The 140,840-nt window shown below is 46.6% G+C and overlaps 6 protein-coding genes across 28 annotated transcripts; 2 read left to right on the forward strand and 4 right to left on the reverse strand.

Moving 5' to 3' along the window:
* The first annotated feature begins 10,660 nt into the window (after positions 1–10,660).
* Positions 10,661–37,741, forward strand: SELENON (selenoprotein N). The gene is made up of 12 exons (XM_037881986.2): positions 10,661–10,858; positions 17,445–17,562; positions 18,324–18,454; positions 19,137–19,349; positions 20,875–20,999; positions 22,282–22,419; positions 24,119–24,200; positions 24,806–24,994; positions 26,441–26,546; positions 27,562–27,674; positions 29,031–29,132; positions 30,967–37,741. The coding sequence occupies exons 1-12, from the start codon at positions 10,724–10,726 to the stop codon at positions 31,135–31,137; spliced, it is 1,623 nt and encodes a 540-aa protein (XP_037737914.1). The 5' UTR covers positions 10,661–10,723; the 3' UTR covers positions 31,138–37,741.
* A 3,294-nt stretch (positions 37,742–41,035) lies between these two features.
* MTFR1L (mitochondrial fission regulator 1 like) lies at positions 41,036–60,259 on the forward strand. Of its 13 annotated transcripts, none has more exons than XR_003566361.3 (8): positions 41,198–41,378; positions 45,047–45,182; positions 46,013–46,117; positions 46,896–47,005; positions 48,051–48,262; positions 52,713–53,022; positions 57,511–57,709; positions 59,371–60,259. XR_003566361.3 is itself a non-coding variant. In XM_037881981.2 (8 exons), exons 3-8 carry the CDS (start codon positions 45,093–45,095, stop codon positions 59,474–59,476), a joined length of 933 nt encoding a protein of 310 aa, XP_037737909.1. In that variant the 5' UTR covers positions 41,199–41,378; positions 44,735–44,946; positions 45,047–45,092; the 3' UTR covers positions 59,477–60,259. The 13 variants fall into 13 exon arrangements, 11 of the variants coding, with proteins under 11 accessions (XP_043388338.1, XP_043388340.1, XP_043388341.1 ...); XR_006286617.1 differs by having other exon boundaries at positions 46,031–46,117; XM_037881981.2 differs by lacking the exon at positions 57,511–57,709 and adding an exon at positions 44,735–44,946 and having other exon boundaries at positions 41,199–41,378.
* Positions 60,233–72,437, reverse strand: LOC102931648 (aurora kinase A and ninein interacting protein). Of its 4 annotated transcripts, none has more exons than XM_037881975.2 (4): positions 72,377–72,437; positions 66,422–66,528; positions 65,838–65,991; positions 60,233–63,896 (listed from the first exon to the last, which is right to left on the reverse strand). In XM_037881975.2, exons 1-4 carry the CDS (start codon positions 72,420–72,422, stop codon positions 62,839–62,841), a joined length of 1,365 nt encoding a protein of 454 aa, XP_037737903.1. In that variant the 5' UTR covers positions 72,423–72,437; the 3' UTR covers positions 60,233–62,838. The 4 variants fall into 4 exon arrangements, with proteins under 4 accessions (XP_037737903.1, XP_037737905.1, XP_037737904.1 ...); XM_037881977.2 differs by lacking the exon at positions 72,377–72,437 and adding an exon at positions 69,992–70,146; XM_037881976.2 differs by lacking the exon at positions 72,377–72,437 and adding an exon at positions 69,992–70,138 and having other exon boundaries at positions 66,422–66,553.
* A 4,855-nt stretch (positions 72,438–77,292) lies between these two features.
* PAQR7 (progestin and adipoQ receptor family member 7) lies at positions 77,293–83,676 on the reverse strand. The gene is made up of 2 exons (XM_007070849.4): positions 83,502–83,676; positions 77,293–78,726 (listed from the first exon to the last, which is right to left on the reverse strand). The coding sequence occupies exon 2, from the start codon at positions 78,681–78,683 to the stop codon at positions 77,625–77,627; it is 1,059 nt and encodes a 352-aa protein (XP_007070911.2). The 5' UTR covers positions 78,684–78,726; positions 83,502–83,676; the 3' UTR covers positions 77,293–77,624.
* A 6,280-nt stretch (positions 83,677–89,956) lies between these two features.
* On the reverse strand, positions 89,957–95,974 carry STMN1 (stathmin 1). Of its 3 annotated transcripts, none has more exons than XM_037881950.2 (5): positions 95,819–95,974; positions 93,299–93,368; positions 92,363–92,535; positions 91,205–91,396; positions 89,957–90,751 (listed from the first exon to the last, which is right to left on the reverse strand). In XM_037881950.2, exons 2-5 carry the CDS (start codon positions 93,309–93,311, stop codon positions 90,683–90,685), a joined length of 447 nt encoding a protein of 148 aa, XP_037737878.1. In that variant the 5' UTR covers positions 93,312–93,368; positions 95,819–95,974; the 3' UTR covers positions 89,957–90,682. The 3 variants fall into 3 exon arrangements, with proteins under 3 accessions (XP_037737878.1, XP_007070910.1, XP_043388343.1); XM_007070848.4 differs by lacking the exon at positions 95,819–95,974 and adding an exon at positions 94,228–94,725; XM_043532408.1 differs by lacking the exons at positions 93,299–93,368; positions 95,819–95,974 and having other exon boundaries at positions 92,363–92,572.
* A 20,530-nt stretch (positions 95,975–116,504) lies between these two features.
* On the reverse strand, positions 116,505–133,348 carry PAFAH2 (platelet activating factor acetylhydrolase 2). Of its 6 annotated transcripts, XM_037881850.2 has the most exons (12): positions 132,650–132,827; positions 131,699–131,812; positions 131,274–131,387; positions 129,019–129,169; positions 128,095–128,191; positions 126,078–126,146; positions 124,701–124,842; positions 121,857–121,970; positions 119,903–119,994; positions 119,570–119,740; positions 118,315–118,463; positions 116,505–117,341 (listed from the first exon to the last, which is right to left on the reverse strand). In XM_037881850.2, exons 3-12 carry the CDS (start codon positions 131,361–131,363, stop codon positions 117,247–117,249), a joined length of 1,170 nt encoding a protein of 389 aa, XP_037737778.1. In that variant the 5' UTR covers positions 131,364–131,387; positions 131,699–131,812; positions 132,650–132,827; the 3' UTR covers positions 116,505–117,246. The 6 variants fall into 6 exon arrangements, 5 of the variants coding, with proteins under 5 accessions (XP_037737778.1, XP_037737780.2, XP_027688792.1 ...); XR_005222821.2 differs by lacking the exons at positions 131,699–131,812; positions 132,650–132,827 and adding an exon at positions 133,227–133,348 and having other exon boundaries at positions 118,315–118,489; XM_037881852.2 differs by lacking the exons at positions 131,699–131,812; positions 132,650–132,827 and adding an exon at positions 133,227–133,348.
* Between the last annotated feature and the right edge of the window lie 7,492 nt (positions 133,349–140,840).

The following is a 140,840-nucleotide window of genomic DNA, read 5'->3' on the forward strand; positions in this document are numbered from 1 at the left end:
TCGCCTACCTTGTCTCTCTCATATACTGGGACCATCAAAACTACAACACCACTGCATACAAGGTACTTAGTTGTCGAACTCCCATTGAGATCTGTGGGAATTGGGCACCTAAATATCTTTGTGAATCTGGTATGTTCATGTTTTCCAAGTATGCCCTTGTCTTTATTGGTACCATTTTTCCAAGGTCTTTATACATTTATTTTTATTTTTCTTAAGACCAATTCACTCTGTCATTTTTGAGCTGTGCTTAATTTCATCTCCCTATTCATTTATTAATGCTGCTACCTGATAAATACTCACCCCCATCTCCAATATATTTGTCAACATCCTGTTCATTCATGTTAGCCCCTTTTAGCTGTTAACTCGGACTGTGTCCAGCTGCCCTTCTTTTTTTCAGTCAAACCTTTACTGACTCTGGGCTCTTTGTTGCCTATTTCTTTTCCATTCCCAATACAATGTGTTGAGGGTTTCCCCATGTGAAACATTTCTTGTTCCTTACATTGTCCAGAGGACCAGTGTGTTGTCCCTGTGTCTCATTTAGAACTTCCCTACATTAGTAGGTTTCAGAGTAACAGCCGTGTTAGTCTGTATTCGCAAAAAGAAAAGGAGGACTTGTGGCACCTTAGAGACTAACCAATTTATTTGAGCATGAGCTTTCGTGAGCTACAGCTCACTTCATCGGATGCATACTGTGGAAACTGCAGAAGACATTATATACACAGACACCATGAAACAATACCTCCTCCCACCCTACTCTCCTGCTGGTAATAGCTTATCTAAAGTGATCATCAAGTTGGGCCATTTCCAGCACAAATCCAGGTTTTCTCAACCTCCGCCCTCCCCCCCCCCCACACACACACAAACTCACCTTCCTGCTGGTAATAGCCCATTCAAAGTGATCCACTCTTTAGTGTACATACATGGGATTTAAATACAACTTTCCATTACATTTTGCTCCCTAAGGGTGAAATCCTGGCCCCATTTAAGTCAATGGGAATGTGGCCACTCAGATGTCTTAATTCCCCAAAATGTGCCTTTCCAGAATCCAGTACCTTTGTTCTCTGGCATTTGGTAACTCATGGTGAAGTTTCGTAGCTTGTCATCATTGGAACCAATTCCTTCCCTATTCTCACATTTTCAGCGGGTATCTTCCTGTAAGTAAAAGTTAGATCCAGGAGGTCGTGGCCTCTGATTGAATTTTCTTCTTAAAGATCTTTGATGTCTTCTATCTTGAGACTTGGCTTGCTGCAATTTTGGCTCTGTTACCCAGCAGATGTCTGGATATTTAAAATTCCTCCTGAGTGGTGTAATCTGTAATTTCAAGAACTAGGAGCATAGATCCAGGAATTTTTTTTCCACTCTCCTTTTAAGGGGAGTTGATCTCTAACAGATGCCCTCGCGGTTTCTCCTTTTGTCTTCCATTCCTTGGCTGCTTCTCCAAATAATTCACAGCCGTGCTCTTCATTGCTGAACAGGAGCTAATGGTCTTCCTAATGCTTCTGGTGTATGATGCCTCTCTACCTCTTGTATGATGTATACCACCTGTGGCATTCCAGATCTGAGACCTATCTCATCAGGCCTTGTTAATGCCCACTAAATCGTTTAATATCACTTCTCGTTCTTGCTTGTCACCCAAACACTTGAGTACATGTACTCGCTTCAGAACGGTTCCATCCTGTGTTATTCTGTACTCTACAAGTACTCACCGCATTGCCTGAGTTAAGTGAAAGCTCCCCTCGTCCCACTTCCCAGCCAAAGTGAGCCCTGGAAGTTTTAAACCACATTACTGAAACCATCTAATCCAACCAATAATCTCTCATCACAGACATTATTTCAATGCTTTTTTAATCCAGCTCCTCCCCATCGGGGCAGACATTTGTTGATCCCCAGTTCTTTCTTCCATATAGCTAGGTACTCTAGTGTCTTAGTACCTCCCATGTATATGTAAATTGAATGGGATGTAGAGGTAGAGAACAGATTATTATCCCCATTTTACAGTTGGGGAAACCGAGGCATAGAGAAAAAATGTCCTCGGTCACACAGGAAATCGATGGGAATAGAGTCCATATCTCTTGAGTCCCAGTCTGGTTTATGACCACAAGACCATACTCCCTCTTCCACTCCTGCTTGGCATTTGAAGGAACTCTACCTTCATTCCGGTTTTCTCCACATGCACTGTAATCGCTGGGAATTCCCTGTCACTCTGCAGGCTGTTTGGCCCCCTTATTTTGCCAACCTTTGCCCTAGTTCTCAGAAGGCAGAGCTCCCTCCTGTTTCCTTGATCTGGGCTACAGAAGTGAAGTTATTAGCCAGCAGTTATGTTCTCCTTGTCTCAGACAAAAAATGCTCCTGAAACCTAAAACAAAACAATTAAGCAGGCTTAGGAAATGGCAAAACTTCAAAGCATTCAATTCTAACGCTTCCCGCCACCCTTAGAGAGCTCAGAGATGCTGTGTGGTAAGCCCTGAAGCAGAAGAAAATGGTACTAAATCTCCCTGAGCAGTTGGGGAAATCCAGAGGCTGTGCCGGATTGTGCGTAGCGAGAGTCTGAAGACAGAGATTTATGAAGAAAGATTAAAAGAGGTAAGTATAGAGCACTTGGCCAAAGTACAGCTAAGGAGGGATGTGATAACCAGGTAAGGACCTGAAGGTATAAAGACCAAAGAGGGAGGAGGATTTCTGAGGCTGGTATGGAGGGGTTAGGAGTAATGGGATGAAATTAATCAAAGAAAAAGTCGGGCTCAATATCTGCAAACCATGTCAGCTGTGACTGGGATAATCTCCCAAGGGAGGTCCCTGAGCTGGGGGGACGGTGTACAATCCTTGAGCTATACTGCACTGGCTGGAAAGATGAATGGACTAGATGATTTACTAATCATTCCCATCGCTAATTTCAGAGTCTGTGAACTATGGCCCTGAATTCAATGGAGCGCTTAAATCCCACGGGAGGCATTGCCTGCATGATAGTTTAATCTGCTGAGGGTTGTAATACTTCACTCTAATTTTGCTTGGTGGGTTTAGCGTGCGGCTGCCGAGTGGGGTTGGTGGCCTGTGATGTACAGGCAGTCAGACTAGATGATCTGGTGGGCCCTTCTGGCCTTCAACTCTATGACATAGAAGTCATGATGCCTGCAAAAAAATGAACCAGCAGCCGTTAGTATGCTAAAACCACTGCCTATCACTCTGGCCAGCAGTCTCCTTATTTCCTTGTGCTCCCCCATGGTCTGTTTGTATTCACCTGTTGTCTCCCTCAGGCAGGGACCGTCTCTGTGTTTATACAGTGCCTAGCACAATGGGGTCTTAGGTGCTACCACAATGCAAACTATACTACTAAGCACATGCTTACAGTTCAGGATGGGTTTATGTGCGCTGCAGAGTACGGATAGATTTAAGCACATGCTTAAGTGTTTCACTGAAGTGGAGACCTATAATTGTAAATAAAGTGAATAACACCATGGGACAGTTAATTACATTCTGAGTAGTCCAGTAGATAGGGACTGGTGTGGGACTGAAAGAGCTGGGTTCTACTCCTGGCTGTACCATTGACCTGCTGTGTGACCAGGGAAAGTTTCTTCACTGCTCTAGGCCTGGGTTTCCGTTCCCACTCTGCCTGTCTATTTACCCTGTAAGCTCTTTGGAGTCTCTGACTCTGTGTACGTACAGCACAACGGGACTCTGATCTCAGCTGGGGTCTCTGGGCACCAGCGCACTCTAAATGTTAGACAATAATTCTGCTATATTTCATTTGTTTACCACAGTTTTGTCCTATATCTCTGCAATTACAGGGCCAGATTCTGCCACCCTGACTCACATTGCATAGCACCTAACTCAGTGATTGGCTAAAATTGGGACTAGTGATGGGGTAAGGTCCCATCCAGGTTCAGTAAGGCTTCTGGAATCTGGCTTTCTGATGATAGTGCTCTAGGGCCTGACTCTGCACCACTGATCAGGCTCATAGTCATCCACACTCCTTAGCCCTGAGCTCCGTTCAGTCATCAATGGAATTTAGGAATGCTGAGAGGAGGTACAGATGTGACACCCTCCCATACGACACTTCTGAGCCAGGGGACAGATCGCAATCCAAACAGCGTCATGGAAAAATGGATCCTTTCTAGCTAAGATGTGAGGGGAGGTGTCTTGCCCTTTAAGGACAGTACTACCTACTGGTCAGTCCTCCCTGATACATGGCATGGGCCTTTTACGAGTTTGGGTGATCACACAGCCTGAGGCGATATGAGAAATGAGGAAAAGGGTCCTCAGATTTAGAAGGAATCCTGTTACTGTACCTTTAAGGGCCCAGGACTGGAGGCTTGCAGAGAGTGGGGCAGGGAATCCTCTCAGCCAATAAGAAAGGAGCTGGGAGAAGGGTCCAGTATAAATGCTGCCACCCCCTTCACAGCAGCCAGCAGGGTAGATGACTGTAGGGAGTAAGAAGGTTGCTGGTGGGCCCTCAGTTAGCCAAGAGCAGACACCAGCCTGAGAAGGCTGCCAGCCTGGAGACAAATTGCAACCCAGCTCCAGGAGAAGAGCTGGGGATCCTGGTAAGGAGAGGAACAATAATTGCTGAAGCTACCCAAGCTCCAGGAGGAAGCCAGGGACTCCTGCTATAAGGAGAGACATAGAGATTGAAAGGGAATTATGAGGGGACTGGGAACAGAGCTTAGTGGACCAACCCCAGAGGAACCCTGAAAGCCAGAAGCATCTTTTGTTTGTTTGGGATATAGTGTTATGTCTCCGTTTTGTAATGAGCCCTAAGGAGGGTATTATTGAGTCAAGAGTGCCTGAAGTGAAGTTATTGGCTTTGTAAGAATGGAAACTGAGGCAGGGATTACATGCAGTGCCATGCTAACTCAGCAGGGGCCACTACGGGGCAAGCATGCCCTACAGCATAAGGCAACACTGTCTCCTAGAAAGAAAGCGGAATGAACCCAGACTTAAACTGAGTCAGATCACGGCAGCAGCCAGTTCTTTCCATTGAAAATGAAGGGGAAAAGTCTGTGGCTGCAGATCCTCAAGCTACAAATGATGGTGATGAATCTGCTCTGGAAAATTCCTGTGTCAGATATTCTTAAATTATTCTAAATTGAGGCCAAACAAATGTAATCATTAATGGGTGTGTCTTCAAACAATTTCCTCTTGGAGAGTGAAGAGGAAATGAAGGGAAGAGGTGCAATTTTCCTCATCTATCTTTGTTTTAAATCCAGCCCATTGCAGTAGCAAAGACAAAATCAGCAAATAAAATGGACTGAGAAGCTTGAGATCAGTTCTTGAAGGAAAGTGGTACACTATGATTTTTCACCAACTGACCCAAAATGACAGAACACTCAAGATTATGATGTTTGATTTATTATCCAGTGATGAGGCTGGGAGACCTTAGCTATTAAGAATTTCAGTCAGGTGTTTCAAATTTAATTGACAACATTAAGTGGATTTTCTCTGTGTGCAAATGTGCATTCACACACACATTTCACTGAACCACACTGTGTTCAGTATAATCCTATTGTGCTTAGATATATAATAGTTAAACTGATTTATGGTGGAAAATACATTTAATTCAGATCTGTATTTTGCTCAGGGTTCTGTATATTTAACTCCCAGGGAATATAACTTAAATATTAATTTCTATAATGAACAGATGCAGAAATTTCATATTCATCAAAATGTAAAGTGGAAGAAGACGGGGGAGAGCCTCTAGTTGTTAGTAATCCTGTTTATTTTCTCATCAGTCCCTTCTTTCTTAATCAGTTTTCATCCCCCTTTAGCTTTGCATTAGAATAGAATTTCTTTACAATAGCATCTGTCATGCTAGAAGTGTCCCAAAGCATTAACAATAAGCTAAAAAGTGGTATCATAGTGACTCTGTTGCTAAATGTAACGGCCACTATGCATTTGCCAATGAGGACAAGGCAGTTGCAGAGAAGTTAAATGAATCCCTTTAATCAGTCTTCACTGCAAGGGAGAAAGGAGATTCCCAAACCTGAGCCATTTGTTACAGGTGACAAATCTGTCCTAGCTTGAGGTGTCAGTAGAGGTGGTTTTGGAACAAACGGATAAATTAAACAGCAATAAGTCACCAGGACCAAATGGGATTCAACGTTCTGAAGGAACTCAGAGGTGAAATTGCAGAACTGCTAACTGTGTTGTATGTAACCTATCGCTTAAATCACCTCTGTACCAGACAACCAGGGTACCTAATGAAACACTGGTTTTTTTGGGGGGGGTGTGGGGGTTAAAAAGCCTCCAGAAGTGATCCTGGCAATTACAGGCCAGTAAGTCTAACTTCAGAACCAGGCAAATGGGTTGAAACTATAGTAAAGAACAGAATTCTCAGAAACCTAGATAATATGTTGGGGAAGGGTCAACATGGCTTTTGTAAGGGGAAAACATGCCTCACTCGTCTATTGTTTAAGGGGGGTCAATAAAACATGAGGACAAGGGTGGTCCAGTCGATATAGTGCACTTGGACTTTCAGAACGCCTTTGACGAGATCCTTCACCAAAGTCTCTTAGGCAAACTAAGCAGAAATGGGATGAGGGGAAGTCCTCTCACCAGTAACTGGTTAAAAATAGGAAACAAAGCGTTGGGATAAATGGTCAGTTTCACAATTGAAAGTGGTAAATAGAGGGGTCCCCAGGGATCTGTACTGTGACCAGTGCTGTTCAACATACTCAGAAATTATCTGGAAAAGGAGGTGACTAATGAGGTGGCAAAATTTGCAGGTGATACAAAATTACTCTCGATATTTAAGTCCACAGCTGAGTGTGAAGAGCGACAAAAAGATCTCACTAAACTGGGTGACTGGGCAACAAAATGGCAAATGAAATTCAGTGTTGACAAGTGGAAAGTAATGCACATTGGAAAAAATAATCCCAACTATACATACAAAATGAGCTCTTACCACTCAAGAAAGATACCCTGGAGTTGTCATGGCTAGTTCTCTGAAAACATCCAGACAATGAGCAGAAGCAGTCAAAAAAGCTAACAATGTTAGAAATCATTAGGAAAGGGATAGGTAATAAAACAGAAAATATCGTAATGCCACTATATAAATCCATTGTACGCCCACACCTTGAATACTGAGTGCATTTCTGGTCATCTCATCTGAAAAAAAAATAGAATTGGAAAAGGTTCAGAGAAGGCCAACAAAAATGATTAGGGGGATGAAACAGCTTCTATATGAGGAGAGATGAAAGAGTGAGACTGTTGAATTTAGAAAAGCGATGACTAAGGGGGGATATGATAGAGGTCTATAAAATCATGAATGGGATGGAGACAATGAATAGAGAAGTGTTATTGACCACTTCACACAATGCAAGAACCAGGGATCACCCAATGAAATTAATAGGTAGCAGGTTTAAAACAAATTAAAGGAATTACTTCTTCACACAGTCAGCCTGTGGAACTTGTTGCCATGGGATGTTGTAAAGGACAAAAGTGGGTTCAAAAGAGAATTAGCAGGGTTGATAAAAATCAATGATTTAAAAAAAAAATCAAAAAAATCGGATTTTTTTGATAAAATGCTTTTTGAGGAAAAAAATTATCTGAAGGTAGTTTTAATTAAGATACATTATAGCTCAAAGATATCTCATCATGGAATAGGGATTATAAATTCTAATTCTATAGTATGAGACAATATATTCATGTAATGTTTAAGAAAAGTTTTGTAAATGAATTCCAATAGTTCATGGATTAGGGACCCAATCTTATGGGGTTCCAGGGGCTTCTGTATAGATTACTTAGGTTAATCTTTCTATCTACCCAATGGGACTCAGTGCTCAGTCTAGAAGATACCATCCGAGATGCTTAGTTTTGCAGTTCTCAAACTGTGGATTTGTGTCTCCAGAGGTAACATGCTTGTTAACAGCAAAAATGTTTTTAAATAAATATATAGAGGTGAGAAATAACAGACCTCAACCCTATTGTCCCTCTGCAAATTTGGGTACACAGAGTCAATCCCTTACCTCTCTCTAAAAGTGCAAAGTTTCAAAAAGTTCAACAAATAGAAGATTGTTGGGGGCGGAATAGATCTGGACAAGGAGAAGAAGTCTGGAAATAAATGTGAGAAGTGAGGGACATATGCTTGTTTTGTTAAAATATTAGATGTTTGTGTTGAAGAAAAAATCCAGAATACTTAATATTGTTAAAAATGTTGTTTTAGTTAAAAGAAACAATTGAAATGCCTTTCTGGTGATGTTCTCCTCCTAATACAGCATGGCAAGAAAATCATCCAAATATTAATGATTATCCTGTTGAACTAGAGATAGTTCATCTCCCAGTGACTTCATATATATCAGCTTCAGTTACCTTTGGTAAATAAAATAACCAAACAATCATTCATTTTCTGATATAGTTGTAAAACTAATCTGAAAAGTTTTCAAAATAAATCACTGTTTAAAAATGTATAGTGTGTACCTTCTAAAAATGAAACCTACATTTATCTCTGTGTTGTGAAGAATATGTATTAAGGTTATAACAACCAACAAGAATGTACTTTTAAGTAGAAAACTATGATTAAATTGAGTCTTCCTGACTAGTGATTTAAATCAAATCCACCCTGAGAATTAGATAAGGTCCTGTGAGGATAGGTCCATCAATGACTATTAACCAAGATGGTCAGGGACACACAACCCCATCCTTCAGTTGTCTCTAAACCTCTGATTGCCAGAAGCTAGAACTGGACCACAGGGAATGGATCCCTTTTCTGTTCATTCCCTCTGGGGCACCTGGCATTGGCCACTGTTGGAAGTCAGGATACTAGACTAGAGGGACCATTGGTCTGACCCAATATGGCCATTCTTATGTTAATAGTTGTCACCTAGTCATGACCATTAGAATCAGGCCCTAGGTACCATTTAGCTCAATTGGACTATCATCTGTTTAATGTTAATCATCTGCAACAGGATGAAGTCTGAGGTCCAGAACCTCAAAGATATTTAGGCAGGTAACTCCCCGTGAGAGTTAGACACCCGAATCCCTTTTAGGAGTTAGACCCGGCTATTTCTACTGGGAAGGGCAAGGTTAATTTTTTTTTTTTAAATAGTGACAAGTGCTTGACAACATAGAAACCCTTGGAGGCAAAACTGTTTATAGCTCCTGCTTTTTAAAATTTTTTATTTCTTTTGAATAAGGCACCTACGGTTGTTTAAATTTGTAAGTTGCTGCTCTGTAAGTATTTGCTATTGAAATTTAACAGAGAAACTCTAAAAACCAAAACTCCTATTTTAGCTCAACTCCTTAGCTGTGCTGCTAATACCCTGGCACATTAAAATGGAAAGAGTTCTACAACTCCAATCTCTTGTCCCCCTTTTTGCACTTCATATATTTTGGGCAGGGAATCCAGCTTGCTCAGTGTCACATTCTGGTTTTCATGCATTAGCAGAGAATGCTGTTGTGTGCTAAGTTATTCAAACGCTGTTTAAACTGCTTTCATTGCCATTTTAAAAGCAATATGAAAACAACCCTAGTTGGGATTTGCAAAGTCCCTCCCCTGTTTTGCGTGCCTATGTTTGCTTACAAAACCTAGGGGTCTTGGATTTGTCTTCCTTGGGGTTAATAGTCCTATCCCAGAGCCAGCTCCCTCAGGGTTGCCAGGATTGTCCTGGAGTCTCCAGGTATTAAAGCATTAATCTTTACTTAAGGATTGTGTCATGTGATAAAACTTCCAGGAATATGTCCAACCAAAACTGGCAACCCTAGGGGAGAAACAGTCACAGAGGGAAGAAGGAGCAAGGAGACTAGCTGGGGAGGCTGGAGGGAACAGGGCTGGTCCCTGGGTGGGGCTATAGAGAAGCTATAGCTGCCCTGGGTTGTGTTATTCTCGGGCTAGTGTGCCTCAAGTGCCAAAACCAACGTGATTTTCCAGCGACCTGCTTCCCTTCCCTCCCCCATGTAGCTCTTGCCTTTGGCCTTGTCTCTGTGCGCCACAGCCCCCTCTAGCCCCCCAACCCTGCCCCTGAAGCCCCCCAGCCCCTTCTAGTCCCGCCCCTGGAGCCCCTCAGCCCCCTCTAGCCCCCCAACCCTGCCCCTGAAACCCCTCAACCCCCTCTAGCCCCCCAACCCCCCCAGACACTCTAGCCCCCCCAGCCCTGCCCCTGAAGCCCCCCAGCCCCCTCTAGGCCGCCCAGCCCTGCCCCTGAAGCCCCCCAGACACCTCTAGCCCCCCCAACCCTGCCCCTGAAGCCCCCCAGCCCCTTCTAGCCCCGCCCCTGGAGCCCCCTCTAGCCCCCCAACCCTGCCCCTCAACCCCCTCTAGCCCCCCAACCCCCCCAGACACTCTAGCCCCCCCAGCCCTGCCCCTGAAGCCCCCTCTAGGCCCCCCAGCCCTGCCCCTGAAGCCCCCCAGCCCCCTCTAGCCCCCCAGAGACTCTAGCCCCCCCAGCCCTGCCCCTGAAGCCCCCCAGCCCCCTCTAGGCCGCCCAGCCCCCCAGCCCTGCCCCTAAAGCCCCCAGGGTCCTCTCCAGCCCCCCCCGTAACGCCCGGGCGGGTGATCGCGGCAGCGGGGCTCAGGCGCGGGTCTCCCCAGGGAGACTGGTTGGAAACGACCCTTGGGGGAAAACCCCGCGGCGGGGGGGAACCGCCCCCGGGCCCCCCCCGGTCCCGGGCCGGGCGCGGCCCCTTTGGCGCCGCCCCCAGCCCGGCCGACGCGGCGGGCGGCCCGGCGCTGAGGGCGGCGCAGGGAGCCGGGCGGAGGCGGCGAGCGGCGCGGCCCAGCCGAGCAGCGGGGATGGCCGGGGGGCCGCAGCCGGGAGCCCCCGGAGCCCCCTCGCCGCGGCTGCCCAGGCTGGGGCTGGCGCTGGGCCTGCTGGCCGCCCTGGCCGCGGTGAAATACTACCGGGACGCCGAGGTGGCCCGGCGGCAGGTACCGGAGCGGGCGTGGCTCCGGGGGAGGGTAAATTGGGGGGCGCGGGGGTTAGTGCTGGGGGCTGCGGGAGGTTTGGGGGGCTGGAGAGGACGCTGGGCGTTGTAGGGGCCGGTTGGGGGGTGGACAGGACGCGGGGGGCTTCAGGGGAAGGGTTGGGGGGTGGACAGGACGCTGGGGGCTTTGGGGGAAGAGTTGGGGGGCTGGGGGTTGTAGGGGCCGGTTGGGGAGTGGACAGGACGCTGGGGGCTTCAGGGAAAGAGTTGGGGGGCTGGAGGCTTTGGGGGCTGGGGGTTGTAGGGGCCGGTTGGGGGGTGTACAGGACGCTGGGGGCTTTAGGGAAAGAGTTGGGGGGCTGGAGGCGTTGGGGGTTGTAGGGGTCGGTTGGGGGTGGACAGGACGCTGGGGGCTTTGGGGGAAGAGTTGGGGGGCTGGGGGTTGGGGGGAAGAGGTGGGGGATGCTGAGTGATTGTGCTGGGGGCTTTGGGGAGACTTTGGGTTTTGCTGGGGGGCTCTGATTTGGAGGGGTATAGGGGGCTGGGGGGTGGAAGGGAGCTCTGGGGAGATGCTGCTAGGGGGCTCTGGCTGTGGGCAGGGGGCCTGCCATCCTGGGCACTCCTTGGATTCTCTCTGCTCCTCCCTTCTTGTCCTTGGTTCCCTGTTGTGTGTCTAAACGTGTATTTTTATTCTAATTTAGCAAAGTACCGTGGTCAGATCCCAGCCCCTTTTCCTGAGTGGACCTGGAGAATCTTGTTATTTAGCGTGAAATTTCACTTCTCTCTGAACTGTAATGACCCCCTCGCTCCCCATCCAGGACAACTCACAATCCAGATCTTCTCAGTGCCCCAAATCCCAACCTAGCTTATCCGTAGAAGGGAGAAAAAAACTTACAAAATAAAACCGACACAGGTTCACACGGAGGCACCTACTTCAGCAGCGAACTGGGATTTGTGTTGAGGAGAGAAATAGAAGCACTTGGCTGCGGGTTGTCAATAGTACTGGACAAACATCCTATATATAGTTATTTATGTTTATTGTAGTGCTTAGGAGCCTCAGTGATGCACCAGGACCCCATGTTGCTAGGTGCTGTACAAACACGAAAGAAAAGGATAGTGCCTGTCTCAAAAAGCTTACAATCTAAGGCCATGTGTGCAGTGTGGGTGTTACAGTAACATTACTATGGTACCGCAACTTTGGTGCTGTAAACCCATGGCGTAGGCACAAACTACAGGGAGAGAAGGGGTTTTTCCATCACTGTAGTGACTTCACCTCCCCAAGTTATGGTAGTTTGGTCAATGGAAATAGGCTTCTGTCAACTTCGCTGCATCTGCACCAGGCATTAAGTTGACAGTGCTCAGTGGCATGGATTTTTCATGTCGTCCTACGTTTTAAGTGCAGACCAGTCTAAGACGCAAAACAAGTGCAGATTTACAAGGAAATGGTGAGACAGTATTGGTCAGCATGACAGGCACTGGTGTTCATCACCCCAGTAGCCTAATTGTGGTCAAGTTTTTGTAGGTTTCATGGCAGAGGCGAGTTTCCAGGAGAGATTTGAAGTATAATGAGTTAGTTTTGCTGTTGTTTACTGGGAACTGCTGCCAAGCATGAGGGTCAGGATTGGAGAAAGCACAAAGATGTTTGTTTGCAAGTTTAACAAGGTGAAGATGTAATGTCCAGTGACGGTTCTGATGGGGGAGTGGACTGAGTGTAGGCTGGCAGGCAGGAACATATTCATTATAATCACATCTTGGGCTGTGGGGAGATCAGTTCTCTGTATCTTCGTTTCTCCATCTGTAAAATGGGGATAATTGACTGTGCCTACCTCGCTGGGGTGCGTGGGCAAGGATTGATTTAGAATTTAGATAGTTTGTAAAGCGTGATGTAAGTGGCACTGCAGCCAAAGGTGAGAGATAAGTTCTTAGCATCTTAGACCCTGATCCTACAAGCTGACTCAGGCAGGCAGCCTCTTGTACCCAGCCAGCTAGTAGCATGATGGGCCTTATGGTAGTAAACTCTTTGAGGGAGGGAATATGTCTTGCTCTGTAAAATGCAGAATAAATTATGAACTAAGGCACTGATCCATTGAAGTGGTGGGACTGCTTACATGAGTACAGCTAACCATGTATGTTAGTCGAATCAGGACCAAAGCTCATAAATTAGCAACAGGATGTATATGTGTAGATATACGTACATACCTGTATGTATTTCTAGTTTAAAACCTCATAGTTGAAATCAGTTGTTAGTGTGCTTGTCAGACCCTGAGTTCAGGATTCTCCTTCTGCTGCAGCAGCTGAGAACCTTTCAGACTGTATAAGGACACAATTCCCGTATTAATTGTGGGCATTCATGCTGAAAACCACTGCAAGACAAGCAAAGGCACACGTTTACATTATACTTGACCTTGGTTCCTGTTAGCTCAAAAGATTTTAACTCAACTTTAAAGTGACCTATAAAGAAAAAACGAGCTTTGGGGCCCTCTTGGTGTTTTGTTCTGTATAAAGAAGATCTGAATTTCTTTTAAACTTTTTTTTTTTTACACTAGAAATTCAGGTCTTGTCTGCCCTGAGGCTGTATGGTTACTGTAGAACTTGTGAAATGATATTGCAAGAGTGCAAGTTGTGCAACAGAGAAAGAAATAGTGTTTTTTATCCAACTGATTAAAACTTTTTTGTTTTAATAACTATGTAACTCAAATGACTAACATGAACCTTGGAACAAGGTCGTCTTTGTTAAAGATTCTACTCCCCCTGAATTCTCATTTAAGGTGGGAAAGCCCCAAGTGTACATCTAGGAAGACCTCCAGCAAAGATCAGACTGCAAATTCCTGATATTTCAACGATAAAACAGCAAACAGTAAACTTTTAAAAGTCCTTTTTGGCCTTTATGTATCACAAAAAAGCAAAAATGGTACAAGCCCATTTTATAAAAAACATTATTTGAACGTGACTGTAAAGGGCAAATATCTCTGTCCTTTACTGCTGCTGTAGGAGATGCATAGAGAGTCTGAGAGGATTTCAGTTGATAAAACTCTTTTCTGACTGTCTTTACACAAGAAATATCAGGTCTCGTCTACTCTGCTCTTGCGAGGGATTCAGTGGATGACAGGCAAACAGGTTGGATTGGGAACCGTAGAAGAAAACGTTAAAATCTGAACAGCTGAGAGAGTTTTTCTGTTCAGATTTTTAAAAACTTTTTATCCATTTCCTTTGTTAGCACCTACCTAATTCAAAGGTCTAACAAACACTTGGGGGAATAAATCTTTGTGAAGACTCCGCTCCCTGCCACTATTACATTTGGGTGCTGAGAAAGCTCCTGCTCTTTGTCCTGTCAGCAAAAACAGTGAAGGCAAAACTTTATTATTCCTGATATTTCCAAGGTTAAAATAAATCTTAGGTGCCTTTTTTGGCTTGCTTTAACATGTGTGCTATAAAAAAGCAAAAAGGCACAAACCCAATTTCTCTTTCCCTTTGTCCTTCTTCACCATCTCTCAGAATTTCAGGACTGATTTGCGCTGTACAGGAAGCCTCACTTCCATGTTCCGGATCATTATCTCCTATAGGGCAGAAGCACTGGGGTTTCCCTTTCAGCAGGTCCATGTTGAGGAGCTGGAGTGTCCACGCTGGGTATATATAAATCAAGAATTCTGATGGAACAAGGCTGTGTGTGGAACTGATGTACTGTTGGAATATTGCCTGGAAATGTGCCTATCAATCTCATTTACTTGATGAGCACCAAGTTTAACTCATCTTGCAGAGGGGAGTGATTGCTGGAGCTGAGATTTGATGGGTTCGAGTCCTGATGGCACATGTACCGGACACACTTGGCCAGGAGTGAGGGTGTGCGTTTACAGGTCTAGGAATTAGTACTTAATTTTCTAGGAAAAAATCCTGCTGCCTGGAAATGTCCCACTGCTTGTCCCGGGTGAAAGATGTCTGAGATACTGATCGGACATGCAAATTGGCTCTTATCTCTCTCGAGAGTAATTCATTCTGGAGTCTTGCAGCACCAATGAGCATAACATCAAACATCTATATTGAGTTCTCTACATCACAGCTGCTGTCCTTGATGCTGTCTGGGACAGCATTTCATCCATATGCATGGGATATAACTGGTGCCTTTCCTGTTTGACAGGGCACTGGAGGCCAAAGATAGAGGTTTCCCAGGTCTGAGTGTCTGTGCTGTCTGCTCACTGTAATGTTGGAAGCCAGAGCCTAACGCACTGAAAGGCTCATCAGCTGTTGCTCTCTGAATGGAATCTCTTGGGGTTCAGATCAGTGGCATTCTTGACCTGCTAAATGGGGGGAAAAAAGAAAGGACCAGAGACTGGAGAGGGGCCATCAGATAGATGATTGCAGACACCTGGGGAAAAGAGAAGGAAATGACCCTCTGCGACCATCTCTAGAGCTCTGCATGTGCTCAGGATGGTGTGATCTGTGGAGGGAAGCCCCTGTATGATGCTGTTTACTTTTCTAAGCTGTTCTGGCTCCTGTGCCTGTGTTCGCTGCTCCCTGCCAGACGGGCTCTTGAGGGGGATGCAGAAGGAAATTGTAAAGCAGTGGAATGGGCGTTATAAAGGCTGTGTGTTTGGATGAGGGGAGTGACCTCAGCTCCTGGGCGATTCCCGTTCCAGTAACGCTAGAATAACGTCATTGGTAAACGTGTGCATGTAAACGTGTGCATTGGTAAATGTGTAGCTCTGTAGGTAGGTGCATGGCATTTTACACACACAGTAAAGCTAAGGTCCCTGTCCAAAGGAGCTTGGGGTGTCTTAGGGGATTGATCCAGTGCTTGAAATAATTAGCATGCTCGTTCCCTTTCCTTCCATAGCAGTGCTGTTGCCCGCCCTCTTTTCCAGGTATTGGGTTCTCACCTTGCTTCAAACGGGCCTTCTTCCCGCCCTTCTGCGGTTCATGTTCCAAGAGCTTCTCTGCTTGCCTTTGTTTTTTCTTTGCCTTCCTTGGCCCAGGAACTGCCCTGTATGGCTCCAAGTGCTTCTCTCATTGTAACTGACAGGAGCTGAGCCTTCCAGCCTGCATTAAATGTTGTTTCAGGCTGGCAGGCAACAGATGGAAACTAAACTGGTTCAGGAGCTTTGGGGATGTTAATGGTGCTGCAGGCATCAGAGGAGACACACATCTAAGCAGCAGAATGAGGAATAGTCTCTTGCTCCTATAGGCTTTGCACAGGGGTGGGGGAAGGTGTCTCCCCTGCCAGTAAAGCCCTGGATCTGCTGCTGAATGGCAATGAGGAATATGACTTGTCTGACTGCCCCACCACTCCTTTCCTTCACTCTGTCTCATTTCCTTCTCCCTCAGTAGAGCAGCTCTCTCCTTCCATCTGTGTATTTTCTCTTTCCTCGGCTGCGCTTGCTGCAGTGTGGAACTGTCTGCGTCTGTTCCAAGTGAGAACTGCATTTCTGTAGCCCAGGAGTTCTCAAACTGGGGGTCGGGACCCCTCAGGGGGTTGCGAGGTTATTACATGGGGGGTCACGAGCTGTCAGCCTCCACCCCCAAACCCCGCTTTATATCCAGCATTTATAATTATGTTAATTATATAAGAAAGTGCTTTTAATTTATAAGGGGGGTCGCACTCAGAGGCTTGCTATTTGAAAGGGGTCACCAGTACAAAAGTTTGAGTATCACTGCAGCCTCTTCTTTTCGAGGAGCTCCTGTATTTTCAGATTGTAGCAAATGAGGCCATGCAGGCTGCCCCCTGTGAGATCTGAAAGGGTTAGTGTCTGATGAGGGAAACTGAGGCCCAGAGTGGCTGTGATTACCCACTTCCCAAGGTTAAACAGTATTGATGGCGGAGTAGGAATAGACTGCGTGAGTCCTGGATCAGTGGTAGGATCACTAGGCAACACTCCCCACCAGGAGCTGTGAGCTGGAAGCTCTTGCCTAATCACCATTTGCTTATGTGCTCTAGGATGTGAACGTGGTTCTAGCTAGAGCGGGTCTCTGTGGCAAGCGATGTCTGTGGATACTGGTCGGAATGTAAATGTTGATTTGGCCGGGTTCACTTCCTTTAAACATGGGAGGGCCCAGTTAGCTCTCCTCCTCCTTGTGAAAAGTGACTCTTTAGAGCAAATCCTCAGGTAATCATTGGTGAAGTTTGAATAGTCTATTTGACCGTCTTCATTCACATGATGTTGGCTAGCTACCTAAGTCACCGTGTCAGGATGCTGTAAAAATGCCCTGTGGTGAATGCTCACTAGCCCCACAGAGCCTCCTGCGAATATCAGCAGCTGGCAACGTTCTTGCAGGCCCAGAATTACTCGCTGCTGCAGTTGACAGATTCCTTGGACAAAGACTCACTAAGAGAGAAGACAAAACAGAACAAATGATTTGTTGTCAATTATTTGTTGTTCATCCAGATTTAGTTTTAATACATTCATGGAAACTGTTCCTGGACCCCAGTCGCTATTCTTGATAGTGCAGAGTCCTGCTAACGTGCGTTACTCTTTTTATTTGATGGCTTTGTTTGCAGTTGTAAAGGATGTATAATAACTCAAGAGCTGATGGGGCCTAGATGAACTAGTAAAACAGCTCCAATTAAGACCTACCTGCCTCTCTTCTTCCCAAACCAGGAGATGGCCTTGAAGTCTCTGGGGAACGAGGGGCTTTTTCTCTTCTCCTCTCTGGACACTAACAATGATCTGTACATTAGCCCTGAGGAGTTCAAGCCAGTAGCAGAGAAATTAACAGGTAGGTATTTACCTTGCAAGGTCAGTTGTGCAATAAAGGAAAGGAAGGCTGAAGATCTCAGCACTGCATGTGCACAATGGCTAATTATCTTTTTTTGTGCTGGTCTGGGGCTGATTTACACAGCGAGGGGCTGCAAAGCTTTAAGTGTTTTTGGAAAGGCTTAAGCGCCAGACACCACTTTCACAAAGTGCACTTTTAATAAGACTGAATCTCCCATTGTTGGACTAGTAAAGTACATAAGTTACTTTGTCCAGGGCTTAAACGGGATTTGGAATGGATGAATACAACGGATATAGCTCAGCACTGGCTAGACCAGAACTATTTCATTCATATTTTCCTGTGGCTTCCGAAGTCTCTGTCATACAGTATCAACGTAGCAAATGTTTCTCAGCTATGCCAAAATGCATGAAACCCTGTGATGTCAACATAGCATGCAGGAGGGATTGAACTGCAACCGAAATACCAGGAATACTTTCTCATAATGTAATGACGCAGCAGCGTGTGTATCTGCCCCCTGCTGGATGCCCCAGGAACCACTGAACCATGTGTCATAAACTTTATACTGCTATCAATTAAGGGGAGAGTCTCCTTTAACTCAAGTAGCAGGGACTTGTGCCCTTGAAGCAGGTGGGTCTGAGTTCTGTTGCTAAGGGCTGTCACATGCAGCAAAGTGACAACTGCGAGGTTCCATGTACCTGCCCATTAGACTATTATAAATGTATAGTCATTTCCCTATGGTGTTAAATAATTGTTCTGTTTAGGTGTTACTCCTGTCCTCGAATTTGAAGAGGAAGAGACACTGGATCCCAGTGGGGAGACGCTATCAATTGTTGCTAAATTCCAGCCCCTTCTCATGGAAACAATGACAAAGAGCAAAGATGGTTTCCTAGGAGTAAGTATCATACATCATGTGTATGAATAGAAAACCCAAATTCCTAGCAAAACCCATGCAATGTAGTAGAGGCTCTAACTACCCCCATAGGAGTGAACATATAGTGCTTATTTTGTCAGTTGTTCCTTCTGTGAGCAGAGATCAGACTGAGCCAGTGTGCATTGGTGCATTTTGGCATTTTTGCTGGTGGCATCATCAGTTTATTCAGCACTTAAACATTTTTTTAAGAATACATGTACGCTTCCAGCTCTTATGAATGTGCAGAAAATCTTCCATACGTGACCCGGTGCAGTGTTGTCTACAGGAATTTGCAAAACCATTTCAAACAATAGCTTTGAGAATCATAAACTGCCCCCATTTCTCAATGAGATGTTAACTCTGGAGTGTAACGGTGCCCACCTTATATGTGACTATTTCCATGGCATTTGTTGCCATGTTATCTGACTACTTGCATTATCAATTTATTTTACTGCTGGCCATTTTTTGCAGAAACTTCTAGCTAATGTGGGATTTTACATGGTGCTTTGGATTGTGGGTGGAGTTTAAAAGGAGTACCACTTTCTCTAATGCCAGAATCTGACCTCTGTGCAATGGTTCATATCCATCTGCCTCCTATAGAACAAAACTCTTCAAATGTTATTACATCCCATTAGCTGGTTCTGACATGTGTTTCTCTTTGTAGATTTCTCATATTGCTCTGTCTGGCCTACGGAACTGGACAGCCCCAGCAGCCCCTATGAGCATAATGTTTGCCAAGCAGTTCAAAGCCTTTCTTCCCCCAAAGAATAAGATCGAACTCGGCGATCCCTGGTGGATAATCCCAAGTGAATTAAACATCTTCACTGGCTACCTTTCCAACAACCGGTTTTACCCTCCGGTCCCCAAGGGCAAAGAAGTAAGAGCACCACTTAATATGAACCGTGATCTTTCTCGGGTGGGAGGATATTGCTTCTAACAGACGCTTCCATATTGTCCATTTTGCAATTTTCACATCCTAATGAGCAGCCGGTAGCCAATATCATCTTGGGCTATCCTCTCATCAGATCTCACACACTAAGCATGGTCACCTCGGTGCTTGGATGGGAGGGCGCCAGAGAAAATGTGCATGCTACAGGGAGTGGTGGGGGTGAATCAGTAAAGCCTTGTTGAGGATGTTCAGCCGCTCTTGGAGGGAACCCTAGTGTAGACAGTTCTCTAGCTTCCGCAGCTGTTTCCAGCGCCATATCAGTTGCATTTATTTCTATACTAGGGTTCCCTGTAGCCGATATTAGTGGAGCTGAATGAGTCTCAGGCCAGGTCTACACTAGAAACTTTTGCTGATATGGTTATGCTGTTAGGGGCATACGATTTTTTATGGCATTTCTTTACCAGTAAAAGGCCTGGTGTAGACACAAATTATATCAGCAAGAGTGCTTTTGTCAGTGTAGCTTATTTTGGTTGGGGACCCAGTATATATCTACACAAGGAGGGGGGGCCAGTATAGCCAGCATCACAGAGAAGGAAGCAGCAGCAAATGACAGAGAGGAATGGAGGCGGCTAGTTTCCACATGTGTGCCAATGTTGGCCTGGGTAGGATATAATATATAATGTAGACTGGGCCTTACCAATGGTGGAAACGCTCTGTACAAAACTTCCCTAGTGTAGATGAGGCTGTAGTTTGTCACTTCTCTGTAAATCGATGTCCCAGTCCAGTGTTAAGGGAGCCATCTTTCAGAGGAGAGGTAAAAACCAAGAATTTTGTTTGCGGTCTCAGAAGATCCAAGGCATTTATAACAATAGTACGGGGTATCCACAACAGCCAGACCAACTACTAATCAATTTAAATAACAAAAATCCTCATTTAGTCTGACTTGGGTAAGATTCTCCACTCCCCGTCTAAACTAATTGTGTAAAATTAATGTGCTTTGTCAAACGGTGACCTCATGTTCCACCCCACAGCGGTCAGTGAAGTGATTCTTGTATGTGGTCTATAAAATCAGACTGTAAATGCTCTGCCCTCATGGGTGTTTGGTTAGGCTTTAATTCTGCCATACTGAGTACTCTCCAGTGGATGGTGTATGCGATCACTTCAAATTGCAAACTGCATCAAAGTCTTATTGTTCAGTATAATGCACAACATGTAATCCGATCTACTTGCAGTACTCAGCTGCTGTGCCCTGGAAATATTGGGTATATGGAAGACAATGGTTAGTACGCTTCCAGACAGAGGATAAATGTGCAAGGTGGTGGAAAACTATAAATTATAGAAGGGAGTCCAAAAAAATGGAAGATGGAAATTGTTAGCTAGATCCAAGTCATGTTAGTTGTTTTATCTTCCTGTCCTTGTAGGGGAGTAGTTTTAGAAGTGTAGCTTAACTGAGGGTCTACATTAAAGGCCGTTGCTTTCATTTTTTTTGCTACCTCTCCAATTCTTTCCATAGATCGTGATCCACAAACTCTTGAGCATGTTCCATCCTCGTCCGTTTGTAAAAACTCGCTTTGCTCCTCAAGGAGCTGTGGCCTGCATCCAGGCAATCAGTGAGTTCTACTATAGGATAGCGTTCAGGTAAGAACTTCCCAAATGGGACTGGGAGGTGCAGGGTGTTAAAGGTGGGGATTGGTGCTGTTTTAATTAGATCTGCATCTTTTTAAAGACCTAATTTCCCCCCCATTCAAAATAGAATCAAAGCAACTAGTATAATGTGGAGGTTGGGACTTTCACAATTAGTCTGTTAATTATGTTCAATCTGTTTTGGGGGTGGAAGAAACCTACGAAAGGGGCTGTCAAGCAAAGGGGTCATGACGCTGTCCCGGGCTGCCAGGAGACCCTGGGGTTTGATAAGACAGCATGAGATCTGGGGAATGGGAGGGGGAAAATATGGACACGTCCAGGTGGCAGCAGCCCCATGATTTCCCTGTCCTCCAGGGAACATAAACCAGGAGCAGCATGTGGGCATGTTACTTAACTGTGATTATGCTCCCTAACAACATATGTAACTGACCGAGGGCTGCTAAGCAGCTTGCAGAGGAGAAGGGTGTGTCCTCCAGGAAGTGGCTTTGAATGTGTTACTTCCCTTACGGCTCCATCCATGGATCCAACGCTCCTGTTTTTGTCTGAACTGACTGGGTGAGAGGCGCTATTGTCCTGTAAGTCCCCAGTCCCAGGTCTAAGCAAACGCCCTCTATTTGGTGATGCCCAGAATCGAAAGGGGAGGATCTAACTGTTTTAGTCAACAGATGGAGCAGTTCTCTAAAGCCAACAGTCCCTAGAAGAGTGATTCCTCACGCTGCTCTGGTTCATCTTGCAGACAGTTCTTGTCTAGTCTGTTCTGTTCAGGTCCTTGTATGGCCGTTATCATATGGGGAAATCAAAGCACAGGGAAGTTAAATGCCGTTATCACCACAGTATCTGAGTCAATGGCACTGGAACCAGGAGGGCCAGGGGGGCCATACCCTTTCCCTTTTTAACATGGTGTAGTTTTGGGGGGCTGGGGCAGTGTTGCCCCCCTCAAACTGTAAGCCTTGGGCAGGTGTGGAGCAGCAAAACGCAGCTCCTGCTGGCACCTCTCTGCACCTGCCCGAGACTTGCAGCTGGGGGGGGGGCAATGCTGCCCCCCCAAACTACGTCCACGTAAAAAAGTGGGGGAGGCATGGCCCCTGTCCCCTGGTTCTGGCACCGGTGGCCCCCTCACTTCTACAAAGGTTCCGGCACCCTTGATCTGAGTGCCTCCAGAAGCCCATGAAACAACATGACTAGCATCTGGCATGTATGACCCGTTCTCTCGCCTTCTCCCTGGTTCTTGGTCTTGCTTAGGGCACCAAGGCTGATGATGATCTTCCTGTTTCAGGATCCATGCCGAGTTCCAGCTGAATGAACCTCCAGATTTCCCTTTCTGGTTTTCCCCTGGCCAGTTCGCAGGCCACATCGTCCTCTCCAGAGATTCCTCCCACGTTCGAGAGTTCAAGCTCTTTGTCCCTAACAAGAGGTATGACCGTCTCTTTTCAGTGTACGCTGAGCAAAGACCTGAGATTAATGGGAAACCAGAACATGAGTGAAGCTCGAGGGGCTCTGCGATCCTGCAGCTGTGCTGTGTGTGTCGCAGATCTAGAGGATGTTCCTTGCACGTACAGTGCCATCTCCTGTCTGATGATCTCAAAATGCATTGGCTGTTTTCACCAAGATTTGCATCTCTGTGAGCCAGGTATCCCTATCCCCATCATGTATATGGGGAAATCAAAGCACAGGAAAGTTAAATGACTCACCTAAACTCAAACAGAAATCTGTGTTCGGGTACGAACTGGAACCCAGGAGTCCTAGGTCATTATCCCATGCTCTGATTACCAGGTAACAGTCTCTCTCCTCCACACAGTACATAAATTACCATGCGGGTAATATTCTATAGTCAGATTTCACTCTTGATCTCTTGGGACTGGGACCCAAGAGAGCTAGAATCTGTTCCTGGGTCTGTCACAGACTTGAAGTCACTTTGGGTTCTTTTGCCAAGTTGCTTGAACTTCTGGGCCTGTAAAAATAAGGAATTTCTCCAACCTGTGCATGAGTCTTAATGAGTGTTTGTAAAGTGCTCGGAAAACTTTGGACGAAAGTTACTAAATGTATATTCTCCCCTTCATTGCTTGAGCTACTGCAAACCCATATTCCCGAGGAATGTCTGGCTAGCTACCCTTGAAAGAGTTCCAGAAATGGCTTAGTTTGCAATTAGAGGTGAGGCTGCCGTTATGACTATTGCGCATGCAGCAGGGCCGTCGAAAGCCCCAGAAGAATCATGCAACGCCTGTGTTCTATTACACGCCTCCGGGCGGTTTACATTTTGCAATAAGTCCCTTGTAAATAAAAGTGAAACAAGCTCCACTGTTGTCATACCTAAAACTGAGAGAACCCCATATTGCAGGGGCAACACATTTTTAGTAGAGCCACTGAGAACACTTAGCTTAGCCAAGGATCTGATTTGTTTAACATACTGTAAAATGGTAATCCTTGGAACGTCAGGGGATGGGGAGAAAAACCCTGGTGATCTCCACGTGTGTCTTGGTGCACTGGAGTCTGGCATAGTGTGACTCACTTGCTTTGAGATATTCTTCACTTCATATTTCAAAAGCTAATGTATTGTGTGTATAGATTTACACTCTCTCATTATTTCTCTCTGGCAAGTGGCTGGAAGCATTTCAGGAGATAAAAGCTGACATTTTTCTCGGCCCACGGTGGCTTGAATCGAAATTGTATGCAGAGCATTACCCTGGTGACTTGATACTTGCAGTTCTGGCAGCATGTTCGTTATGGGAGCTCTTTGCTTGCAGAAAAATATGTTTTACAGGAATGGAATTCCCAAATTCTCAGGGTTTGGGAGGAAGAAGGGGTACTCCTCCCCCCCAGTATCTAAACACATTAAAGCTCATGCATGACTCTGCCTCTCCTTTTGTCATATTGGGCAGGCACTTGGGCCCTGGTCCTTCAGTGGGATCCAAGAGTGGTGGACCTACGCAGAACCCCACTGACTTCAGCAGAGCTGTGCAGTGTCCCTTGCAGCACCTGGCCTTTAGTCCTGAATCCGGCCTAGGGATGTTGGATGTTTAGGGAGAAATGGCTCAAGTTTAGCTGAGTTATCAAGTGCAAAGCTCTTTCGTCTGCACATGGCTGTTACTGAATGTGCTGGATTCTCCTGCTAGGTCTCTCAACGTTGACATGGAATGGCTGTATGGGGCGAGCGAAAGCAGCAACATGGAAGTGGATATAGGTTACCTACCTCAGGTGTGTAGTAACTTTCTCTCCTTTATGTGTGTGCAGCATCTTAGTTGGGATTCCTCGTGATCCACCCCATGGCAGCCTGGCAGTGTTACCTCTATCACTGTTGTTTTTCATGTGGCTTCTTGTAAACTTGGATGTGATCCTGGTGTTTCCAGTGTATATGTGGGGCACTGTGTAGAAATGCCACCCAGTGTTCCTAACTCATTATTTTTATCATGAAACACAATATTTAGTGTTTTTCTTGAAGCCCGAGCTCCTGGAGTCATGTGATTACACAGGAATCTTGGTTTAAAAATTAAAGTTCTCGTATGACCCAGATGGCTATAGAGGAAGAACTTGGGACATCAAGTGTCAAAATCCAGAGAGCAAATAAAAAAACATAAAATCTATTTGGCTTAAAATTAATTTTTTTTAAAATCTGATGAGTGGGGCTGACTCGTGATTTTTGGATGTGAATACAAATTGAACGGACGATCTATCCTGTTTTCATTAAAATGACTCCGAGACACTCGTGTGTACATCTTTGTTCTGGCATGGGCCTGCACTTTGGGGGTGGGAGCTACAAATGTAACTTCCTAGGGACTAAACTCTCTGACCTTGTCGTGTAGATGGAATTAGAATCTTCAGGGCCGTCCATCCCTTCCGTGATTCATGACGAAAACGGCAACGTGATGGACAGCCGAGACCCTGCGGGGGAGCCGATTCAGTTTGTGTTTGAAGAGATAAACTGGCAGCGTGAACTAAGTGGGGAAGAGGCAGCCCAGAAACTGGAAGTTGCCATGTACCCATTTAAGAAGGTAGGAAAATAGCCCACTCCATTGCTGCGTCAGCATTTTGTTTGGAGGGGGCACCCCACTGAGATGCTCCAATCATCCTGGAGAACTACCAGAGCTACGGGGCAAGGTCCTCTGCTAGTTTGATTTAGAAATAAGAGGTGACTATAGACATTGTATTAATATTCTGCACCTCGAGCACCTGCCATCCAGGTGCATTGCCATTGGACTAGGATGAATCCAGCCTTGCAACACTTCAGTGAGCTAAGTGTATGATCCTGCTTTACAATTGGGACCCGGGGGAGGGGAATGGTCACAGAGAAGCCCAGGGCCTCGCAGGACACCGGTGGTGGAGGCTGGAATAGAGTCCTGATCTCACATGTTCCAGGCTTGTACTTAGTGTTGGCTCACTCCTCGTTATAGTAGCTACTGGTGCTATTTTGAGAGAGGCAAATAATAGTGGTTTTCTTTTTGCACCAGCCGAAAACCGCAGAACTATCTTAGGGACTGAATTTTCCTTATCAGCAGGAAATACACAAAACACTTGTGGCTCCGTGTCTTGCAGGGAAAAGTGAATCTGTAGCACAGGGTGACCAAAATAACTTCATGCTCCAGTGGCAGTTAGAGCAGATCGCTGCTCCCTGCCCCTGATTCCTTGGCTGAGGGGAAACGTAAGAGCAGCCGTGGGAAAAGATGCCCTTTGGAGCAAATGTTTCCAAGATGTTAATAAAGTTCAGTGTGTGTGAATGATTGGAGACATCTTTCTGCAGAGTGTCTCTGTGGCTAGTTATTGATACCTTTTCTAACAAATACTCCTGGACATGTTTGGATGAGTAGAGTACACAGCTGTGTGCCAACACCTGCTCTGGGTGTGTCAATGCGGACAAATAGCCCACGCGCTTTGCTGATGCATCCGTAGAGGCATGCTGGAAATCGGTCCCTAGGCGAAATTGTTGAACAGGGTTTATGAGAAGAAAGTACAAGACGGTTAAAAATTCCCTGAAGACTCAGGTATCCTAGGTAACCATGCCTCTAACCTTCCCAGTTCTTGCCTTTCCATCATCGCTTTCATCCGGGGATCTCATAGCACTTTAAAAACAATGAATTGAACCTCATTCCCCACACCTGGCACAGGAGGGAAGAGTTATTTCCTTCTGTACACGTGAGACTCATGGAGAGACCTTCAGCAAGTCAGGGGGAAAGCTGGGAACAGAACCCACGAGTCCTGGCTCCCAATTGCTTGTGATTTGGAACAGCTCCGCTGCAGATTAAAGGGACGGAATAATCCGGTGGGAGGCAGGAGAGCACAGAGGCTTAATGTAAGGCCAGGAGGGGAGCTGAGAGTATCACTGCTGGGGTTTAGTGGCTGTGTCTTTACTTGTACGTGTGCCTGCCACATCACCTCTAAACCCTGCCTCACCCCATGGGCTGCTTTGGGATCAGCTTCTCCAACTGGCTCTCTGCTTGCAGGTTTCGTACCTTCCCTTTACGCAGGCTTTTGACAGAGCAAAAGCTGAAAACAAACTGGTGCACTCCATCCTGCTGTGGGGCGCCTTGGACGACCAGTCCTGCTGAGGTGAGCTGCTGCCGACCTGTAGAGGTGTGTTCGGGGGACTCTGCAAGAGCAGCCAAGCCACCTTCCCCTGCCAGCTGGGCAGGAAGGGCAAAGAAATGCTTCATCCAGGCTTCCGCAAGGCCACTGGGATCAGTGGGGAAACCAGCTGCAGGTGTCTCCTGTTACGCTGCATTGGTAGCAAAGCCCCTGGGTTTGAACTAGAATCGCTGCCCTGAATTCTGGGAAAGGGCCTATCAGAACCCTGCAGCTGCAACCTATAATGGGCCCATACCCAAATTCAGATGTTTCATCTCGGGGAAAGATTGGAGCTAGGTCTCAATCTGGTGGCTTAAGCCCATCTTTACTTCTAATAGGTTTATACTGGGGTAGCCCACAGTGCTATAGCATGTTTCCCTCTTCTCCCTGTGACACCTCTCTGCCCCGGCCCCTGCCCCACATCAGTCTAATCAGGCAGCTGCAGCCTCTGGCGAATACAGCACGATTCTTCCCCTGCCTGGCACCTTGTATCATCTCGCATCTGTGCACAGTGGGTGGAAAATGCTGCTAAATCCAGGTTCTCCTTGTCTGGCACCCACTCTGCACAGGTGTAAATGACAGCCCAAGCTGCAAGGCCAAGGAGAATCGAGCCCTGTACCTCCCAGAATGCAATGAGCCATTCTGATCCAAATAGCCTACTCTGCCTGCCTGGGACCGCTAGTTTCTGCAGGCTGCGTCTGGGTTAAAGGGGAAGATGGCTGCAAATGGTTAATTTACTCTTGGAGCACCCATTGTGTAGGGGCTCACTTGCAGTGCACACTTAAAACAGTAAATTACATAACACAGCCTGTGATGGGTGTAACTAAACCCTCCTCTCCTTGCTCAGGCAGAAATAAAACTCTTTGTACCCGGTCAGGGGTGTCCCATTCAAGCTGCCATGGTAGCCCGCAATTGGCAAAGCATTAGCACCCCAAGTTACCCCTGCAACAGTGTGTGTCAGGCAACTTGGCAAACCAGTCTCTCTCTCTCTCTGTGCCAGGTTCGGGGCGAACTCTCCGGGAGACCGTCCTGGAAAGTTCGCCCATCCTTGCTCTGCTGAACGAGAGCTTCATCAGTAGTTGGTCACTGGTGAAGGAGCTAGAAGAGCTACAGGTAAGCATCATTGTAGCATCTGGCTTCCATGCATGTAGTGCTGGTAAAAGGTACCAGCTTGACAGTCCCGGGGACTGAAGAATTTACAGAACAAACGATAGTCCAGTGGCCAACGTTCTAGGGATGTCTGGGTTCAATTCCCTGCTCCGCCGCAGGCTCCCGCAAGTCGCTTGGCCTCTGTGCCTCACTCAGCATCAGTAAAATGGGACGAATACCGCTCCCTGTCCCGGAGGGGTGTCCTAAAGATTGAAGGTCTCCCATGTCCTTAGACAGTACTGCGTGGGCAGTCCTGTGCCTCTGTCCTGACCTGAAGTGACCGCTCCCCCCGGCCACGGGAGGGTATTGCACTGTTGCAGGTAGCTCTGCCGATAAATGCCAACAGTGTCACATAAGGATTTATGCAATAGCCAAGAGTGGCTGGATAAATAGCTGACGGGTGACTGGATGGTCTGCAGAGCCTTTCATCGCTATCAGTCCAGGTTAGATGAGGCAATTGCATTGGAAGTTTGAGTCTCTGCCCACTTCCCAGGAGGACAAGTGGTTGTGCAATGTGGACGCTAATTAGCTCCTGTGTTGGTGCCCTGGATTGGCCTGGCTGAAGGCTGACCTCCTCCTGGGGGTCCCTTCAGGTTGACCGGGGTGCTCTGGCAGGGGGAAGCTTGTGCCGAGTCTCAAGCTGTGCGTGTTCCGCATGTATAGGGCGGGTGTCTGTCTCCAGGCGTCTCAGTCAGACTCCTTTCACTAGAATAAAAGCAATGCACAGATGGAGGTAAGCTAAGGAAAGAGTGCGGGAGTCTCCCTTTAAACAGTTGCCGTGCCAGTGCTAATCACTAACCAGGGAGCTTCATCTGTAGCTGGCCCTGCCCTGTGTAATTACTGTGTCCATCTCTCCAGGCACCCCCCACCACGGGGGGTTGTGAAGTGTGCACCAAGCTAACTGCTCCGGCTTCTGTTGGCTTGTAGCAGACCCTTAATAGATCATTAAGGGTGCCTGTTTCCTAGCTCGTTAACGTCCGTCTCAGCTTATGCTAGGAGTCCAGATGTCGGTCAGTCACAGTGATCCAGACTCTGAGTATCCAGACCTCTGGCGAGCGGGCAATGGCAGGGGTGATACTGACTATACGGTGACAAGGTACATTCTAGTGGGGTGTCCTGACTGAAAGAAGCAGTCAGGCAAATAAAACAGGATTCCTTTTTTTTAATGTTACCATATTGAAGAGCTGTTCGGTCTTGCCTTTGCTGCCCCCACCCTATGCTCCTTCTGGTGTTCCCATCTGCATATTGCATTTATTTTTTCTCCAGTCCATTAGCCGTGATACAAACTCTCACTCTTCTGGGGTCCTTTTTTTTTTACAGACTAAGAGGCAGAATGAATTCTACAGCAGATTGGCTGACCTGCATCTAGAGAAATATAACTTCCCCGTGGAGATGATGATCTGCCTTCCCAACGGAACCGTGGTACATTGGTCACGTCGGGTGGGCCAGGTTTTGGCCTTTCCGTCTGTACCCCACTCTGTCCTCTCTTCCTCCCCCTTTATTAAGAGGGCCTCTCTCAGGGAAAGGCTTGAAAACCACCTGGCATATGTTAGGCACTAAAATCTACATGCTAACTGTACTTATTGGGGTGACTGTAAGGGCTGTGGGGTAAAATAAGCCTCTGCTGACATGAGCCATCAGAGCCGCTTGTAATTACGAAATGACCGAGATGTTTCGCTAACGGCTGAGCATTCGCGAAGAGCTTCTTATTGTCCGTGAACTTAGCAAACGTTCACTGATCCTCACCTAGCCCGACAACTACACTTGCCAGCTACCTGCGACACAGCCAGCATGCTCTTGGTAGAGCCGAATGAGAAATGGTAAATAGGACCATTTTATAGATGGGGAAACTGAGGCACAGAGTTTTGTTCTCTGTCATAAGGAGCTGATCTCTGAGCCAGCCTCAGGGCTCCCAGCCCTGTCTCCACCCCTCCCTCTCTAACTGCTCTTGTCTGCTAACTTCCAAAATACCTGCGATTGCAGCCTTGGCTGAGCTCCCGTTGGTGGATGCTCACCGGGCTCCTGTGCTGGACCCAAGCCTCTGGATCTCATGGATTGCCATGAGGCTGGGACTCTGCAATCTAGACATTATCTCTGGGCCTCTAGCGCACTCTCAGGGTGCGGATCCTCTATCTGGCACCCTGTCTGAGATATGGGGCACTCTAGCCCACCTGTCTAGGCCCTGAAACTAACGCCGCTCTCCCAAGCCTCCCCAGTGGCTGTTGCATGCTCCTCCAGCGTCCCACCAAAGTTGGTGACCCATTGGGTTTCTCTTTCACCATTTGGGGCTTTGAGACAGTTAAGGCAAGTAACACACCATTTGCAAAGGAGTCTAAATGAATCACACTCCACCAACATAAAAAATATATACAGATCTATGGAGAAATAACTAAAATGGCATGCGGATCCCTGTCTCTGTTTCCTCACCCCTCCGAATAGTCCTTGGGTCGTAATTCCCATCTTTGAGAGTGCACTAGATTCTTCTGCTCCACTTTCTTCTCCTGCCTTGTCTTGTTTTCTGGCCCTGGTCTGTGAGAACGCCTCTCTTTTAACAGCGGATTCCAACAGCTTTGTCCTTTCCTGTCCCTCCTGTGGGTTTGTCACAGCGGATCAGAATCATTACAAGTCAATAGGCTTTGGGTCCATTGTGTCTCCTTTGGACTTAAACAGCAGCTCTTAACACTTGTATTGGTTTGGCTAAATATTGGCAATTGAGATGTCCACACCCACTGTCTGCACTAGCCCTCCAGGACTAAGTTAACCCTTTGGAGCCAGGTAGCAGAAACGTGGTAGCAACCATATAAAGGTGCATATAATAATAATGTCTCCCACGCCTCTCATGTCTACTCCCTGAAGTTAACTAGTATCTAGGTTTTTTTTCCTGGCTCTGCCATAGGATTCCTGTGTGTTCTTGCCCAAATTACCTAAGGCTTGATATTTTCATAAGTACCGAGCAGCCCCAGCACCCACTGTGGTTGATGGGAGCTGCAGGTACTTAGGGCTCTTGAAAACGAGGCCATCAATCTCTTGGTCCCTCCATTCCCCATCTGTAAAATGGGAGCCATCCTTGCCTTCCCTCCCATAGAGGTTTGGAGGCTTCATTCGTTGACAAAGAACTTGGAGAACCTGGGATTTAAGGTGAAGGGCAAACCACCTAGTAGTTGGCTATAGGCTAATCCACTGGATGATGCAGTGTCCTTGTACCTGTGCTTATTCAACTCTGTCCTGCTAATACACACTTCCTTTCCTTTCCCAGATTCATCATATCAATGCCAACTATTTCCTGGATATTACTTCTATGAAGCCTGAAGAAGTCGAGAGCAGCATCTTTAGCTTCTCAACCAATTTTGAAGATCCTTCCACTGCAACCTACCTCCAGTTCCTGAAGGAAGGACTGCAAAGAGCCAAACGGTTCCTGCAGACCTAAAAAAAAGGCAAGTGAACACCCAGCAAAGATGGCCAAAGATTTTAGAGTTCTTCTATTTTGATTAAGGCAATTGTTCCTGATCTACAGAATGGACGTGGTACTGATACTAAAATGTAAAATATTCTAGGACTGGAGTCTTGATCTGAATAGTTGGGCTGTAGATTCTAGAATACATCTTTTTTTTTAATACTTAAAAGGATAAGTTAAGTGAAATTAGAGTTTAGGAAACTTCTACAGGAGCTGAAATACTATAATTTATATACTTAATACATTGTTTGTACATATGTCGCAAAGTCTGATCTGTTTCAGAGTAACAGCCGTGTTAGTCTGTATTCGCAAAAAGAAAAGGAGTACTTGTGGCACCTTAGAGACTAACCAATTTATTTGAGCATAAGCTTTCGTGAGCTACAGCTCACTTCATCGGATGCATACTGTGGAAAGTGTAGAAGATCTTTTTATACACATAAAGCATGAAAAAATACCTCCTCCCACCCCACAGTCTGATCTATTACCAGTCCTCATATTTTCCATCTTTAGTTAAAAGATTGTGTATAGTAAAACTCCTGTTATAGCTACGCTGACTGAAAATCAGAAATGCTTGTTATCTAGGGCCTACTTTCAACTCTCATCACTCTTGCTGCACAGCACCATGCAATAGTCCCAATGAAATTAAGTGCTTATGTTAAGTGCTACTCCAAGTGAATAAGCATTGCAGAATCGGGTCTCCAGTGTAGAATGCTTTCTACAAGCACTTTGCAAACTACACCAATTCTTTTTGCTTCTTTGTGCAATTCAGAGTGTTGACTCTGATCTGTAAACTGTTACATATTTAGGTCCTGAGTAATTGAGATGGCCTCTTTGAGTTGCTGCAGCGGCCAATCAGCTAGGACACCTTTGCTGACACTGTCTAGATCTGAAGGTAGGATGTTCTAATTGGAGAGCCTTCAACTCTAGAAATAATCCACTCCCAGATCTGCTAGAGCCCAAGTCAGTTGTGCTTCATGGCATGGTGTAAGACCCCATTTTATTTATTCAAGCTTTTGCCTTCGAAGAGGGATTATCAAATTGATATGGTGCAATTGGCAGTGGGGAATTAGTCAACAAATGTCTTCAGTGTTGTTCAGTGCCTTGAGAGTTCTTATTCTACGAGATGTCCTGAATGTGACTCCAAAATGCCAGGGTCCTCCAGAAGTTCTCCCATTTCCTGTACAACATGCTAGTGTCCATATTTTTTTTTTTTTGCACGTTTCATGTGTCCAATTTGCATTATGTAAATAAATCCAGTCCTCCTTCAGAAGCAAAATGCAAAAGTTTCTTTTGAAATGAAGGGTTCATATTGTTTTTTGCACATTACCTCCTGTAAAATTTAAAAGTGGGTTTTTTTTGTTTTTTGTTTCTACTAGCTGCTTTGAAAACTGCACCTGAGAATTTTCAAAGTACAAAGAATGAAGGAGAACTTGCCCAGACAAAATGCTTTTCATCCTTCATCTCTAACCATCCTGAGCAGCAGCATTTATTTTATATAAGTACTTGGCCACACGACAAACGTGGCTTGAGAGTGGGGGTTAAATTTAGTTAAGATCAGAGAGACAAATTTTAAATCACAAAATTCTTCTATTATCAATGATACAATAACTATTGGATTTTATATAAGAACATAAGAGTGGCTATACTGGGTCAGATCAATGGTCCATCTAGCCCACTATCTTATCTTCCAACAGTGTCCAATGCCAGATGCTTCAAAGGGAATGAAAAAAACAGGGCAATTATCAAGTGATCCATCCCCTGTTGTTCAATCCGGCATCTGGTAGTCAGAGGCTTAGGGACACCCAAAGCATGGGGTTGCATCCTTGACCATCTTAGCTAAAAGCCATTGATGGACCTGTCCTCCATGAACTTCTCTAATTCTTTTTTGAACCCTGTCATAGTCTTGGCTTTCACAACATCCTCTGGCAACGAGTTCCACAGGTTGACTGTACATTATGTGAAAAAGTACTTCTTTCTGTTTGATTTAAACCTGCTGCCTATTAATTTCATTGGGCGACCCCTAGTTCCTATGTAAAGGAGTAAATAACACTTCCTTATTCACCTTCTCCACACCAGTCATGATCTTATAGACCTCGATCATATCCCCACCTTAGTTGTCTCTTCCAGGCTGAACAGTCCGTCTTTTTAATCTCTCCTCATGTGAAAGCTGTTCCAGTCCCTTCATCATGTTTATTGCCCTTCTCTGTATCTTTGCAATTTCTAAGATATGTTCTGAGATGGAGTGACTAGAACTGCATGCAGCATTCCAGGTGTGGGCTTTCCATGGATTTATATAGTGGCATTATGATATTTATTGTCGTCTTATCGATTCCTTTCCTAATGGTTCCTAACATTCTGTTAGCTTTTTTGACTACCACTTCACATTAAGCAGAGAACTAGCCTTGACGACTCCAAGATCTCTTTCTTGAGTGGTAACAGGTAATTTAGACTCCATCATTTTGTATGCATAGTTAGGATTATGTTTTCCAACATGCATTTATCAACATTGAATTTCACCTGCCATTTTATTGCCCAATCACCCAGTTTTGTGAGATCCTTTTGTAGCTCTTCACAGTCTGCTTTGGACTTAACTATCTTGAATAATTTTCTATCATCTGCAAACATTGCCATCTCACGTTTACCCCTTTTTCCAGATCACTTATGAAAATGTTGAACAGCACAGGTTCCTGGGGGACCCCACTATTTACCTCTGTCCATTCTGAAAACTGACCTTTTATTCCTATCCTTTGTTTCCTGTCTTTTATCCAGTTACTCATTCATGAGAGGACCTTCCCTCTTAACCTAGGACCACTTAGTTTGCTTAAGAGCCTTTGGAGAAGGACCTTGTCAAAGGCTTTCTGAAAGTCCAAGTACACTATATCCACTGGATCACCCTTGTCCAAGTGTTTGTTGACCCTCCTCAAAGAATTCTAATAGATTAGTGAGGCATGATTTTCCTTTACAAAAGCCGCATTGATACTTCCCCAACAAATTGTATTCATCTATGTGTCTGATCATTTTTAAAAAGGATTGTTGCTTTTCAGTAGCCATAAACCGTTACTTTTGTGGCAGCACGTTTTAATGCACGTTCCTGTAGGTAGGTGAGACAGCATCCGTGGTAGACAATCAAAAGCAGCCAATTGCTACAGACAAATAGCAGAGCTGTTGTCACCTTTTCTGCTCTCTGAAGCACATTTGAGTCCAAAACGCACTCGAGGGACCAAATGAAAAGGAGAACACCCCCCAACGCTCTGTACTGTTTGGGTATCTTGTTTTTTTTTCCTTCATGGGTGTGTAACCCATGACAAAAAGCTCACCCCAACCCACTTGTTGTAGTGACATTCACCCATGGGATGTGTTCAGTGGTGAGCTGGAGCTGGTTCGCACCGGTTCGCGCGAACCGGTTGTTAAATTTTGAAGCCGGTTTAGAACTGGCTGTTAAAGGGGTGGGCAAACTGTGGCCCGCGGGCCACATGCGGCCCGCGGGACCGTCCTTTCTGTCCCGCCTGAGCTCTCGGCTGGGGAAGCTACTACAGCACCCCTTGAGAATTTTTACTTACCCAGCGGCACTCCGGGCCTTCGGCAGCACTTCGGCTGCGGGTCCTTCACTCGCTCCGGGCCTTCGGCAGCAGGTCCGTCAGTGCCGCCAAAGACCTGGAGCGACTGAAGGAACCGGTTCTTCAGCTTCTGGCAACTCATCATTTGATGTTTCCCAGTATTAGCTTTCTAACTGTGTTGTGTTTTGGCTCCGGCTGGCATCTCTGAAACATTAGAAATACGTTACAGCCTCAGGTTTGGCTGCATGTTTGATGGTGATTGTGACAGTTCAGTGTCTGTAAACGGTATTGTCTGAACAAAAAGAACCTCGATCACTCATGCAAGTAGCCTTAGCCACACCGCAAACACGCAGTATCTCCAATGTTAAAGGGACTCCATTGGCTCTGGCTGCAATTTGGGGATCGGGGGGGGAATCCTGGCCTTAGCTTAGACCAGGGGTGGGCAAACTTTTTGGCCGGAGGGCCACATCGGGGAATAGAAATTGTATGGCGGGCCGTGAATGCTCACAAAATTGGGGTTGGGGTGAGGGTTCCACCTGGGGGTGCAGGCTCTGGGCTGGGGCCACAAAAGAGGAGTTCAGGGTGCGGGAGGGGGCTCTGGGCTGGGTCAGGAGAGTGGGGTGCGGAGGGGGTGAGGGCTTTGGGATGGGGCTGAGGATGAGGGGTTTGGGGTGCAGGAGAGGGCTCTGGAATGGGGCTGAAGATGAGGGGTTTGGGGTGCAGGAGAGGGCTCCGGGCTGGGATCGAGGGGTTGGGGCGCAGGGGGAGGCTCCAGGCAGTGCTTACCTCAAGCGACTCACAAAAGCAGCTGCATGTCCCTTCTCCGGCTCCTACCTAGAGGCACAGCCAGGTGGCTCTACATGCTGGCCCGTCCACAGGCACCACCCATGCAGCTCTTCTGGGGGCAGCGCTTGGGGTGGGGGCAGCATGCAGAGCGGAGCCTCCTGGCTGCCTATATGCGTAGGAGCCGGAGGGGGGACATGCCGCTGCTTCTGGGAGCCGCGTGGAGCTGCCCCAGACCCTGCTCCCTAGCAGGAGCTTGAGGGCCAGATTAAAATGGCTAGCAGGCCAGATGTGGCCTGCGGGCTGTAGTTTGCCTACCCCTGACTTAGACCCAACCTTTAGGTTTTATAAAACTTAATATAATTAGAAGCACTTTCATTGCTTTAAAAAAAAAAAAAAAGTCTCAGGGGGTTTTAACCTTTCAACCACCCCTTGTATAAATATCCTCAGCTTGGGGAAAGAGATCAAATGGTCTGCCCTCTGTCCAGCTTCGCAGTAGCAGAACCAAAAATGCAGGGCCCCACGTGAACAGCTAGAGATTGTTTTCAATTTCTTGCGGCATGAAAAAAGTGGGATTAAAATATAAAATCTCCAGGGCCTCCCTGTCTGCATCCAGGAGTCATCAATGGCTCTGACCTTAGTGAGAAGTGCTTTATACCTATACTGGGAATCGCTTAAATTTTGCTGGCGGTGCTGTTAGTGCAAATGACCCCGATTGGAGGCAAGAAAAGCATCACTGGGCGCTAAAGGTAGCGATGACGTGATTGCATCATACTACTGTGGTAAGACAATCGGTGCAAGTATTTCTCTCACTGTTGTGCTACGGTGCATCTGTCACCACAGCAGGATAACCAGGAAGCAGTGCTGGGAACTCTGGGGTACATTCACCGAGGACAAAGTGCCTCAGTTGGCACAGCATCAATGTGGACCCAGGGCAAAACCTTCCACTACTACAACACTGAATGTGTCTACGGGTCGTGGAAATTAGAACAGTTGGGTTGACGTTGATCTATAGGGTACCAATGAATCTTTAAGGCAGACAGTGCCTAAGACATTCCCAGCCAATTAGAACCCAAACCGAGACCTATGGTATCCTTAACATTGTCCAAAACGGCTACATCTCCCTCTTATGTTCCTGAAATGGGCATTTTCCCCACCTTAATTAGAATCAGCTCATTAGAAATTAAGCTTGGTGGGAAGAATTCTTCAGTTTCAAGAATAATCAATGTACTCCAGGGGCTCGGAAGCTGTTGCATGGCTCTCAAAAGGCGTTTGATTCCAGTATTAATCTTGCAGTCGTAAAGCTGCCTAGAAGGACTATTTGCTGTTTCTTACTATTGTTTAATCTTTGATGGAGTTTTGAGAGGTGAACTCTGAACAAAAGCGGTGTCTTAAACTTTTTTAATATGTGCCAAATTTTTCATATTTTTACTGTATACTTCATAGGCTTTTATAGGCGGTTTTGATATCTCCGAAGAGGATGGAAGTAAAAGCCTTTTTTCCCCTGATCATCTGTGCTTTGTGACGGCCTGATCTTAAATCATTGATGGGTCAGGGCTGATTTCCCACAGCTGTAATTCAGGGAAAAACTTATTTCATTTCCTCCTCCTCTGTGAGTTTTTTAATCAGCATATGTAAAATATATTTTCATCTAGTGTTCTTGCCCAGAGACAATTCACGTTTAGAGGTGAACATTCTCAAATCGTGTATTTTTTACAAAAGTAAATGTTTCCGTTCTGATGTGTGAGACTAATTTTAAAACACTATAGTCCGGCTATGCTGGACAGTACTGTAGCAGTATTTGAGAGATCTCAAGGATTATTTAGTGTAGTGGAGGGAAGAATTACCCAACATAAAGGTATACCAGCCAACCTATAACTCAGATATATACTGTGTGTCAACCATTGATGCTCTTCATTTGTGTTCCCTAGTCGTCTTGGAATTAAACAGCGGTGTGGTAATAAGCTAATACACACAGAGGTCAATATGGAATAATGATTTTTGTGTTTTGTGCATACCTCATTCTTCTAAAATGGCTTTACATACTTAAATACCTATTTATAGGTTTGTTCATAACTGCACCTGCAGAAAAACCATTACATTAAGCATTAGCTCAGTGTTCTGATTGAGCTTTACAGGTAATCCTTGTGAGAAATGTTCTCAATTTTATCATCTGTACCAGCTTAGTTCACCCATTTTTGCGTAGTAATAATAAAAAAAAAAATCTGAAAAATAAATGCTTGTTTGGCTTGTCATTTGGATATGTTGGCAATTGGACTAAATCAAGACTTGTTTCCGAACGAGTAACGTGAGAAAGGATTAGCAGGGTTGAAATGGCTGGGCACATATTGAAAGATAGGAGGCATAGATAGTGTGAGGGAGAGGACGTCAAAACTTTTAACGTCTCAAGGCCAATATTTTGAGCCAGAGCCAACACAAAGGTCAACTCAGGGGTGAAAGTAAAATTGAAAACTTATCAGTATGGGGCTGGCTCCGCCCCCCCCCCCCCCCCCGGAAGGGGCGGGGCCTCAGGTGGAACGGGTGGGGCTGGAGGGTCAGTGTCCCCCAGCCAGCCCTTCCATGCTGCCTGGCTCGTGCCGCCCAGGGCTCCAGTGGCGATGTAAAGGGCCCAGGGCTCTGGCTGCTGCTAGTGCAGCAGCGGCCGGAGCCCCGGGCCCTTTTAAATTGCTGGCCCTGGGGCAGCTGCTTCTCTTCCCCCCCAACCCGCCCTTTGGCAGCCTCGGAGGGGGCAAAAAGGGCAGCGATGATAAAGTGCTGCCGTGGCAGCACTTCAAAGTAAGGTGGTAGGGGCCGGTACCGGCGGCCACCTTTTACCAGTACGCCATACCAGCCCGTACCGCTTTACTTTCACCCCTGGGTCAACCCTCTCTGCATATTGCAGAGCCTCAGATCCATACAATCTCATTCTTCCTAGGCAAAACTCCCTTTGATGCTGCTAGAAGTTTGGCAGTGCGACACCTACATTAGAATATTGCTGTCAACTCTGAACCTCACCAAGAATCTTAGAAGGAACAGATGATGAAAGTTCTGGAACTGACAAAGGAATCCAGAACAAAGTCCATTTTTGAGGCGACTGATTCTCCTGTAGTCTGGATGTGGATAGACTCAAATGCCAAGGTATTTAAAGTTTGACTGGGTAAGGCCAAATAGGCTATGTTGCCATAGAGATGGGATTGGAGTTGAGATGCGCTGACTCCTGGACCCTTCCTCATGGGGCATGTTTGTGTCACTTTTCTGCCAATGGCTCTAGTCTCTTTAGCAACTGGCCTATGCCCAAAACTCCACAGTAAAAGCAGGAAGAAACTGAGTCAGACAAGGTAAATTCCCTTGTCGCAAACTGAATGTGCCCGACTCCTTTCGGAGAGCTCTGGCCTGAAGGGTTACAGTACTGGTGTAGTGGGGGTGAAGGACGTTCTGAAATGGAGTGGAGATCAAACCCCCTCACTGCTGAGCACCCCCTAACAATCCAAAATCACTCTGCATTCTGTCCTTAAGCTAAATCATCCCAATCAGCTGTGGGAAGGCCCCTTGCAAAGTGAATAATGCTACTAAATTGCTACTACATATATACCTTGGCCTTCTGGTCTTTGATTAAAAATTGTTCGGGCAGTAGGAATTGGTGTGGCAATGGTATTTGATAGCTCTGGTACAGTTGAGAGACTGGGTAACCGCCAGCATGGAGAAATCTGTCTCTGGATGGGGTGGAGAGTAGGGATACATTTTGCATAGCTGAGGTGTGCACCTTACCTGTGGGAGCACCAACTAGCCCTTGGGAAGGATGTATCCCACCACAGGAATGTAGGCATCTGTGTGTTGGAGGGCAGGGAAGGGGAGCTTTGACAATGCCCGTCAAACCAATATGCATCCTGATTTGGGTACTCCTTCAGTGTGTCCCCTGTGGTCGTTCCTCACCCCAACCAGTCCCTGCATGTAGGCTTCTACCAAAGCCCTAGGTAGAGGGGAAGGAGCAAGGACAAGAGCAGCATGTTGGTGATGGGGCACTACTGAACCTGAAGGGGATCAGAGGAAGGTAGAGCCGGTTAGGAATTGTCCAATGAAAGAAACAGTTTACTTGGAAAAGGTCAATTCATTAAACCACAAATGTTTGATGGAAACAATTGCTTGGAACTACAGACATGTTCTAATTGAAACCTGTCTGGTTTCCGGATGGGCTGCTGGGAACCCTAGGTTTCTAGAGTCTGTGACTATGGCAATCTTGCCCTGGAGCCTGCCAGCCTGAGAACTCCAGCTCTCAGTGGGGCTGGCTCCATAAGTCCCCAGGCTCCAGCCCACTTCTCCCAGGAACTGGGTGCACCTGGCTGCTTCATTTATTTTTGGGAAAGTTAAACCAAAATGGTTTGATTTCTTTGGAACTGTCCTGTTTTGTTCTGAAAGTGACTGAAAATTGGGGAATTGCCAAGGGGACAGAAATTCTGATTTTTTTTGACTAGCTCTACAGGAGGGATTCCTAGGGATGGCCCTGTGTCTCTGCCCTCCCATAAGATAATGGGGGTTCCCTGGGCCTCTCCCCATGTCTCTGCACCCCCGCATGGGGTGAAGGGGGCTTCCTGGGGTATGGCTGCCAGGCGTCCAGTTTTTGACTGGAACACCTCGTTGAAAAGGGACCCTGATGGCTCTGGTCGGTACTGCCATCCCGGCTGTTCAAAGTCCGGTTGGCGACGCAGCAGGGGCCCTGGTCTAAGGCACGCTCCCTACCTGCTCTGGGCTCCTGGACGTGGCTGCCAGGTCCCTGCGGCCCCTCGGTGCTGGGGCGGCCAGGGACTGGGAGGCTCCGCGTGCTGTCCCTGCCCCAAGTACCAGCTCCGCAGCTCCCATTGGCTGGGAACCGTGACCCATGGGAACTGTGGGGGGTGGTGTCTGCAGGCACGAAGGTGCAGAGCTGCCTGGCTGCCCATGCATCTAGAGGCCACAGGGACGTGGGGGCTACTTCCCTAGAGATGTGGTGCCACCGGGCCCCCACCCCCAATCCAGCCCAGCACCCCCTCTTGCACCTCAAGCCCCTCATCCCTAGTCCCACCCCAGAGCCTGCACCCTCAGCTGGAATCTTCCCCAGCCTGGAGCCCCCTCCTGCACCCTGAACCCCTCATCCCCAGCCCTGACCCCCCTCCCACACCCCACCCCCCTGCCCCAGCCCAGTGAAAGTGGCAAACAGTGAGTGGTGAAGGGAGGGTGGGATGGACCGAGCGGGGGGCGGGGCCTTAGAAAGGGGCGGGGCGTGGGCGGGGCTGCAGAGAAGGGGCGGGGCAGGGGTGTTTGGTTTTGTGTGATTAGGAAGTTGGCCCCCCCTCCCCAGGGCCCCTGTGTCTCTGCCCCAAGGAGGACGGTGTGCGGGGTCGCTGGGGGGGCCCTCTTGTCTCTGCCTCCCCCGCCCCCGTTGCTAGGGCCCCTCCCTCCCTTCACGCCTCTCGCCCCGGGGGCGGAGTCAGCCCAACAGCGCCACGGCACGTCTGGATGTGACGTCACCGCGCACAGGCGAGCCCGTGCGACCCCGGCACTGCGCGGTGGCTCACGGGAGGGGGCGGAGTCGCTCGCTCGCTCCCCAGCAGTAACCCGCGCGGCGGAGGCGCCATGCGCCGGCTAAGCCGGGGGGACGCGATACTGCGCAGGCGCATAGCGCGGGGCGGGGGGCTGAGGAGCTATCGGAAGTATGTCGTGACAGCTGCCTGAGTCGGTTATCGCCTTCTACTTCCGGGTCAGGGCCTGATGGCTGACCGGAAGCGGAGGTGAGACGGGAGGAAGAGGAGGCGGTGCCGGTACCGGCGGGTTCCTCCGTGGAGGGAATTTCAGGGGGAGAGGTGACTGCGGTGGAGGTGCAGGAGTGGTCTGCGGCAGGTAAGGTGAGCGGGGGAGGGGGCGCGCAGGGCGGGGGAGTCGGGGGGCCGTTGGGAGGGGGCATGGGGGGCGCCAGGGCGGGGGAGTCGGGGGGCCGTTGGGAGGGGGCATGGGGGGCGCCAGGGCGGGGGAGTCGGGGGGCCGTTGGGAGGGGGCATGGGGGGCGCCAGGGCGGGGGAGTCGGGGGCCGTTGGGAGGGGGCATGGGGGGCGCCAGGGCGGGGGAGTCGGGGGCCGTTGGGAGGGGGCATGGGGGGCGCCAGGGCGGGGGAGTCGGGGGCCGTTGGGAGGGGGCAAGGGGGGCGCCAGGGCGGGGGAGTCGGGGGCCGTTGGGAGGGGGCATGGGGGGGCGCCAGGGCGGGGGAGTCGGGGGCCGTTGGGAGGGGGCATGGGGGGGCGCCAGGGCGGGGGAGTCGGGGGCCGTTGGGAGGGGGCATGGGGGGGCGCCAGGGCGGGGGAGTCGGGGGCCGTTGGGAGGGGGCAAGGGGGGCGCCAGGGCGGGGGAGTCGGGGGCCGTTGGGAGGGGGCAAGGGGGGCGCGCGGGGCGGGGGAGTCGGGGGCCATGGGGAGGGGGGCGCGCGGGGCGGGGGAGTCGGGGGCCATGGGGAGGGGGGCGCGCGGGGCGGGGGAGTCGGGGGGGCGCGCGGGGCGGGGGAGTCGGGGGCCGTTGGGAGGGGGCGAGGGGGGCGCGCGGGGCGGGGGAGTCGGGGTTATGTAGGAAGCGGGAGGTGTTTCACTCTCAGGTATTGCCTCTGCCACTCTGGGTTTATCTGTAAAGTGGGTGAGAGACTGAGAGTCCCAGGCCAGGACTGGGGGAGAGGAGGGTGTGAATACAGGACCTCGCTAACAGCACCCCCAGCTTGATCGTTCTGCAAACCTTTCCTTCTCTAGTGCTGCCCTTGCTGGGTTTTAAACAGCAGGGAGGTCTCCTCGGAAGCAGGTCACTGTCTCTCTCTCTCTCACACACACACACATTTTACATACGGGGAAGCTGAGGCACTGCGAGGTGAAGCCGATAATCAGCAGTAACGGTTGACAAGCCAGGAATAGAACAGAGGCTCCTGCTCTAACCACTAGGCCACAGTCCCTCCCAGAACCGGGACTAGAATCCAGGAGTCCTGGCTCCTGATTTGACACTGAACCACTTCATCACACTCCCTCCCGAGTTCATCTTGCCCAGTCTTTTTTAGTTGGAATTAAAGCTGCAACACTAATAGTCTCCAATTCTCTCCCTAACACAACAGGCAACTGGAGCATGCATGTCTAATTTTCATATCGCTTCCTCAGGGGCCCGAACAGTAAAATGCACTGTGTCATCATCATTAAATGTTTTTTTTAAATGAATACTATTAAAATAAAACTCCCCACTCAAACCAAAAAGGTCCCTAGCCCCACTTGGGACAAGGCTAGGAAAACAGATGAGCCTGGCTTTCTCTAATGGGCATATTGAGTTTCTTGTGTTTTCCACTGCATGCATCCGATGAAGTGAGCTGTAGCTCACCAAAGCTTATGCTCAAAGAAATTGGTTAGTCTCTAAGGTGCCACAAGTCCTCCCTTTCTTGTATCACTGTAACTCAAAAGTGAAGCTTGAGTGGTTTGTTTCTTGAAACATGGGAGGTTTCTCATCAATAGTGGAAGCAGCTGAGCTTATCCTGGAGCAATAGATGTCAATCTCCATACTGCAGTTGTCAATTCCTCTTTGTCTTCTCCCCCATTGATTACGCTCTGGGCTCCTGGGTACACCAGTGTTTGTACTCTTGTGTAAATAACATGAGCCAGGGGACAGTTAATGGTGGTTCTGTGCATGCTGCAGGCTGAAGAACACTTTGGCAGTGCCCCTCTCTGTCATGCGTAGTTATTTTTGGTTGACTGAGCTGTGATACTGTTAGCATATGTCACTTAGCTGACCTTGGCTCAGTATGGAGGAGGGCTGTCATGTCTTGTTTTCTCTACATGGCTGATGTTTATTTGTCCTTTGCCACACTTGTTGCTCTTGAGCCACCAATTTTGTGGTAGTCACTGCTGAAAAAAAGTGGTGATTTTATCACAGCAAACCTGAGGTGAACGTGTATTTGTATATGAAGGCACCTGGATGCTATGGTGACTGCAGATCTCATTAGAGACAGTTGCTTGCTTCATGAAGTTCTCCATGTAATTCATATAGTACTAATGTTACTGCAAGGGATGAAAGTGGACTACGGCAAATTAACCCTCTCCCATGAGAAATCAAGGAAAGGAAATGAGCTGGGGGAAAAAAATTCCTTTCAGACAACTAACTGCTAAATCTCGAGAGGCCTGCTTATGTTAGGGAGACATGTCATTTTAAATGCCTTTTTTGGCTTCTCTTTGGATCTTGGCAGTCAGAGCAGCAGCTTCTTGCCGCTGACCTTTGTCAGCATGAGACTTTCCCGTTGTTTTGCTGGCACTTGTTAAAACACCCGAGGCATGTTGAAAATAAGGAGCTTAAAGGGACACCATCAGCTGAAAGGTAGTCAACTTCAAAACCCTGAGTTAGATGTATTTCCAAGTATACACCTACCCCTGAGGGCCCCCCCCCCCCAGCCAATCTCTACCGGTTTTTAATCACATTTTACTAGTTTTAAATACCCTTCTCTCTGTTGTGTGAGAGATTCCCCCCCCCCCCCCCCCCCCCCCCCCCCGCCAACTCCCATCCGGAACTAACCAGGGGAACAAAAATCCTGTTAAAGGTACAAAGTTGACAAAACAGGAACCCCCCGCCCCAAACCTAATTATTGTCCTCTGTGCCCATCAGTAGAGGATTCTCTTTCATGGGTCTCAAGCATCCTCAAGGCCAGATGGAACCGCCAAAGCTTAATGTTTTTGGATGGTGTCGTACCCTCCCTCCCCCTTCCCTCCGGTTCCGCTACCAGTACGTGGAATGTTCTGATCCTGTGCTGGGAGCAGTACAGTGTTCAACTGCCTCCAACTGGCAGTTCCTTTGTCACTACCAGCAGGTGAGGAGCTCCCCTCTGACTGCTCCTGTGGGTGGGGGGGTGTGTGATTTTTCTGCCTTTGTTCTTTCCACCTTCCTGGGGAGTGTGAGTTTAGATGTGAGAGGCCTGTCTTTACAAAACCTTGCTAAACACATTTCCTGTCCCCTTTATCTGCCTGAAAACCTGCCTCGTTGGTACCTACCTCTAAGGAGCTCAAATAAGAGATGCCTCAACTTACCCACCTATCCTTATTTGGGAGGCAAGTGCCATGGCTAAGAGGGAGAAACTGCCAGTCACCATGGTAACTTCATGGCAGAGCTAAGAGTAGAACCCAGGAGTCCTAGCATCCAGTCTGGCTCTTGAACCATGTGATCACACACTCTCCTTGGTTCATTTTGTACAGTATTTCTCAGCTGGGATTAAAACTGCTTTTTGAGGAAGGCTGCCTGGTTACCTCTATTCAAGGTCCAGAAGTACTGTGAGTTCAGAAGGACAACATCCCACTTGATATTCACCTCAGCTGTTAGGATGGCAGAATTCCTTGGCCTTAGGGGCCTATCTTAAAACCACTGCATGCCCAAAAAAAGGGCCATGTTAACTACCCTTCTGATAAACGTAAGGCTCTTTGTAAAGTTGACTTAGATATTAATGTTAAATACACAAATGCAGAATTTGTCCATATCTAGGCTCATTGTGGGGTGTTGTTTTTTTTTAGTGAGAAAATCTGTGTTTTTCAAGGTGAAATAATATGAAGCTGCCTTATGTTTCTTGGCACTGCAATTTTCATCTCTGATTTAATTGATCATCCAGTTTGGGAACCTTCTCTACAGCCTGAGATGGAAACAGAATCAGTAAGTACAACATTTCTTTGAAAAATACTTAATTATGCAGAGCCAGGGGATCCCAAAACTCATTCTGCAGAACACATCATGAGAGAGACCGTCTCATTTGTCATCTCTCTTCCCAGTACCTCAACCTTTATTGCTTCTTTAAGAGCTGCAAGAATGGACCGTCAGTTCATATACTCACTATCTATTGGGTTTTATTATATATAAAATTTAGCTATTCTGTTTGAATTGTGAGATTACAAATCCATTAAGGAACTTCTTGGTATACCATAAATCAAGTGTTGCTTTGGCTTTCAAATGTATATTATAGGAATTGGTGCATTTATAGCCTGGTGATTCAATTTATTATTTAATATACGGGTAAACAATTTAAAACCAGCACTATCGGGTAGCTTAGGTCCAAAATACAGACTTTGGGTGTCTTAAAACATTTTTGTATCAACCATTAATAGAGGTTTTTGCATGAATTGAAAAGTAATAAACTTATTTGGATTTAAACATTTACCTCCAGAGTTTTCCAAAGTCTAGAAGATGACTATAAACAGACATGAAACTGACTAAGGAGGTGATTTTCAAAGGCACAAATACCAGTTAGGCACCTCACTTTCTTTCATTGGCTTTTATGGTTTTGTAGAAAGAAGATCCTAATTTGAAAATAAATATTGGTACTTGCTGGTACTCTAGTTAACTTTTTATTCTTTTAAAAATGGCTAAAAGAGGTGCCGTAGGTTTGAATTTAGTTTATATGGTGGCTCTTGACACTTTCAGAAATTGCCTTTTTAAAATCTATTCTTTATTTTTTGAAATATACTATAAAATGTCTTGATTCTCAGACTATCCCAATTTGGCAGAACAAACCCTGTGGCTCATCACGTAGTGTTGTCAGGAGGATTGGGACAAACCTTCCTTTAAAACCCTGTCCTAGAGCATCTTTTGAGGTAAGGGAATGCATGAGAGATTCTGGAAATATATACAGGACTCTGTAGTTCTTTAGCAACAGAAATAATTCTGATTCGCCATTCCTTCCCATAGCAAAGTAAAGTATTTTTGAAATTGGAAATGCACCACATGCAGTCAGTAGGGTTGTATAAATTATCAGTTTTAACAATTTTAACTCTTCCTAGTTTTGTAAATCCCTGAAATGATCAGTGGCAATCTGGGAACAACACGTTCTATACAATCATGTCTACAATCGGGAAGGAGCGTGAGCTAATGATTAGAGGGGACTGAGTCCAAACTTTTGGATCCTATTCCCAGCTGAGCCACTAACTGAGTGTGTGACCTTGGGCAAGTCACTTAACCTCTCTGTGCCTCTGTTTCCCAAACCATAACATGAGGCTCATGATACATGCCTACTTCATTGGGTGTTTGAGAGTTAGCTCAATAATGGTATTGCTTTGTAGCTGAAAAGTGGCGTTCGTGTGGATGCCAATTTTTTTCCTTTTTTGGCTGCATTTCAGGCAATAGTGAGTACGTTTTTGCAGGTTCATTTTCCAGTTTTATGATACATATCAAAAAAGCTAAGAGGACAGTTTCATAAACCAGTACATGAAATGCTGGGTGTGTTTATCTGAATCCATCTACGCTGGCTTTGTACAGCAAAGGCTCAGCTATGAATCTGATGCAGAGAAGGCTTCATCATCTTTAAATTGTACCAAACACATTAAACAGAACAAAACCATTATGTTTATTATAATGTCACTATGTTCTTCCTAGGTTCTACCAAACATTTCAGATCTGTATCTAAACGATGGACCTCCAGTCCCCACTCTGGCAGATATTGCATGGATAGCAGCAGATGAAGGAGAAACCTATGCTAGAGTCAGGTATTTTTTACTTTCTTTCTCTCCCCATATCTTTCCGTTCTTCCATTCTTCCTGGGTGTTTTATGAAAGATAAAACAGTAACTGATCAAATGCTCAAAATTTCTCATCACTTAGGCATCTGACCAGAACAACTCATTGATTTACTTTTTTTCTTTGAAAATTGTTCCACAGAGAGGAGAGGATGAGAAATTTTGGCCAAGGACACTAGGGCAAACTCTTACAGAAAGTGCCAGGGGATACTTAACGTTCAGCTAGAGTGGCTGGGCTCTTTGCTTTTAAGATTGTAACTGAAAGACCTCCACCTAGTAAACTACATGGTGCTCAGGGTATCTACTTCAGAAGGATGAAGGGCTGTCATATCCCTTCTGGGATTCACACCTAGTGGTATGGGGAGTCCACTTCTATCCATTTCACTTTTTGAAGTTCTAGGGAAGGCCACATTAATAATGTCTTGTGAAAAATGTAGGCCTTTTGCAGTTCGAGAAACTGCGTAATGGGGCAGGTGACGCCCCCATTTGCATACACTATCAAATGCCACTCCATTGTACAGAAATGTAAACCAGCCAGAAGAGAGGAATATAGAATCATAGAATATCAGGGTTGGAAGGGACCTCAGGAGATCATCTAGTCCAACCCCCTGCTCAAAGCAGGGCCAATTCCCAATTTTTGTCCCAGATCCCTAAGTGGCCCCCTCAAGGATAGAACTCACAACCCTGGGTTTAGCAGGCCAATGCTCAAACCACTGAGCTATCCATCTTCCTCCTGGTTAAGGCTCTAGACTGAAAGTTCGGAGGCTTGCATTTTTTGTTCCTGCATCTGCCACAGACTTCCTGTGTTGGGCAGCAGTTTTTGTGTAGTTTCTGTGCCTCATTTTCCTCCTCTATAGAACAAGGATAATGTCTACCTGCCACGAGTATCCTGATGTATTGTTTGTAAAATGCTTTGTAGTTCTTGGGTGGAAGGCTGTAGAAATACAAAACATTATTGCTTGAGTGGGCTCTGTTCCATTTGTGTGATTGATAGGCTTTTGTGCTGTTCTTCTTAGGAGTGACACTCGCCCATTAAAGCACAAGTGGAAGCCCAGCCCATTCTTTGTTATACAGCGAAATGCTTCAGTCCCCAACTTGAGAAAGCAGGAAGAGAAGCTGCTGGTCTTGAAGAAACCTGGTTTACCGGCCCTCAGTCGGACGACGGAGCTTCAAGATGAGCTGAGTCACCTGCGGAGTCAAATAGCTAAAATTGTAGCTGCAGATCCAGGTAGGAACATAACAGTCCTTCTTTTCTAACAATAAAAGGCTTGAGACAGTGAACCGTGATGATTCCACGATAAAAAGCAGTGAGTACTGGTCAGATACTTTATCAAAACATTGCCAGTATTCTGGCTTTTTGCATACAGATGCAAGACAATAGATGTTTTGTCGTCTTTGGACCCCTATCTCTAGCATGTGACTTAGCGATCTAATACAATATATACTTTTGTAGTGGTATGCATAGCCAAAGCTGTCCAAACAGCTCATTGTTACAACTACAGCTGAGTGGAGCATCGTAGGAGTTTGACTAGTGGGGAGATGACAACCATGCTGATCCTATTGCTTCCTAAGAGCTGGCAGTGGATTAAATGGAATACAACCATTTCCAGCATCCATGTAGTGAACATGAATGACATAAATGGCTAGAGTTGTAGTCAGCCATTGTGAATTCTACGTTTCTTCCTTCCCCTTGTTTGTGCAATGTCCTCTATGATGTCAGTAGAACGAATGGTACTGTTTGTATGTATTGGCATTTGTTTAATACGTTTAATATTTACAGGGGAGGGATAGCTCAGTGGTTTGAGCATTGGCCTGCTTAACCCAGGGTTGTGAGTTCAATCCTTGAGGGAGTCATTTAGGGATCGGGGGCAAAAATTGGGGATTGGTCCTGCTTTGAGCAGGGGGTTGGACCAGATGACCTCCTGAGGTCCCTTTCAACCCTGATATTCTATGATTCTAATTAGTACTACCAAAATCAACTGTAACTGTACTGGAGAGAGAGAGGTAGAGGGTGTTTTAGTTTCCAGACTGAGCGACTTCCATTGAATGAAAATGTTGGGGATTTAGTCTTGTCATTCTTGCCCCCAGGCCTGTTGTTGATGTTTAAAAAGGGTTGTTTTCCTCTTTCTTTGGGAGTGTGATGTAAATGTTCTGGTTTTTCGTGACCAGAGATGAGTACTAATTGTTCTCGGGCCAGTTAAGCTTTTTGAGAAGAGGCCATCTGGAGTTCACAGATTATAAAGCCAGACGGGATCATTGTGATCGTCTAGTCTGACCATGTGCACAACATCATCTTGAATTAATTCTAGCTGGTTGACTGCTGCCTGTCATAAACACACTGATTTTAGTTGTGTTTTAAGCTAAAAAAATGCAAGTAAATTTAATGTGAAAGGGGAAATTCCATCCTTCAGTTTGCTCTTATGGTCTAGCTTCCGCTGGGTGGCTCTGGAAATAAACAGGATGCTATTTTTGGTGAAACCCCGAAGTACACAGTGGCATCACATGCTTGTTCGTACTGCTGACCAGAGTCTCAGAGCCGTGCAAGACCACAAGTACCCTTGAGGCCTTGTCAATCTTACAACTTTAAAACCTTTTAAAAGTAGCAACTTGACACATTCCTGGAACTTGAAACTTCTCCAAAACAGCTTCTCTTGTAGGAAGCTGCATCTGTTATTCGTGTGCAGTGTACTTGAACTGTTGGTGTACAACCAAGGTACAAAGGCAGTGGTTATAATTTGGCTTTCTGACAATGACATAAAAGGGGGGAAATTGTAACTTTGTTACGGCAAAAAATGCGAAAGCCTTTTCCATTTTTAAATAAAATGCAGTGAGCTTTGAGCAGGGGGTTGGACTAGATGACCTCTTGAGGTCCCTTCCAACCCTGAGATTCTGATTCTATGATGTCATGACACTATCTTAAATACTGCTGTTTGTCATGGGAAATTGTGTAAGTGAAATATCCTTTATTCTGCAATTAAATATAGTTTTGCTTGTTTTGTTTTTTTAATTTAGAACCCAGGGCACTCTTCCCTACTCGACTACAGAACCAAATCTAATCCTTCAGGGAGAAGGAGACAGTTGAGTAGGGTGACCCTTTTATGAAAAATACCTTGTCCTAGGATCTGTCCAGAGTCATAGCTGTGACGAACTTACAACCTTATAAACAATATAAGCAATTGCTTATAGTTAGTCCTGTTACAAGGGGAGACACTTACTCATTACATCCTTAGACGATACTGGATTTAGTTTGAATGTTGGCCTCTGCATTTCAGACATGAATCTTATGTATTCGGTTCAGCCCATTTTAACTTATTTTATCCATCTCTAATATATGAGATGCCCACTTGGAATACATAGGATGTTTTTGTCTAGATCACAATTAATTTTTAAATGAGATGCGGTACAAAGTTGGCCATCTAGTGTATCTATATCCACTCAGGACAGAATTTGGCCACAAGTTCATGGGTCACAGTTACATGCACAGAATGCCTAGGGGAGAGCTTGTGTGAGTTTGTTTTTTTCAGATGTGGAAACTGAGGCAGAGAGGTTCTCTGGGACAAGACTACACCAGATGAGAGTGAAAAAGCTGCCTTTAGAACATCAGATTCTTGATTCCCAGGCTTGTATTCTAAGCAGTGGACATGCTGCCTCAAAAGTAACTGAAGGCAGAATTTGACCCTTAAAATGTCAGTGTACACTACCTCTTAATCAGCTATTGGTACCTTTCATTCTCCTTAAGCCGTACGGCGTCAGGAACAGCTTTAGCGCTTCCAAGTTCAGTAGTAAAATGGGGGTTTAATAATAGAATAGTTATGGCTCTTGCTCAAACCACATGAGCCTTGTCTCATCCCCACCCTCTCCCTATGCCAGGTGATAGTATATTTTTGTGTAACTGCCTACCCTGGTCCAGTCATCATTTTCCAAAGAGATTCACTCAATGATTTCATGCATGTAGGAATTGTTCTTGCTGGTTATTTTGCTAGGAAACTAGAGTATTTTCCATGCCTTTGGATAGGGCATGGTGCATTCTTTCTTAGAGGCAGACACACTCTGACATGGGTGTGATACTATATCACAGAAGATTAAGAATTTTTCCAAACTCTTCCAAGATACTTTGTGGTCATATTTAGGTTGCATATGTAGAACAATAATTACTTTTTTCTTGATCTCTGGCCCATTTGTACTCTTAGAAAAAGACAAAGCACAGACGAAGGGGGAAAGGCATTAGCTGATCTGTATGGAAAACAATCCGTAATTTAACACAGAATGTACTGTGCAGAGGTCAGGTAGTTTAAGGGAAGTACATTTGCATCTTGTCTATTAAACCATAAGGTATCACAGAACATACACACTAAAAGGCTGAAAGAACTCTCCAGGGGTGGGGGAGACCGTGAAAGTGAAGCATGTCCCCTCTTTGGAAAGACTGTTACCCTCATTCTTCCTCCTTCATGTAAGATCCAAGAGGAGCAATCTAATTAGAAACACAGACTGGAGAAAATGTCTTGAGAGCAAGATGTCGGATCAGTCAACTAAACTGTTCAACTCCCCTTAATTAGAGGAAGATGATGACTGTGAGCGAATCAGAGGTCTACATGGGAAACACTGATCATGTGTTTCTCCCTCCCTGCTCCTTCCCTAGCAATGTGACCAGGTTTGTCAGCTCGCTTATAAGGGCTTTTTGCAAAGTCTACAGCATATTTTGATTTCAGTACTTTGGAATTATAATTGAGAAGATAGTTGCAGCCAAGTAATCTGATAATCCAAGTGCTAACTACCGTTCTCAATCTCCTTTTGGAGGTGTTGGTGGAAAGTAATAGGTACTGTGCAACTGGCTTTATCTACATCAACAAAATGACTCTGGTCGCTGGAAACTGAAAGCGAGTCTGTGTAGTTCTGTAAGCTCCTTTCTGACATAGAAAAGGCCCTTCTAGAAGATGCGTGTACTCTAATGTTAAATAAAGTAGGGAAAAATCCAAGATCCGAAAAGGCATTCATATCAGAGTCAATATTTAAAATGCAGGAGTGCCTAGTTCCCAGTCCTGTGTTCGTACTGTCATGTGTAGAAATGGCTGAGATCCATGTGTAATGGTTTTCTGAACAAAATGGAAAGGAACGACTTGGTAGAGGCATTGTGTAAGGGGGACAGCCCTGGTTAAAGGCCTGGGATGGTGCTGTAGGAGGAAGACCCTGGATTGGAAGAGGAAGAATGGCCTTCTGCTTAAGGAATTCGACTGGGACCCAGGATACCTTTGTTCTGTTCCCAGATTTCACAGATGTTTTGTTTGTCCTTAACTATGTAACTTAATCTCTGTGCCTGGGTTTCCCACCTGTAAAATGGGAATAATGCTTCCCTGGCTCCCAGGGGGCTTGTGAAGATAAAGTCCATCTTTGCGAGATGCATGGTAATATAGTGATGGAGGCTGTATGTGGACCCAAATTTGTAGACAGAAGCATGGTATAAGAGGCAGTGGGGATGAGCGCCGTAAGGGAGGGGCAGAAGGGCTGTAGGAAGCAGTGGGCATGTGGAGGGTAAAAGGGAAAGCCCTGGGCCATGTTTATTTTTGCATCACTTGCGGGAGGTTGGCCAAGATCTGAGCTTGATTTATATTTTACTGCTTAGAAAAATAAGGTGGTTTGGCACTAGTTTACGTATCCACGTTTATTGTTTTCTTTTTCAGCTTCCGCTTCATTAACGCCAGATTTATTATCTCCAGGAAGTTCAAATGTATCTTCTCCCTTACCTTGTTTTGGATCCTCATTCCAATCTACAACTTCCTTTGTCATTAGTGATATCACAGAGGAGGCAGAATTAGAAATTCCGGAGCTTCCATCAGTTTCCGTGCTTTGTTCTGCAACCTCTGAATGTTGTAAACCAGAACCAAAGGATGCTGACGAGGAAGATTCTGTCTCTCTTTCGAAGGCCAGCAGTTTTGCAGACATGATGGGCATCCTTAAAGACATTCATAGGATGAAACAGAACAAAGATTTGTAAGTGTCTCCTGAACCTCTTTTATTTTCTGCGTGAATGTTCCTGTCCTTTTTTTTTTGTTTGTTTGTTTTTTTGTTTCAAAGCATTGTAGACGCACGGAATATTGTGTTTATCTGCTGGTCTTTCGTGCTATAATCATGCTTTACAAGGAAATATTTGTTGTACATTAGAACTGCTGCTATTTCTAGATCTGTTTTATTTGCCTCCAAAATGATTCCCTTTGAGCCGAGCCAAGCCTTTGAATTTAAGGGTAGAAAACACTGGAGAGAGGGGGGAAGTAGTGCAAGTCTGCTAGCGCGCTGCTTGACAACTCTGCTTCGACCCATCCACGCCAAAAATCATCTTGCTTTTTTTATTGTTTAACAAAATGTGTGGGGAGAGGAGACCTCCATACTGTGACTCTTCATGTGTGAAGCCCTCTGAGACGCTGCCTTACTATTGTCAGATATCTGCAGACCCCTCACCTCTAAGCTCTGTGTGACTTCCATGCAATGTCTGATTAGGCAAACCGCCCACCTCATGCCTTTTTCCTCATAAGTGCTGTCCTGAAAGTAGATTTATCGTACTGTTGTCTTGTAACCTGGGAACGCCAAGTCATTGACATGCTTACCTATGCATTGTCGGGGACAGGACCCTCCCAATGAAATACCTTCTCTAATATCTCAGCTGGCCTTTGTACTGTCCTTGTTTCACATGGACAACATGGAATTAGACTGATGAAGCTCAGCCCTTTCACCAGCGCACCCCAAAATCCATGTGGCCACTTCTATGGTATTGTGGGGAGCCCTATTCAATATCAGAATAAAGAACATTTTGAATCATCATTATGCTCCTTATGAATGTTATGCCTAATCCAATTAAAGAGAGAGTGTCTGGCACCAAACAAAAGTATACCAAAAAATAAAACACTGAAATATACTCTGTACAGCTCAGCCTGCACCTGAAGTATCATTGCTCTCAAATTTTCCAAAGAAATATTATTCAGAAAGTGGAAATATATCCCTCCTCCATTATAATTCTTGTCATTAATCTTTCTGGAGGCTGGAGTAGGAGTCAAACTTAAATGAATTTCTCCCGCTCATGAATACACACTGGATATGTATCCTCTTTTGAATTGCAGATTGAAGTTTTTTCCTGCCCGTCCAAAGGAGCTTTTTTTGGCATCCTTTGCAATTTTGATTTATCACAGTCAAAGGAGATGTAATTTTCAAAAAAAAAAAGGTACTTGTCGTTTTGCAGGATTTAGCAGGGTTGCATCAATTTCCGTTGTCAGGCATTAGGTAATTTCGTCTGCGATGTCGTATTTGGGAGATGTGAATCATCTTCTTTTGCTGATAGAAAGCCAGACTTTCTTCAGAATGTTAAATTTGAACCCCCATCAGAAATGGGCTAAAACGTAGCTAAAGTGCCTACAAGCATTTGTTACACTTGTGCGACACAATATTTAACCCTAACTGCGTAAATTCATTTTCAAATACATAAAGTAAACTTCCCCTGGAGGCTCCCCTCTTGGGTGAGGGGAAATTGCCAAACACCTGGGGCATATTGGGCCTGGGAATCGTGCACTATGCAGAACAACGCTGATTAGGGAAAGACCTGCAATAATAATTTTTTTCAGCTGGGAGATTCAGGAAACTCATTCCATGTGTCAGAAGCTGCCGAGAAGGCGGCTCTCACACCAGCATTCCCAGGTTCATTGGGAAGGTGCTCGATGAATAGGGATTGGTGCGGAGGCATTTCACAAGGTCTTTGAGGGCGACCTGGAGCAAGTTCGTGGAGAGTTTTAGGAACAAGCATGGTGACTTTCTTCGGCTTATTCTTAAAATGACTCGAACTAGTGGATGCACTCGGTTGAGCAGCTTGGTTAGCGTGAGAATGCAGGTCGCAATATTATCCCCATGTCTATTCAGTCATCTTGTGTACGCTCCTGCATGGATTAGATATGGAGCGCCGCTAGCCCAGTGCCTTCAACAGACGTAGCTGAAATCCTCCTAAAGCCTTGTCATGGATGGGGTCGGGGCCTTATGGTACAAGTGCTCATATTTTGACTTTATGCCTCCCTGGCCAAAATGCATAGGGATAACTAATGCTGAATGAAAAGGACGGTTCGTGGAATGTTTACATCTTGTTCCTGAACCAGCCGAATAGGAGAAGGAAATAATATGAGCTATGGCTCAGACACAAGGAGAAGATTGCCACTGGGGTGAATATTGGGCTGGAGGGTAGGGGGAGAGAATGTTAGACACGACCTCTCCCTAGGATCAGCAGGAACGGAGCACGGCCACTGAGAACAGTCTGGGTGAAACTGTGCCCGTCTGTGACCCGAGGATTTGAAGGCAACCGCAGACTTTAACTCTTCCAGCAAATATACACCCCCATTGTGCAGGGAGGGCTCTAGTGTGAACCCGCAGGGCATTTCAGATGCTGTGCCGGACAAGTCTTTTAACTTTAAGATTTGATGGTGTTGACATATATGTGGCTGGTTATGCAGATAGTTCTATATGAGGCGTGTGTTTGACTTTCAGGGTAGCACCCTCATCTGTCCCAGTCATTCTGTTTCCCCAAATGAGATGGAATTGCATGATTCCCCAGGAAGTCAGTATACAGACACCTGAGCAGTAGGTGAGTCTCAGTCCCCAGGATTAGCTCTTGTAGGTGGGGGGAAGGTAGTCTGAGCCATGGGAATGGTAACACACAGCTATGCAGAACTGAGGGTGGCATAGAGAGAAGAGCCCCAATTTTCTTGCTGCTTATTTATCAGCAGTTCCCATTGACTTCACTGGAAGTCGCTCAGGTGCAGGAGCAAGAGAATGGGACCAGTATAATTTTAGGGACTGCGGGTGGTATGCATACACTGCTACGATCGTGCTGCTGTAGCACCATAACATAGACCCTTCCTGTGTCGACGGAAGGGGATTTTCTGTCGATGTAGTTAATCCACCTCTCCTAGAGGTGGTAACTGGGTCGGAAGAATTCTTCCACCCAGCTAGCTGCCTCTACTCTGGGGTAGATTGAGTTCACCATGCCACAACATTCTTCAAAGCCCTGAGCAACTTAACTAGATGGATCTAATTTTTAATTGTAGACCAGGCATGTATCTGATGGCTTATGCCTTTATCCAAAGAAGGGGCTAGTCCTTCTCTAGGTACCTATGTTCCAATGGCCTTATTCCGTGAAGGGGAGCTATTACCAGTGACTATTAGCACAGACGTCTGTAAAGTAGAATGCAAATGTCTTGTATGAGGATATCTAACAAATTCTATCCCACTGGGACTGGATGGGCAGAGAGCCCTGCTTTTCTGTTCAGCCAAGGCCCGTTTCCCACAGGGAATAACTGCTCGCCTGATTAACGGGAGAAGCTGAATCACATTGTATGCAAATTTATTTTAGTCTATTTCTGATAGCTCTATTTTTTTTCCTGATTAAATTGGTGTTCAGAATGAATGGCCCAGATCCTAGGCAAGTACTGTGGTAGCAATAACATGAATTGCCATGTCTCCAGTGGATTTACCGAAAGATAACAGCATTCATTTGTGGAAAGGTTGTGGTGATGTGTGTTTTCCCTAATGCTTCCTCTTACGCTGTATGACCAAATCTATAAGCCATAGGCTTCACACCATATATCGCTTCCTATTGCCTTGCCTCTAATGTACAGTACAAGCACTTGGAGATGAGGGTTACAATATCTGAATGAGAGCCGTGAATAATGTATTCCTTGTGACTTAGCAATTAACTGGTGAACAATTGTCTTTGTTGTTTGACCAGCACAAATTGACGATTGCCCTACACGCCGGCCTCATACCATGGTGACGTGCCATATATCTGTATGAAAGTTGGTTGGGACTCCCTAATATGCTGTGGGGATGAGCAGCTTGTACCTCCCTGACCAGCTGAATACAACACTTAGTTATTGTGTGCCTGGAAAGCAACAAGACCCTGGAAGCCTGGATTTCTTGTGGTGAATTGCTGGGCTTTTGCTGTGTCTTATCCTGCTGACATCAGTTCCGTATTTCACATAAAATGTTTAGTGAACAAAAACAAGTGAATGTGAAAAGATCTAGTGGGGTTATTCTTAGAACATCTGTTATTTCACAGCTGATGTACATTAATGAGTTGTGAAATATCCTTGCCATAGCCACCTATAGTAAATGATCTCAGTCAGCTTAGAACTGATTATAGAGTCCTTGATCTCTTTGAGGTTATTGTGGTGATTATACAGACATCCCAGCAGGTGTAGAAGCAGCATCATGGGTGTCTGACTTAAAAGAATCATGAGGCAGCATGAACTGAAGTTGTTTTCAAGCGGCAGCCTCCCTGGGGTCTGTCCCTCGTCTGACCAGTTTCCCGAACTCCGATGGTACCAGAGCCAGCAGTATAAAGTGAATGTGTAAAAAGGGAGTTAAATGACCATTTTAATTTTTGTGGGTGGAGATGCCATTTACACCTAACGATGATTAAATCAATGCTTCTCTGATGCTCCTGTTTAGGAACTGGTGTTAAAACCCACAGCCTGGAAACTTCAGGAATGAGTATGAGACACATTTGCATGTTTCCACCATTAAAATCAGAATAGAGCCCTTTTAATAGCTGATGCCCTTTGGAAAGGAATGGTCTGTATAGTGTTCCAGCTGATCCGTTCATTCGGTGTGTGGTTAAAAACATTTAGCGTGAGGATCTGCTTTGAATGTGAGTACGTTTTTATAAGTACTGATGGTGGGACTGATCTAATTCAGGTGTAATTGTGCATTAATTTGTCCATGATTACTTCCCTGGTTGTTGTAGTTCTTCGGTGAGAATTTCTAAAGAATCAAGGTGCTGATATTTAATTGCAGTGCTGCTTGATGTTGGTTGAAGATACCCCCTCCGCTGCTAGTTGCCGGGTGTCAGTTTTCTACAATAGCTGCTGGTCGTGCGCTGTTGCTGGAGGCTTGTTCTCTCCCTCTCATAGATTTCCCCCACACCACTTTTAGCTACCCATGGTGGGGATGAGCTTCTTCCTTGTGACCAGTACAACTTCAGTCTTTATTGCTGCAGTCTCGCTTTGCCTCTTCCTGCATCTGCTCTTGGCTTCTCTCCTATACCCATTGCCCTTTGGAAGCAGTTTATTGGAACGCTGGATGATTTTGGATTCTCTTAAGCTTCCCCAGGTGGGATTCTTTAAAGCTTCCCCAGCTTCAGTAGTTCTTTCTCCCTGTCTCTGCACTCGTATCAGAGGGGTTCTGGTGAAATCAGTGGGGTGTTTCTATCTACCGTCATGATTTAAAAGCTGAAGTTAAACTATATATTACAATTGTGGGCTAAGGCCTTGCCCCTTGGGTTACTTGTGAACTTCTTAAATTTAATCACTTGGTCTAGTAAAAGCTTTCAGTGCAAATTCAAGATTAAGTGGCTGCAGGTGTTTAAAACAAATACAGCAAACCGTAATTTATTTTTTGCTTTCATCTAGTTAAAAATAATAGGCTCTTTTAGAGGCTTTTAAAAGATTTCAGAACTCATGGAATGTTTTCCAGCCTATAAGAAATTTTTTACTTTAAAATGTTAAACTCTAAAATCAGTGGCTGTTATCATGGGATCCTTATTTTCAAGTATCATGAATGACCCAATATAATTCATACCTTTTTGGTTTCTTGTGAAGTAGGCTCCCTTATTGTAAAGTAAACTGATCACTAGGGCTCATAAAACGCAGGACCCACTGCTTACCTGTCATGCAAGACTGTTGTTGGATTATGTGAGAAAAGGGGAGGTAAAGCAGAAGAATCCTGTTTTTATTGTACAAAGACATGCAAGTGAGCAGTGTACCCATTTCACAATTAACATCATCATAGATAATTCTACTATTTCAGTTCAAAGTAATGTCTTTTGGTTTTAATAAAGAAGGGGGGCAGCCTGCATACAGCTTGTATTTTGCACATTTCTTCTGACCTGTTGTTAACACTTCAGATTTAAAATTTGGGGGTGGGGGAATGAAATGTAGACTGAGATTTTCTACACCACTAGAAGCATTTAGACCGCACAATTTCCCCTTGAAATTAATGGGAACTCTGTCTCTACATTTCCTAGGCAGCTTGCAAAATCTCAGCCTTAATGTACTATTCGCTTTGTCTTCTATTCAGGTTTTGCACTTTACCCAACTCTGACAGACTGTCAGGGTTCCCAGTGCTGCAGTGAGATGCTTAAATAAAAAGGGGGTTTCAGAGATGCACCATTTTCTCATAATTTGGTTTATAAAACAATTTTTTTAAACAAAATCCTAAAGCTTGGGCCTAGCAGAGACAGTGTCCTCTGCAGACTTTGGAGAATCTCTACCCAAATTGCTGTTAATACGTTAATTTTGTATCCTCCATCAGGAACCGAACTTTACTGAAGGAGGAAGACCCTGCTGTTCTTATATCAGAAGTGTTAAGAAGAAAATTTGCTCTAAAGGATGAAGATGTAACCGTGAAAGAAAACTGACATTACACTTCCATTTAAATCTGTAAGCAAGTGTATCGTGCTCCTAAGATTTTTCTCCACAGTAGCTGCCTTCCTCAGGATAAAACTTTTTTGCCTCTTTACTAATTAGAAATGATTTCTGCGCTGGAAACTTATTCAAGAAAGAAACTGTGGGTTTGCAGTGTTTTCCACGTCTCTAAATATATAAAAACTTTTTAAGAAAAAGGAAATTGTTTTCCACATATATTTTGAAGCATTGCTGGTAACAGATTCTTCTACAGAGTGATGCTAAATGAAGTTATCTTCCTATCTGTGTTTTCCCCAAGGTGACTTTAACTTGAATCATTAATTTGACTCATGATGGTCTTGTTGCAATATGACTAGCTACTAATTTATAATATAAATGGACATAAAACATCTAATTCTTTCTCTGTTCAGGGAAAGTCTGGTGCAAAGCTATCAATGAAACTAAATTGCTTCTTCCTTCTAGGCTGTCAGTTTTTAGGAAGTTCTTACTGTAGCGAGGGTGGTTTAAGAGCTTACATTATTTTCTCAAAAAAGGATTCCATTCCCTAAAGTTTCTTCCAATTACTTTCCTGTCCCATTTGGGATGGGAGACATTAAAGTGAATGATCAGTCCATTTAACCAAGCTCAATTTGCTAGACTGGTGAGTGACTTTCAAAAGGTTTGTAATATTTGAAAGATCAAAATATCCCGAGTCACATTACATGACACTTATATCCTGCCCTAAGGTAACTTGTCAAGAATTCCATGTGTTTCATTAAAATGATCTTTTTATTCAATTAACTTTATTAAAATTCAGTAAGGATTTTGTCCAGTTAATGTGACTTAAAGTTTATCTACTGAATCATCAAAGCTAGGAGTTGAGTCCTGTAGGAAACCATGTGGGGAAAAGGAAAGGAGAGAGTTAAATCAAAGTCACTGGTTGAAGTGTCATTCTGCGCTAATGTCTCTCAGCTGTATTTAAGGTAGATGATGATTCTTTTATATAAATGGATCCCTATACTTAGTTCTCCAATGATATTTGCAGGTTTCCTCAATAGTCAACAGCTGTGCTGGGTTTTTTTGGAGGACTGGTTCTGTCTGCTTGTACTGGTATCTGAAACATTGCTTGTAGCAGAGTATTGGTGTTTTGGGCTGTTTTTGCTGCAGCAGAGGGCATGAATCACCATGCTGCATGTTGCCTCAACTTGACATCTGTCTGTCCGCAATCACTGGGTCCTGTGGCTCCCTCTTCCTAGTCTCTCCTGTGTTGCTTTCTTGTGAAGTCACTCTACTGTCCTTGCAACTCAACAGAGAATTGAAAATTCAATGCATGCCTATTTAAAATATTGTGTGTCAGGAATGGGGTGAGTGAGCAGCTCCCACGCCATATTTTCCCACAATATTTGTGCTGCAGGAAGCTATACACAACGTTGTCATTCTGCCAGAAACACACCACACACAGTTGGTATCTAACCCCATTAGTTCCTACTTATCACCACTTCTGAAGGATGGGAGAGTATAACTGGGGGGCCTGGCTGGCACATATTTTAGTCCTTGGTGTGGAATAATATTCCCAAGGTCCATTGCACAATTCTACACACACACCCACCCACCTCTGCTGAGTCAATAGGGAAGATTAGCCATGTTTTCCCAAAATGCATCTGTGTCTACACAGCTGTGGCCATACTGTATTGTCAGAGGAAAACATGGGAGCCTAGTCCCACATAATAGGGACAATATGGGGTCAGCTAATGCAGATGATTGCACTTTTGTGTGATCTTCCTGCCCTATACTATCATGCTGCCTCTGAATGGGGTGAATTGGCCTCTCTCCCCTAACAGGTACAAATGTACCCAAGCCAGATTCTTCCTTACACTGGTGGTGTGACCAGTGTGGGAAAACCTCACTTCAAGTCCAGATTCGCTCCTGCAGCCAGTAACCGGCTTAGAGAGGGAGGAAGCTTGCTCTGTTAGAACCAGCAAGAAAAGTCACACTGTGACTTCCTTGCTATCCCTCCTTACTGTGGCAGTTGTGGGGCCCTGCAAATTGTGAAGCCAGATCTGGCGATAGTGGTAATCTCAAGGTTTCTATTTTAAAATAAGTAAACCTGCCACTGCACTCTTGCTTTATTTAAGCACTCTGGTGGCAATCACAATTAATACTGAATGTCTAGGATCCCACCTTGTACGCAGCTACAAACTTTGGCTTGCAAGGTCTAAAATGCCTGTTATGTACATCTCTTCCTTTTCCACACTAGCTGCCTTTGGTGGGGATGGTACAACTACAGTTTCTGATGATGATCGTTGATTTTTCTATTGAGCAAAGTAGCTTAATCTTACTAATTTAATGAAGGGACATGTATAGCTGACAACTGTGCCCCTTAAGAAGCATTATAGCGTGCATACTCCCTTTAAGTCAAAATATTGTTCTGTTGCTATAGTAACAATTACCACACAGCAGACCATGGGGTCCATCTAGTCAACTAACCAGTACCACATGCTTCAAAGGAAGTTGCTTGCAACTTCGATCCAGTGCTCATAACAATGGTCAATTAGGGGTTGTTTTGTCTGCTGACGCAAGAGGCTCTGTGTCCTTTACAAACTTGTTTTTAAATATTCTCAGGGCTGTTCTTAGCTATATACATGTCCAGTCCATTTTTGACTCTTGACCTTAGTGACATCCTCTACCAGTGAATTCCACAAGCTAACTGTGTTTGTTATGATTAAACACTTGACTGGGCAGCTGAACCTAAATTTGGGGGGTAGATAATCCACCTGTAGATGTGTTGTGAGACACTAGACTACACAGTGTGGATCCTCAGGCTTGTGGACTCTGACTTGTGAGACATATTGCAATATTCAGATCTTACAAGATGAGTGGCAATGTTCTAAATCAATGGCAAGGTGTCTTTTCCCTTGAATAAGTAACAGGTCCTTATTCTTCAAATGTGGGATTGAAGTACCCTTCATGCTTCCTTTTATATAGCACCACCACTAACCAGAGCCTTGCCAAACATGCAAATTGATGGTGTCACACAGATACAATGTTTGACAACATGGTCCCTATGAGCAGGGCACAGGTAGAAGCAGATGTGGAAACTTGATTACAACCCATCTTGCTATAAAATTATCACTTTATTTGCACATGTAGAATCTCTTTTTAATCAAAGACAATTCTGCATGCAGCATAAATAGCCTGTGTGTGTGGGTCTATACCACTGATAGCCAAAGGCCATATATGCAAGATGTACACTTACACAGTCCTTGTATCTTAAAGAAAGTGATGCACTGTGGAGGCTTCAGAGGAATTTTCACATACATTAAAAAATGTCAATTTTTCAGCAGCCCATTGCATTCAGAAAAAAATTACTACTGAATCAATGTTTGATAATTCTATTTCCTTCTGAATCCTCTGTGAATAGCAAATCATAGCATGACTCAGGCTCACATAAATTAATGGCTGTAGTAGCTAAAGGAGTCCTGTCCGATGCCCCTGAAGAATAAACTTTAAAGCAATCCACAGAGGGTGGGCTAGGCACCCTCTGGACAAAATTGGTTTTGTCCTGTAGATACTTTTTCTGCAAAGGAGATCTGACACTCTCATAGAAGCGCTGGTGAGAAATGACTCTGTATCCCTCTGAATCCTGGGTAAACAACTGTGTGGTAGAACTACTCTTACTGTCCCCCTGCTCTTCTGCTGAACCAGCCATATTGTGAGAGTTTCTTGTCCAAAAGTCAGCAAAATTTTGACTACTGTCTCTCAAAAGCTCTGTTTTAGCTGTTCGCCCCTGGGAGAGAGGACAATTGGTCTGCTGGCCTTCGTTACCCTTGGGAGCAGGACTTATATTCTCAACCTCTGAGAAATCCATGAAAGAAATTCCACGAGGGGGCAGGTTTTTGCATCTCCTCCTACCTTGCTTTATCAGGTGTTTAGGTTTGAGACCCACTCTAGTTATCCCCCTCTTGGAGCACAAATGGGCCTCTTTCTCACCTATCCAATAACTCTCGCTCTTGCTTGAAATTATCCCATTTGCTACAGAAACACTTCCAGTGAATGAGTCAGCTGAATTCCTGTGAGCTAGAACCCTATTGTCCTCTGAATCCTGGGTGAAGTTTATGGAGAGAGAGTCTTCTGTCTCACCTGCAGATGTCCTTGCAATGGCTGTGCACTCACTCCTGCTGTTAACCTGTGCTTGTGGGAAGGTATAGTTCACCAGGGGAATGCTCAAGCCTTGCGTGTTTTGTACAAGCAGCTGGCTACACTCCTGAATGTTGTCCTCCTGAGGGCTCAAGGTTGGTGCCTGGACTTCCTCTAACTTAGCAGCTCCCGAGTTCTTCATAGAGGAGGCAGCCAAGAAATCAGAGCCTTTTCCTAGGTGTGTTTTATTTGACATAAGAGGATATGGCTTTAAGTTTTCTTCATCATCCTTTTCACCTGGAAAAAACAATGTATTTGAATAAGACAACACAGCTGATATGCAAGCTTTTCAAACTCAGATTAGCGACCACACAATTATGCCTCTCCCATAATTCTACACTGTGCCCCACCCCTCCTTTAACTAATTTGGACATGACCAGACTCTCTCCTGTTTCACAACATCCTAATAGCTCTACCTCCTTGTAGAAATTAGTGAGAGGGCCGGTCCAATATGTGAAGCAAGAAGAGGACAGTCAAGCAAGTTCTGCCTCCCATGAGGGAGAAGTGAAGTGACATCTGAGCAGTTCCAAGCTCCCCTTGGTGCTCTGTCTCTTCCTCAGGCCTCCCTCCCACGAAGAGTCAAATTCCAACTTGAGTAAAGCCATTCCACCTACCTTAAGTTCCCCTTACACTTTCAATAGGATGTGCCATTTAACAGTTATGTAATGCCTCTGCTTTCCACACCTAAGGTGGCTGCAGTGATTTTGATGACACTGTATATTTGTGAAGTGCTTTACCAATGAATAGTGCAATAGAAATTAAGATTTAATAAATCTTCCTCTGATACAAAGTGGTGTGATTGATTAACTACTGGAAGATGCTCCACTTTTCGAAATTAGTGATGCACAAGGAATGTGGAAAACTGAACTGTAAAATTTTCCAGACACCTCATCATCTCTTCGAAGGGAGGAAAGAAACAAGAGAATAAGTCTTCTGCTTTTGAAACCATTCGAAATAGTGTAATTTCTAAATCCTACCTCAAGATTCTTGCTTTTTCTCAATTTCAGAATAAAGAGTTGAGTTAATATTTACACAGCAATAGAAAACTGTGTAGAAATTACTGCAGGGAAGTCTCTAAATCTTGCCATCGGAATCTATACTGAATGGAAAGGATAGTGGCCTTCATGCAGTAAATCCACAGGGAGCAGGAAACAGCACAAAGCATAGGCAGAGGCTGAATGGCACTACTACAAGCCCGGCCCACTAGAGACAAATAAAAATCAGACTCACTCAGAGTAGTTTGTGCATGTGTTTAAACAAATATCACGCAAGATTACTAGGCTCAGCTCCCCACAGGCCATTGTTGCGCTCGCTCCAACAGCCAGAGCACACAAATGTAAAAAAGCACTTTTCATCATAAACTGAGCCATGGCTTAGCTCGCAGTCAGCATTTCTGAGCTGAAATACCATGTTAGATAAAATTCAACGACACTAGATGGACCCAGTTGACTACACCAATTAGAGATGTGTCCATAGTATGAGTACACTCCTTCCCCTACCATTTCCTCTCAGCTTCAAGACTTCAGGGTTAACATGCTACCCTTCCCAATAAAGGTCCTGATCCTGTAGCCCTTCCACAGCACAATGCTCCTGTTTAAATCAATGGGAGTTTTGCACAAACAGTGAATTGTAGCATCAGTTCCAAATTTATAAAAACACATGGGATGAATTTGGCACCTAATTCTTTTAGGTTAATCCCAGTCTTTAACATTAGTAGGGAATACAATCTGGCAAACGTGGGAACGGATCTGAATGGTCTTTGTTCATTTTGGGTCAGATTTACCCATCCCATGCTATTTAGCCTCTAATCTACTTTAGGCTACCTGACAGAAGCAATGCTGGAAAGTGTCCAGACTCCTAACTGCACACCAGTAAAGGCATTCTCTGTCTCTGCCCATGCAAAATGCCTTAAAATGAGACTAGGTGGTTTTTCTGTCCTGTCAGGAAAATATATATATATGTATGCACAGAGATTTGGTCAATCTTTCGAGCGTACTCAGAGGAGGAAGATTCCCCAGCCAGCAAGCCATAATTTTTAGCCAGGTTCTGTGAATATTAACCTGATCCTGAATAAGTAACATATAATGTAGCACGATATAATGTTTCACTGTAACTTCGCCATATTAAAAAGTTGTGTGTGTTCGCGTGTGTGAGCGCGCAAAAATTGCTCTACAGTACCTGTTGGTTGAATGCTGAAGAACGAAGAGATGGTAGTTTGCCTGGTGTATGGCTGAGAAAGCCTTGTCTGAGTAAAATTAACTGAAATGTGACTATTACAGTTCCTCTCAAGAAGTGGATTTGGCGTGTTTGAAGTTGGCTTGGATACAAGAGTCTGGGTGGGGAGAGAAGTGCTAGAGTGAATTTAACTTGTTAACAGTGACATAACTCCCCTCTCCTTGTTATTCCCTTTATCTCCTTTCGTCTACAGTTGTACCACACTGCTTGAACAACCCTCTTCCCCAATAAGCCACATTTCCTACCTCTTCACCTTTTTTCCTTGCTTCTTTGCACTGCTAGTCTCTGTTAGGATACTCCCCACTGCCACGTCTGAGACAATTCAGTGATGGCTCATTTTAAAAAAAGGAGAGGTAAAAATACTCTAAGCTGCTTCTTCTGCCAATCTCTTGTTCCCATGCTATATCATCCCCTCATGTGAGCCCTCTAACTTGGACTGTAAACTCCTGAGGGCACAGAACATTGTGTACTAGGTTTGTAAAGAGCTGTACAAAGCTATGACATCACAAACAGTACAGATTTATTACCTGTATTTTGCGCTTCTTTAACTTTGCAGTGTCCAGCCAGATGCCACAAGTCTCGAACTGCTCCGCAGTGCTTCTTTTTCTTACACATTTCATGGCTGATCCTTTTTCTGTATACAAATAATGAGGGACCTGCTGCAGCGTGAAATAAGAAGGCAGGCTAGAGCATCACCAGCAGTGTTCTTGTATATACTCTGTGCAAGGACAGGAACAATTTCCAGTGCAGTAGTGGGAGAGTGGGCAACAGCAATACGAAACTGACTCACTGTGACACCTTGGGCAAGTTATTTCATCCTTTGCACCCCATTTAGCAAGGGATAATTTGGTAACTGCTTGGAAAGCCCTTTGAGATCTACTGTATAAGTGCCAAATAATAATTATTTTGATGATGTGCTTTGTAACTGGCTGCTCCTAAAAACTCTTGCTGCTTCTCTTTCACACAGTTCTTAGCACAGCTGGATTTATAATTGCTGGAAACACCTGAGGCTATGGCTTCATTGCAGAATTAATAGGAGTTATCTACACTGGAGTTAGCCTAGCTTCAGTGAGACCTGCCACATGGTGGGTATGTACATATTGCAATAACTGGGATGTACCCAAGCTAGCTTTCATCTAGCTAGCTCAAGTCCCAGAGCAGCAAAACCATGGCAGCACTAACTGTACAAACTTTGCCCAGAAACCTGGCTAGTTACTTTGGGGAGGGGCTAGTCCACACTGAAGCTTATACTGCTTTTGCTTCACTGTTCCAGGACCCAAACTACCTAGCTCGGGTATGTCTGCTCAAGCTGCAATCACACACCATGGCTGCAATCTAAACATATCCTGTGAAGTAGCACAGAAGCTGCATGTCTATACTGGTGCTGCATGCACTGTTGCATTTTAAACAGGGCTACGGTGAATGGTCAATAGCTGATCTGCAGGGAGGAGATGAGACAAGGGCCTATGGCCCAGTGCAGTGCGAGAGAAAGGGGCACAGGGAGGCCAATAAGGCTCCATCAGCAGCTCTTTAATGACCTGAAAATCAAAAAGGAATCCTACAAAAAGTGGAAACATGGACAAATTGCCACGGTGGCGTACAAAAAAACAGCACAAGCATGTAGGGACAAAATCAGAAAGACTAAGGCACGAAAGGAGTTACACATGCCAGGGGACATAAAACCCAGTAAGAAGAGATTCTTTAAACATATTAGGAGAAAGATGAAGGAAAGTGTAGGTCCTCAACTTAGTGGGAAAGGAGAGCAAATAACTGATGACATCAAGAAGGCTGAGGTATTTAATGCCTATTTTGCTTCAGTCTTCACTGGAAAGGTTAAGGGTGAGCAGATACTCAACACAATATTAACAACAAGGGGGAAGGAGCATAAGCCAAAATAGGGAAAGAACAGGTTAAAGAATATTTATATAAAGTTATATGTATTCAAGTTGACAAGGCCTGCTGAAATTCATCCTTTGGTTCTTAATAAACTAGATGAAGCAATCTGAGAACCATTAGCAATTATCTTGAGAACTCATGGAGGATAGTTAAGGTCCTAGAAGACTGAAGAAGGGCAAACATAGTACCTTATCTTTAAAAAGGGGACCAAAGAGGACCAAGGGAATTATAGTCCAGTCAGCCTAACTTCGATACCTGGAAAGATGCTAGAACAAATTATTGAACAATCAATTTGTAAGTACCTAGAGGATAACAGTTATAAAGACTAGACAGCATGACTTTGTCAGGTTTACTAGCCTAGTGGATTGAGGGGGGGGGGGGGGGGGAAGCTGTAGGGGGATATATCTTGATTTTAATAAGGTTTTTGACACAATTTCACATGACATTTTGATAAGCAAACTAGGGAAATGCCGTCTATATGTAATTATTATAAGGTGGGTGCACAACTGGTTGAAAGACCACATGCAGCATGGTTTTCCATGGTTCACTGTCAAACTGGGAGGACATATCTCGTGGAATCCCTAAGGGGTCAGTCCTGGGTCTAATAATATTCAAGATTTTCATTAACAACTTAGAAAATGAACTGGAGAGCATGCTTATAAATTCTGGAGATGACATCAAGCTGGGAGATGTTGCAAGCACTTTGGCGGACAGGATTAGAATTCAAAAGGACCTTAAATTGGAGAAGTGATTGAATTCAACAAGATGAAATTCAATAGAGATAAGTGCAATGTATTTTATGTAGAAAGGAAAAAATCAAATAAAAGACCAGGGTGGTAGTACTGCTGAAAAGGATCTGGAGGTTACATGGAAGATATGGGGGGTAACTGTCCCACTCTATTCAGCACTGGGGAGGCCACAGCTGGAGTACTGGACCCATTTCTGGGCACCGCACCATAGGAAAGATGGGGACAAACTGAAGTGAGTCCAGAAGAGCTCAACAAACATGATAAAACATTTAGAAACCTATGAAGAAAGGTTAAAATAACCTGGGCACATTTAGTCTGGAGACTGAGGGGGGACGGGATAGCAGCCATCACATATGTGAGGAGCCGTGAAAAAGAGACCGATTGTTCTCAGCAGCCTGTGAAGGCAGGACAAGGAGTAATGGGCTTGATGGGCAGCAAGGGAGATCTAGGTGAGCTGGTAGGAAAACTTTTGAACTTCCGGGACAGATGCTAAGGGAGGTGTGGGGGGGCGCTCCCCATCACTGCAGATGTTCAAGAACAGGCTGGATAAGCCCCTTCCGTGCTCCCCCAGTCCACTGCTGCTTGCTCCCAGCCCTTCCTGAGCCCCCCTGCTCTGAGCCCCCAGCTCCCCATCCGCTCCTCATCCCAGCCTCGCAACCCACCTCACCCCAACCCTTCATGAGCCCCCCACCCCCTTGCTCCCAGCCCCTCCTGAGCCCCCCGCCCCCTTGCTCCCAGCCCCTCCTGAGCCCCCTGCCCCCTTGCTCCCAGCCCCTCCTGATGTCCCCACGCTCTGAGCCCCCCACCCCCTTGCTCCCAGCCCCCCCCTCTGAGCCCCCCGCCCCTTGCTCCCAGCCCCTCCTGAGGCCCCCCCGCTCTAAGCCCCCCGCCCCCTTGCTCCCAGCCCCTCCTGAGGCCCCACGCTCTGAGCCCCCCGCCCCCTTGCTCCCAGCCCCTCCTGATGTCCCCACGCTCTGAGCCCCCCGCCCCCTTGCTCCCAGCCCCTCCTGAGCCCCCCGCTCTGAGCCCCCCGCCCCCTTGCTCCCAGCCCCTCCTGATGTCCCCCCGCTCTGAGCCCCCCGCCCCCTTGCTCCCAGCCCCTCCTGAGCCCCCCGCTCTGAGCCCCCCGCCCCCTTGCTCCCAGCCCCTCCTGAGCCCCCCGCTCTGAGCCCCCCGCCCCCTTGCTCCCAGCCCCTCCTGATGTCCCCACGCTCTGAGCCCCCCGCCCCCTTGCTCCCAGCCCCTCCTGATGTCCCCACGCTCTGAGCCCCCCGCCCCCTTGCTCCCAGCCCCTCCTGAGCCCCCCGCTCTGAGCCCCCCGCCCCCTTGCTCCCAGCCCCGCCCCCGCTCTGAGCCCCCCGCTCTGAGCCCCCCGCCCATGGCTCCTCCCGGCCTTCGGGGGGCTCTGAACGGCAGCGAGCTGCCCCACAAACGCCCCCCACCGGCTCTCACCGGGCGAGCGGCGGCCAACGACCTCTCCCGCCGAGCAGCTTCCCTTCCCGCCCGGTCCCCACGCCCGGCACGGGGGGCGGGGGCTGGCCGGGAGAGGGGCCAATCACAGCGGCCGGCTAGGCCCCGCCCCTGCCCCGCGCGCCGCAGCGAGGGGCGGGGGCAGACTCGGCTCTCCGCGCGCGCGCCCGGTGCCCCGGTCCCTAATTGGGCGCTGCGGAGCGAGGCGTCCCAGGGACCCCCCCCCGCGGGGCAGAGCTATGAGTAGTCAACAATCACACCAAGGGGGCGGGGTGCAGCTCAGGCCGCATGTGTTTATCCAGCGCCTAGCAGCCGGGGGGGGCAGGGTCATGCTTAGGGGTCCGTGCCCCCCCACGCTATGCACAGTAAATAATTCTGTGATGAGGGGGGAGGAGGGTGGAATTTAGGCAGAATGGGTGGGTTTGTACAGCACCGAGCACAAAGGGGTCCTGTGCACACCCACACGAGGAGCAGTCAATAATTACGGGGCAGCGCGGCTCTCGGGGCAGCTGTAGCTAGCGGTACCAGGTCCCGCCCCCCTGGGAGCAGTCAGAAGGAAAAGGGGCGGTGGCCCAGGAAGCAGCTGCGGCCCTGCGATAAGCTCCCAGAGGGATCGGCGAGGACCACTGTGGGTGGGGAGGCAGGACGGAGCAAGGCGTAGCGGGGAGCACCGAGGCTCTATCATGGTAGTGCACAGGCCCCCTAAGCATGGCCTGCCACCGTCCTAGGTGCTGTACAAAGACACCCATTCTGCCTGAGTTCCACCCTGCTTCCCCCTCCCCATCATCATCGAATTATTTACTATGCGTAGCGCGGGGGTGCTCAGGCCCCCTAAGCATAGCCCAGCCCTGCCTTGTGCTAGGTGCTATACAGACGCACGGGTGCTTGCCTGAGTTCCACCCTGCTTCCCCCTCCCCCATCCTATAATTATTTACTACTCATAGCGTGGTCATGCACAGCACCTAAGCATGGCCCAGCCCCACCTCGTGCTAGGTGCTGTACAAATAATGGCAGGATTGACTAGAGTTTTGCTGTGCCAACACTGCTGGCCTGTGGCACAGAAATCATCATGCCACTGGGGGGCCGGGGAAGGTCTACACCACACACTAGGTTTGCATCTGCTTTGACTCACGCCATTTAACAAAGGTTAAGTTCACCCCACAGCAGAGGGTGATGAAGCCCCCACATTTTACTTGTTAAAGCTTTCGGAAAGGCAGATGGTCATGCACATGCTCTCTGCCTCAGGGTGAATTTCTCTTCCGCACGATGGGCTAGCTATGGGACAAGTGGCTCCTATTTATTGTTATAAAAGGGCAACAGACAAAGCCAAGCCCATCATTGCATAAAGATGGGAGGCAGGGAGGGAGGGATTTCTCAATTGCTTTGCAGATTGGGTAAGAGGAGAACGTTTGTAAACTAGGAGTTAAAAACTAGCACCCTACTCCTGAAGCATGTTCCATCAGGGTGGATTTGTGCTCCTGTGTAACCCAATTATCCTCCACTGCTAGGTCGATCACCATGGCACCAGTAAGAGGAGCAGGGCAGAAATTTTTTCTTAAAGCTAGTTGATTTTTAAAAAGTTTGTCAAAAACATTGCACCTAAAAACGCAAATAAAGTGAAGTGTAAAGGGGAAATTTTGTCATATGTTTACAATTAATGGTCTTGAGGTTTTTGTACTCAGCCTATTGCAGCAAGATACCAGATCCTCTAAACAAACACACAGTACTAACCTGATTAGACCCAATGTAAACCCACTCAGCTGTTGTTTCAGCCACTGGATGAAACCCAACAAGTGCTGTTTGTCATATGATGCAGCAAACTGGAATCGAACATGGTGGATTCAGAGAGAGACAAGGTGGGTGTGGCAATATCTTTTGTTGGACCAACTTCTGTTGGTGGAAGAGACAAGCTTTTGAGCTCCACAGAGCTCTTCTTCAGGTCTGGGAAAGGTAACTGGAGTGTCTCCCAGTGTCTTTCCCAGCTGTGAACAAGAGCTCTGCAGAGCTTAAAAGCTTGTCTCTTTCACCAACAGAATTTGGTCCAACAAAAGATACCACCTCACCCACCTTGCATCTCTCATTTTCTGGGACCACCATCATGGCTACAACTACACTATAAACATGATAGATCAAGACAATTGCAAAAGAAACGAAGCTGAATTGCACATTCGTTTTATTTTGTGCTCACCACATATAACACAGGATCTCCAAAACTGCACTTGAGGGATACCTACATAAATGCTATGTGTCCTTACTGGGGCTTTGATTCCAGCCTGTCCTGATTCCCTTATCAGTTATGCTGCTCTGAAGCTGGCACAGCAAAGTAGGGGATATTTGACAATAAAGTTTGGTCATCTGAACGGATACCTTTGCCGAATGTTATGGCTTGCCAGTTTTCACAGCTCCTGATCATGCCGGCTATTACATGTTTGTAATATGGTCACTGCTGCAGACACTATGGAAGCTGTAATGTCATTCTGCTGACCTTGTGATAACAGAAAAAGACTTTTAATGTAGCCCGGCAACACCCCTCCATGCTGGGTCCAGACCTAGGGACTGTTAACAGGCAGAGCTCAGTGACAGGCTGAACTTGACACAGTCAATGGGAGTTGTGGGAGTGCAGAATGGCACTGGATCAGGCCATTAGGTCCCACACAGGGCTTTCCAGATGGACGCCTAAGACAACAGAGGCAAGTGGGGCTAGCAAGGCAAGTCATCCTCAGTAGTGTAACTCATCACTGTTATTGTTACTCTTGCCTCCTTTGGGGATTAAAAAAAAACAGAGTTAGCATTCAGTTCCTTGGGCCAAGGATGGAATGTGTGCGTAAGAGCAGCAGGAAGGAATGGCCTGCAGTATAAACAATGACGCGCCAGTAACATCTGCTTTGAGAAGTACCAGCCGGAGCAAGGGGGCTGAATCCTTTGGCAGCAGAAGAGCCTGATCACACACGGAGGCTGCAGATGGGTCAGGCCAGGAGAGGCATCATCTCCTCAAAGGACAAGGAGAAGCTTAGTATCCATGGAAGTGTTTAAATGAACATCATGACCAGGGAACGTCCCACACCAAAGCTCAGATCCGAATACCCTCAACATTTAGGGGATGTTTGAAACCTGCACTCACAGCTGAGCTTGAATTTTACACATGTTCCCCCACCTTTATACTGAGCCCTAATATGCCCAAACTAGGGGGCTGTTTGAAATCTGGCTCCTAATTTTCATGGGCCTATTTCCAGTTGCAATAGGACTGAAGATAAAATTGCACAAGCTTTGCTGTGCTGCATTCAGTCCTACTCCTCCGGGGACTGCTTGGCCTTTCAACATAATGCAACCAATCCCATGTGCTGCCCGGTCTGGGGCTGCAAGTGAGAAGATATAGTCCCCATCAGAGGAGGCACCGGCCTGCACGTGGTGCTGCAGCAGGTCTTACGGTGGAAGCTAGGAGCATGGGAGACATTGCTCACACTGGTCAGATCTTGTTGTTTTTGTTGCTCTAACAGGTCCTCTGTGGTTGACCAATTACCCCCTACAAGGAGGAATTCAGCAACACAAACTCTGCTGCCAGCAAGAAGATGTGCAACTAAACAAAGATCCATCTCAGCCCTGCTCCTGCCAACAGAGGTTTGGCCATTCTTTCAATGGCAGCAGGATCAGACCCCAGGGCTTTTTTCAAAGCCCACCAAGCTATCATCTACCTCTAGGCATTCCCTTCCCTGAAGTCTTTCCAAGGTGAAAAGTAGGCCAAGTGTTTGCAAATCAGTTTTAAATCACAGTGAAATAATTTTCAAGGAAGCAAAGCTTTTAAACCTGTCCAGGAGTGATCTCTGGTGAAGCACAAATCCTTCCTGACCATTGGTGATGGGCCCTACCCTTCACCCCAAACCAGGCAGCCCCAGTCTGGGGACATCAACGCAGCTTGGGCTGATAATCCACATTTACTGATCTAGTCTATTCATATGACATATTAAATATTTTAATAGTTTATACAAACGAGAGATCAGTCCAAACCAAAGCTCCTCCAGACTTTAAGAATGGTCCCTATTCCTGTCACAAGTTGAATCCAAATCCTAGATCCAAACACACCCAAACACTGGAAAAGTTCAGATCCGGACCCTTCCCCATGTTTGGGAGGCACCTGGGTGTTAGTTTGTTGCCATTCTAAAATCTTAGGGGCAGCGAAATCCTGGATCCCCCAATAAAGTAAACTAAAATTCAAACCACATCCTAAGGCTTTTTGTGTCGCAATAGAGGAATAAAATATTTACATTCAGAAAATACCACCTACCAAGAGGATAAACTTTAAGGAGAACTGAAGTCAACTGGCTCATTCAAGCTCCATATTGTTCACGCTCATGAAAAGCTGGAGTGAAACTCCCTCACTTCAGGATTTTAGGAACACAGAGGAACCCTTCAAATGGGTTGTGGGGGACACAGAGCTGGTGAAGTCACTCCTCTCCCCCTTGAAGGGAGAGAGAGAGGAGAGAGGCACTGATGCCTGTTAATTATATGATTCTCTAATATTTGTTAACATTTACACAGTGTCTTTCATCTTCAAAGCATTTTACACACATTAAACTGCCATAAGAGTTTAGCGCCTGAGCCAGAAAAGTCCATTGGGAGCTGCAAGGGCTCAGCACCACCCAGGACTGGCAGAATAGAAATGCACTGATCAAATAATTTTAAATATGTGGGTTATGCATCTTAAAGTCAGTTGGTGTCCAGTGAGCACAGCTATGCTTCTTTACAAAGCTGTCTCATTAGCCATTAGAGCTCTCCGATGAAATTTGTGTAGGCTTAAGAACCATGCATATGACTAATGCATTTTAAAGCTTATTTAAAATACTTTCTACCTGCCAAGACTTGAATTAGGCCCCGAGAGGTCTTTGATTCCTCCTGCAGCCATAATTACCCAAACCAGATCAGGCAGCTGGATTCCTTACATTGCAGTAGGCTCCAGCACTCGGAAACGACAGCGTTCGCAAACCATTTTTCGCTTACAGCTCTTAAAAATGGTTTCAGGTGAACCTGCCTTGCTGGCTTCTGCTGCCCAGCTTAGACAGGGCAGAACTTTTTTTTTTTTTTTACCATGATTATTGAAAACCATCACCAGGAGCAGCCGAAGTAACCAGGTTCCTGAAACCCTTTCAGACTGGACAGAGTGAGAAAGCAATTTCAGGACATGGTCAATTTTGCCACTGTGGGCAAGTCCTTAGTCTAAATCACTGAGGGCAGCTGAGGAAAGGGAAACCCGGGGGGAGGAGGTGGAATGAGCTCAGGTCCTGGAACCAATTTTAGAACCAAAATTAAGTCTAGATTCAGATCAGTTGTTTTAAAACTTTTCTGTTTACCCCACCTCCCAGGCCAGAATCTTGGATCATCTTTGCTTCGGCTTTCTTTCTCCTCCACAGCCAAATTCTTGCTAAATCTCAATCACTGCTTCCTTAACATCGGCCCTTTTTCATTATCCCAGCTGCTGCAGCCCTCACCCCAAGCTGAATCCCCCTGCCTTTGAACACAATCATCTTCTCCTCCTTAGTCTGTCCCAAAAGCTGCTGCTAAAGTCATCTTCCTGCCCTCCACCCACATTCCAACTGCTTCAGCCCAGGACCCCCATCTTGAATCTTTCCCATCTCTTGCCACATCGAATCCAGGCTCCTTGTACTCACCAATCTCGCCCTCCACCCATAGGCACCGACTCCGTGGGTGCTCTGGGGCTGAAGCACCCACGAGGAAAAATTGGTGGGTGCTCTGCACCCACCAGCAATTCCCCAACCCGCCCCCCCACCCCAGCTCACCTCTGCCTCCTCCCCTGAGCGGGCCGCCGCGTCCTGCTTCCTCCCCCCGCCCCCTCCCAGCGCTTGCACTGCCAAACACCTGTTTCTCAAGGCAAGCGCTGGGAGGGAGGGGCGAGGAGGAGGAACGCAGCACGCTGGGGGAAGAGGCAGGGCCAGGCGCGGATTCGGGGAGGGGTCCAATGGGGCGGGGGGGGGTGGAGTCGGGGAGGGGGCGCGAGCACTCACTTTCATTGGTGCTTTTGCCCCCACTTATCTCTCACTGCTTGCAGGTCCCCTTCCTTCTGCTCCTTTTCCCACCCGCAGATTCACCTCTGCATTCATGCCGCCCCTATGCCTGGGACACACTCTGGCTATCAAGTATCAGGGGTAGCCGTGTTAGTCTGTATCCACAAAAGCAACAAGGAGTCAGTGGCACCTTAAAGGCTAACAGATTTATTTGAGCATAAGCTTTCGTGGGTAAAACCCCACTTCTTCAGCTGCATGGAGTGAAAATTACAGATGCAGACATAAATATATTGGCACATGAAGAGAAGGGAGTTACCTCACAAATGGAGAACCAGTGTTGACAGGGCCAATTCGATCAGGGTGGATGTAGTCCACTCCCAACAGTAGACGAGGAGGTGTCAATTCCAGGAGAGGCAAAGCTGCTTTTGTAAAGAGCCAGCCATTCCCAGTCCTTATTCAAGCCCAAATTAATGGTGTTAAATTTGCAAATGAATTTTAGTTCTGCTGTTTCTCTCTGAAGTCTGTTTCTGAAGTTTTTTTGTTCAAGCATAGCGACTTTCAAATCTGTTCTAGAACGCCCAGGACTCTGGCTACATTTACAAGAGTGTCTCTCTTTACCACTCTTGCCAATGCTGGTGTAGCGACAGCGGTGGCAGCTGCAGATAGACTAGCTGCCAGTGTTTTTATCAGCCAGATCAGGTCTGCAAGACACAGTGGTTCAAACACCAGTGATTCATTTACAGTAGCACTCATCATTGCTACCTGCAATGGGACTGAACCAGTGGTAGCAACAGAGGGAACTTTTAGGGGTACAGGGTCAGTAAAGACAAAATTTCCCTCTTCTCAGTGGCCTACTGGCCTCTCTCCTCCTTCAGATCCCACCGAGAAACCCATTTCTTCCAGCTATCCTTCCTCCCTTCTCCTCTTCATCACTGATAACCTCCTCCCCCCTCCTGATAGGGCCTTGTCTTCAGTGTATCTTGTCTTATTTAGATGATAAGGGCAGGCCACATGTCTTTCTCTGTGTGTAAAGTGCCGTGTAAAGTTCCTGTGCTATATAAAGTGACCTGAACAGAAAAAAAATGTCTGTCTTGTCCCCTTGTTTGCTTCTTTGCGACATGTAAAAACAAGCTGGACTTGTTTTTTCTGTCTTAACTTCTGCCTGAGAAATATTAAAACTGGCCACTCCTGGTTTCGCTAGACCTAGATCTCAGCTGTGCAAGTCAGCTTTCTCAGCCCTTAGATGTCGGGGCAGCGGGATGCATATTTAGCAAAGAGAGCGTTGCTCCCAGCTCTTCATTGAGGCCTTTTAAAGACAGCACCGGAATTTCGAAGGCAGAAAATCAGCAGAAAAAGAAACCGGTTTAACACTTATACACACATACACCTTTCCAGGTCTTCTTTATCCATCATAAAAAATCCAAAAGAGCACAAACTTCCAGCATTTTCCCTTTGCAGATCACCTAACAATAGCACATTTCCAAGCATTCCATCACACTTTACACTCGTCCATAGCCAGATTTGAATCCAGATTGTTATGGTGGCATCCCCTCAAACAGCCAGGATGGGAAAGATCAGGAGCTTCCCCTCCACAGCTTTCATTCTCCTTTGCAATTCAGTTTGCACTTCACTTTGCTGGTCATGTAAGCAGCAGTGAGGAGGCAGCAGGCTACGGTGAAGAAGCACAGGGCAGAGAAATTGTGAGTCTGGTCACCGTGCAGACTGGTGTAGATCTCCCTCCTTGACTCATAGTCCAGAGCCACGGCCTGCACCTGGGCTAGGGTGCACAGCACCAGAAACACGTGGAAGATCTGATGCCCCTGCCCAAAGAAATGACATTTCCCCGGAAACCATTTCTCTGGATAAGGGTACGAGAAGAAAAAAGCACCGATAAGGAAAAACAGCACCTGGCATTTGTGGTATAAAAGGGCTGGATCTGCCTGCTCGGAGGGCTGAACAGTGTAGAGCCGGTGAATTACTGGGCTAATGTCTAGAGCATATGCCAGGCCCAGGGGCATTTCTTGACACACCCTGCTCAGATGGCGGGGAAGCTGATGGTATCTATATTTAGCATAACAGGAACCTGCACACGATAACCAAGCTAGCAAAGCAGCCCCCGGCATGTAAAACCCCATGATCCTTGCATGCCAGTCTGGCTCAATGGCATAGTAGTAATGCACCAAGGCACTGCTGTACTGGTAAATGGCTACTCCCACATAGTCCATGAAAAAGAAGCTATAATGCCAGAACTCTGATTTGGCTTGGAGGAGGTGAGCCACGGTGCTGAAGGTTAGGTAGGTGATAGAAGCAATGACAATGATGAACAGGGGATGGGCATGAGGATCGCTCACAAAATCCACCGTCTGGGAAAGCCGCTGGAACCTCAACAGCAGGATTAGCGCAGCCACGAGGTGAGTCCAGACGTTGACAGCTTCGTTGTGCTGCTGGAAAAGCGTCAAGAAGTAATACTTCCAGGTCCGGTTGAGGGGTCTGTAGCCGGTGTGAATGTAGGGTTTCCAGAAGACCTTAGGCACATCTGAGGTGCCCACGGTGCAGGGAGGCGAGGGGAATGCCGTTTCCAGCAGCCTGGGGACCTGCCAAAGCTGCTGCACATTAATGAAAAGGCGAGTAAGTTTTTCCGGGACAATGGTTGCCATGACAAGGAGACCAGTACACTCAACTGCTGCCAAGCAAGCGAACCTTCATGAAGAGAAGAAAGGAAAGTTTAGTTTAGTTTTAAAAGCAGCATTACTGGGGATCAACATGTAGGGTTCATTTGTTTGTTTTTAAATCTTAGCAGATCTGCTTATCAGAGATAATGGTCTCCCGACATTTACAATAAATGAAGAATGAAAAGTAGCATGGAGGGTTTTTTTGGTTTGGGTTTAAACACTATTATTTGTATTACAGCAGGGCCTAGAGGTCACAAGCAAGTTTGACCCCATTGGAGCAGGTGCTGTACAAATATACAATGAATGACAGTCCCTGCCCCTAAGAGCTTACAAAGCAGAACCGGCAAGACATAACAGGAGGCGGAGATAAACGAGTGGGATGGGGTGAGGAAGATGGGATAATACCTAAACATAGTAGGTGGTGCACAATTCTTAGCTAGGGATCAAAAATCATCACCTGCTTAGCCAGTAGCAGGTTGTGACGGCCCAAGCCCCAACCTCCTGGACAAACTTGTAACTCAATTAGTTACGTTCCACCACCCAAATTCCCCCTACCAATGGGATTCAGCAGCCCCCTTCACTCCCTGTTCTAAATGCTTGCATAGCGTTGCTGTGAGCTGTTAAACGCCTGGTGTGTTCCACCTCAGAGAGGGCTGCATTTTAGAGTTTGTATACAGTTTGTAAAGTGTTCTGAGTCTTAGCTGCTTTTTGCAGCTCTTAATTTTCCATATGACTTTTTAAAAACACTAGTTACAAAACACAAATAGTCTAAACACATCATTTAGATTCCCTAACACATTCTGTGGGAGCAAACTGTTATGTAGTTGCATTCTACTCAGAAACTACTGTCCCTGAGGAGACAAAAACCAAACTTCTGGGCTCCTTTTACCGCATTCACACTGGCCTTGGAAGTGTATTAAGAAGACCCTGTTCTAGGCTAGAACGTTCTTGTTTTTTTTTAAATGTGTCTACCCTAACTCTATTTGCTAAAGCCCTGTTTAAACACAAAGTTCAAACCCCATTCCAGGCCCTGTGCAACTGGGCGCTTTAGATTAACTCTTACATTTCAGACATGAACCCTGTCAAGGTTCCTTCCCCACTCTAAACGCTAGGGTACAGATGTGGGGACCTGCATGAAAACCTCCTAAGCTTACTTTTACCAGCTTAGGTTAAAACTTCCCCAAGGTACAAACTATTTTACCCTTTGCCCTTGGACTTTTGCTGCCACCAGCAAACGTCTAACACCGGTATTATTATTATTAGGAAAGAGTTCGTCTGGAAATGTCTTTCCCCCCAAAATGCTCCCAAATCTTATCCCCTTTTGCTGGGGAAGGTTTGATAAAAATCCTCACCAATTTGCATAGGTGACCACGGACCCAAACCCTTGGATCTTAAGAACAATGAAAAGACATTCAGTTTCTTAAAAGAAAAATTTTAATAGAAGAAAAAGTAAAAAAGAATCATCTCTGTAAAATCAGGATGGTAAATACCTTTCAGGGTAATCAGATTCAAAACATAGAGAATCCCTCTAGGCAAAACCTTAAGTTACAAAAAGACACAAAAACAGGAATATCCATTCCATTCAGCACAGCTTATTTTATCAGCCATTTAAACAAACAGAATCTAACGCATATCTTCCTAGATTACTTACTAAGTTCTAAGACTCCATTCCTGTGCTGTCCCCAGCAAAAGCATCACACAGACAGACCCAGACCCTTTGTTTCTCCCCCCTCCAGCTTTGAAAGTATCTTGTCTCCTCATTGGTCATTGTGGTCAGGTACCAGCGAGGTTATCCTAGCTTCTTAACCCTTTACAGGTGAAAGGGTTTTTCCTCTAGCCAGGAGGGATTTTAAAGGTGTTTACCCTTCCCTTTATATTTATGACAAACCCATTGGAACAGCTCAGGGTACAGCTACACTGTGATAAAAAACACACAGCACCGAATCTCCTAGCCCAATAGGGTTGCCAACTTTGGTTGGATGAATTCCTGGAGTTTTCATCACTTGACATTATCTATAATTAAAGATTAATCCCCTGAGACTTCGGGACAATCCTGGAGGGCTGGCAACCCTAAACCCAGGACAGCTGACTAAAAACTGCAGTATAGACATTTTGGCTCTTGCTGGACCCCTGGCTCTAAGACCCTCTTCATTCTTGGGAGTCTCAGAGCCTAGGCTCGAGCCTGAACATCTACACTGCAATTTTATAGCCTCTCAGCCTGAGCCCTGTCAGCTGACTGGGCCAGCTGTGGCCATGACACAGGTCTTTTGTCACAGGGTAAATGTACCCTTAGACAAGGTTAGGGGCATTATTAATTATTATTATTAACAACCTGCTATCATTACTTCTACATCAAAATAAACAGAGCAGATACATGCCCCCGCCCCGTTCTGATATCTGAAGATGAACCACATGCATTCAGACAAAAAGATTGCTTAGTGCTCTGCTTCTACACTGCATCCCTTCCCCCCCGTCTGTCCAGAAGATTATTTAGATTGTAAAATCCTTGATGCAAGGACTGTTATTCTAGGTTTGTACAGCAATTAGCACAATGAGATCCAACTCGTGGTTTGGACCACTAGAACCCACGGTGATATTGAAAAAAATAGGCTTGAGGACAAAATAATTTTCCTGCTCTGTGCAGCTCTGATTAGTGCTGAAATCACATTATATAAAAGAATTCCAGGGTACGAGACAGAAAACTCTTTGGGAGGCAGCCTCCAAACTGCTCCTGCCACCCTCCTCTCCTCCTGATGGGAATCACCAGAATGGGGAGGGTGACAATGGAAAGTAATCACCAACTTCTTCTACACTCCAACTAATCCTCAACAAAAAGAACAGAAACCATCCTGATCCCTGCTGGGGAAGGCATGGGCAAGAAGGCAGCTCCACACATGGTTCCTGACTCAAACACATTGTTGGTCACACACATTAAGTGATAGAAAATCTTCCATGGTTTGGTAAAAACCTCAAGCCTCGTCTGCACTGAGAATATGTCCTGATTCCTGCTGTCAGTGTAGCTGCACACCAGTGCAAACCCCAGGTGGAGACAAGGAAAGCCACGATTTGCATGGGTGGTGCTTATCCAGCTCCGAGCTATATTGGTGGATGGGTGGTTGGTTCATCAATTGTTGGAATCGGTGCAAATTCCCAGTAAAGCTAAGGCCCCAGTTTGCTACATTTTAGGAGACACTGCTCCAGAATCTACAAGGCAATAGAGAAATATGCATTTGAAGCAGTGGTATGCTTGCTAGGCATAAGCAGTCTAAGTATTTACTTAGGCCCCCAGCAGCTCAAGAGTTCCCTAATTTAGTATTACACCCAAAGCACCATTAATGTGAACTTGTTACCACAAGTGTATGAGTATGTGTTGGTATATTTTTTGGTTTGTGGAAATAATGCACATAGTATTTTTAGTGGGGGTGGTGAAAAGGGACCCAAAAATATTCCTGTAGGTTAGCACCACCTCTGATTCAGAGTCTTAACAGTAGCAAGGAAATATATCATTCACAGAGCGACCTTCCATGTGGCCAAACAAAACAGAAAATAGGAAACAGAAAACTGCTTAAATCAGGCAGCCCCAAGACTGGTTTGAGCAGCACTAATCTTTCACTAGTGAACTTCCTTACAACATAGTGGGAGCAAAGAAACAATAAGGGCCCTGTACAGTACCTAGGAAAATACCAGTCTCATTTACACTCTGAATCAAGAACATCTACGTACCTAACTAGATTTTAACAGTGCTGCACCAAATACCCAGGCATCTCCAGTGCCATAAACTAACTCCCCCACAATGTATCCCTGACTCATGGTGACTAGCACTTACATCGGTAGTCTCATAGAGTGCTACTTAATGTAAAGTTTGCAGCATCTGGCCCTAAATGTTTACATATGTATTTGCTTGTGTACAAACGTAAACATCCTGTTAAAAGCATAAATAAAATTTGGTATATTTTAAATGTCAGTCACTATGTGGTTTCTTTTAAACTGGGGCAGGATCAGCAAAACTCACTTCAATTGCTGGCTTAAACTCAGTGTGCCCTGTAGGGATCAATTTCACCTCAATTGAATTTTTATCTGATTTCTCAAAGTTCTGAAAAACTTTCGTCAGACAGGCAGAAACTGATCCAAAACAGAGCTGTGATTTTTTTGTACTTGGTTGCTGGGACTGCATCAGCAGGACCCAGCTATGTACAGGTGGCAGACTCCCCTAAAGCTCAAGGGCCAAATTCTGCCAGTGTAAATCCAGGAGAGCTCCACTCAAGTCAATGGGCATTCAACCACATAACTGAGAGCAAACTCTAGCCTCCAGATACCAGGGTCCCTTTATGTGCCATATATTAGGGGCCTCCAAAAGGCTCAGGGTACTAGAGTTTCTGAGAATTTCCTAATATTAGGATCTATAGGATTAGGGTCCCCCCAGGAGTATGCAGTACCAGGGCTCCCCATCAGTCTCCAGGTACCCGAGAGATCTGTAGCTATTAGGGTTTCCATGCAGGGTATCCCATTTTCTAGTGCCCTAAGTTTTTAAGTATTGGGGTCCCCTACAGATTCCTGCCATGAAGGATGCCCCAGGGTGTCCCCTAGAGATCCTTGGTATTAGGCTTAAAGGCTATGGGGATCTCAGAGGTTCGTAGTGTTAGGGAAGTACCCAGTATACTGGCTCCCCAAGCAAACAAGGATCTCAGAAGTGCCCAGGGCAAGGTAGTACCTAGGCAACTCCTAGTTCTCAGGGGTCCCCAGAATCGTGCGCTCCTGGCACCCCCCAAACAGCTCAGTCCCACCCTTGTCCCGCTCAGGTACCTGCGAAGCTCGAATTCCCTCGACCCCTGTCCGATGCTCCTGGCTCTGCCCCACCCTGGTCCCAGTGGCACCTGGGAGACAGAGGGGAGGGAGGGGATACCCAGTCCGGCCGGGCCGCCCCTCCGCAGCGGCCGTCCTCTGCTTCCCTGCCCCACCCATCTGGCAGGGACGCCTGCGCCGCTGCAACCCAGGGGCCGAGGAGCTGCAGCGAGGGAGCGGCGCCATCTGGAGGCCGTGGAGACCTGACGCTGGGGCAGCCTGCTGCGGGGGGCGGAATGGGGCAGCAAAGAGAGGGAGATGCCGGGAGCTGAGGGTGGAGGGGGGGTTGTGGGGAAGAGCCGCCCCCTGCAGCTCTCCCTTTTCCTGCTCGGACGTTAATTTCCCTAAGAAGCTATTTTAAAACCAGCAGCTTTAATCCCAGCCTCAGGGTGACCCTGTCCAAAATCTGCCTTGATCAGGCGTGGGGGATTAGGGGCATTTCTAGAATTCAGAGTATTTACATTTTGCAGGATGGGGAGAGGATTTAAGATCCTTGAACCTTCCCCTCTGCCCATGGCTAGCAGCTCCATCAGCCTGTATTTTCTGCATGAAAACGAAAAAACAATGAGGGGTCCTTGTGGCACCTTAGAGACTAACAAATTTATTTGGGCATAAACTTTCCAGGCTAGAACCCACTTCATCGGATACATGGAGTGGAAAATACAGTAGCAGGTATAAATACACAGCAAATGAAAAGATGGGAGTTGCCTTACCAAGTGGGAGGTCAGTCTAAGGAGACAATTCAATTAACAGTAGGAGAGCAAGGCAGGAAAAATCCTACTGTTAATTGAATTATCTCATTAGACTGACCTCCCACTTGGTAAGGCAACTCCCATCTTTTCATGTGCTGTGTATTTATACCTTCTACTGTATTTTCCACTCCATGCATCCGATGAAGTGGGTTCTAGCCCGGAAAGTTTATGCCCAGATAAATGTGTTAGTCTCTAAGATGCCACAAGGACTCCTCATTGTTTTTGCTGATACAGACTAACACGGCTACCCCTCTAAAACATGAAAACGAAGTGACCATTGCATTATTACTGCCTAGGTCGCTCTATTGACACCTCTTTGTTTTCAGGCAGGCAGCTCCAAAGTCTAGTGAGGGGCACCTGCCTTCCACATGAACACACACTTCTCACACCCTCTGCAATGGCAACCCGTCTGGATCCTTCTGAAAACCTTGGCAATCTTCCCACATTTCCCAGCCCAGCTGAGCTATCATGTTACAGTGGCGGCTTTTCTGGAGCCCAGTATGTTGTGGCAAACTCTTTTCACTGGGTTTTAAAATATTTATTGATTCAAATATATGACCATTATCTTTACATGGCGATCAACATCCAATCACACGGGTGTAACTTCAGATCAAGATTTAAATAGGCCCATTCCCAGGGACACCTGCCTTTCTGCACCGGTTCCTCAATAAAATATAGCTCTGTGATGTGAATCTCAGTGTAGCACTTTCCTGCAAATTCCCTGCTGTTTTCATGACACAGTGCTATTTGTACCCATATTACCAGGCATTCCATCTATAAAATAGGCTCAGTAATATCACACAAGTGGGTTGTGAGGTTTAACTCACTAATGTTAGTGAAGAAACTTCAGGTGACACAGGAGTTGACAAAGGTTCTTCTATTGTTTTGTCTTCTGATTCTTCATGGTTTGGTGTCAGTTTTATTGAACAGGAGTCAGGGATCAGTGCAATATCAGACTGCTGTATCTCTGATCTGAATTCATCCCCAAATGGCCTCTCAACTCTCCTTATTTCAGACCATTTCATCTCGATACCCAACCTGTTTCTGCCATGAAAAACACTTTAGTGACTATTGACATTTGTCAGTATCTGCAAGATCAGGGCGTTAGAAGTACCCAGTGCATTTGGGTACCATTAAAAACCATTAATGAAACACAAGACCTTCAAAATAAACGCAGGTCATGGAGGATGTGAAAAGTGACCCACAGAGAATCTTTAAAAATTTGGCTTGTGCATCTTTTTTTGCTTCTTTATGATGGATAAAGAGCTGAGTTTCTGTTTCTTGACTTTGGAAGTATCAGGAATGTCAAGTCTGGTCTTCTCTGGGGTTGGCAGAAAATGTATTTCATGCCTCAGAGGATGTATATTTTACACTGAAACACCTTAACTTACCTTGAAGGGTTGGGAGTTAAATAGGTGTTACATTTGAAAAAAATGCTTTTAAAAGTATGATTAAAAATTCCTTCCCTTCTCATTTGCTCAGCTTTCACTCTCTGGACTTATAATTTCACCATATCTCCACTCATACAAGATTCACCCAGTGCAGACAGAACCTGGATTTCTATTTCTATTAGGAAAAAACTCCTTCTAGGTCTTCTTTATACATCATAAAGAGGCAAAACAAGATACAACCCCCTTTTTTCCCCCTTCACAAGTCACCTTTAAAATAATCTAAAAGTCAGTCAAAAGCCAGTCTAGACAGGTAATTCTTACATTCTGACCTGAAGCTTGCCAAATGCAGGCTCTAGGGCAGTGATTCTCAAGCTTTCCAGGCTACTGTACCCCTTTCAGTAGTCTGATTTGTCTTACGTACCCCCAAGTTTAACCTCACTTAAAAACTACTTGCTTACAAAATCAGACCTAAAAATACAAAAGTGTCACAGCACACTATTACTGAAAAATTGCTTTCTAATTGTTACCATATAATCATAAATCAATTGGAATATAAATATTGTACTTACATTTCAGTGTATAGAGCAGTATAAACAAGTCATAGTCTGTACCAAATTTTAGTTTGTACTGATTTTGCCAGTGCTTTTTATAAACTAGGCAAATATCTAGATGAGTTGATGTGCCCCCTGGAAGACCCCTGGTTGAGAACCACTGCTCTAGGGAAATGGCCAAAAAAAGGTTCCTGCAATATCCTCAATGAAGAATACTCAGCCATCTGTCCTTGAGCGGTAGGAACAATAGCAAGTATGTCAAAGCCATTTATAAAGGAACACAGATCTTTCCAACTGGATTGCAGACTATTTGGGGCTCTCTAAATCATAGCTAGAGCCCCTATGTAATCCATGATTCGGTGGCTATGGAATTCACCCCTTGATGCACAATTGTGCTCCAGAATCTGAACTTGCATTTTTAAAAAAACTGTCTTTGTAGCACTCATTATTGCAAACATAACCCTGAAAACCTGAACAGAATAAAGGATTATCTACACAGGGAAATAGGCTGCAGTAGCTATTTTGTACTACCTCCCCATGTGGATGCTTATTCTGCAGTGAGTGCCTTTATATAGTTTAGCTTAAATCACTTTGCAAGTGCAATAAGCTAAATATGCAGAAATCACTCAGTGTGGAATAAGGGCTTGTCTACACTACGCAGCTTTTAGCTTTTAGCACTTGTCACTGAAAGTCAGCGTGTGTGAATGCTCTCTGTCGATATTTTTTCGGCACTTTTGCCAACAAAATACTTCCAGCCCCGCCAGCGGCATTAGCTTTGTCGGCAGGAGAGCGCTCCTGCCGACAAAGCCACTTTCACACTGCCACTTATGTCGGCAAAACTTTTTATCTTTCGCAGGGGGGCTTTTTTAAGTACCCGTGAAAGACAAAAGTTTTGTTGACAAAGTTGCAGTTTAGACAAGCCTGTCTAAGAGCGTATACATTTGGAACTAGTGTGGAATAATTATCATGTTTTAAATTCACACCCTATCTTATTTTGCAATAGCTTCTCCGTGTAGACAAGCCCTAGGGCCTATATCAATGCAGTGACATCTTCCAGAGTCTGCAGATAACTTGTAACAATACCTGAAAGAAGTGTGAACTGGCCTGTTCATCTGAAATGAGTTAACTCTAAAACCTAAAGATGACATTTTAAATCCCAACATGGTTAAATATTTCACAGATTGCTGTAGCAAAAACATCCAGCTAATGTGTTTATTCTGCAATCCCAAATTGTCATCCATACCAGTGAAGGGGTCAACCCCAAATATCCCCTACTCAGATGCCAAACGTCTAGCTTCCCCTGACAATCTCTATGATGTAGTTGGACATCATCACTGCAAAAATCTGTGGTATATTGAAAACTGAAAATATGAGGGCAGCATAAAAAAAAATGGGATTTTATAATACTGGCTATATTAATTTTCATAGTTAATCCAATAAAAACCATATCACAGCCTTGTTTCACAGCCTTTTCCCACTTTCCAAGCCATAATTCTAATATGGACCCAAGAATTACTATATAGCTTTGTAGTTTCATAGATGTTAAGGCCAGAAGAGAGCATTAAATCATCTAGCATAACCTCCTGTATACTAGAGGCAATTAATTTTCAGTTACACCTGTAATAAGCCCAGTAACTTGGGTTTGGCTAAAGCATATCTTGCAGACAGGCAACATCTTGAGCTGAAGACATCAAGAGATGGAGAAGCCACCTTCCCTTTGTAATTGGTTCCCATGGTCAGTCACCCTCACTGTGAATTCTAACTTGAATTTGTCTGTTTTAACAAAGCCTGGTGCTCTTTACAGGCTGTCCAGCCTTTCACTTTTTCCAGATGTCTATTCCCTTTCTCTCGCCTCATCTTACCTGTTCCATCCTATCTCTCCCTGTAATCCATTACTTCACTTTTCCCCTCACTTGCTGTGTCATCCTTGCAATTCCTGGGTCCCTCATGTTTCAATTCCCTCCTCAAATTCCTTTATTACCCTTCTTTAAAGACCCTTTTCTTGCACAAGTCTCCTTCTTAAGATGGAAGGAGACCAGTTCAGCCATATCCCCTTTGTATTGTTCCTTTTGGATATAACAGGATCTGGGTTAGGCATGACCAGATCTTTAGACAGGGCTCCAGGGCCCATCTGGCAACCTACTACAGGAATAATGTCGAGGTTTTAATGGGTGGTGCTCTTCTTCACTGCATGGCACTAGGGTGCTGACAGGGCTGGGCTTTTTCCCTAGGTGAGGCAAAATCAATGTGATGAATACTTTGGGAGCCTCTGACTTTTTTCACAGGAGTGGTTTAAATGCAGCACTGTGTATTTCAGGAGAAATGCACTGGACTGGTAGTTGCCAAATCTACGGTTCATTTCTGATTGGCACTGCTATGTGATCTCAGAAAAGTCACTTTGCCTCTGCTTCTGTCCTGTCTCCCTTTGTATTTTTAGTTTTTCCCTCATTGATGGAGTAGCACCCCATGATACTTGGACTAAATATGCAGAATAGATTCTTGATCTGATCAGATCTGTCATTACACAGGTAGCAGCTAGGAGGAGCCCCAGTCACGGACCACGGTCTCACTGTTCTAGATACTGTACGAACACCATATAAGAACACTCCACATGGTATGTAAGGACCTGCAGAAACAAGGTTTCCATATTAACAGCCCCCAGAAAACTGGAGGAGCAGCCTGGAATTCGGGTCAGCAATTTAAAAACCCTAGAAGCCTGGCTCAGCCATCACACCATCCTCAGGACATCAGATGCCCTGTGACTTTTATTCCCATGAAGTGGAGCTGGATTGTGAAGTAACTGTTGCAATAAGAGCAACAAATTAAAAAACGGTGTCCAATTTTGAGCCCTCAGAGCCGTTTTAGCAGTGCTGACCATCCCAAATTCCAGATGAAGTCAGTGGGAGCTGTTAGTGCTCAGTGCCTCTGGAAGTCAGGCATTAGCTGTCTCATGTTTGGTACCTTGCCTCTTATAAGCTTCAGTGGTAAGTGTATATGGTGTCAAGCCATTCAATGGGTACTCCTGTATTTAGCTAGAGAAGTTCTCTGGGACAGATTATAACACAAGCCTGAGTAACAGGGCTCAGTTTAAGAATGAATCCTACCTATGTCTAGGTTGGAGACTTTATGGTCGTATAGCTACTTACATGGGCAATTTGCAGTTATTCCTTTACCTCATAATTAGCAGTATATATTCATAAGTGTCTACAAGACTCCTTCTAGAGTCTTTCACTTTGGAAAGAAAGCTACTGAGTTGAGTGACATTAAGTGAAATAATGGCCTGTCTCCAGTTAGACTCGCATGAATTGAGTTAAATAGGGACAACATATGATAGCTAACAGTAATTAAGGAAGTAGAGTTTTGGGGGACTATTTTGTAATGACAGCGATGGGAGTTGGGTTCCTCTCTCTCCCTTAAGCTCTAACTACTGTTTGAGTTAGAATAAGCTATTTTTGCTCACAAAGTGTAGCTCCTCTTAATTGGTAATAGGTGTAGATTGCACTGTACCACAGTTGATGTACATGGAAAGTACTGGAAGTCTTGATAATATGCCCATTTTTAAATTTAAACCTCTGTCATTTGATTAGGGAAGTGCAAGAACTGCATCAAGTTTGAAGTCACTACTTCCCCTGAAGTCTCTCCAAAAAGCTGCATGGTGACACTTGGATTGCTCACTTAGTGTTTCCAGAAAAAGTTGGTTTTAACATAAAAAGTCAGATAAGTCATGTGGTAACAAGGATTTATTTGTTGAAGTGTCAACATCCCGAGGGAGGTGGTTCTGAATTGTTTAAACAAGAACCGTAACAGCTGACAACTGCTGAGGTGCCACAACAAAGCTCTTATTGTAAGATTAAAACAATGAAGACTGCTCTAGGGAAAAAGGATGCTATACAGTATATCCAGTAGCTGGGTGTAAGAAAGAGTGCTGCTTCAGGCTTTTCTTTCTAATGTTAAAGACAAGTCTGTTTTAGACACAGTCATCTATAAAAGTTGGATTTTTTAAAATGTATTGTCATATTAGTTCCAGAAATAATTCACTTGTGATAATAGCACTGTGCAGCTTTATTAAGTCACTCAGTTACAGTAGTATCTTATAAGACTGGGACAGTCAGATTTTGAAGTGTAACAGATATTCAGCATGGAATAGTATACTACATATTCCTTTCACAAACATGTCTTACAGAGCTTATACAGTACTAGCCATCAGCCCAGTAGCAAGCTCACTGGAGTAGAAAAGGATGCAACAAGATAGCTACACTGGAAAGACAACACTTTAGAAAAAGTGAAACATGTAAGATCTCCCCTTTAGTCCCCAAAGCAAGTGTACAGTTTGGATCTAACTATACAGCTCTACATCAGTTTTTTAGAAATTCAACAAAAAAAACCCACTGGCCAATACAGTCTTTGGATATTTAGGGGAGGGGGAGAGTCATTTTCCAGAATGAAGGTCAGTCAGTTTCGTTCTCACCAGGTTCTTTGCCTTCTTTGTTCTTTCGTACTTCTTCAATATGCTTGTCCTGAAGAAAGGAAAGGTGATTGAGCGATTAGTTGTTTGAATTAGTCTACTAAAGAAACCAAGACTCTAGGTTTGTAGCAGCACTCAGGTCTACACTTCAGCTGCCAAATCTTCTGATTCCACCTTCACATCTGATCCCCAAATGACAGGGTGAATTGCAGCACACGCCACTGAAAGTTTTGAAGATCAGTGACTTCTTGCTTCCTTTTTTAAGGTGCATGAAAATTCCCTCCAGTCCCTCTTCCCAAGAGAATTACTATACGTCTTTTGGGGATTTAATAAGATATATAATCCTCTTTAGTGTGGAGACTGACCAAAAGATACCCCCCAGACCTCCAGATGTCTAATTAGAGAATTACCCCACTCTGCCATTAGTTGGTTATGTTTAGCTGGTGAGCATAGAAAAGAACATACAAGAGTTCTTCCCAAGTGGGAATTAGAACTCGACACCTACTTTCTCCCTCAAGCGCTCCAGTTTAGCAGCCATTTGTGCCTCTCTGTTTTCTTTGTTAGCTTCCATTTTGTGGGTCAGCTTCTCTTCTGCCATTTTGCTGAAGTTATTATTTTCTTCAATTGCTTTCTGAAGCACTTCTTTTTCATGCTCTCGTTTCTCAGCTAATTGCTTCAAGACTTCTGCTTCATGAGACTAACAAGATAGACCATGTATGTTTAGACACAAGACAGATGAACTATATAGCAAGGTACCCCAATTGTCTACATTGGAGACAACATTTTCTACTGCCGATTTCATTTGTGACTGTAGTCTTAACACATCAGGCACAAATCCCCAATGCCTTCCTTCTCTACTTGCCCAGATTCCATCATAGTTGATTACACAAGAAAATAAGTTCTTGCAGTTAAGTATAAGAATCTAGTAAACTAGATAGGTTCTGAAAGAAAAAGGGTACACTGCTGCCAAGTTTTCTGGATGATTCTGTCCTCCTCCTGTCACCGTACGTCTTAACATGAAGCCATGGACACTAGAGACTATGCAAAACTCAGATATTACGTTTATGTTAAAAAGCCTTCACATTTATGGCCCTCCTAATTATAATAATTAGGAATTTGAAGCCATGTCTCAACAGCAGGTGCCATGTCTAGTCCAACTTTCAACCATGGACTTTGTATTAGGAGTGTTTCAGAGATTTATCAATAGCCAGATTTTTCTGGGAGAAGGAGTCCAAGACTTTCCCCATGAAGTAAGAGGTGGGAGGAAGAATTAGAAGGAAGACAACCTTTCAGTAAACTTTAGGAGATCACAAAGTAGCAGTCTCTCTCCCTATTATATGTCCCACCACCCCCATGTTTGGGGCAACCTCCTGAAAGGTCACTTTGGGAATGAAGTTCAGGTCTTGCAGATATATTTAATACAACTGAGTAAGAGCTTTAGAAATTTACTGCAAGCCATTTAACAAGCAAACAATCTCCTGCTCTTTTGCAGCGCTATGCTAGCATGTGAGTAGCTAGCTGGTTGGCCAAACTAACAAGTGCCTATATTAAGACTGAAAGTCCTGCAATATTTTAGATTTATCAGAAAGGGGTTTTTGTTGGTTTTTTTTAAAAGTGAGTTTTACCTGAGTGGCCTTTTAAGCTACTGTTACTTTGGATTTACCTTACGTCTCTCTTCTGCAGCTTCCAACTTTTTTTGGATTTCTTCCAGTGAAAGATCCTTCTTCTTTGGAGGGGAGAGGGGAAATTCTGGGACTGCTTCTTTTGAAGGAGGACTAAGTATCAGCTCAAATGCCTGCCCAGATGCACGCTTTTCCAGCTCCTTCACCTGAATATCTAAGAGAATGACAAGACACATCGGTACTTGGAGCCAACTTAAGTGTTGACTTTGCTTCATTACACATGATTCTTAGACTTAGATAACGCAGCTGTCTAATGAAGACAGTTTAAAATGAGCAGATTAGCCTATTTAAAGCAGCCGCATAAGCCAACAATACATTTGTTTCTTAAGTCACATAGCCACAACAGTATCTGTGCATCTTTACACATTAATTTATCCTCACAACATCCTAGTTAGATATGCAAGTATCCCCACTTTATAGATGGAGAACTAAAGGACCAAGATTAAAGAACTTGCCCAAGGTCCCACAGAAAGCTGTGGTAAAGCCAGGCATTGAACCCTGGTCTTCCAACGCCCTTTAGCCAGCAGGCCAGCCTTTCTTCCAGAACTTCAGACTATGTTTCTCAGGACAGAGCACAAATGGCTTCTAAACTCCTGCAGAACTGACTTTGTCTGCTTATAGGATTTAGGGCATCACACGCACATTTTATAGTCACTTTCATCAGCCATATCAGATAGCATTAGATTAACTGAAAGCCATCTGCTAACAGACAAAGCTTTGTGTGTTTTCACATGCATTTAATTTAAAGTTTTCTAACCCCCGCATTAAGAGACAGTAAAACAGTACTTTGCTTACTGCTTATTTAACATCAAAATTAGGGTAGTGAAGGAACTTCCCTTTTATTGAAAATATTTACAAGTTATTGAGAAGATACAATACAGGAATATTCAATAAAGTGTTCTTAACACATTACATACCAGAAGAAGCCATGACTAAGAAGGTAGATACCAGAAATGTGCTCTGGAAAGACTCGAATCAGTGGAACCCCTAAGTGATTAATAAATAGTCATTAATTCTTTGACTAGACAACCATAAGAGTTAAAAAAAATTGTTTTACACAGCAGAATGCAACACCAATCAAAATCACTATGTGTTACAATAAGAGAATACTGAAGAGGCATTAATTACTACAACCGGATGACCCTTGCGGTCCCTTCCAACCCGATGATTTGAGAGTTTGTGGCCAATCTAGGCAGTTGGAGAAGTTTCTGCTATTCTAGTGCCTCTAGGCCCAGTTGATCCGAATATTTTCGGACCTTGTTTGCACTTCTAAATTGCAAAGGCCACAAAGTAAGTGTTTAGTCCAGTAATTTCTCTGCCCCCACAAAGGGCTACTAATCCTGCTTTTTCACCAAAGATTAAGTCATTTCATAAACTGAGGAAAGTAATATATTTTAAATTTCAGGGGTGGCACTATAGTCCAAAGGAAGTAGATTCAGGACTGCAGCCTATTCCAAGTTTCAGAGAATTGCAGTGACAATTTAGGCTTAGTCAGCACCATATTTAAGACTACAATGAGACAACTAGACATTAGACAGCTGTCTCTCAAGATACTTTAAGTTTGGTTGTTCTTGTGCGACTAGGATCAAATTTCCCTTATTTTTACGCTATGACTGATACCCATCTACTGAAGAGACACCAAGCCACATTATACAACATGCTCGGAGCATAACCATTTTGTAACACTTAGCTCTTAGAGTCATTTTCCACCCATAGATCTTAAAGCACTTTACAAAGGTGGACAGTATCATTATCAGTTTCAGAGTAGCAGCCGTGTTAGTCTGTATTTGCATCATTATCCCCATTTTAATGGGGAAGTGGAGGCACAGAGGGGGAACTGACTTACCCAAGGACCCAGCAGTGCAGTAACAGAGCCAGGAATAGAAAACTCAGATTTGAGTTCCAGTCCTGCATTCTATCCAGAGGATCCAATGGATACAGGCCAGCTACAAGTGCCTCCATTTACTCATGTACAAAAATGGGTACAGTCCCACTGATGTTGACTCTGTTTAGAATGGTTATTTAGAAGCCATTAGATGAAAAGCACTACATGATACTCTACACTTTTAAAGATAGATAGCTGAGCCATTTTCCTTAATGTCAGATATGACAGCCTCACTAAAATAAGAGCAGAGATCACTGCAAAACCACAAAAGCATGACTGATAGTTGAGGTAAGCAAGACAGCTATGAACAGCTGGATTGTTAAATAGCGAAGATTAGAACCAGAACAATAGCTACAGAGGGGCAAGGACAAGGGCAATAGTACGGGGGGGCGCCCCCTTTGGAGGCAGAACAGACGGCTGGTGCTCTAGAAGAGTAATGGTGGAACAGTCTGGCTATTGTGGGTAAGCGGGGCTGTGGGGGGCAGAGTGAAGAGCTGACCCCCAGGTAATCTCCAGACAGTGCATGGGACAGGCTATAGCTCATGGGGCGGGGCCAGGACCGGCCCCCCAGTTGGCCCAATCGAGATGCCCCGGACGGGGCAGGCAGATGCCCCACGTAGCCACTCAGAAGCGAGCGTCCCTTGAAGCCCCGCCCTCGGCAGGCGCGTTTCGAACAGCACCGAATTCAAACCGCTGGAGAGCGCGCGCAGGGGCTAAGGGGAGGGGGCGGCGCTAACTGTAACATCCGGGCACCTGGGTACCCCCTCCCCAGCCACCCCTCCCGCCCGTTTCACCTGACACGGGCCCCCGCCTTTCGCGCGCCAAAGCTCCTCAGGCGGCAGCCCCTTCCTCCGGGGAGCCTCCCCCGGCTCGGCCCCTGCCCTGCGAGCCGGATTCGCTCCCTTCCGCGCCCCTCACCTCGCAGCGAGGCGGCCCCGGTCCCCGCTAAGGCCTCGAGGGCGGCCGAGCTGGCTGGGCACCGCCCCCTTCCCCGCGAACAATGGCGGGGCCCTGTCAGAGGAGGGAGGGGATCGGGGACAACCGCCGCTGCCTGAGCCCACCCCTCTCCCCCTCCGTCGGGAACCGCCCCGGGCCCCCCGCCCACACGGCGGCGGGGACAATGGAGCCCCAGGCGGAGGGAGGGGACGCGCCCCGCCCCGTCCCCCAGCTCATTGTCTCCCGCAGCCCCGTCCTCTTTGTCAGCCCCGCTCCCTCTGCGCCGCGGCACCGCTGTGGGGGACCGGCCGCTCCCTTCACCCGGGCAAAGCGCGGAGCCGCCGCCGCCTCCTCGCCCCAAAGCGGCCGCGGTCCCTGACGGAGGCTGACCAATTCCGCGCTGTGGCGAACACAGCGCCCCGCATTAACCCCGACCATCCCCTCCAGCGCCGATCCGCACCGATGGGGGGGGGCGCTCCCGCGACCGCCGCCCACGGGCACCCACTCTCCCGCCCTCGTGGGTGCCCTTGCGGGCACCGACCCCCTGCTTCCCCGCGCCTCTCCTAGGCGCCCTCTGTTCTGTCTCCCCTCCCCCTGCCTCGCTCCGCTCGCCCACCTGCTCCGTCCGCGCGGCTGGCCACACTCAGCGCTTAACCGACCAGCTGCTCACAAAAGCGCCAAACAATGGCACGTGACCAGCCCCGCCCCGCCCCCATTGGCCGAGAGCGGCGGCACGTGTCGCCCAGCGGGGGGGGAGGGGGCTCGCGTGCCCCCTTCGCCTGGTGCATCGTGGGAGCTGTAGTCCACAAAACAGGGCGTGGGGGCCAGTGCGGGAGGGTCGGGGCCGGACCCGGGGCGGGTGAAGGTGCTGGGGACAGCAGGGGCTGGGGGCAGGAGGCCAGGGTCTGCCCCCGCTCGGCTCCTCCGCGCGCTGCGGCACGCGCCCCCCGCCTCGGCCTCACCGTCCCCACGTGTGAAATGGGGATAACGGGACTCCCTTTGTCTCCTGCTCCCACCCCTGCCTCTGCCTGGGCTAACGCTGTGCCAAGGCTCCGTCCCTCCCAGCGCTCCCCGAAACCCACTTGCCCCGGGAGGATCCCAAATTCCCAGGCACGTGCCAGCCCCAGCCCTTGCAGGGCAGCAGCAGGAAGGCTCTGCCCAGCGCTGGGGCTCCCAGGCTGTCTGGGGCTTTGTCCATCTTTCAGGCGGAAAGTGCTCGGGGCAGGGCCAGATCAAGGCTACAAGGTGCTGAGAGACCTCAGCTTCCCCCCGGGGTGCTGCAACCAGCTGCCTGCCTGGGGAGCAGGGAAGTCAGTGGGAATTGAGGCTGCCCCGACCCATTGAAAAGGGGGTCTCAGCACAGCAACGTGCCCTTTTTGTGCCTTGCCGGTTGGGCTGGGATTTATGATAATGAATACCTAATTCAGAGGGGAGTAGTCCAGCTTCATTCACTAATGTATGTGAAATGCTTTGAGAAACCTTCATGGGAGATGCTACAAAAGGGCTAATTATTATATGACATGTGCTGTCATTTCTAGGAAGCCATAAATGTACCTGTTACTTCAATGCGAGTGAAATATAGGAAACAGAAATCAGAGTGAAACAAAAGCAAGGAGGAGTCTGGTGGCACCTTAAAGACTAACAGATTTATTTGGGCATAAGCTTTCATGGGTAACAAAGCCACGATGCATGGAGTCTGAAGAAGTGGGGTTTTTACCCAGGAAAGCTTATGCCCAAATAAATCTATTAGTCTGTAAGCTGCCACCAGATTCCTTGTTGGTTTTGTGGATTCAGACTAACACAGCTACCCCTCTGATACAGAGTGAAACATGCACCCCCAAAACAATTTACAATCTAAAAGTACCAAGAGGTAGTATAATATGATAAATCCTTTGCACTTCGACAGTATCTTTTAGCCCAAGGACTCAACGTGCTTTGCTGAAGCTTCCCCTAAGCCACACATGCCTGTGAAGGAGGTAAATATTATCAGGGTGCAATACAGTTAAAGAACAGCATACAGCCTTCATTGATGGTTTTTGTTACATACAGTACACTTGGATTTGTGCAGTTACACTGGAAACCCGTGCAGCCATGTCACCAGCCAGCTAGTCCGATTTCTTCATCCATAATGATTATTTTATAATTACGTTCATGTAGGCTGCTTTAAGAATCATCCCTATTTGTGTTCTGGGGTACATTATGAACAATTCTGGTTCTGAGGTATTGAATTACTAAGCATAGCTAAGTGGTTCATTCCCAGACGAACTTTGAATGAACTAGCTGGGTTTTAGTGTGTTCTTTAAAAATTATTTCAATATGATTCCCTTGATAATTTTTGTGATCCACTCATTTAAATTGCATCAAAAGTCAATATGCATGAGAGGTAAATGACCGGGGTAGAGCAGCCTTAATGTGTTATGAGCCAAGCTCTTTATTTCAAAGGCTTTGTACCTGTAGTATTGAAATAAGAAGGTTTTATTAAGGGGATCCACCCCTGTTGTGCATACTTTAAAAAAAGGATTTTACACACATTAAGGTAGGTTAATATTGTGACAGAAAATTATAAAGCTTTCAAAACACAAATTATTTTAAACACTTGCTCTGTTTTTTGTGTGTGTGTGTGTGCTGATCTAACGTCTATTTCCATGGAAACAGCATCCAGCAGCAGAGCTGTTAGAACTAGGTTTTCAGCTGGATCGGCTAGCTCAGCATAGCAAGAGCCATTTTTAAGCAGTATTTTAGAGCTGATTTTAGGCTCTAGTGGCTAGTGTAATGTTTCAGTTTTGAAAGAGGGTCCATCTGCCTGACCATTCAGGAACAGACCCGGTATACTGGGAGAAACAGGGCAGGTGCTGCCCCATCGACAGGGTGCATCACTCTAAATGCTAGCAGCCACATGTTACAGTGCAGCAAGAAACAGCAGCCAAGGGGCTAGTTATAAAATATATATACATACTGATCATTTTGAAATAAAAGAAATATCTCAAGTGCTGTGATTACACTGCTTTAAATACTGTTTGGAATGTCGTTGACCTGCTGAGAGCTTGTCATTCCTAAATCAAGTGTTCTTTTATTATTATGTATTAATTATTATTATCCATATGATTTCAACAGTGTGTTAGGTGCTTGTATTTTAAAGCCTTTTAGTAACAAAAGGGAGCTTGTCATGGGGTGATCTCAAGAGTCACAGGGTCAATGACTTCCTGGGTTTGTGGGTTTTGATTGGCATTCCGGTCACTTCCTGGTGCCAGGCCCTCAGCAGAGACATGAAGAAATGTCATTTGTACCTCCTGCAAAAGGAAGACGGGGTGGGATCCCACTGCCAGTAACTTGGGGCCAGACTCTGTGCCCAGATTCTATACATCTTCTTGGCTTGTTTGCACATAGTAAAGAACTAAAAATAAAAAAAAAGGTCTGAGACTAATTATTTTTGCTTTAAAGCTCAGATGCCTTTCCTATATAACCTCTAAAATTTAGAGACAGCATTGTCCAGTGGCTAGGGCCCAGTTCTGCCTATTTCCTTCTGCGTCACATTGGGCAAATGACTTCACCTCTCTTTGCCTGCCAATCCTTTGTCTGCTTTGTTTATTTAAACAGTACTCTGTTTGGGCTAGAACTATCTTTAACTATATGTGTGCGGACAACACCAACACAGTAGAACCCTGATCTCAGTGGATTCTTTGGCCCTACCGTAATACAAAAAAAATAAATAATATTCAACATGTATTTCCAATTTCTTACAGCATTCTCAAACATTTACCTTTTGGGATAAAATGTCTCATTTTTGGTCTCCCCTCAGAAGCGATTTTAAGTTTCATAAAACCCATTTGTTTGTCTGGGGCTGGGCTTTGTCACTGCTTGGCTGGGGATCTCCCAGGGAAAACGGAGTATAGGAAAGTCAGGCATTTAATTTGCATTAGACCATTGTTTAGAGGCATTGCTAGTGGGAGACCAAGCAGATTCCTCTTGAGCTCAGTACATGCCAGCAGCTTTTGGTTGCAGGATTCCTTGCAAATAAGAACAATCTTTCCGTTTATGTCAGGCTTTCCAAAAAAGTTCGCCTTTCGGAAGAGAAATTTCCCAATGAAAGGTCATAGTTTCTGAACACTGTAAACTACCAAAAATCAGGGCTCAAAAGTGAATATGCTCTTTCAAGCCTAACTCTAACCAAATCAGCTAACGAATATGTGCATCTTGGCAGCAAGAAAGGACAATGGCACAGCCTGAGGAGGACATTGCAGGATGCAGAAAGGTGTCCATGGCCTTGTTTATACTGGGGATAAGATTTGATTTCAGCAACTGGTGGCTAGCAACCAAGGTCACCCTAAGGGTAGCTGCATCTGCTTGAAACCAGGCTCAGTTCCACTCACGCAAATCAAAGCTTTCCTGGTCTGATCTGGGCGTTTGTACCCGTGCAACTACGGCAGTAACTGGCCACTGATTGCTGAGACTGGGGCTAATTCCCAGTACAAACAAGACCTTAGGCCCCTCAGATGTTTATTGAACACCCTGAACTCTCATTGATTCAATGGAAGCAGGAGCAGGCTCTTTGTCTTCCAGCGGAGTTGAGGGTGCTCAGCCCCACCGAGGATCAGGCCCCTCAATGAATCATTATAATGGGTGTTCAGACATCTCTGCACTTGCGCTCAGTTCCTGGCAGGATTGGGCCCTTCATTTCCCCACCAATCAACCTGTGAAGCATAAAACCCCATGGGACCAGATTTTCAAAGGTGTTTAGGTATCTAAAGATGCCCATAGGCAGCTAGTGGGATTTTCAAAAGCACCTAAGCAAGTTAGGTGCCTGAGTCCCATTGAAATCGCTGTGCTGTGTGACCATTGACTTCAGCCTGAAAATGGACATCATTACACTTACCTACTTCACAGAATCAATTAATGCTTGTAAAGCTCTTTGAGATCCTCGAATTATAAATGTAACATAAATACAAAATATTTCGAGGCAATTTACTTGGGCACTGCCTCAGGTGCACTAATAATATTTAGCATTTATAATCTAAGGGTCTCAACGTACTTTTAAAAAGGAAGGTAAGTACCACTATTTAAAAAGGAAGGTAAGTACCCCACGAAGAAACTGAGACGTTGTGTGACTTGCCCAAGGGGACACATCAGGTCAGTGGCAGAGCTAGCAAAAAGAATCCATGTCTCCTGACTCCCAGTCCTGTACCTTGCCCACTGGACAATGAGGCCTCTCCTCAAAAATTGTCTGAAAGCATAAAAGACTGTATTAAAATAGTTAGGTTTTTCCTGTAACTGGTAACTGCAATTTGTATTCTTATATGTTTCAAGGTCTCAGCTGGAGGACTGTTTGTACATGGAATTAGGACACAGTGATCAGATTTAGCATGAAGATTAAAGATGCTCCTGTGATGTACTTATCAAAACACCCCACAAAGAGACTGACATAATTAGGCGACAGCTCAGCCCACGGCAGCGCCTTTAACTTGCCAAAACATTTAATTTCCAACAAGAAAATGCACTTTTTGAGTATTAAATTGCCATCCTTACAGTGTCCGTGGTAGATGGACTGACAGATATTTGGTTCATTATGCAGAGAATGCCTTAAAGCGCCTTTGTAAGTAATATCAATGGCAGATATTTTCTACATTTGGACATATTAGTAACTGTGTCTGAACTAGGAATCAGAAGGGTAGCCGATGCATGGAGTGGAAAATACAGCAGCAGGTATAAATACACAGCACATGAAAAGATGGGAGTTCCACTCTGATGAAGTGGGTTATAGCCTATGAAAGCTTATGCCCAAATAAATGTGTTAGTCTCTAAAGTGCCACAAGGACTCCTCGTTGTTTGAACTAGGAATGTTTGTTGATTTCAAAATAGAAATCCAGTACATGCTTTCTAATGTATTATTATAACTGGTCTTAAAATTATCTTTAATTTTTAATGATTTTTAATATGGTCGCCTGCTAAGAAAGACATGGGAGCTAAAAGAGATTCAGCACCTAAAGTTAGAGAGAGGCGGCCTGGTTAGAGCAGGGGACTAAAGTCAGGATTTTCTTCCCAGCTCTGCCACTGACCTTGAGCAATTCACTTAGGCTCACGTCAGCCTAACAACTCCCATTAAAATCAACAGAAGTTGGGCTCCTAACTTTGAGGATCTGGGCCTCAAATCTCCCCGTACCTCAGTTTACCCATTGGCACAATGGTTATAATAATACTTACTTAGGGTAGCTCACAAGGGTATTGAGAGAGTTAATTAATGTTTGGAAAGCACATTGAAATCTTTGGATAACATACATTCCAGACTATCATCCTGCACCAGATAAAGAAATCAAAGAATCTGCAGAATTTGCCAAAAACTAAGACTTTCAAACAAGACTTTCAAGGCGTGATTCCCACTCAGAGAGAGTTCTTCAATGAGTGAAACAGAAATAGTTTGGAAACGATCTGTATATGCTAATCAGGATCTATTTGCTTATGTATATATTAATATTAGCTTATTTCTTTCTTAGTTTTTTGAGACTATTTGGTATCTTTATGCTGAAAACATGAGTATTAGTAACGAAATGCTTTCTTTAGGATTAAATTTTGCCTTTGGCAGTAAGGCAGTCAATACTCTTGGATATGGCCCTGGTTAGAGCAGTAGCTGGGGAGTTAGGGTTCTGGACCCAGTTCAGCGACAGACTTGCCGTGTGCTTGTTGGAAACCCACTCAACCTTTTGTGTGCTTCTCTTTATTCCCCCATAAAACAAGGATAGTAATAGCACCTCATTAACTCAGAGGGGGACCATGTCGGTGACAAAAGATATATAAATGCAAATTTATTATTATTATAATATATGGGCACCATGATCCTGAAATTTCTTACCCTTCATAAAAAAAAAAAAAAAATCACGTGACAGCTGTTGCTTAATGCAGTGTTGGAAGGTGCTCAGATGCTATGGAGGGTGGTATAAAAACCTATATTGAACAGAATAGAACAGTACATTTAGGATTTTATGAAAATACTCTTCTGCCTTTTCAACACTTTCTGGCCCCCAGAAATGGCTATTGACAGAAAGTCCCTGTACGTTATATAGTCACAGTAGGATCCTGCTTGTTCTCATATTCACCTTAAGTCTGAACTCTATGGTTTTCTCTCTGGATGAAATTCAAACCCTCCACATAACTCCTAAGTAACTGGGCTCTACGCTCAGCTACGCCAATCTATATGAGATTCTACATAGTCACAGATTTTGTGGCCCCAACCGTCCTCAACCATTATGCTAGCCAATGCAAAGCTGGCATGGAGATCCCCTTTCACTGAGAGCACGGAGTACAGATGAAGGCCCCCCCTTCCGTTTCTTGGCTACTCCCCCTGTCACCCTAGTCCTGATCTTAGGAGATATGCAGGGACTTGCACCAGCTCTCTGCACCCTGGCTGAATTTCATCCTGAGCACTTCGCTTGTCAAGGAAGCCCCTGAATAACCAACTGCTGAAGGTTCAGAAATGACCACTGGCTCTTTCAGGGCTCTTTCAATAACGGAGCAGCAGGAAGAGAAGAGAGGAGATAATGTTTTTTTGTGAGCCGACTTGAGGTGCACTAATTAGATTTCAAGAGTGTCAGAGTCTCCCACTTCACCTGGGATACGGAGCAAAGGAGACAAGGTGAATTTGACAACACAGAGAATAGCAATGCATACAGAAGCCATAAAATATTCAACAGAGAAAGAGGTTCCCGTAAGAGATTTGCTCTGGCTCTTTGAAAATGAAATGAAATGAAATAAAGACGTTTGGTGTAGCACTAATTATTCCCCAGTCCCTAATTAGACTCTGGGATTCAAAAGATGGGTTCAGAAGTAGAAGAAGCTCAGCAAAACCCATTGTATTATTAATATTTTCTCGGCATGATACCTTTAAAAATGCCACCTCCCTTTCAAGACAGAAATTTACGTTGCAATAATGGGAGGGGTTTTTAGATGGAAACCCTCTTAAAGGTATATTCCTGGTAAGTAAGATCATTCACATTATCGATCTGAAATGGCAGAAAAGACCTTAGATTGAGTCTACTCCAATTAAAGTAAATGGCCTAGACCCCTGGTTCTCAAAGCTATTTCACATGCAAAATTGGTGGACAACCAATTGGTAATACAATTTGCTTTTTTTACGGAAAGATCTGTGATGTGAGGAGCAGAATTATTTAAAGTACTGACGTGTCTGACTTGATCAAAGCAGACAAGGCAAGGTGAAATTGGGCCAATATCAGATTTGTAAAAACAAGCCTTTACGTAACCTAAGAACCCTTACACTGCTGCACTGTGGTGGTGCAGGAGAACCAGAAAACGAACTTATTGTTACATGTATTGCACTAGCATAAGGAGTCTATTCAGGGACCACGACTCTCAATGTGCTAGGTGCTGTATAACTGCAGAATGAAAAGTTGGGCTTGTCTCAGACAGCTTGGCCATTTAAGTAAATCGACTAGAAGCTGACTATAAAGAACGGTGAAATGGATGTCTGTTTTCGTTGGCCTAATATAAAATAATTAAACAGCTCAACCTGTGGAAAGTACATTTGATCTTTAAAATGTTTTCAGTTGTAATCCTGAGTGTAAGGTGTTTTAAAGATATGATTTTATACTTTAACATTTATTTTAAAATACAGTAAATTTCCCTCTTGTTCCCACCCAAAATTCTCTCTCTAAATTGTTCAGTTCTTGGGTTGACTTCAGTATATATCTTAACTAGAATTATTTAAAACAATAACAGTCTGGAAACAATATATCCAGATCTCACTTTGTTTATTACTAAGTTTGATTTTTTTTTAAATTGAACATTTAATAGATCGATGCAAAAATAAACACAGCAGTCTACAAATACTGTAAAAATATACAAACAAATGCAACCTTAGGCAAGGAGCATTGTCATATCTTGAGATCCTTACCTAGCAGATAGAAATGTTGCATGGAATATACCAGCTGTGACAAAGTTCCTGCTCTACCTTGGTGGGTCTTGCGCTTATTGGTGGATTTGCTCCCCTTGGAGCTTCACAGCAGCCCTCAGCTTGGCCGTTTTTCTGAATTCACAGTCCAGGTCAACTCCTCCTGTGTCTGACCAGGAGTTGGGAGGATTTGGGGGGAACCCGGGCCCGCCCTCTACTCCAGGTTCCAGCCCAGGGCCCTGTGGAATGCAGCTGTCTAGAGTGACTCCTGGAACAGCTGTGTGACAGCTACAACTCCCTGGGCTACTTCCCCATGGCCTCCTCCCAACACCTTCTTTATCCTCACCATAGGACCTTTCTCCTGGTGTCTGATAATGCTTGTACACCTCAGTCCTCCAACAGTCCGCGTTCTCACTCTCAGCTCCTAGTGCCTCTTGCTCCCAACTACTCACACGCACACCACAAACGGAAGTGAGCTCCTTTGTAAAACCCAGGTGCCCTGATTAGCCTGCCTTAATTGATTCTAGCAGCTTCTTGATTGGCTGCAGGTGTTCTAATCAGCCTGTCTTAATTGTCTCCAGAAGGTTCCTGATTGTTCTGGAACCTTCCCTGTTACCTTATCCAGGGAAAAGAGACCTATTTAGCCTGGGGCTAATATATCTGCCTTCTATTACTCTCCTATAGCCATCTAGCCCAACCCTGTCACACAGCATACTGCTACTGTACATTCATATAAATCATCCAGAAAGGCATTTACATGGTTCTGCATAGCATAGCATGAATGTGAGTGCTTCCTTTGCATAAAATATAGACAACCTATGAAATTCAAATCGGGTTCTGCCCTCAACGTACGTATTTTAAGATGCAACCCCAGACCTTTCCCAGTGGCACTCAACTGGGCACCAAGCCTGAGCGGTAGGAATTGAATCTGTTCTGTGCTTTGCAGAATTGGGCCCATAATTAATGGTTTTTCTGTGTATTTGAAAGAGACATTTTTAAAAAAAATCCTTCTTAGTCAAGTGAGCACAGCTGGAGAGCCCTGACGTTTCCGTATCACAATACAATGTACCTTCCTGCTGTCCTCTGCTGCATTAATCAACAGGACTGACATCTTGGGGCGTCAGTGCAGGGGATGCTGGGGGAGCCCAAGAGATGCCACGCTGTCAACTCCCAGGGCACTGGGGCCCAGAAGGCATATTTCTCTTTTGGCCTGAAAGCTGCACATCATGCAGGGGGCAGGCTGGCGTCTGACGCGGTCGGTTTGGGGCAATCCCATACCATCTGATCTGCCTGTGGTGGCAGCAGCTTGGGCTGCCACTGCCATCCCTCCTCCTCCTCCTGCAGCTGCTGCCTGTCTGTCTCTATAGCAACTGGGGCAAAGGCCCCATCCACTGGGGCCTGGACCTAGGTCTCAGCCCCCTCCCGCCCCATCCCAGCCTGGTGGGCCAGGAGCCTCGGCTTTTCCCTGGCCAGATTTGTTCGTCTCCAGTAGCAGATGGCCAGGAGCAGGTCGCGTGGTGAGTGGCCGATCATGTTTCCATTAAAAAAGAAAAAAAAAAAAAGACCTAATTAACTTTCCCTTCTCCTCAGCCCGGGGTTTGGCAGCTCAGCCACTTTCAGGAATCACCTCGCTGACCTGTACGAAGCTGCTTTACTCTCGGAATAAAATGCTGGCCAGCCAGTATCGGCCGTGCTGCCTCCCTTCAGCAAGGACAGAGAGATGCGGAGGGGAGGGGAGGCAGGGGCACGAAGCCGTGTCCACCCCCTTTTTTAAGGAAATGGACGGCCGGACAAATTGGCCAGGTGGGGAAGACAATCCGGCAGGGCTTTGAACCTTGTACGTTTGCAGGCCTATGATCACCAAGGCTGTGTGCATAAGGCTAAGATGAAGCTAAGTTTCCCCAGTGCCATCCAAGATTTTAGGGAGGGTTGGGGGCCACTAACTGGGTTTAGTGGGTGCCTCCTAACATGGGGGAAAGCACTGGGTGGATACTCGAGAGAGCTAGGTTCTATTCCCAGCTGTCACTGCCCTGCTGTGTGACACAGGGCAAGTCATTTCATCTCTCTGCGTCTGTTTCCCCTCCCCACCACCCTCTATCTTGTCTATTTCAGATTACAAGCTCTCTGGGGAAGGGTCTGTCTTTTACAGTGTGTGCAAGTGCCCTAGCACCGTGGAACGCCAATCTCAGCTGAGGCCTCTCGGCCCTAGTATAAAACTAATAAATAAATAATGCAATAATAATAAACGTTTTTGGATTATTTTAGCCTCAGCTGATCCTATGAAACGTAAAGAGAACCTACTCACCCCTAGGATTCTAAAGTAAGGGACTGGTGCCGAGTTGGCTACATTGTGAAGGCTACCAGATCCGGGCCCTAGAGGCCCTAAATCTGGAGTGAATTTCACAGTCTATCACTCAGAATGCTCTGCCAGCTCTTCTTGGGATAGAAGCCCTGGGGACAGAGGCTAAGTGCATTGTGGCTGATTGTAGTGGCTATGACACTGTATTGCAAAAAGCTGGCTAGTATATGGGCGTCACTGGATGGGATCTATGCTGCCCACCTGTGTGTCATAGGCCTTTTACTGCTTAGAGCTAAGAGAGATTCTCATTTAACGCAAGTGGTAGAAACTTGCTCTTTTTGGGAAAGAAGGATCTGAGTTTTATCCCCTGGTGATGCTCTGATATTCCAAGTGTCCAGGGTGTGTAGCCTAGTGAGAACAGGAAAGCTCGTACAATAGATGACCATGGATTTGATACAGATATCAATAAACTAGATTTTCTCTTACCTTCACCTCTGTGTGATTTTCCAAGGCTTTGATGCTGCGGTAAAAATCAATATAAAACCCAGTTTATAATCATTAAACAGAGAATGAGGAATTCCGCTCTGGGAAGTTCTTTAAGGGATTCTGCATTGTTTTTAATTAGGCGCCATAATGCTGCATGTTTGTCCAAATGGGCCCCATTCACGCAATCTGATCCATGCAAATACACTTGCATGGAGCCCCTTTGGAACTAGTTGGGATTTGCATGGGCATCCAGATCAGTTTGCCGTGTCAGGGCCTTCATACATTGTGCTCAATCCAGACCTCAGATAAAGTCTTGTCTTTAAAAAAAAAAAAAAAAAAACCTCTCCCCAAAAGACAATTCAAGGGATGTTTGAACATATATTTCAATTTATTTTATTGAAATCAACAGGGAACCTTCAGGTGAGTAAATGTTCGCCTCGTTTCTCCTTTATAAAGAATTAAGCTTTCAAAGAAACAGAGGATTCTGTTGCGGGCACTGGCTGGTAGATACAATTCACTGGGTGTGTGTATGTGAATTCTATATCGAGTGATCTGACAAGGCTCAAGGAGTTCTCAGGCTGGGGGAAGGAGTACAAGATACCAGAGGTTAGGATATTAAGACCTTCAGTATCTAGTCTGTGCTGACACTCAGATTTCAGCTGCAGCCCAAGTCACAGCAGCTGCTGTGAGACGCCTTTGAAGTTAGCATAGGTTGGGGGCTGAAATTGCTCGGCAAAGATAAGCCAGGGCTTAAAAAAAAATTTATTTCATTCACAGCTGAGTGATGTCTTAAATGAGACTGTGAGGCGAATCTAAATGGGCCATTTTTTTAAAAGCTGCTTGTTTGAATATTAAAACAGATCAGAAATCATTTTTAAATGCCTAGTTTAGCCGGAAGCTAATTCCAAAGCTGCATCTATTACACAGGCGCACCCACAAGCTCTTTGGGGCGAGGACTAGCTTTGGCCCCACTCCTGCAATCGGATCTGCTAGTGCTGACCCTGTAAGGAGCCTCTGCACACCAGGGATGTTTATCTGTGCAGCCTGTACCGCACTGAACGTGCTGGTTTTAAGGGCCTGATCCAATGCCTATGGACGCCAAAGGCAGTTTTGTAGGGCTTTGGAGCAGGCCCTAAATAAACAAACGCACCACGGAATTTAAAAATCTCTGTGCTGTAGGGAGAATAAAACATGGCTCCAGGCCCACCCCAGCAACGACCAAGAGCCGACGACCCTGCAGTGACTGGCGTGAAAAGAGTTAGTGGGTCACCGCCCATTTCTGATGGGGTAGGTGAATGTAGCATAAACCCCATCACTACAGCGGGCATGGATTTTTCCATCTTGCTGGCTTTCTCAGCAGAGGAATCAAAGATGGGATGAGCCCTTGCACTTTACTCTTCTTCCAATGGGACCATCTGAACTAAGCTTTTCCTCCTTGAGGCGTTTCCCCTAAGGAAGGGTTAAGGCTCACTGGCAGGGTGGAGTGGAGTCAGATGGCTTGCTGTACCTGGTTTGTGGATACGCAGAGGGCTTCAGTCTTTGGAGCTATCAGTCCAACACCTAATTCAAGTGGTAAATTCATACTAAAATCAAATAATAATAATACTTTGATATTACATAGCATCTTCCAGCAGCTGATCTCCAAACACCTGGCGCAGGTGGGGAAGTCATCTATATTGTACAGGTGGGGGAACTGAGGCACAGAGCAGTTCAGTAGCTTACCCAAGGCCACAGGGGAGACGGCAGCAGAATCAAGAATAGAATCCAAATCTCCTTGTCACCCAATCTCCTAGCTCTAACCACTAGACATCTCTAGAGGGTACCTCCCTCCACACGTGTGGCTGGCATATACCACACAGCAGCTGCGCACACAGTTCTGTTCTATTGTCTGCAATCATTCGATTTATCGGAGGCTGAAATGTGAACGCAAGCATCTGTCTAATAACTGACTGATGGCGGCCAAATTAAAATTCAAGGCTACCTTGGAGGGAAAACAAAGGTTTGGGAATAAAGCATTAATCAAAGCAAAATACTCTGCCCAAAAGGCTCTGGGCTGTTGGACCATTTTACCTTTTCTCCTGGTTCGATTTCATTGGCCTTCAGGATTTTTGCCCTCAGAGACATGCTTCTCCTTGCCACACAATGAAGCACAATTCAATCATCATCTTCATCCACGAGTCCTCTTGTAAAATGCATCAGCTAATGAATGTCCGTATTAGCAGGAGTACTTCAGGCCCCTGGGGAGCTCTGAAAAATGAGATGCACCTTCCACACTGTGACAAAGCGGGACTGTTCTTAATGTTTCCTCTGAATATTGTGGGGGTGCCTCAGTTTCCCCTATGCAGTTCTTAAGTATCTAGGTGGTGGGATAAGGGTGTATGATCATTGCAGAGCCCTAGAGGGCAGGTGTGTGCAGGCGTCTGGACGCAGAGAATGGCTGACACCCTGTTTCCTGGCAACTGATGGCCTGGGCCCTTCCCCCCTGCAGGGTGAGAGCCTAAAGGGTTGGAGAACAAAGGAATCAGGTGCCCTCCTGGCCCGGGAAAGGGACAAAGCCCGGAGGGGGCAGGGCTGGAGAGAGTTTGAGTTTGGGGCTGGCTGGGGACATGGAGTGAAGTGCAGACGTGGTTGTCTGGCTCACTGCCCCCGCCAAATGGACCCGGCTGAGGGGTCCTGTTCTCTGAACCTACAAGCTCTGTTTTAGACCATGTTCCTGTCGTCTAATAAACCTTCTGTTTTACTGGCTGGCTGAGAGTCACATCTGACTGCAGAGTTGGGGTGCAGGACCCTCTGGCTTCCCCAGGAGTCCGCCTGGGCGGACTCGCTGTGGGAAGCGCACGGAGGGGCAGAGGATGCCGAATGCTCCGAGGTCAGACCCAGGAAGGTGGAAGTTGTGTGAGCTGTGTGTCCTGAAGACAGTCTGCTCGCAGAGAGGAGACTTCCCCAGAGTCCTGCCTGGCTTCATAGGGAGCAGTTCCAGAGCATCGCCTGGGGACTCCGTGACACACAACTTTTAGTTCAGAAGGTAACCCTGCCCTATGAAACACCCACCACCTGAGCGCTACGGGCCTAGGCTGTCTAGAACTTTTCAAGTGTCAGGATCGTAGATGCACTTAAATAACATGCAGGTCATTCCCTTGATCTTTAACTGTCCTGGTGAATTGTTTGAGCCATCTAGATAGATTTCCCAGGCATGGTGATGGGCACACTAGAAATGGCACGGTAGTTAGATCGGATAAGTTCCTTTCTATATTAGTTTCTACAGCAGAGAGGTGTGAGGCCTAGGGGGTCTGATCCGAAGCCTGTTGAAGTTAATGGGGTCTTTCCAATAGGCTTTGGTTCCATTGGGGCCTACTGTTAATTATAATCCTCAGCATTACTCTGGCCCTAGGTTTGGGAGAACTTTTTGTTAAGACAATAGGGAATGGATCACTTGATAATTCCCTGTTCTGTTCATTCCCTCTGGGGCACCTGGCATTGGCCACTGTCAGAAGACAGGATACTGGGCTAGATGGACCTTTGGTCTGACCCAGTATGGCCGTTCTTATGACTTGGGGTAGGTGTTGGGTTCTGACTTCCATAACCGCAGTAGTTCATGTCCGGGGAGTTGGATGGTTGGGCAGCTGAGTGGGTCAGCGATGCTTGTCATCAGGGGAACGTAAGAGGGTTCTAGTGGCTGGTGAGGTCTGGGGGCTTGGGAGGTTCAGACAGCTAGAATGGGGGGTAGGGAGGCCCTGACTACTGGATGCAGGTTGGACCGCACAGCTCATCAGGCAGAAGTATGGAGGGATGGGGATAGGGGGCTGGATGCGTGGGGAGGGTTTCCCTTCCCTGCACCCTCCAAAAATGTGTACGGGAGATTCAATGCATCTACTCAGCACAGATCCAGGCCAGCCTTGCCCCTCTCAGCCACCTGTCTAACTGTGTGTGTCCCCCAATGCCCCCCACCCCTAGCCATTAACGGAGTCGCACTCTCTCTCTCTTTCACACAGAGAGCATTCATCCCAGGAGCATGTTTCTACACCTGCTCCTTATGGCCCGTTATTGATTCTGCTGTATTTCACCATTGGCTTTACAGTCAGGTCGGCTGGAGTGGGGATGAAAAGGCAAAGAGCCAAGGCTTGCTGCAGTGCAAGGATGGGGAGATGTACAGAGCCCACCCTCGCAAGCAAAGGGCTGAGCATTAACCAGGCAAGTGGGCTTGTTGGGGGTTTAGCCTGGAGGAAGGGCGACATGATGGGGCTGTAGTCACAAACTAGGGGGTGGTTAGAAAAATCTCTCCTGGACCCGGGTCCTGTTCTGGATATGCCCATGCCCATTCTGGAGGCCTTGAATAGTCCTGACTCAGCAGTCAGTGTAACTGGACTGGGGCTGACCTCGAAGTGTAGATAAGGACAAACTGGGTTTTACACAGATTGAGCCAACTGGGCCGTGGTGCAAATCCCGCCTTGCCCTTGTCAGTCCAGGAGCAGCTGCACCGGATGGCTGGCCAACGAGAGCTGAGCTGGGGCTGTTCTCACTGTGGGGGTTCCAAAGAGCTGGCCACGTACCCCATCGGTACTATCCTTTTAAGAAAACAGCTGGCTGCTTGTGAATGGTGTACGTCAAGGAAACAGGCTTGATCCAGCCCAGCGTAAGGCAACCACCAGTTCCCAGGCTGCCTGCCTCAGTCAGTCCCTCCAGCCTGGCTAGGAACTAAGCAGATGACCTCCTTTCTAGGCAAGAGGAAGGATTCCTCAACAGCTAACTCCAGCTTGCTGTAACCCCTCCTGCATCTCCATCTCCCCTGCCAGCTTCTTCTCAGGGAGGGGAATGGTTATATAGGCACTAGAATCGCTCCAGCTGAAGCGGATTTCCTGGTGCCCCCATTAGCTCCTTCCTTACCACGCAGCTGCATAAGCCCCATCAGTCAAGTACAGACAAGGCCTCAGTGCAAAATAAGCTTGTTTGAAAAAAGGCCCCTGGGGTTCTCACCTCCTATTATTGGCCATGCCTGTAACATGGGAAGATGCTCCTAACAGATGCCACTGAACACGCATCTGCTCCTCAGGGCAAACGTAGGTGCTGAAGGTGCTAAGTTCGGCAGAGCTGTCTCACCCCCTTTCACTGGAGCGAAGAAACCTCTTGGGCCTGGAGGAGAAGCAAGCCAATCAACCCACCAAGAGAGAGAAAATGGCTTCACTTCATGCCAGATAATACTTGTTTTTTGTGCAGCATCTTCCACACAAGCTGCATCCCAAGGCACTAGAGCTCAACAAAATTTAGAACTAGCATGTAGCTAGAGAGGACCAGGAGTGGGGCGTGAGTGAAGCTAAGAGGGGTGGGCAAAGGGGAGAGGAGACGTTTTCAGGCCAGATTTCCACATGGATGGCGACTCAAAGATACAGGAGAGGAGTTCTGGATGGGAGGAGCTGTAGAGGAGAAGGCTCTTGCACCACAAGTAGCCAGAACCCATGAGAGAAGAGAGGGGAAAGGTCAGTGCGAGCTCCGGGGAGGGAGGCGATGGAGATGCAGGAGGCCAGCTGGAGCGAGAGTAGGGGAGTTTTCTCTCCTATCTGCAGTTTGGAGCTGGAACCTGAACTGAATGAGGAACCAATGGAGCTATTTGGGGGCAGAGGGTAACGTATGGTACTTTCATCCAGGGATCTCAAAGCACTTTTCAAAGGTGGCAATGACCACCCCCATTTTACAAATGGGGAAACTGAGGCACAGAGGGGCCACAACTTGCCCAAGGCCATACAGCAGACCAGCGGCAGGAACATAACCCCAGCCTCTGGACCCCCAGTCGTGTGCTCTAGGCAATAGATAATACTACCTCCTTTTGCTCATACTTCTCTGTCCGAGCAAGAAGGGGACAGCCATAGTCTACACCTAGGGCCAGACTCCCTGTCGGCCTGCACCTTGACACCAGCTCAGAACACGGCTAGACTGATTCGGGGGTGTTTTACACCCACTTTGCACTGATGCCAATGACAGCATGAGGTGCAGGGCCAGGGCGAGTTGGGCCTGGGTGAGTTGGGGCCATGGAGTCCAGAGCTGACTTTCATGGAGGAGAAGGCAACAGCGGAGACGAGGGAGATGCAGGGAACGGTGAGGAGATAAGCACTGCACTCATTCATGCAGCACCTATCCCACCCTTAGAGACTAACCAATTTATTTGAGCATAAGCTTTCGTGAGCTACAGCTCACTTCATCGGATGCATACTGTGGAAAGTGTAGAAGATCTTATTATATACACACAAAGCATGAAAAAATACCTCCTCCCACCCCACTCTCCTGCTGGTAATCCAGATGATTACCAGATACCATGTAATCCAGATAATTTTTGTGTGTATATAATAAGATCTTCTACACTTTCCACAGTATGCATCCGATGAAGTGAGCTGTAGCTCACGAAAGCTTATGCTCAAATAAATTGGTTAGTCTCTAAGGTGCCACAAGTCCTCCTTTTCTTTTTGCGAATACAGACTAACACAGCTGTTACTCTGAAACCTATCCCACCCTTGACGCTGTATCCACTGTGACCCAAGCAGTGCTCTGGGAACCGAAGGGTCAATGTGTTTCAAAGTCACCTTCTGAGTGAAACATGCTCATTCCCCTCTCCCAGTCCAAGACGCCTCCCCCAGAAGCCCTTTCATAAGAGTCTTGCATAATTAATAGCTCTTCCGGGTGGTGCATTGCTGGAGATGGATTGGACGTGAACTGCTCTCTGCACTCCATGTAACCGTCAGAACAAATCCCGCCCAATGTTAATTGAGGGAGGAAATGGAACTTCACTTCTGCACCAGGGACCATCACTCGCTGTTAAAAAGAGGCTTTTCCTCATTACAGTCTCCTCACCAATTAGCTCCCCAAAGCAATTCATTTCAAACTGGAGAGAACTCCCCAGTTAGCCCTGGCATTCCCACCCACCCGCTTTGTGGGCCCTGAGGTCCCTGCTCTCTGCAGAACGGCCCTGGGATTCTCTGGAACGTTGCAACCTGACCCAGTCCTAGGGTGCGACAAGTCTCTGGCAGATCGTGGGAATGGGTCAAGAAAAAAATAAGGATGCTGGCTGTTTAAAATGATCTGGGTCAGTTCTGCAGCTGGATACCAGACTGCCTTAGGGCTAGATCTTCAGAGGTGCTGGCAGTTTTCAAGTCCCACTGAGGTCAATGGAAGATAAGGCTCTTGGGATCTGGTCGAAAGGCCATTCAAGTTAATGGGAATCTTAAGCCCTTAGTCTCCCTGCCACAGAGAACCAAAAGACGATCCCTTCCCGGGCAAATTTGGAGCAGTACTAAGCACCTTGGACCCCGGCTAAACTCTATGAGAGTTGGAGATGCTTCGTATTGCTCAAGGCTTTGGTTCTATCAGCACGTAACAGCCGCTCTCCCCACTTGCTGCTGCCAGGCTGTGGTGTGGGTGTCCGTTAACAGGCAGGGAAATGGCCAATACATGGTTACATAAACTCCTCGCTCATTCCAAGAGAGGGAGGAGGAGGAAAAACAACACGGTACATTTTCATTGCACCTTTCATCACAAAGGGTCCCAGAGCGCTTTGCTGGCTTTATATGCACTGGAATCATGTTGCTCACTGTTCAGCAGCCATCTCTTGGGGGAAAGTAACATGAGCAGAGTCTGTCCACACAAACCACTTTTATCCCCAAAGGAAACTGGGTTTCCAAATTCAGCACCTTAAGCAGCTGCCTCCAGCAGGCTCCTCTGGAAGGAAGGATCATTAATGTCATATAATTGCCAGGCTGTATCACCTCCACTAAATCATAAAGTAGAGAAGCTAGGGGTGACATTGTACACGGCCCCATCCATCTCGAGGCAGAACTACACGCTGGCGTCAATGGGGAGTTGTCCTTAAAAACGAATGGCACATTATGGCCCTAAATATTTAAAACCTACGCAAAAGCAGCATGCACGGGGAGCGTGCCAATGAACACCCAGAGCTAACCGCTGCCTCGCTAGGGTAAAAAACTTGGGCAAGATCCTCAGTGGGTGTAAATCAGCACAGCTCCATTGGCTTAATGCAGCCATGAGACAAGGATCTGACCCTTTGTATTTCAAAAAACTCCTCTCTCCCCGCTCACACTCTAGATTATGTATTTTTTTAAAAATTCTTTCAGTTACTAGCTTCTCACCACCCAGGCTGTTTGATTTTATATTTCCCTCAGGGTGGGCAGCAAAACTAGGTTTCCCTTTCTGTTTATAATCAATTTCCCTTTTCATTTACCCCCTTCTCCCCGCCCAATCCCTTTGCTGTTGGATTTCCAAGGCAGAAGGGAAATATTTCAATTGTAAGATAAACAAAAATGTTCTGAGTGAAATTAAAAGAATGGAAACGGATTGGTTCTTTTCCTGTTAGGGTTCTTTTACACCCCCCACCCCAGCCCGGCATCTCTCCCCTCATTTTTGTGAAACAAATCTTACATTTTGGACTTACAGGAGGTGATTGTGACCCTCAGTACATCCTCCGGGAACGCAGAGGTTTTCTTCACCTTCACTTGTGGGGAAACCAAGATTCTAGCCCATTGTGCTCTGTCCTTTGTGCTGGTTCCGATGGCCTTCACTGAAGTACGTCTGTACTCCAGCTAAAGAACTCTTCATCCCCACTCAAGAATCTCTAGGATGCCAGGATGGCTGCCGGGCTTCCGCCTGCTCTTGCCTCCGACAAATCAGGGTTGTTACTATTTGCACTGTGACAGCATCTATAGGCCCAAATCAGAGAGCAGGGCCCCATTACAGTAGGCTTTGTACATGCAGGTAAGATGTGGGCTCCATCATCAAATACAGAACAATAGGTATCCATCTTTATCTCTTGTGAATTTTCCCCTAGAGATTCCCAACCCCTGCTGTGTGGCACAGTACTGGCACACCAGACTTTGGCTGACTGATATGCCCCTTCCCTTGCCACTGTGAAGAGCTTCTCTGTCGGGCCTCAAAGCAATGTCACTCCCTGCTTTCTATTTGTGGACATGCTCACCCTCCCCTTGGAGTTTTGGCTCATGCCAAAATCTAGTTTTTTGATGGTAACAGCAGCCTACACTCCAGGGCAGCTTAGAAACCACTCCTGAATCAGAGAAAGGGACCTTGGCTGATAGAACTCGAGAATGGTCTATTGATGGGGTACAGCTGAGCTAAAAGACTGGGAACCTCACTAATGACAAGGCCACTCTCTGGGCTCTATGACCAATTCTCTTTGCATGGAAGGTTGTTGGAACCTGGCTCTTCTAAGGCATGTTTCATCCACAGATCTCAAAGCATTTTACAATCAATTAATATTATTCCCATTTTATAGAAGGGGAAATTGAGGCACAGAAAAGTGAAGTGACTTATCATAGATATCATAGAATATCAGGGTTGGAAGGGACCTCAGGAAGTCATCTAGTCCAACCCCCTGCTCAAAGCAGGACCAATCCCCAATTTTTGCCCCAGTTCCCTAAATGGCCCCCTCAGGGATTGAACTCACAACCCTGGGTGTAGCAGGCCAATGCTCAAACCACTGAGCTATCCCTCCCCCAAACCAGTAGCCGTGCCAGGAACAGAACCCAGGTCTCAGTACCAGTCTAGTGCCCTATCCACTGGACAATACTGCCTCTCCTATGATAAAAACAAAACAAAAGAGAAAGCTTAGATACATGTTAGGAACAATATTCTCCATCTTCATTTAATGCACATTTAAGAGAGAAGAAAATACAGTTTCCAATATATGCACCATTTTACAGACAATACCATTTTGACTGACATAATTACTACAGCAGCATTAATTAGTACCTCAGGTAATTCACAGGAGGGGCTTCTGAGAGTTTAACACAAGGGGAGAGATTTTCCCTCCATTGTCTGAAACCAGTGCAATGTACTTCAGGTGTAGACAACAAAGTGCATGGGGTGCTGGTAGGAGTCAGAGGGGACCAAGGCAGGTCTCATGTGTGAAGGACTTCTGGGAAAAAAATGTATTTAGAGGAGGGATTTGAAGGGGCAGAGAGAAAGGTTTGGGACCTGTTAAAATGGGGGCCACTAAGCCACACCCCACATCTGCTTCTGTCCAATAAAGCATCAGTTTTCTGGTTCCAAAATCAGTTCTAGAGCAGCCAGGCGCCCCAGTCTGTTCTCCGTGGTGAGTTCTAGACCAGAGGAGGGCCCAGTCTCTGGGTTCCATGGTCAACCCTTGACCAGTCAGGGCCTCTAGTCTTCCGGTTCCAGCCTGAATTCTGGACTAGTGAGGGCTCCATGTCTCTGGATTCCATCAGCAGCTGCATGATTTACACGTGTCTTTTGCAGTTATTGGAGTTGCTGATTTAAGGGGAAACTACTATCTTCCTGGTATGTAGGATGCCTAAGATCCATGCGGACGGACCAGCAGACAGTGTCTCTAAAGGCTGGAGATGCAGAGAGGCGCCTCTGGAATCACTGAGTCACCAATGCCTTCCAGGAGATTATTCCACTGATCAAAATCTTCCTCCAGCTCTAATTGGGGAAGAGAGATGACGAGAGGATTACTCCATGATTACTACACTGCTGGCAAGGCTCAGCAACATGCATTACAAGAGAGAGCCCCCTGGCCCCATTAGCTGTGCTAGACAATGGCAGGAGCTGATGAGCATTAGTATGTGTGTGTAGCTCTTCCCATAGATCACGAGGCTAACCTAGCCAAATGCACTTGGCTTTGCTTTGTCAGAGGAAGCTGAGGCACCTGTGCTAAGCCCATTTTACAGGGCATTGTCATAACACAGCAAACAGACTCTGCAGATGTGGGGGTGGTGTTTGATTTTTAATGAACCCCCACCCACTTCCCCACATCCGTCATCTGGCATTCTTGTGGCTTGCTCACACAGCAGGATTCTTCCAGAGGGGAGTCCCTCAGTTGGCTAAGTGTTTGGTGTGGCCTAGGCCGTGGGCTTTGCAGACACCCCTGTGAGGAAAGGCAGTATCATTATTGCCATCTGTAAATGGGGAAACTGAGGCACGAATAGAGGGGAATTGATTTTCCCCCATTCACAAAGTGAGCAGCTGGCGAGCCAGCAGTGCTTTGCTTCCAGCCCCATACCAAGGCCACTAGACCAGGTGGCGTTGCTACGGTTTTCACGGCCTCTTCGCAAAACTCATGGTTTTGCCTTTAAATCTGGCACTAACCATAGAAGAAGGTCCCTGCCTAACACAGCACAAGACAGGTCACTACACCCCCTCTACGCTCTTCAGAATCTTGGCCAGCTCTGTGTATAGGGCAGGAATGAGGCTCTCCACAGAACACCACGCCCACACATTGGCTAGCATGGTCATCACCCAAGCCGGACAGAAATCCTTCTGCAAGCATCGCCTCCTCCAAACTATCAGCCCCTCCTGGCCAAGGAGGCGAGAGCCTCAGCTCAGATGTCTGGGCGGACAGACGGACCCATTGTACCATCCCAACGAAAAAGATTTTTTCTGCCTAGCGCCGTACCAAGATGTTTCTGCAGGAAAGCAAGTGCCGCCCTGTTGGTGATGTCCAAGCCCGCGTACGGGTCCAGGGTGCCTCTGGTCTGGAACACTCTGTTCAGGAGATTCCCAGCCAGAAAAGTGAAGTCAGTCTGACTCTGATGCACAGATCCCCTGGAGAAGGGAGAAGGAAACGAGTCCTTTGGAGACAGGGATGAAAAGCTCTCATCGACGACTTGGTCTTGCTAGCTTTACAACCTTGGGTTGGGTCTACATTGGGTTTGGGAATCTCCCACTGGTAGAGACACGGATGGTGCATCAGGAATCATCTGACCCTGCTCACGATACAGCACGGTGGTAAAAATGCCAGTGGCCATGTGAGCTCTGTCTTCACTATGGTCACTAATCACCAGTGCAGTCACTGCTGGGAGATCTCTCAAAACCACCTAGGGTGAAATCCGGGTCCCATGGGTGCTTTGCCATTGACTTGAATGGGAACAGGATTTCAGCCCCAGCGTAGACAAGGCCTAAGTAACACAATCCACTGCCCGCCCTGACTCATGCATCACTCAGTGGTATTTTCCATAGGCCATATAAATGCACACAGGTCTCTGTAAGCACATAAGACAAGATCCAAGCCTGAACAGCTGCCCACCTAACTGAGACAAACAGCCTGCAAATTAAAGGAAAGCCAAAGGAGGAAGAGGTCCTGTCGGAGGGCAGATCAGTGTGGGGAAGGTGCTGGTGTTGGAGGCTGAGGAGGAATCTGTAGGAAGGTTTCTTGGTGAAAGCGAAAAGGGAGGCAAAGGGGGTAGCAAAAGGCAGAGAGCTGAACGTGGGAGAAAGGGGAGTCAGAGTGAGGACTGGGCATGGGGGACAGAGGCGAAGGAAACACGAGCTGAGCTGTCAGCAGGAGCATGGCTCTGAAGGTGAGGACAAGAAGTCCAAAGCAGATGCAGACAAAGGTTGCTGCACATGAGTGGGACAGTAAAACTTGGCACAGAGCGAGCAGTGTTCTGGGATTGTTCACGCACTGGTATAATAGTAACTGTTGGCTCGTATACGGCACTTTTCATGTGAAAATGTCAAATCACTTTACAAGGGATCATAAATAGCACTACCCCCATTTTAAAGATGGGGAAACTGAGACACAGAGCAAGGACGTGACCTGCCCAAGGTCACCCAGCAGGTCAATAGCAGAGCCAGGATGAGCACTCCTGGCTCCCAGGCCATTGCTCTGCCGCTGCCCCACACTGCCCAGACATAGCGTGCGGACTTACAGGATGGTTATGATCTTGGTCTGCCTGTTTCTGGAGCGGAGTCTCTTCATTTTGGCGACACTTTCTGGAGTCTGGAATTTCTCCGTGTTGATAAAAAGCACCGGCTTGGTCACCTTGGGGTAGAGATCATTTTTCAAAGGGAACATCCAGGCATCGAGAGCAACGGCGCATCTGCAGCAGGATAGAAGACAACAGGGAATTCTTCTGGTATCTAAAGTCTTCTATTCGCATCTGGCCCGTTTCTATAAATGCATCCCCAACTCCCAAGCTGGTGGAGAGTCCTTGCTTCAAGTTTTACTGTTAGTTTAAAAGCAGCATCTGTCCGATACTCACTTAAAATGGACTTCTTTAGCAAGGGCTAGAATTGCTGTCGCTCCTCCGAAAGAGTGGCCCATTACAGCGACTTTAGTCAAATCCACACTCTCCTGCAAAAAGGAGAAAAACTGTAAAGAAGCGAGTCCCCAAACCGCACTGCACAAAGCTCCTGCTGGGGAAGTAGTGACCTCAGGAAAAGCCAGCTTGCTACAGAGACTCTAAGCTGCATTTGCCAGGGGAGTAGATGTTGGAGGGAGTAAGGGCATCTTAGGGGTGACTCATGAAGTTCCACATCTCTCTGAGGCAGGGATGTATTATGCCCATTTTACAGATGAGGAAACTGAGGCACGGAGCAGGTAAGTGATTTCCCTAAGGTTACACAGTAAGTCTATGGCACTGCTAGTAACAGAACACAGGAGTTCTCAGCTCCCAGTCCCGTGCTCGTTCCAGACCACGGTGCGTCTCCGATTTGGAACCCTCATTTACCAGCGAGTTCCTATTACATTCTGAACCAACACCTTTCCTATTTGAGCTACAGGTCTGATAAGCTCAGCCATCCTTGCTACAAGCCACTGATCTTAGCCACATTCTTTGTCCTAAGGAGCCTGGGGACACAGCATTACTAGCTCCACTGTGTCCTGAAAACACACGGGTATCTCCTGCAGCGTTTGGTGACACCTGAGTCACTTGTCATGCATGGCACTGAGGATCAGTGCAGTGGCCATATTCAGACAGCACAACAGAGACGGTGGGTGGAAAATAAAAACATGAAGGGCTCGTCTACGCTTGAAATGCTGCATTTGCAGTTGTAGATAATACCTATGCTGACAGGAGGGGTTCTCCCATCAGCGTAGGTAAGCCACTTCCCCAAGGGGCAGTAGCTAGGCTGGTGGGAGGGAGAATTTGTCTATTGACCTAGCAGCTTCAATATGTTGCTCAGGGGTGTGGATTTTTCCCCTGTGTTGACCTAACTTTTTCATGTAGCCCAGGCCTTAGGGTATGTCTACACTTAAAATGCCATAGCAGCATTGCTGTAGACACTCTACCTCCCCGAGAGAAGGTAGCTAGGTTGATGGAAGAACTCCTCTCTCAACCTAGCACTGTCTACACCGGGGGTTAGGGTGGCATAGCTACGTCTCTCCATGGTGTGGATTTTTCACACCCCGGAGAGACGTAGCTACGCCGATGTACGTTTTCAGCATCGACCAGCCCGTAGAATGAATGTGCTGGTACACAATTCTGCAACAAGGGGCACCACAGTACAAGTCCCCAAGCAGCAGATGCAGTTAGTATTTATAAGAGGCTCAGTGCTAAGCCCTGGAATGGGAGGCTGAAGGGAAGAGCAGTGCTTAGTCACTAAAGAACACCTTCTCTTGCCAGTCCAGGAGCAGCACTGTTGGGCCCTGGAGGGATCTGAGTCTCCTAAAATATATATAGCCGGCTCCCCTAAAATATACATAAACAAAATATAAAGAGGGGGGAAAGAAAGAAGAGAATAGTGAGAAGAAAGGAAGGAGAAAAAATGGGGAGAATATGGAAGGGGTGCAGTTAAAGGGGACAGAAAGAGAAAAGGGAGGAAGGAGGAGGAGAAAAATAAGACAGCGGAGAAGGTGACAGAGGAGATAAAAAGGAAACGAGGGGGTGCAGTGGTGGGACAGGACAAAAGGGAAAATGAATCAGGGGCTTAAAGGATTCTGGTTCTGCAGTTTCGGCCCCCACGCCTCCAATTCCAGGAGGGCAATCTGCAAATTTCACAGAACCAGGCCCGTTCCTGCCAGTAACACCACCTGCAAGGGCAACGAAAGGAAGGTGTTGGGTGGAGGAGAGGCTGCTGCTATTGCTGGTAGGAAATCAGATTAAAACAACTGGCCAGCTCGGAAGGCAACCCTGCACAGGTTCCAGTGAATCCCTTCACAAACTGTCCTGCACCAAAACGTCTCTCAGCTGCAACTGAAGAGTTGGCTGGAAATACCTTCAGTGCAGACAGATCAAACCCTTTGTGCAAGACATTGGTGACAGCTTTGCCGCTGTTGATGTCCTTCACCAGCTTGAACCCTCGCACACACTCGTTTGCTCTTTGATGAACCTGTAACAAAAGTGTCCCTGGTTAATTCAACCTCTTCTTTCCTCCAGACTGATCAAGCATCAACACAGGGATGATGATAATATAGAATAATAATGTGCTCTGCCAAGACGCCCTTTGTCTAAGCACGTCACAGTGACTTGCAAAGATTAGTAAGCCTCATTACACCAGGTGAGGTCAGTACGTGTCATACCCCTTGCATGCACACATGAAAAGATTAAAGGGCAGGATTCTCCTCTGATTTACACCACTTTTACCTCTGTGTAACTCCACTGAGCTCAGTAGGGTTACTCCTGATTTGTACTGCTTTAACGGAGCATAAAATCAGGCCCTCAGAGACTTGCCCAAGGCCACTGGGTGAGTTAGCAGCAGGAATAGAATTCAGGAGTCCCAGCTCTGGTCTCAGGCTTTAAACCACACTGCCTTTCTTGGATCACCGCGAATGTGGAGACAAATGTGGAGGAAAATATAGACACCGCAAGAGGTTCCCAAGGGAAATCGCTATAAATGTATTGGAAAAGCTTCTTAAAATCCAGTTAATTTAATACCACAAACTGCTAAAGATAAGCAAAACATTTCCACTATACCAATAAGTAAGGAGGGTACTCAGAGGACAGAATGTGTTTTGCTCGCTGGATCCACCATGGCCGAACCTACCAGCCAGAGGCCAATATGAAAGATAGAGAGAGACTTTCCCCAAAGAGGTCCAAACGCCTAATGAGAAACCCCACTCCCCCCACCCCCAGCCCCCCCCAACTGCTGGGAAGAAGATGATCGCTGGGATTCCTACTGAGGTGCTGTCCCTGGACCCTGCTCAAGGACTCCATTTTTTGTAATAGCTGCAAAAGATATTCTTAAATAATCTGATGAGGTTTTAACACACTGGGTCACAGTGAGGAGCTAACGGATCACATTGCCATAGATCCCAGTGTGCCACCAAAAATACATGCACTCTGGAAAGTCTCTTCCCAATTGGCTGGTATTATATTAGCCTCTGTTAGTAGGTATTTTGAAGCTCTCTTGAGATCCAGCCTCCTTCAGGCTGTTGGAAGAGAGAAGTAGGTTGGAGAAGCTGGATCTGCTCTTCCTTCCCTTCCTCAGCATCCTGGCTACCTCAAACAGTGTGAGTGGGCGTATCTCCATAACACTACACCACCCTCCATATCTGGGTCTTCCTCCATAGTGAATAAATTCAGTGCCTGTCTCTGCCGCTGCAGCTGAGTAAAACTGACCTGTTTTTTGAGCGTTTCAGGGCTGCCCAAAGGGATGTAACAGCAACAAAACGGACCAGAGTCTTTGTCAATTTCACTCTGCTGCTGTTTGAGCTCCAGCAGCACTGGAGTGGTCTGTCTGCAGACTCAGGAAGAAAGTCCTGCATTGGAGTCACGTATGGAAGGTGTTCTCCACTTGCAGAAAGGCAAAGAATTTATTTAATGTGCATGTTTAAAGGGAGACCATCAACTTTAAAACAAAAATCTGTCTAAACTTGTTGTTACAAGTAAAACCAAAGATTTCTATAACTGAGATGGGGGGCGGGGGTGGGGTGGGGGGGAAGAAGAGACCTACTGCAAGTTGTTTTTCCCCCAGTTTGCTTATTCTGGACATTGGACATCACAGTTCATATTTTCCTATGTATAGTCAGCCTGCTGCCCTTGTTTGTGTGGATTTTTCTACAGTGACAAAGGACAGAAAAATATGGTTTTAAAGCCACAAACACTGGCAGGGGTCTCAGGGGCAGCACCGGAAACCACAGTTAATCCAGTTTTTTTTAAAACAGGCTACATTTCAAGTTGCCATTGTCCTTTTAAACTCAGCAGAAATTGAGAGTTTAGGCCCCTCACTTACTAGGGGACTTTCCTACTTGGCTGGGGTGAGCAGGCAATTGGATTTTTTATGTCCTGTCCAAAACAGCAATGGGAGGAACCTCATAAAAAGTTAGAAATCAGAGTGCTGATAAGCACCTGGATATTTGGAGGCTCATCTGAAGCTTAGCTCAGCCTCTTTAGGCTGCAGAACGGAGCTGGAAACAAGAACCGGTGCTTGAGAGTATTCAGGCAATTTTCTGTTTCCAGTGAGGCAGGAAATACAGCAAAACCAGGCGGGCTGCTTTCTGCCTTGCCCTGAACTCAGACACAAAGAGGCCTATAAAAGTGTGAAAGGCAAACTAGTTAACCAAATGGTTCAGCATCTACAAAACAGGTTCAACTTTAGGTTCAGTTCCAGAAATGGAGACAGGTATGGGCAAAGCAAGAAGAGTAAAGTTATCCAAAACCCTGGGCAGACCCCCATACAGCCCTTCCCCCATACTGCCCTCTGCTGCGGCAGGCTCCTCCCACCCTGGAGCAACGGTGTGGTTTGCTCTAGTGGTGGGTAAAAGGCCAGGCAACTTCCTCTCTGGTTCTCTTCCAAAGTGATGTGAAAACAGAAAATGTTCATAAAACACAAGTGCTCCTCCCTCAGCTGGAGACTGTCTGCAGACTTCACTACCTCCATTGCACTGACTTAGCATTTTCAAGCTTTTCTTTGCAACCGTGATGGCATTTCTTTTTTTAAATGAAAAGAGAGATTCTGGGATCTTCATGTGACACTGGCAACTGAGGCCCTAGGCACATGCCCATCGTGCGTACGCCTTAGACTGGCCCAGAATTCAGGTGTGATGGATTTTGCCCCTCCCCAAATTGGTTCGGCCACCTCCATCCTAAAAACAGCCCTTCCCTGCCTTCCAGTCATTACCTGTGGGTTTCGAAAATGAAATTCCTTCTGCCCTTCTTGGACCCTTCGAAACGGGATCCATTCCTCCTGCAGCGCAGCCTCCAGGGAATCGGACCCCCCAGCCTCTGCCTTGCAAAAGTAAGTTGTACAGGCAGAATGGTCTCTGCGGGAATAACAGGACAGTGAAGTTAAATCACTGAGCAGCAGCCATGCATCGGAAACATGAGGCATGCAAGGGAAAGGGGAATATCTGGCATTCGATTCAACTTCTGAATGCTCCCATTCAAAGAGAAGATCAGAGACTGCTCCTGAGTCCTAGTGTTGGATCATATTAAAGAAGTTCTGTATTTAAATTACAAATGTGTTTGATTCCCCATAGTTTAAATTCCAGGGTATTACTAATTAAGAGGTCTCTTGGTTTTTGGTACTGTTTCTCTCCCTCTCTGTGTGAAACCTGTAAGCTGCTAATTGTGTTAGTACATTCTAAGACAAAGTCTGTTCTCAAAGCAATTCTTTGTAACAACAACTACTCACACAGAGAGAGACTCAAAGCAATACTCTGTAACAACAGAAATAGCACCCAGAGACTCCCCACCCTTTTGCTGTATTCATCTCGCTTTGTTAACAGTTGTGATTAACTGAGATAGAGGATGTATGTGGATGGATGCTTGGTGTGGATAATAACTGAATGATCAGGGAGGTGCCAGCCTAAGAATCCAGTGTCCATCAGCTGAAGAAGACGTCAAGTGGAAATAACCAGAGGACCCCCGGAGGGCAGACTGGAATCCACCCAACAGCCTCAAGGATGGGAGAACCAAAGAACAAGATAACATCTGGCAGCAAGGAGCTGTCAGGAATGTGCTATCTGCTGGTTGATTCAGTAACAGCACGATGAAGCAATCCCCATAGACTGGCACAGGAAGAAATTCCTATAAAAATGGACTCTAGAAAGTGAGAACTTTGGGGTCTGATTCTGCAAAGCATCAGATGAGCATCTGACAAGGCCCTGCTCCCTCCTCATGTCCAGGCCACCTGGCCAGTGGCTTGGCATGAGCAACTCTAAGGCTGGTAACTATAACAACAACCTTGCAGAACCTGTGTATGTGTGTGTATGAATGAATGTGTGAATAAATATGAAACTGAATGGAATGTTATAGCCATAACTAACTGCTTACTACGATTCTTTCTGTATTCACAATAAATGTGGCATTTTGCCTTTTCCCCTTTAATAAGATCCTGCTGCTTTTTATTTTATTGGTATAACACTAGGAGGAGAATTCATATCACAAGTCTGCTGAATTAATGATCAACCAGAAAACAAAATATACTAGGGGAGAGGGTGGGTGACCACCAGGAAACAGACGGCATCATGCTGTTCCAAAGGGGGTCGCCACTCACCTGTGCTCCAGCACCATCACCAGAAAGCCACGGGAGGCCATTTCTGCACAGACAGCCGAGTAGACGGTTCTGAAAACATGAGGATGCAAAGGGAAAGCAGAATGAGGGCTCGATCCTCTGGCTCCCAGAGATGCTGAGCACCCTCCACCCCCACTAGACTCAGCAGAAGTCCAAGGCACTCAGCACCTCCAGGACTTACTCCGCTCCTACACAAGTTTTGCTGCAAGTCTCCCTGTTGAAGAGCGAGAGAGTCATAATCTGAGCCCAGCCACGGGAGTGAGGGACTCCTGGGTTCTAATCCCGGCTCTGACATTGACTTCATCTCTGGGACTTGGCAAAGCCACAATGGCCCCGTTTTCAAAAGGTGCTGAGCACACACCGCTTCCATTGATCTCAGCAGGGGCTGCAGGTGCTCAGCACTTCTGATAATGGGGGCACAGACAGGCTCGTGACTTGGTTTCCGCATCTGTAAAACGGGCAGAATACCACCCAGGGGCTTTGTGAGGATGGGGTAACATTTGTAAAGTGCTTTGAAGATGAAAAATGCCAAGTGTTATTATTACTAATAAAGCCAGATACAGAAACACTGTTTGTGCAGTGGCTGAATGTACGGAAAAGCTGCCTACTCCGGAGATCTATTAGACTGTGAAATAGTCTCTTAAGGGAAGTGGTGGAAACCCCATTGCTTGAATCATTTAAAACTAGATTGGACAAAGCACTAGGAAATACACAGTAGGGAACAAAAAGAAAAGGAGAACTTGTGGCACCTTAGAGACTAGCCAATTTATTTGAGCATAAGCTTTCGTGAGCTACAGCTCACTTCATCGGATGAATGCATCCGATGAAGTGAGCTGTAGCTCACGAAAGCTTATGCTCAAATAAATTGGTTAGTCTCTAAGGTGCCACAAGTTCTCCTTTTCTTTTTGCAAATACAGACTAACACAGCTGTTACTCTGAAATAGTAGGGAACCAGTTTCCACTGCCCAGCAAGAGGTGTGAGATGATCTAATAGGATTTTGCTGTCCTTAGCATCCATGTTTATATATGCAGTAACTAGGGATGACTTTTTACGTCTAGCATAAGGTACTAAGCTATTGGCACGGTGTTAAACATAGATTTACAGCAGACGTCAGTGGCTCTGAGAGCCGGGGATCACAGGGTCTCATCCTACAAGAGCGGAGTTTTTGCTGACAATGCCATTGTATATCCTGGTCCTCGGCTTTTATAAGGGGTTTACTGTTGGGGAGGGAGGAGGGCTGTAATGGGACTGGGAGCCTTTCACCTCTAGGTCATCAATTTAAATCCAGAGAAATGGGCCAAAGGGGATTATCATCTGCTGGCTGTCTAGTGTGAAACAAACTGGCGTGGGCCTCCAGCCAGCTCCTTGTGGGAGGTGTGTCCACGCCGCAAAAGCCATCCTCACAACTGGCACCAACTGACTCCCACTCTTGGCTGTCCCAGGACAGGTGCTGAAGATGGAATTGGCCGTAAAAACTAAGCGCTGCTCTTTGCACTAGAAATGGTCCCTCTAAAACAGAGGTAAGATACTTCGGGCCAGATTCTCCGCTGATGTAAACGGGCAGAACTCCACTGCAAATGCTGATTTACACCAGTGGAGGATCTGGCCCATCGGCCGAGCAACATGGAGGCAGCTTGCTCTGCCCCTGCTCTGTGCACAGAACTCCTGTCTCCAGAGCTGCAAGCCTGGCATCTTTCACCAGCATTCCAGTCACTTCCTAAAACAATGACAAGAGACTTGCTTGGGGGGGAATCTGGGCGAGTCTCAGCCTGGGAGCAGGAAACTTTTTAGCCAATCCCTTGGCAGAAATGACTGACAAGTCCTAACCTCAGCCTGTTGGCTGCGTGCATTTAAACCAGCCCCTTGCTGACAGTGCAGACCAGCTGAAAGTTCTGTAAGCGTTATAGGAGAGGCTGCCTCATAGACAGAATACGCCTGAGATCCCTCTCCTCTTTCACCCAGGACCAGGGGCGTGGGAAGTGAGGCCGCGACTCTTACCGAAAGGCTCCCAGGCCATGGGAGAATATGATCAGCGGGTACCTGCTGCCACATGACTTAAAAGGCCCATTCCAGCTCACTGGAACTCTGCAGGACCCTGAAGGAAGAAGTGACAGATGTGAGTGGAGTGACCCAAGTTGTCAGAGGGTTACAGCTCTGACTCCTGCAGTTGCGGGGCAGCCCCCACGCTCTCGTTTGGCTCTTGGGTTCTTCAGAATCCTGACCCCCTTCCAGCCTCATGTAACCTTCTGTACCAAGGGAACAACAGGAGATCGAGTGGGAGAGGAGTGAGCATCTTCCCAAGCCCTCGCAATTTTCTGTAGCCCAGAGAACATTTCTAAGGCACCCTCCATCCCAAAGCGCTTTGTCACCCTGCTGAAATGCAGCTACCTCTGAGGAACAGGACAGAGCCAAGCAGTACATAGCCCACAAGTGGTGGGGGAGGGCAATTTTGGATGCCACAGCAAACGTCCACACTAATGGAAAGTGCCAGGGGCTCCACTGTCCCCGTGGCTCTTGCCTTTGGACGTCTCGTTGGAAACTCCTGCACGTGCAGCAAGCTAAACAGTCCGCATTTTACCTGCTGCAGAGACCCCTGGTGGGATTTGATCCCGGGTGTTCCAGGGAGTCTAGTTAGTTCCAACCTGAGGCTGTGGTCTCTAAACCATCCGCTATAGTGTTATATTATCCAGTCCTCTCCCTTTCTTGTGGCTAACCTGTAATCATGCTGCCTTATTAGCTTAGAACATAGACCAACCGCTTCCTCTGACTCTGGAGCTAAGGTGGCAGCATGGGGCCGTTTTCCTATGACCGCACTAATCGCATGCTGTTATAACTGCCTCCATGCGTGCTCCCAGGAGGCAGAGAGAGTCTGGGGCAGCCCCCCAGGGGCTGAGATCTATCTGAAGCCATCAGTCCTCTCACCAAAAGTCACACTGAGTAGAGGGGTGCACCACTTCCTGTTCCAGTTGATGTAGTCGGCCAGCCCTTGGCAGTACTCACGGCGCGGGATCCAGAGAGGCTGCTCTGCCCCCTCCTGGGGAAGGCAGGGGTAAAACAACCGGAAGAAAAGCCCCTAAAGAAAAGAAGGGAGGATTGCGGCTCAAATATCACACATGTGAAACGCCCCATCCCACCTAGATCTGAACAGAGAATGTCACAGATTATAAAACCAGAAGGGGCCATTGTGATCATCTGCTCTGACCTCCGGCATCCACCCTTCACTCCAGCATGCAGCCCACAGCCTCAATACAGACGTCAAACCAGGTGATCCTCCTCTAGCATGTGCCTCTATCCCTGCTCTTTGGCTGCGCTGTCAGTAAGTTAGGGGGTTTGATTCACACAGCTCCCAGAAGGCCGGATCCACTCCTCTCCTCGCTCTGCCCATGCTACAGGCAGAGGGATGAGCCCCAATAGTGCTGGACCTATGTGTGCAGAGCCCCCACTGAGCAGAAGGCGCATGGGAGAAGGAACAGACGGAATGGAAAGGGGACATACAGGAGGAGTGTGGACAGAAAATGGAGAGAGTGGATCGGAGTGGGTGGGTGGGAAGGAAGGAAAAGGAACAAATAATGGGAGGAGAAAATAGGTATTCTTCCTCTCAGGAGTTAGTGCCCCCTCCTGCACAACCGGGACCTAGAACACTAGGCTGCCCAATTGACTGGGCTGGTTCTAGAACCCAGACCAGCCAACCCACCACTTTCCGTGTGCCCTGATCATCTTCTGCCTACGTTACTGCAGCCAGCGTTCACATCCTTCTCCGGGACTGCTTCCACGTTGCGCCTTATGCATGGAACAACCTCCTCTGTCAGGTCATCAGGGCACCCCACCATTCAAATCCATCCTATTCCATGTTGTTATAGTGAGGCAGGAGGACTACTATAGTCCAGGTTGAGAAGCTGACGGTAAGACAGCTGATTTCTCTCTGTGCTCACAAATCCACGTGTATTCAGCCGGGTTATATTGCCTGCCCTTCCTCAACTCCACTGGACTTGTATTATCAGCAAAGGCACAGGAGTTTTGTTATATATAAAAGATCCCTAACGTTCAGCTGAATCGGACTCAAATTGTGCCCTCGCTGGACTGTGTCGCCAGGCAATCTTCTCGATATGACCTTTGTTCTTCCTCCCTCTGTTGGTTAAACTAACTTCCATATTTGATCTGAAAATTACACAGTAAGCTGTAGGGGAAGAGACTATGTTGTACTGTGGCTGTACAGCAATGAGCACATGGGGGCCCTGACCCTTGACTGGTGCCTATGGGTGCTACCGTAATACAGATAAACTATAATTATTCACTTCTGTGATGCCAACAAGAAGTAAGTTCATTATGGCAATTTAAACACATCTCAAAGCAGCTCTGTCCCCAGGTTGCCCAGCACGTCCTGTTTACTCTGCATCTCAGGCCTTGTTGCATTGGGAATGGGCCCTGATTCCAGCTGTGGTGCAAACCGCAAGAAGAGACTAGGAAAGCTCTGATTTGCAGTAGCTGAGCTCACCCTAAGCTTGCCCTCTGTTCAAGCTGGACTTAGCTGGTGCAAATTCTGGCTTTCCTTCTCTGTGCTCAGAGGCTGCTACATCAATGGCTGGCCAGTGACTGCTCGAACAGGGGCAAATTCTCAATGCATACAAGAACTCAGACTGAGGCAGGGACACTCTTTACTTCCACATCTTGTACAGCACCAAGCACAGAGTCATGCTTAGTAAATAACAACTGGAGACATGTGCAATGTCAAAACTAACTAGTTTTAAGATGCAGCTTGGTCAGTTTACGAAGGGGATAACATGACGGGATTGGCTTCTATAGCAGGAGACGAGACTCAGTGACCCAGGAGGTCCCTTCCAGTTTTATATTCCTTTGTTCAAGTATCCAAACACAGAATTCAGTTTAAGGAGAGACCAAGAATCCAGTCGGGTCAGCAGGAAATCTGCAGCTGTAATCTCCTTGCTCACATGCCTCACCCCAGCCAGGCTTCAGAGTGACCCTGAGTCACGCAGCAGGCAATCTCAAGTACCCCACAGGCTGCATTTACAGGGCTTGCTGCAAGATCAGTTCCAGCAAAACAAATAATCCAATAGCTGGAAACACCATTGCCTTCCTACCGCTGATCCTCTGTTTCATGCTGGCACAACTAATGAGAAGCAAAACCCCGAGCAGCTAAGCAGTGCTCGTTACTGTACCTTCCGGTTGTGGCCCACCATCACATCCGTGCAGCCCACTTGGTGAGGTCCTTTCCCTTGGGGCAGCCCGAGGGACTGCACTCCCCCCATGCCTTCCTGAGCGGGAGACAGTGCCTAGAAAGGGAGAGAGGAGGCTGCAGTGCTAGAGCTGTTTCACCCAATGGCTGGTGAAACAGAGCCAGTTCATCTCACTTCCTTCATCTGTTTCCTGTTGAGCAAAACCTCCAACCAAAGCCTAACCTACTGGCCTTTGAGAGCTGCAGAACATTGGCTGGCGAGCTTAGCCATCAGGCAGAGAGAGCAGAAGAGTAAGCAAGATTTTATCAGAAGGCCTATGCCACAACCCAGTGGGACCAGGGCAGTGCAAGGAAGCTGCCTTTTGACTCCCAGAATGATTATGGGCAGCAGGGGCAAAACGAACTTACTGTTCCAGCAGGGCACTGGGAGACAGGACTCTGGGTTTCAGTCACTGACTCATGGTGTGACGGCAGCTAAATCATTTTTCTCCATGATTCACCTCTGGAAAGTGCTTTGAGCTCCTCCAATGAAAGGAAATGCAAGTGCAAAGTACGGTATTATTATTTAATCCTACAGCCACAGAGATTAGAGATGGAAAAGACTCCTATCCCTCACTGTAGTATCTAAAAGAGCCAGATTTTGAAAGGTTCCTAAAGATGTACATAGACACTAAGCAGGCTTCACAAAGATGACTAGTGCTCAAGTCCTCAAAAGTGTTTAGGAGCTTAACTCTTATTGATTTCCATGGGAGCTAGGCGCCTTTCAGGGTCTGGGCCATGGTGCCTAACTCCCACGGAGCGGTGCACGACTGTTCCCCATTGTGTATTTTCTAGCACTTTGTCCAGTCTCCAAGCAAAGGGGCTTTCACCACTTTTCTTAGGAGACCGCTGCACTGTCTTCAAGGCTGCTTATAACAATGGCTAACATTACAGCAGGATTTGACCTGCAGCCAGGACCAGGCAAAGCCCCGCTCTGCACTGATCCCTCTTCACTCAGCCAAGCACAGCTTGTGCATTTTGGTGGCTTGGCAGGGCAGCAGCTCTTGTGAAAGTGCTTTTTGTTGGAGTATTAGCTTAGGTGCATCTTGAAACCGAATTTACAGAACACTTTACACCAACCAATGTCCTGCCCTGGCTGCTGTTTATTGTGGCAGTCGCCTCTCGCATGCTTTTTAAGAGATTAACCTCACACCATCTGGACATCTGTAACATGCTAGGGTCGGGACAATGGGGTTCTGTGACTCAGACTGCGGGACTAGACCAGGAGGCAAAGGGTGACAACGCAGGCTTGCTTTTTTCTTTTAAATTGAGCGACATGAGTGAGATTTTCTGATTCTGGGAGCTACACAAGAGCAATACCTGAGTGATAACACTTGGCTCTTTATATAAGACCTTCTATGCCAGGCTCTTCAGGTGCTGACACCAACCTACAAGGCAGGGAAATATTATCCCAATATGACAGGTGGGGAAACTGAGGCACCAAGCAGGACAGTGACTTGCCCAAGACCACCCAGACAGCTGGAATCGGAACTTCAGCAGGGCCACAGGCAGCCCCCCACGCCAGCCCCCCGCAGCCCCCGGCCCTGCTTCCTCCCTCCGTCCCACTCTCCCCCCAGTCCCGTGTGCCCTGCCCCACCGGCTCTTGCTGGCTGCCCCACACCTGCCCCCCTTCCCGCCCCCCGACCTGTGTCACCCTCCAGCCAGACCTCTGACCCCAGCCCGGCTCCCTCTCTCCCCCCGACAGCGGCCCCCCCCCGGACAACCGGCCCCCACAGACACGGGGGGGGGGAGCGGGAGCTGCCACCCCGGCTTGGTCCCTCTGCCGCCCCCGGGAGCTCAGCGGAAGCAGCAGGGGACGCGCCCGGCCTGAGAGGGATGGTTCGGGGCGCGGGGCTACCGGGGCCCCCCAGGCCGGAACTACAGCGCCGGCACCCACCTGGGCTCCCGCCGCCCCAGGGAAAGACGGGGCCGCCCCTCTCCCCCCGCTGCCTCCTGGGACATGTAGTATCATTGCCACGCCCAGTGTGAGGGGTCCCGAAGCTCAGCACTACAACTCCCAGAGCTCCCCGCGGCCTGGACTGTTTTCCCCCCCTCCCCCAGCACTACAACTCCCAGAGTTCCCCGCGGCCTGGACTGCCCCCTCCCCCAGCACTATAACTCCCAGAGTTCCCCGCGGCCTGGACTGTTCCCCCCCCCTCCCCCCAGCACTACAACTCCCAGAGCTCCCCGCGGCCTGGACTCCTCCCACCTCCCCCCAGCACTACAACTCCCAGAGTTCCCCGCTGCTGGACTGTTCCCCCCCCCCAGCACTACAACTCCCAGAGTTCCCCGCGGCCTGGACTGTTCCCCCCTCCCCCCAGCACTACAACTCCCAGAGTTCCCTGCTGCTGGACTGTTCCCCCCCAGCACTACAACTTCCAGAGTTCCCCGCGGCCTGGACTCCTCCCACCTCCCCCAGCACTACAACTCCCAGAGCTCCCCGCGGCCTGGACTCCTCCCACCTCCCCCCAGCACTACAACTCCCAGAGCTCCCCGCGGCTGGACTGTCTCCCCCCCACCCCCCCAGCTCTACAACTCCCAGAGCTCTCTACTCCAGGGAGTTTCTCTCTTTTCACTACCTCTCATACAGGGGGCAGGGACAGTGAGTGAATGGGTTAGAGCAGAAGGCTGGGAAATAGGACTCCTGGAATCCCACTGCCCAGGAATATAGTTCTTAGCTCCAGGGAACTGGTCCTCACCCAACCCACAGGACTACAAGCCCCAGAGTTCTGTAAGGCACAGAGACCTCAGGACGGCGACTCCCACAATTCATTGCTGCAGGGCATATTTTTCTGCAGTCCTAAAACCGTCAGAGTGGGATGCATGGAGCCCTGCCCCCATCAAGGGTACCACAGCCACAATTCCCAGCTATTTATGTATTCTCCACCTCTTCCTCTCCTCTTTTCACTACAACTCCCAGAGATCTTTGCATGCCAAAGTCTGGGCTAGTGAATGACAATGATACTAAGATGTCTATCTGCTTCTCACCTGTGGATCTCTGCTACCAGGGTTTCTAGGTGCCATGGCACTAGTTAGGAGGGCACCAGCCTAGTGCAGGCACCAAGGGCCATGTTCTCAAAGCGCTTCCTAGCCTGACCTGTAATATGTGCAAAGCCTTTGGGACAGGCAAAGGGTGTGTGAAATGGTTAGCTCAGCTTGAGTCCCTATTTGCATGTACTGTTACCAAATGGTCTTGTACATTGAGACACTGAGGGTCCAGGTGTGCAGACATGTTTCCAAATATGGCCTGGTTATGAGCGCCTTTAAAAAATGCGGCCCACAATGTGCTGTGTGTACTAGTAAAAACCTTTTGTCGAGGGATTTCCCCCTAAACTCTAGGGTACTTGCAAAAAGAAAAGGAGGACTTGTGGCACCTTAGAGACTAAGAAAGTTATTTGAGCATAAGCTTTCGTGAGCTACAGCTCACTTCATTGGATGCATACTGTGGAAAATACAGTGGGGAGATTTATATACATAGAGAACGTGAAACAATGGGTGTTACCATACACACTGTAATGAGAGTGATCACTTAAGGTGAGCTATTACCAGCAGGAGAGCGGCGGGGGGGGGGAAGACCTTTTTAGTGATAATCATGGTGGGTCATTTCCAGCAGTTGACAAGAACGTCTGAGGAACAGTGGGGGGGGGGGGGGGGAATAAACATGGGGAAATAGTTTTACTTTGTGCAATGACCCATCCACTCCCAGTCTTTATTCAAGCCTAAGTTAATTGTATCCAGTTTGCAAATTAATTCCAATTCAGCAGTCTCTCGTTGGAGTCTGTTTTTGATACTTGGGGCTCTTTTGGTACTTGGGGCTTTCCCCCAGGCTTGGACCCTGCTTTTCATGCACCAACTGCTCTTCCTCTCCCATCCTCCTTGAAATCTCTTTTCAAGTCCCTTTTCATCACTTACCATTGTGACTACCTGATCTCTCACTGTGTCCGCCTTAAGCAGACCATAAGCTCCTCAGTGCCTGGTCTTTGCCTGTGTGTAAAGTTCACAGGACTTCTATGGTGCTACAGAAATGATCATAATCATAGTTCTAGCTCAGGGCTGAATAAAGGGATCAAAGCTGAGGTCAGAACTTTTAGCATCAGCCTTTTGTATGGTTCATTTTGGGGCACAATTGCAAGAACAGTTACATTGTTTGTATATATAAGGGAGAACTCCCCCATCCACACCCCAACCTTCTCCTTTCCCACTTCATGTTCCTAAATACAAAATTATCTCTGTGGTCCCAAAATTGGGAAGCCACTGCTCCCCCTTTCTGAGCCCCCTCTCAACTCTACCTGCTTTTGCTGCCTTCCTCCACAGCCTGGGGCTCTTTATCAAGTTACTATAGACTTGGCCAAACTGAGCTTGACCCTGTAGTTCTACTCGGCAGGTGGGTGAATCACAGATCGGGCTCCTTGTCTGAAAGGGTTCTCCCCACAACTACAGACGGCATGTGGGATTGGAATGCCTGTATGCCCAGAGTTATTGCATTGATGTCACTGAGAATGAGTATGCAGCTGGAATTTCCTGGCCCTTTGGCTGGTTCCGGAGACCCAGTGACTGACAGGGAAGGTTTATATATGTTTACTTTGCTTAGCATTTTTGTCTTTACTGAGAAACTGTTCATTTGAGGGAACTGCAGAAAGGGGCTCAAGCCACAGAATCTATCTTCAGCTCTAGACTCTGACTACCTTGGGCATTTTGGGGGTGATGACCTAATCCCTTCATTTCCAGCTCTGATTTTTATGATCTGAGATAATATTTTGAGCCCACATCCCTCTATTTTAACAGCCTGAACGTGGCCAAACCCAGTGGCAGTGGAAGACACAAATAAAAGAAAATGATTTTTGAAAACCAGCCCAGGTTTTCAGCTTCTAGCAGTGAGGAGCTGTGCAAAACCCCAGCAAACTCACTCTGTGCATCTGGGATCCATTTTCTCATTTGGCAGCCTCTGTTGGATTCATTTTGTGTGTGTGTGTGTGTGTGCAGAAAATGCTTAGCCCACAGTTAACCAGAGCACATAATAGAGTCATCATATGAAAGATGGCAAAACTAGTCAAGATAATTACATTTTGGACTTAATTAAAATCATGGACACTGATGGCAGCTTAGCCCGAACTTAGCCTGCTCTTTCCAGCTAATTAATACATTTCATTTTGCAGCTCGAATTGTGCCACAATAAACAGCATGAACACAGGCCAACGCAGAGTTGTATAGTGCAGAGCGTAGGTTAGTTCTTGGTAGCGACCTTCATTGATTATCGTTATTCTGATTATTTAGTATTTATCTGACTTATGGGCTCAGTCAGTGATTGTGCCCCATTACGTTAGAGATCACCCCAAAGAGTTTAGTGCAGTCACTTTGCAGAGGACATGTCAAACTTGTAAAGTTTTAACCCTAAACGTTTGTGAATCTGGCCTTTTAAAAAGGAAAGGTGCAGAAAACGCAACCACCCACAACTGTTAATACAATAATAGCACAGCATTATTATTCATAGATTTTTAAGGCCAGAAAGGACCCTTATGATCATCCTATCTGATCTCTTGCGTAACAGGGGCCATCAAACTTCACCCCATTAGTCCTGCACCAGGCCCCTATCTTGTAGCTGAGTTGAATCATGTTTTTTAGAAAGACATCCCATCTTGATTTAAAGAATTATACACACGTAAAGCTGCCACCTTATCCTCTCTTAAATCCCTTCTTAAAACCTACTTGTACTGTGCTATCTACAAATCACTCCTGTCTGGACTGGTTAGGCAAGCAGCGAGCTGTGTCTTCTGCATTTCTGCAAAACTCTGTTTGTTTTATTGTTATCTTGGCCTCCCATCTCCCCATCCCCACCCTGTTTGTCTGGTTCATCCATCTGTTGCATTCAACCTGACATGTAGATTTGTGAGCTCTCTGGGGTCCCTGATCCTTGGCTGGGGTTCATAATGCAAATAATTAACAACAACAATAGCAATGACCATGGTAACTGGTGCACAGAAATGCCCATCAGGGAGTTGGGGAGTCTGAAAGTATGGGAAGGGTGTAGACTCCACGGTAGGAGGGGGATTGTTCGGGGTGGTACATGAGGGTGTGACTAGCAGTAATGGGATGAAACGGAGCAACCAGAAACTGAAGGGGAAGTGTCCTGCTGTGAGTAAGAGGCTGAAATTAAGAGGAGGAAATTTAGGCCGATTATCAGGAAATACCTCCTGGCCCTGAGAAGCCCTGGACTGCAGATTCATCGCCAATCGCATGGGTACATTTAAACCAGCTCTGGAAAGAACACACTTTGTGGGATCCCATCTTGGGACCCCACACCCATCTACTGGGATCTTGCTAAGGCCACCTCCCCAGTTAGTAATGTGGGAAGGGCAGGGAGTTGGTGATCCCCTAGTGTCTGTTCACAGCCCTGCCTGGGTGTCACACCCCCACAATGAACCCATACCGTAGCACATTCCTGCTGAGGTACTGGGGGGCTGAACCTACTCGGTCTTTTCCTTCTTTGGCTTTTATGGTGTCATTTCTACTTTGCCATTTGTGTAAACTGGGCCAGAGACAGCATAGCAAGGATCAGATCAGTGCACTGGGTATTTGCCATGTGACTCGTATTGCGTAAGCCCCTTTGGCCCTGCGGTGAATGGTGGTATGAGTGGGAGGTTGTATTGCAGGGGATGATTCGATGAACCTGTATGGGGTCTGGTAGCCAAAGCAAATGAAGAGAGAGACGTGCTAGACATAGAAAGAGGTGGAATTAGGACTATTATGGTAGTGGCTGATGAATGTAGCTACCATCTGATGGCTGTTCTGGGGATTGGAATTAACTGATTGGCCTCAGTCTACTTCCTGGTGGACAGGTGCCCTCATTTAAAAAAAAATTCAAAAATCACTAATAACTCCCTTGTTAGGCGACCCAGCAAAGAAGCCAAAACTTGAATGGGTCATGGAAACTGAACTGTGTCCCTGGCACAGGTGGTCCCTGCAGGCCGGGCTCATGATAGCAGGGCAAGGTTTGGAAAGGGTTAGTAACTTTAGGGTGACCAGATGTCCCGATTTTATAGGGAGTGGGACAGCCCCAATATTTGGGGCTTTGTCTTATATAGGTGCCTATTATCTGCCACCCCGTCCCAATTTTTCACACTTGCTGTCTGGTCACCCTAAGTAACACGTGGTCTAAGTAATAAAATCATAACTAATATTTAATAATTCACTGTGCTCTACAGTGCATTTCATGCAAGGATCTCAAATCATTTTGCACACACTGAGCTAGATTTCTCCACTACGTATAGGTCCAAGGGTGCCCTCAGTCCCCACAACTAGTCTTTTAAACACGCCCATTAGAAAGCGGCACCTGCCCCTGGCTGTGGGTTCAACAGGAATTAAGGGTGTTTAGCACATCACAGGATCAGGGTCACAGAGATTAGAGATGGAGAAGGCATGTTAGGTCCGTCTGGCCAATTCAGGATTATTCCCCCCAGTCTGCTCTCCAGGGCTCTGTCCATTCTGGTTTTAAATGACTCAAGTGATGGGGGCTCCCACCCCTTCCCTGGGGAGCTGGTCACACAGCTGAACAGATTTTGCTGTCAATTTTTACCTAATATTCATCTTAAATGTTCCCTTTCTTCACTTGAATCACTTACCCCTACTAATACCTCTTTGTGCCATGCTCGATAATGCCTCTCCCTCCCTGGCAATTAATCCCTGCAGATGCGTGTAGACAAGGGATGTCACATACCTGGATCCAGCCTGCTCGCTGTATTCATTTGGCCCACGTGACAGTCAGATTCTGCACAAGATTATATTCCAGTTGATTTATTTTATAATTCTATGGTACAAATGAGAAAGTCAGCAATTTTTCAGTAATAGTATGCTGTGACACCCTTGTATTTTTAGGTCTGATTTTGTAAGCAAGTAGTTTTTAAGTGAGGTGAAACTTGGGGGTACAAAAGACAAATCAGACTCCTGCAAGAGGTGCAGTTAGCCTGGAAAGGTTGAGAGCCACTGACAACCTAACAAGACATATGTAGCTTGCTGGCTTTAATCTTTCCTTGTTAATTCTTTAAGCCTCCCCACCCCACTCTGATGTACACAAGCATTACTATAATCATGGGGGAACCGAGGTGCAGAGGGAGGTTGAGTCCAGGCTGTACAGCCAGTCAGTGGCAGGACTGGGTGCTCCTTCTCCACGTCCACCCCTGCTTTGACTACTAGATCACACTACCTCCCAGAACAGAGTCTAGAACCCAGGAGTGTTGGCTCTCAGTCCCTGTGCTAAACTCTGGACCTCTCTCCTTGTGGTGGGAAGAGAATTCAGGATTCCTGTCTCCCACCCAGCCCCCTACTCTAGACCACACTCTAGACCTCCAGCTCCCAGGTGTTAGGAGGGGTTCCAGCTCCATACAGACATGGCTGCTGTTTTTCCTGGAGCAGACAGGGTTCCAGAATGAATCATTGCACGGGAACATGTACATAAAGGGCAGGCTGAAATGAATGTTTACTAATGAGAGCTGCTTGGCTCTCTGGAGACCAGTTTATGAAAAATAAATCACAGTGCCCTTGCTTTGGAAAACAGGCTGTTAATTACAGGCAGCCTCCCTTTGGGATGTTCACACTAGGAGGCTGAGAATAAATCGCCACAGTGGTGAAAACAGTTACGGAGCCCCTCAGAGTGGTTAACTGTTTAACCTCCACTTTGTCTAGGTTTGGTCTCTTCCTGGAAAAACTGTGGGGGTCTTTGATCCCAGAGGTTGGCAAGGGGGTCAGCAGCCTACAGCATCAATAGTAACGTATTGTGCCTTGTGCTTAGATACAGTGTTGCCTTTCAACTGAGAACCTTCTCAAAGCACTTTAGCAGCAGCATTGGTCCGGTTTTACAGGTGGGGAAACTGAGGCACGGGACGATTTGGCCAAGGTCAGACCGCGCATCAGTGGTGGAGCCAGGAATAGAACCCAACAGCCTGATTCTCAGACACCCGGTTTCTGGGCAGCGAGTTAAGGTGGCTTGAAGCCCCCTTTGGGCTCCCTGGACCGTTTCCTCAGCTGTGTGGCTGTAGGGCCCCTGATTTCACTAGAGCAATGCTGGTTTAGATCATCTGAGGATGTGGCCCCTTGTGCTCTGGGATCAAACAGGGGTCTGCCGGGCCCCTGCTGTAAGTTAGAGTAGCTTCAAGGCTGCTCTAACTTATGCTCTGCTTCACATGGCCCCTGGCTGTAGTGCAGTGTGCTCTGGACATGCCCTTAGTCTGCTCCCTCTGCCAGGGGGTGGGAGTAGGGCTGATGTTCTTGCAGTCCTACACCCTCTGTGTGGGGCTGAGAGGGTGCAACCCAGCATAAAAGGGCCTTAGCTGAGAACCAGGCCCCCAGAATCCAGAGAGGGGGAACGGGGCTGTCGTAGCCTCATCAGACTGGGCTGATGTCAGAGCCTGAGGATGGGGATGCAGGGAGCATGGGGATGGGATTGCTCTGGGTCTCCCAAGTGTTTCTCTAGCTGCTTAAGGGCCAGTGTCACTGATCTCTGGGGTAACCTATAAAC

Source organism: Chelonia mydas, chromosome 19, assembly GCF_015237465.2.
Source record: "Chelonia mydas isolate rCheMyd1 chromosome 19, rCheMyd1.pri.v2, whole genome shotgun sequence".
Lineage (NCBI taxonomy): Eukaryota > Metazoa > Chordata > Testudines > Cheloniidae > Chelonia > Chelonia mydas.

What these genes read in the sequence shown, in the direction of transcription:
- MTFR1L (XM_043532403.1), top strand. Translation starts at nt 45,093, where the DNA reads ATGTTTCTTGGCACTGCAATTTTCATCTCTGATTTAATTGATCATCCA. An exon ending in GAAACCTATGCTAGAGTCAG is followed by an intron (nt 47,006 to 48,050) that starts GTATTTTTTACT and finishes TGTTCTTCTTAG; the next exon opens with GAGTGACACTCGCCCATTAA. An exon ending in AATTGTAGCTGCAGATCCAG is followed by an intron (nt 48,263 to 52,712) that starts GTAGGAACATAA and finishes TTTCTTTTTCAG; the next exon opens with CTTCCGCTTCATTAACGCCA.
- LOC102931648 (XM_037881975.2), bottom strand. Translation starts at nt 72,422, where the DNA reads ATGATCAGGAGCTGTGAAAACTGGCAAGCCATAACATTCGGCAAAG. An exon ending in AGCCATAACATTCGGCAAAG is followed by an intron (nt 66,529 to 72,376) that starts GTATCCGTTCAG and finishes ATTTGTATACAG; the next exon opens with AAAAAGGATCAGCCATGAAA. An exon ending in CTTCAGCATTCAACCAACAG is followed by an intron (nt 63,897 to 65,837) that starts GTACTGTAGAGC and finishes TGTTTTTTCCAG; the next exon opens with GTGAAAAGGATGATGAAGAA.
- PAQR7 (XM_007070849.4), bottom strand. Translation starts at nt 78,683, where the DNA reads ATGGCAACCATTGTCCCGGAAAAACTTACTCGCCTTTTCATTAATGTG.
- STMN1 (XM_043532408.1), bottom strand. Translation starts at nt 92,557, where the DNA reads ATGTGTCTTGTCATTCTCTTAGATATTCAGGTGAAGGAGCTGGAAAAG. An exon ending in CTGCAGAAGAGAGACGTAAG is followed by an intron (nt 91,397 to 92,362) that starts GTAAATCCAAAG and finishes CTATCTTGTTAG; the next exon opens with TCTCATGAAGCAGAAGTCTT. An exon ending in TGGAGCGCTTGAGGGAGAAA is followed by an intron (nt 90,752 to 91,204) that starts GTAGGTGTCGAG and finishes TCCTTTCTTCAG; the next exon opens with GACAAGCATATTGAAGAAGT.
- PAFAH2 (XM_037881852.2), bottom strand. Translation starts at nt 133,301, where the DNA reads ATGATACTACATGTCCCAGGAGGCAGCGGGGGGAGAGGGGCGGCCCCG. An exon ending in TCTACTCAGTGTGACTTTTG is followed by an intron (nt 128,192 to 129,018) that starts GTGAGAGGACTG and finishes TTCTTCCTTCAG; the next exon opens with GGTCCTGCAGAGTTCCAGTG. An exon ending in TTGATCTGTCTGCACTGAAG is followed by an intron (nt 119,995 to 121,856) that starts GTATTTCCAGCC and finishes TCCTTTTTGCAG; the next exon opens with GAGAGTGTGGATTTGACTAA.